Source organism: Solanum lycopersicum, chromosome 1, assembly GCF_036512215.1.
Source record: "Solanum lycopersicum chromosome 1, SLM_r2.1".
In the NCBI taxonomy this organism is placed as follows: Eukaryota; Viridiplantae; Streptophyta; class Magnoliopsida; order Solanales; family Solanaceae; genus Solanum; species Solanum lycopersicum.
This window is the reverse complement of record NC_090800.1, coordinates 17,355,362-17,499,540: the sequence shown is the minus strand read 5'-3', so window position 1 is coordinate 17,499,540 and position 144,179 is coordinate 17,355,362. Positions and strand designations below refer to the sequence as shown.

The 144,179-nt window shown below is 33.7% G+C and overlaps 5 protein-coding genes and 2 pseudogenes across 5 annotated transcripts; 2 read left to right on the top strand and 5 right to left on the bottom strand.

Moving 5' to 3' along the window:
- Positions 1-15,970: 15,970 nt before the first annotated feature.
- Positions 15,971-16,794, bottom strand: LOC104646074 (uncharacterized). The gene is made up of 3 exons (XM_010319071.2): positions 16,511-16,794; positions 16,200-16,372; positions 15,971-16,155 (listed from the first exon to the last, which is right to left on the bottom strand). Exons 1-3 carry the CDS (start codon positions 16,792-16,794, stop codon positions 15,971-15,973), a joined length of 642 nt encoding a protein of 213 aa, XP_010317373.2.
- Positions 16,795-23,820: 7,026 nt separating this feature from the next.
- On the top strand, positions 23,821-26,520 carry LOC138341471 (uncharacterized). The gene is made up of 2 exons (XM_069293087.1): positions 23,821-24,356; positions 26,166-26,520. Exons 1-2 carry the CDS (start codon positions 23,821-23,823, stop codon positions 26,518-26,520), a joined length of 891 nt encoding a protein of 296 aa, XP_069149188.1.
- Positions 26,521-56,096: 29,576 nt separating this feature from the next.
- On the bottom strand, positions 56,097-56,670 carry LOC104646725 (ethylene-responsive transcription factor CRF4-like; annotated as a pseudogene).
- A 3,462-nt stretch (positions 56,671-60,132) lies between these two features.
- On the bottom strand, positions 60,133-108,101 carry LOC104646077 (uncharacterized; annotated as a pseudogene).
- Positions 108,102-119,183: 11,082 nt separating this feature from the next.
- LOC101263632 (G-type lectin S-receptor-like serine/threonine-protein kinase RLK1) lies at positions 119,184-120,024 on the top strand. The gene is made up of 2 exons (XM_069293086.1): positions 119,184-119,514; positions 119,783-120,024. The coding sequence occupies exons 1-2, from the start codon at positions 119,184-119,186 to the stop codon at positions 120,022-120,024; spliced, it is 573 nt and encodes a 190-aa protein (XP_069149187.1).
- A 10,183-nt stretch (positions 120,025-130,207) lies between these two features.
- LOC138341425 (uncharacterized) lies at positions 130,208-130,678 on the bottom strand. The gene has a single exon (XM_069293085.1). It carries the CDS (start codon positions 130,676-130,678, stop codon positions 130,208-130,210), a length of 471 nt encoding a protein of 156 aa, XP_069149186.1.
- A 712-nt stretch (positions 130,679-131,390) lies between these two features.
- Positions 131,391-132,503, bottom strand: LOC138341409 (G-type lectin S-receptor-like serine/threonine-protein kinase LECRK2). The gene is made up of 2 exons (XM_069293084.1): positions 131,645-132,503; positions 131,391-131,542 (listed from the first exon to the last, which is right to left on the bottom strand). Exons 1-2 carry the CDS (start codon positions 132,501-132,503, stop codon positions 131,391-131,393), a joined length of 1,011 nt encoding a protein of 336 aa, XP_069149185.1.
- Between the last annotated feature and the right edge of the window lie 11,676 nt (positions 132,504-144,179).

The following is a 144,179-nucleotide window of genomic DNA, read 5'->3' as shown; positions in this document are numbered from 1 at the left end:
TAGTCTCTAAGTTATGTACCTACCATTCCCATTTGATTTCAACAGTCTAAAATACATCTAAACATCATGAACATAATCCAATTCAAGGAAAGTTAAGATCATAGTCAAGGTAGTTAGGAGTCAAGTTTAAAAGTAAAAAGGAAGTCAAAGTAAGTTCTTAATGTTTTCAAGCAGTCTCAAACAATCATTTTAAATTCGGTTTAGTCTCAAGTCATAAGTTTAGCAAAGAGTAAAGAGTGGAAATAAATTCTCAAAAGCTATAAAGGGACTAAGTATTCCCGAAGAGTTAAGCTTCAAGTTAATAAAAGAGCAACAATTGAGTTTATTTCTCAAAAGATATTAGGGAACTAAGTATTACAAGAAGGTTTATAAATGTTTACATTTAATGTAAAAGGAAAATAAGAGTTCCAAAAGAATTTTGAACTAAAAGGGGAACACTGATTCCAAAAAGGGGCTTTTTGAAGCTAAAAGGTTTAGTATATTATCTCAACCCAAAGGAAGAATTTATTAAAAGTATGAGCTAAATTATGTTTTGTGATTAATATTGAGCGCCGATATGTGGATGAGAGTTCATAATTTACTCAATTTTCCATGTAAACCATGAACCCATCATGGAAATTGACTAGTCATACTTTTTAGATGATCACATAAGTTTATCGAGTAGATCCACTAAGCTAAAAAAGGTCCTATACCGATGGAAAGGTATGGGATGGTCCTTGAGAAATGTGAGGTAAAACGTTGTATCATCACTTAGGCTTAAAGTGATGGTTGCCGGTTAGAGAATCTCGCACAAAAGTTACATTACTTTCATATATAAGTAAAGTTGAGTTCTTATTGCATTTGTTTAATGAACTATGTTGTTATACTGTTTTACAAGATTTATATATATTGCACGTGTTTTAAATTGCTTTATATACATACTTTGACTTAAGCATATTCTTGAATTGAGCAGAGCTAAGGTAAGTTAATGGTAACCCCTCAAGCTTAAGTCACCGTTAATCTTTCCTACTCTCATACTCGTTAATTCAACGTACTGATGTTAGTTGGCCTCTATCGTTTCATGATGCAGATACAGGTAACCATGATCAGCACGTAGCGCACCGTTGATCCAGTTAAGCACTCCGTAGTCAGTTGGTGAACTTCTTTCCATTCCGAAGGATATGCCTTTATTTGTTTTATAGTTTAGTTTGTTAGGATGTTGTGGGGTTTGTCCGAAAATGGATCTTAGTTATTAGAGGCTTCATAGATACATAGAAAGTTAGTAGTTTAGTCTTAGAGTCTCTTATATTTTATAACTTTATATGTTCTATTATTGAGACTTAAGTGTCATTTTTTCAAGATTACTGTATTAAGTGTTCCTTTTGAACATGATCTATTTCTTGATTGCGTTGAGTTGAGTCTTCCATTGAGTTAAGTAAGTCTGGACAACTATTTGCTTGGGGGCCAACAATGGTGTTCGAGTGCCGGCCACGTCTAGGGTGTAGGCTCCAGGTGTGAGAAACTTGTTATCAGAGCACACAATTCAAGAGTACTAGGGAGTCTATGAAGCCGTGTAGGTAGAGTCTTAGTCATCGGTGTGAAACACACCACATGTATGATTACGAGGCTACAACATTTGGGAATATCTCACTTCTTCACATTCTTTTGTGCGTTAGAGTTGATCTCTAAAAAGTCTCTCTCTAATTCATGCTTGTGCGTGTTCCAAATCATCATGCCTCCAGGAAGAGCAGTTAGAGATTGACCAGCTTGGAAAAATGTTAAGGAACAAGAATTACCCAATTCACCGAATGTACAACCTAAAGGAGAGGTCACCAATCTTGAGCAGGAACCTATCTGGATGCAAAGTCAGTACTATCAAACAAAGTAGTGCAACAGAGAGGAGCTCGACGAGAAGGGGTTGACACTTCAAGAGCTCATGAGTTTAATAGAATGTATCTCCCTAGCTTCACCGGATCAGCACTACTGAGGATCCGAAAAACTTTGTGGAAGAATTGAAGAATGTGTTTGAGGTGATGCAAGTTGTTAATACTGATAGGGTTGAATTAGCTACATATAAATTGAAGAGTATGGCTAGAAACTGGTTTAGTCAATGGAAGGAGGGCAAAGCTGAGGACGCACCACCTCGAAATTGGGCTTGTTTCAAAGAAGCCTTCTTGGGGAGGTTCTTTCCTCGAGAACTGAGGAAGAAAAGGTACGGGAGTTACTCACTTTCCATGAGAATTAATGTGTATGGGTTGAAGTTCATCAAATTGTCTCGCTATGCTCCAGATATGGTTAAGGATATGAGAAGTAGGATGAGTTTGTGTGTCGCCGGTTTGGGTCGTGCTTCAAGCAGAGAAGGTAGGGCGGCAATGTTGATTGGTAATGTGGACATATCAAGGCTTATGGCCTATGTGCAAAAAATTGAAAAGGAGAAGCTGTGGAACATAGAGGATTAAAGAAATAAGAAAACGAAGACTGAGAATGTGTCTTGGAAGCAAAAAGGTGGTTCAAGTCAACCATAATTTCAGAAATTTAATAGGCATGCACCATCATATGCAAGTGCGCCTGTGCCCAGAAATAGAGGTGTGTATTATTGCCAGAATTCATAGAACTTCAACGCTAGACCAGCCAAATCCCAATGTAGTGTGGCCCAGGGAGGTATTGGGATTTTTCCATGTGGTAAATGTGGTAAAACCCACTCTGGTAGATGTCGTGATGGCCAGACAGGTTGTCAAGTGAGGTTAAGAGGGTCATTTCACTAGGGATTTCTCTAAGAATAAGCAAGGTGGTGGAAATCCAGGCAATAGAGCTCAATCTTCATCAGTTGCTGCACCAGACAGGGTTGCACCTACAAGAGCCACTTCTAGTACCGGAGAAGGGTCAAAGCGTCTCTATGAAATCACTAGCCGCCAAGAGCAAGAGAACTCTCCAAATGTTGTTATGGGTATGATTAAAGTCTTTACTTTTGATGTTTATGCTTTTTTAGACAAGGATCAAGTTTATCCTTTGTAACTCCTTATGTTCCAAATCAATTTGAGATTCTTCTTGAAAGACTTTGTGAATCCTTATGTGTTTTACACCGGTTGGGGAATATATTCTAGCTGAAAGAGTCTATCATGATTGTCCTTTTTCCATCAATCACAAGAACACCATCATCTAGTAGAGTTAGATGTTATAGATTTTGATGTCATTCTAGGTATGAACTGGCTCCATGCCTGTTATGCATCAATAGAACGCATAACTCGAGTTGTCAAATTTCAAATTCTTAATGAGCAGTCATAGAGTGGACTACTAGTTCTGCAGTGCATAAGGGTCATTTCATTTCATACCTTAAGGCGAGAAAGTTACTTTCAAAGGGGTGTATCTATCACTTAGTCCGAGTTAATGGCTCAAGTGTTGAGGTACCTTCCCTTCAGAATGTGTCTATAGTCAGTGAGTCTCCAAAAGTCTTTCCTGATGATCTAACTGGAGTCCCTCCTGAAAGAGAAATAGACTTCGACATATACGTCTTCCTAGATACTCGTCCTATCTCTATTCCGCCATACAAGATGGCACCAACGGAGTTAAAAGAGTTAAAATAGCAATTGAAAGATTTGTTAGATAAAGGCTTCATTCGACGAAGTGTCTCGCCTTGGGGTGCTCCACTTTTTTTTTTAAGGAAGAAGGATGGTTTTCTTAGGATGTGTATAGACTACCGCCAATTGAATAAGGTGACCATTAAGAATAAATATCATCTTTCAAGGATAGATGATCTTTTTTATCAGCTTCAAGGTGCTTCTTGCTTTTCCAAGATTCACCTCAGATCACACAAGATCTCATAAATTGAGATAGCTAGACAGAATCTTAGAAGTTGAAATAGTAAGTTTTGGGAAGAATTAAAATTAGGAAATTTTCTTAAGTTATGAAAAAGTGAGTCTTTGGTCAACTTTGGACGTCCATAACTCCTAAATAAGGATGAGTTAGATATATTTCAAGATATGGTTTGAAATTCCTTGGAAAGATCTTTCCAATGCCACCAATTTTGCGTGATTTTAATTCCGTATGAGTGAGATGTGCCTTTCGAAAGTTAGGTTGTTGGATTGGTGACAGTCCAATCCAGATTTGGAAGGGCAATGTTTTATTTTCCTAACCCAATTATCTTAAGTTCGATTTTGGGTAATAAATTGGGGTCCAAACTGATATTATTCAGTTCACGCTTTTATAAAACAAGTAAGAGTTTTGAGAGAAGAGAAAAGAAGAGGAGAAAGGAGAACAAGAAGCAAGAACGCCAAGTCGTTTCGTGAATTTGATCGGGAGTGATCCCTTTTAAGGTATGTGAGACATTTCCGTGTTGCGTTCTTCCACCCACAAACCAATTTGATTTAATTCAGCAAGTTGGAGTAGATTGAATAATGAACATTGATAGTTTTATGAACAATTATCAAATTCTTGATTGAATGGGTAGTAGCATGTTCTAGTTGATTTGGTTCATGTTCCTGGGCTGTTTTATGAGTATAAACTATTGATTATTGAGTATATTAGTGATCCTAAATGTTTGGGGGAATATCCATGGAATATTGGAAGTTTTAGAGTTGAAAAACAAAGAAGAAAAGTTGAAACGCGTGTTTATATGGCCTTGGGGAACCGCGCCTCCCATAGCCCCCACAAGACAATGTCTGCCCATAGGGGATTGGGGAGGCATGCCAGCCAGAGTGCCCCAACATGGCCTTTGAAGTTTAAGACCTGGTGTTTCACGCCTCTCAGAGCATCAAGGACGCTAGTTAACCCCATTCATTCCCCCATTTTTTCATACTAGTTCTTTAGTGATGTATCCCATATTTCCTTGTTGATTCCAATACTCTAAGGTATGTCCTAACATCATGAAATCATCCATAACCTTGAGATCATGAACCTTGAACCCATAATCCAATTCAAGGAAGGTTACGATCAAAGTCGAAGAAGCTAAGAGTTAAGAATTAAGACAAAGTAAAGTTTCTTAAAGTTCCAAAAGTCTTATTTAAATGTTTTAACTTCGTTTCAAGGCTCAATTATAGAGTTAAATAAAGAGTAAAAGTTGAAGTCTTTCCTCCAGAGAAGTATAAGGGAACTAATTATTTCCTAGAGAGTTGAAGCTCATCCTCTAAAGAAATATAAGGGAACTAAGTATTTCCCGAAGAGTCATTTCAAAACACATGTTTCAAGATAAATAAAGAGTGAAGAGTATAGAGTTAAGTTGAAGTTCTTTTCTTCAAAAGTATAGGGGGACTAAGTATCCCTCAAGAGATCTTGCAATATTTTCACATTTAAACAAGGAAGCTAAGTATTCCAAAGAGCCTTCGGGCTAGTTTTCAGAAAAGAGTCATATATTTATAAAATTAACCAAGCAAGGAAACTATGATTTCCAAGAGAAATTTTTTTGATATTTAAGTTTTGAGCACTAATCTCAACAACAAAATTAGTATGTTTTAAAAACATAAGATCCAGTATATTTTTGGGAGTTGTATTGAACATCAGTGTGGGGATATGAGTTTTAGATTAAATCAAGTCTCCACAAAAATCATGTATCCACCATGGGTAGAAAAGGGTCATATATTTTTGATGAATCCTTTTCACAGTTTACTAGTGGATCCATTAGGCAGTTCAGGTCCTATACATTGTTAGGTTTAGGATGATCCTTGGCAGCATGAGGTGACACATTGTATCATCATTATAACTATTAAGTTATGGTTGTCGGTTAGAGAAACTCCCACAGTAGTAGTTGCATGATTTCTCAAGAGGTTCTACTTAATGTGAATGGGGGTTTGGGACTTCATTCATGCATTGCACGAGTAGACTTTTAGAGGAAGAATGATATATTTTCTTTATTATTATGATTATGGGTTTGCATTAGATTATTTTGTATTTTTACGTAAATTTTATAAAATGTTATCCTTGAATGTACATAATTGAAAACCATGTTTTAAACAACTTTTATTTATATTGCACATATGTTTAAACTGCTATATATTGAAATGAGAAGTCATAATGAGTTAGTTATTCATGAGATGAGCAGAGTCAATGTAAGTGTTCTTTCCTACTCCTTTTCAAGCCTATGTCGTTTTAGTATTCCAACTCGCATACTCGTACATTCAACGTATTGATGCCAGTTGGCCTGCATCGTGTTATGATGCAGACACAGGTAACTAGGATTGACATTCTAGTGCACCGTTGATCCAGGGAGAAGCTCAGATTTAGTTGGTGAAACTCCCTTCATTCTGGAGAACGTATTTACCTTTCACTTATTTTCTTTCACTTTTCAGTTGTTAGGATGATTGGGGGTTTTGTCCCAACATCCATATTTAATTTTGAGGCTTCATAGATAGAGTTAGTTCTTTAGTATTTTCATATCTCTTGCAAACGATAAGACTTGAGTTGCCATTTTGGGATAAGTATTATTTTAAATTTATTTCTTGAGTTAAGTCTTCAGCTGAGTTAAGTAAGTCAAGTCAAGGGTTCTCATGGCCAGCAATGTCTCCGAGTGCCGGATATGTCTAGGGTATAGGCTCGGAGCGTGAAAGATTAGGCTATCATTAGTTCAAAGTTGGGGAATATGATATTCCGAAGACAACTTTTATAATAAGGTATGGACATTATGATTTTTTGGTTATGTCCTTTAGTTGACGAATGAACCTACATCATTCATGGATCTCATGAACATAGTCTTTAAATCTTATTTAGATTTGTTTGTGATCGTTCTCATTGATTACATACTGGTTTGTTGAAGAAATGAAGAAGATCATGGTAGTCACCTCAAGATTATCCTGCAAACTTTGAAGGATAAGGAGCTATATGTCAAGTTCTCCAAGTGTGAGTTTTTTCTTAAGTCTATGGCATTCTTGGACCACATAGTTTCTGGTGATGGGGTTAAAGTTGATACTCAGAAGATAGAGGCAGCTCACAGTTGGCCTAGACCCACGTTTCCAACACATATAAGGAGTTTCTTGGGTTTAGCTAGTTATTATTGGAGATTTTTTTAAGGTTCTTCATCTAAATCGTCGCATCTGACCAATCTAACTCAGAAGACAATTAAGCTTCAATTGTCTTAATGTTGTGAGAAATGCTTTCAAGAGTTTAAAAAGATATTGACTACCGCTCCAGTTTTGAGCTTACTAGAGGGTAGTCAAGGTTTTATGGTGTGTTGTGATGAATCAAGAGTTGGTTTTGTTTGTGTGTTAATGAAGAATGGCAAGGTTATAACTTATGCCTCAAGACCTTCAATGAGAAGAATTATCTAACCCATGACTTATAATTGACTGTGGTAGTGTTTGCTTTTAAGGTTTGGTGCCACTACTTGTATGGTGTTCATGTTGACTTATTCAATCACCAAAAGATCCTCCACTATGTGTTCACTCAAAAAGAACTCAATCTCAGAGAGAGAAGGTGGTTGGAATTACTCAAGGATTATTACATGAGTATTCTTTACCACCCAGGTAAGGCTAATGTGGTAGTATAACCCATGTTTAAGAAGAAAAGAGGGAGTTAGCTAAGGATTTGCACAGACTTGCACGCCTGGGAGTCAGACTTATGGATTCTACAGAAGGAGGCATAGTGGTGACCAATGGGGATGAGTCCTCATTAGATTTAGAGGTTTAAGAGAAGTAAGACCAAGATCCCATTTTGCTTGATTTGAAGGCAAGTATCCATAAGAAAAGAGTATTGGCTTTTGAACAAGGGGGATATGGTGTGATGAAATACCAAGGTAGATTATGTGTACCTAAGGCGGATGGACTCCAAGAGAGGATCTTGGAGAAGGATCGTAGTTCTAGATAATTCATTCATCTGGGTTCCACCAAGATGTACCACAATTTGAGAGAGGTGTATTGGTGGGAAGGTATGAAGAAAGATATTGTTGAGTTTCTTGCCAAGTGCTCAAATTGTCAACAAGTGAAAGTAAAGCACCAAAGGCTAGAGGGTTGGCTTAGACTATAGAACTTTCAGAATAGAAGTGGGAGATGATAAACATGGACTTCATCACATGCTTGCCAGGATCTCGCAGTCAGCATAACTCTGTTTGCGTGATTGTCGATAGAATGACAAAGTCAGACCATTTCTTGCCGGTAAAGACTACATATTCAGCAGATGATTATCCTAAGTTGTACATTCAAGAGGTGGTAAGACTCCATGGAGTTTTTGTCTCCATTATTTCAGATAGAGGTGCATAATTTACTTCACAGTTCTAGAAATTTTTCTAGAAAGGGTTCAAAGGTGAATTTGAGTACTTCTTTTCATCCTCAGACAGATGGACAAGCAAAGCTTACCATCCAGACCATAGAAGATATGTTGAGATCTTGTGTGATCGACTTCAAGGGGTGTTGGGAAATCACAAACCTCTCATTGATTTCACTTACAACAACAGCTACCATTTGAGCATCCAAATGGCTCCTTATGAAGCTCTTTATGGAGAAGATGTTGGGTAGTTTGAAGTTGGTGAAGCATGGTAGATAGTACCAGATCTAGTCGAAAAATCTATGGATAAGTGAAAGTGATTCAATATAGATTGAAGATGGCACAAAGTTACCAAAAGTTCTACATATATTTTAGAAGAAGGCTATTAGAGTATAAGATGGATGATTGGGCATATCTGAAAGTTTCATCCATGAAGGTGTTATAAGGTTCAGTAAGAAGAGAAAACTAAGTCCCCGATGTATTATACCTCATAGAATCTCCAAGAGAGTGGGCGATGTGGATTATGAGTTGGAGAGACCTCAAGAGTTAGCAGCGGTTCATGCGATATTCCATATTTCTTATAAGAAGTGGTTAGATGATCCTTCATTGGTAGTACTGATAGAGAATGTTGGGTTAAGGATAATCCTATCCTATGAAAAAGTTTTGATTCATATATAGGATCGTCAAGTTCGCAAATTGAGGACAAAGGAAGTTGCTTAAGTCAAGGTCCTTTGGAGGAACCAATTCATTGAAGAAGCGACTTGGGATGTTGAGGAGGATATGAAGAAGATATATTCATATATCTTTGAATCTGGAGAGAATGTGGAATAAGGTATGAAATTCTCTTCGTAGCACTTTATAAGGCTATGTACAAGCATTTTATTACTTGCTTTTGTTTGTTGAGTGCTGAAATGATGTTACTACCCTCAGCTTAGTGAAAGAGTCTCATTTGATGAAGAACGTTCCAAGGGGGAGATAATGTAACATCTCGCAACTTGGACAAACTAAAAATAAGCAGATAAGAAACCAAAATAATCAATTTTTTTAGAATAAGTAGGGAAATCTGGAAAATTTCCAATTTTCAAAAGTGAGTTATGGTCATTTTCAAATGGCCATAACTTCCATATCAGGAGGAGTTTTGATGAGTCTGTATATTGTTGGAAATCCCTCGGGAGGATCTTTCCAATGTCACCGAGTTTGCGAAAATCCAATGTGGTTTGAGGGAGATATGTCTTTTTGAAGTTGGGTTGTTAAGTGGAGGAAAATCAAATCCGGTATTTCCTAATTCGTTTTTAGGTTTTACTAGGGGTAAAACCAAGTCGCAAATCAATTTTAGAAAAACTAAGAACGCTTAGGGCTTGGGAGAAAAGAGAAAAGAAGATAAAGATCAAGAATTGTCCAAGAACGCCAAGATCGTTGTGTGAAATTCGTCAGGGTGATCCCTAACGAGGTATGTGAGATCATTCAATGTTGGGTCCTTTCACCCACACCCAATTTGTTTCAAGTAAGCAAGTTAGAGTATATGAAATTATAAATATGGGAGTTCTTTATGAACATTCGTTAAATTCTTGTTCGTTTAATTGTAGTGTATAACAAGTAGATTTGATTTATGTTTTCAGACTACTTTTGGGTCTAATCTGTAGGGTAATGGAGTTTTGAAAAATCCTAAGTGTTTTGGTGTGCGGTTCATGGAAGTTTGGGAGGTTTAGAACTTAAAATCACAGAAGAAAAACTGGAAAGCCCGTGTGATAGGACCTGGGGCACTTCTCCTACCAGAGTGCTTGTGATAGACTCTATCCATCAGGCCCTAGCACGGCGCGCCAGCCAGAGTGCCTAAGGACAATATCTTTCCATCAAGCTCTGACGCTCCGGGCCTTTCAGAACGCCAATACTTCTTCAGACCCCGTTCTTTCCCTATGTTTTGGTACTAGTTCCTAAGTGATGTACCTGTCATTCTTAGTTGATTCCAACATTCTAAAGTACATCTAAACATCATGAAGTCATCCATAAATGTGAGATCATGATACTTGAATCGTAATCCAATTCAAGGAAAGTTAAGATCATAGTCAAGGAAGTTAGGAGTCAAGTTTAAAAGTAAGAAGCAAGTCAAAGTACGTTCTTAAAGTTTTCAAAGAGTCTTAATCAATAATTTACCTTTGGTTTAAGTCTCAAGTTACCATTCAATAAAAGAGTAAAGAGTTGAGTTAAATTCTAAAAATATATAAGGGGAATAAGTATTCCCTAATAGCTAAGTTACAAGTTAAGAAAAGAGCAAGAGTTGAGTTCATTTCTCAAAAGCTATACGGGAAGTAAGTATTTCCTGAAGGTTTATAAATGTCGCACATTTAATTTGAAAGGAAACTAAGAGTTCCAAAAGAGTTTTGAACTAAAAGGGGAACACTGATTCCAAAAAGGGGAATTTTAAAGCTAAAGGGTTTAGTAAATTTTCTCAACCTAAAGGAAGAAAGTTTTATTAAAAGTATGAGCTAAAGTATGTTTTGGTAGTAGTATTGAGCACCTATATCGGGATGAGACTTCATAATTAACTCAAGTCTCCATGTAAACCATGAACCATCATGGGAATTGACGGTTCATACTTTTTAGATGATCACGTAAGTTTATCTAGTGGATCCACTATGCTAAGTAAGGTCCTATAACGATGGAAAGGTATAGGATGGTCCTTTGTGCAACATGAGGTAAAACGTTGTATCATCACTTAGGCTCAAAGTGATGAATGTTGGTTAGAGAATCTCCTACAAAAGTTATATTACTTTCATATATAAGTAAAGTTGAATTTGTTATTGCATTTGTTTAACGAACTAAGTTGTTTTACTATTTTACAAGATTTATATATATTGCATGTGTTTAAAATTGTTTTATATACATACTTTGAGTTAAGCATATTCTTTAATTGAGCTAGACAAGGTCAGTTCATCTTAATCCCCTCAAGCTTAACTCGTCGTTTATCTTTTCAAATCATTTACTCGTACATTCAATGTATTGATGTCAGTTGCTCTGCATCATATTATGATGCAGGTAACCAGGATAAGCATGCAGTGAACCGTTAATTTAGTTGAGCACTCCGCAGTACCTTGGTGAGCCTCCTTGCAGTCTTGAGGACATCTCTTTTTTTCTAGCTTAGTTTATTAGGGTGTTGTAGGGTCTGTCCCAACATTTATTTCAGTTATTAGAGGCTTAATAGACACATAGAGTGTTAGTCATTAAGTTTTAGAGTCTCTTGTGTTTTATAACTTCATATATTAAGTTTTTTAGAATTAAGTGTCATTTTGGCCACATTATTATATTAAGTGTTCCTTGTGAACATGCTTTATTTCTTGATTGAGTTGATTTGATTCTTCCGTTGAGTTATGTAAGAAAGGCTAAGGCTTCTCTTGGGGGACAACGATGGCTGTCGAGTGCAGTCCACATCCAGGGTGTAGGCTCTGGGCCTGACAAAAATTATCTCCCTCAAATTCACTTAGAATTCTAGATTCACTTTTTCTATGTTATTTATCTAGTATTTCAAGAAGAAAATAATACAACTCAAAAATGGACGTGATAACACTCGTCTTATCCCAACAATACAAGTCAGTCTAAAATTCAGCCTTCACGATAAAATGAAAAAATTTATAATCAACTTAAAAATAAAACTCCAAAAACATTGTATATGTACAAGCCTCTTATGTATTATAACAAAATTGAAGGAAAATACAAGTCTTAAATGACATTGTTTCTAGAACATAACAAGATTATAAATTAAGGAGAAAGAAGGTTCACTAAAATAAGAAGCAAGTGCCTCATAAACCTCTAAAAGATTTCTCGGACAAGGAGAAGAGAAAATATCACCAACGGGCTAGCAAACTGCAAAAAAATGTAATTGCAATGGGTGAGCACCAAACCACATAATACTCATGAAGTAAATCTCCAAACATAAGCGAAGGTAATAGAATTCGAGTAATCCTTACACCCCAACCAAACCTCCACAACTACAATCTGTTTCAGACAAGCCCAACCTAATATTTCACAACTTATATTGCAAGATACTCAACAACAACACCTTAAAAATTACATATTCTCAACAACAAGCTTAATATTCATCAATCACAAATATAACATGCATAAAATCTGACCAACCTAACAATTCACAGTTTACAGAACACACAACTCAACACCAACACTTAAAAGAATTATATATCCTAAATATTTAAGTCATTATTCATCAACCATAACTTTCATAAAAAGACACTCAAAAGATCAACTTCATCAATGATAAAGTTGTGCAAAACAATGAAATATAGTGCCAAGTATAATAAGTCTCTATTAAATTGAATTGATTTAAATAATAATACAATTATGATACAACATCAAAAATGAATCAATAAGCCTTTCAAAACCATTCTCAACACATTACACAAACAATTAATTACAATGCTTTGTACTACCCCTTTTTCATCATTAGAATTATTCAACATGGACAAGTCAACCCATCACCAATTCTCATTACTCCCCAACGCATACCACAAGGAAATATATAATTCTATGCACTAAACAAGGGCTTAGAAATCCACTTGCCGCAAATAACCGAATAATCACTACGGTACTTGAGTTTTCTCTTTTCTTTGAGATCTCAAAACAATGCAATCTATTCATGTACATATTCACCATAACATTTCAAAATTAACAAGACCTACATTACTATGTATTTATCCTTGACCTTAAAATTCAATGAAACTTATGATCAAGTTCTTATATCTTAATGCTAATTAACATTTCAACTATCATATTTTCCATATTTCAGGTCAAGTATCAAGTTTGAATTCCTCCAATATTATAATCTAATGGTATTGACATAATACCATGTCGGAGTAATAGGCTCCAAAACTTTAAGGAGAAAGATAGGATCGAAGGTTAAAAAAATTGTATGCTTAAGACTTTTCGATTTTTCAGTATATGAAATCAGTGAAAGTACAACTATATACAAACTTAAAATAACAAACTAGTAAGTCACCGAATGACCATTACTTCCATTAACTAAAAAACTAATTACTAACCAAAACCCAACTAGCCCTAAAATATAGGACTAACAATAACAATTGACCTGGTCATACTTCGAATTAGTCTTAAATATTACCCGTTGACTCAAAGTTACATACACCAAGCAAACCCTCAAATATAAAAACTTGTCCGCTGCCAAAGACTTCGTAATTACATGAGCTAATTGCTTATGAGTGTTGTAATGCTTCAATACAATATCCTCCTTTGCAATCAAATTACGAATGAAATGGAAGTGAACATCAATGTTCTTATTTATACTATGAAAATGTGGATTCTTTGTCATGGATATTGATGTTTTTTGTTGCAATATATTTTTGTTGCACTTTCTAGCTTATGTTGAAATTATGCTAACATGCTTCTTAGCCACATAGCTTGGCAAGTGGCTGAAATAGTTGCAATGTACTCAGCTTCAAATGTGGATAAGGTTTGTGTAGCTTACTTCTTTGAGCTCCAATTTATTACTCCTGACCCAAGAGTAAATATATGTGCTGAAATTCTTCGTCTATCATACAATGAACCAGCATAGTTGTTGCTCCCAGTTGCACATGCAAGTGTATGTGGTCGCACAAGTAATATAATAGCTCTTAAAAGTACCAGATTATCAATCCCAAAGGACTTGTAAATTAACTATTTTAACTAAATTATATTGTTGTAATTATTTACTTAAGAGAGCCAAAAAAAAAAGAAGAATGCAAGAACAAAATAATAAATTTACTTATAATAATTGGAAAATCTTAGGGCTGCAACATATATTGAATTTCATGTATCATATTTTTGGCTTAGAAGTGATTTTAGTTATCAAGTTATTGGTTTATAGAGTTAATTGTATGTGTCGGGATACACACCTCTCGTCATCTACTCCAATAAGATACCTAACTACATCGTTGAGTGGGGATAAGTAAACTAATTTGGGAGCATTTACATTTCATCCAATTTCATAACCAAGCAAGTTATTCCTCCGAACTTCACTCCTAAACATAAATCACCTCAATCTAATGAGATGATCGAACTCTCTATATTACTGGTCTATCTAACCTCTCCTTTCTCGATTCTCAGAGTAGACAATAGATTTAGATCATGGTGATCGAGCACGAAATACAAAAACAAGAATATAGAAGTAACTTATAATTACAACAAAGAATTAATTCAAAATATCATTAATAATCAACATTCAGTTCGTAGCTAAATCCCTAGAACAAGGGTTTTAGCTACTTATCTCTATAAGAAGAAAAGAACCCCAAAAGGTATTAGCAACTTCTCTTCCAAAGTACCTCCTCTAGATTACCCCAAATAATTATTTTTATGGACTATTTGTAGATGTGGAAAACCCTAAATAAAATTACTGAGTCCAAAATAAATTGGGAAATCAAAACCCAAACAGAATTGAATTCCGCTTGAACTGTGCCACCTCAGTGTCGCTTCAATTGTGCCACATGGATCAAGTTTAATTTCAAGGCACTTTGTAAATTTATATATTATTTTATTCAATTTCATCCATTAAGTTTCGTGCTTGATTTCATTCTTCAATCTTTCATGTTTAATTCATTTTAGATCCAAACTTCTTCAACTTTACACCATTTTACTCCTAAAAATAAAATACACTATTTAGCACAATCTATAAAATTAATGCTCAAAAAGAAAAAATATAAATAATAAATGTGAGAAAAATAATGATTAAAAAAGTATGTATGTTTAGCCTCACATCAATAGTCACTATCATGAACCCACATAATCTGAAATTAGACACTTGTGAATACCAAATCCCGCAGTCCATACTTCCAGCAACATAAGCATAAATCTTTTTGCTTCTCTAAAATGAACCTTTGAAGGTTGTTGCATAAACCTGGATATAACACCAACAAAGAATGCAATATCACGATGAGTATGGGTTAGGTAAATTAAACGTCCAACCATGCTTCTGAAACTTATAGCATCATCCATCTCTGCTCTATTCGTAAGCTACAGTTTGTAACCAACATTTATAGGTGTGTGGCAGAAGGCTTGCAATTAAGCAAAGTATACTTAATGGAAAGGTCCTTGTCATATTTCCTTTGTGAAAGAAATATTTAATCTTCAGCTTGACGGACTTCAAGGCCAAGAAAATAATGTAATGACCCCATATCTGACATCTCAAAGTCATTCATCATTTGAGACTTAAAATTGATCCACCAGAGAAATAGAAGAGCTAGAATAAATGATATAATCAACATAAAGGCAAACAATGATGAAAGCATTGGCGTTTTTCTTTACATACAATGTGGGTTCATTATCAATCCTCAATATCCCTTTCTCTTAAAACACTCATCGATTTTGCTACATCACGCTCGAGTGGCTACCTTCAAACCATACAATGCCTTTTTTTAGTTTGTAGACCTTTGTTTCATCACCCTTACTTATAAAACCTTTTGGTTGTGCTATGTAGACCTCTTCTTTTAGGTCTCCATTTAGAAAGCCTACTTGAGATCAAATTGATAAACTAGCTATCGTGATTATGTAACCAATGCTAGAACAAGTCTAACGATTTCAAATTGTGCAACTGGAGAAATTGTGTCTTAAAAATCATACCATATTGTTGTGCATATCCTTTTGTCAAAAGACGAGCTTTATGCTTCTATTGGGTCCCATTCACTACAAGCTTTGTATTGAACACCCATTTCAAACCAATTGCATTTTTGTCTTCTAGTAATTCCGCCATCTCCCATGTGCCATTCTTTTCGATAGATTTCATCTCTTCTAACATCGCTCTACACTACTCTTCCTTTTTATCCGCTTCTTCATAATGTGTAGGATCTGACGTTTCAAAAGAGATTTGACAAGTTGTATACATGTCATTGGCGTACTCGGGGTTCAGCTTTTTAAGCCTTGTTGATATTCTTAATGGAATTGTCTCATCTAAAGACTCTTCAAGAGTAGTAGATGAAGTGTTTCTGCTCCCTAAAGTTGATAAAAAAATAAATCTAGAGAAGTGGTACTAGAACCGGTTGTTGTAGCTGTAGTAGTTGGCTGCGGAATTGCATCAAAAGTGGTTCCAATAGACATAGGAATTTGTACATGCATCTTATCGTTGCTTCCACTCGAATTCCAGCTTGGAGTTTGACCAACTACTAAATCCCTTCTAATTAAAATCTTTCTACTAAGAGGGTTATACAGTCTATATTCAGATTGTGTTCAGTAACTAATAAAAACACAATTTTCAGATTTTTCATCCAACTTATGACGAAATTAGGAATTTACAAAAGCCTAAGTAGTACAACAAAAAATTCTTAAATAAATTACAATGGTTTTTTACCCTTCCAAGATAAATGGAGTTTGAGAAATAACAAACTGCATTGGGGAAAAATTCAATAAATGGCCTGATGTTGTTACAGTTTGAGCCCAAATCTGATTCGGAACTCCCTTCTCTTGTAGCATGGTTCTTTCCATCTCCACCATAGTGCGATTGTTTTTCTCAGCAACAACATTTTGCTCCGGAGTATAAGGTTTTGTCAGCAACCTATGAATGCCATTTTCCTTAGAAAAAAAGATTAACCTCCTTGGACAAGAATTCGCGCCTCCATCTGGGCGAAAAGTCATTATGCACAGACCGCTTCGCTTCTCAATTTGGGCTTTGATGAACTTGAATTTTTGAAATGTTTCTGATTTTGTTTCTAAGAAATAGACCAAACTCATGCGAATACAATCATTTGTAAATAAGAGAAAATAACGACTACCACAAAAATATCTAGTATGCATAGGTCCACATAAATCAACGTGTATTAATTCAAGACACTTTGAAGTCCTCAAAACTTTTCCAAAAGGAAAAGACTTCCAAATTTGTTTTCCAGAAACGCACCCTTCACACAATTCACTATATTAAATTTTTGGTAGTCCAAGAACCATACCTTTTTGAACTATCAATTTGAGGTTCTTTATATTGAGGTGACCATACCTCAAATAACACAACTTCGACTCATCATTTGCACTTGCAACAAGCGTAAAACATTTCATGTTGGAAACATCCCGCAGAAACATCTTGTTTGACATCATAATGATGCGAACCTTTTTGCCTGAATTCTTGTTTGTAGTTACACAAGCATCGTCACCAAACGAAATAGAATGCCCATTGAACAATGTTGTCCAACACTACACAAATTGTATCCTAAATCAGGTACAAACTGAATTATGTTAAACATATTTACTATGTCGTGGCTGGTGTCAATACCCACAATGCATTTTTCTTCACCTTGTATCTCTTTGAAGTTTACAAGCTGCACCTTTTTCTTTTGCTTCTCATTTATCTCCTAGAACAAAGATTTGGTGCTTGTCATATTATTTGAACAGCAACTATCTAAAAAGCAAACATCACTTCGATTATGCTATGTATTAATGCAAGCCATAAAGAGATAATTCTCTTCCAAATTTTCTATTGCTGCAAAGTTTATTTACTAATCCTTATACCAGCAATTAGCCTTTATATGTCTGTAGTGCTAACAATGATCACATTGAATGTCATTCTTTGTGTTACATTGCTTATTGGACTCCCTATGCCCATCATTCCTTCCTCTGTCTTTTTTATATCCACGACCTCGACCAAACAGAATCTTCCTCTTCCTCGACCTATGCTTGCTGGACCATTGTTCTCACCATATTTGGTTATTGCTTCCTTCACTAGGAATTTTTTATCTTAATTATTTACATAATATTGATTGAGTCTCATCATGGGCTTTAGGAGATCCCATCAATTCGACAAAGGAAAAAAATGATAGATCCTAGAGTCTTTTATAGAAGCAACTACATGATTTGATTATGGAATCGAGCTTCGTAGTATCTTTTAACAATCGTTTGATCAATAATTTTTTCGCCACGTGATCAAATTTTGCTGAGAATTGCAACTATTCTAGACAAGAAATCAACAATCGATTCTCCACCTTTCGTAATCAAGGTTTCAAATTTTGGCCGAAGTGATAACAATCTCACCACAATGACCTTTCAATCACCTTGAAAGTCCTACTGTAGAATTGACCAACCTTACTTTGACGTGGTTACTGCTGCGATCCAACAAAAGTGGCTATCATGAACTTACTTCTCGATAAAGTTAGTGCTTTAGCATCTTGTTTCTTACTGTCACAGAGTCTGTTTTTTTTATCGGGATTGCAAATCCTCGTTCTACCAAGTCCCAGAGATATTGATATTTTATTATTTTCATAAGAATACTCCAGAATTTTTGGCTTTCTCCCTAGAAGATCAGAATGAGTGGTTGTGTTACACTCAATACATTGCCATTAATTTACATGACTCTAATACCAAAGGTGTTGGCTTAAATAGAAAGGAAAACTTTAGGAAGAAACAGAGGTTCAAAGGTTAAGAGAATTGTATGTTGAAGTCTTTTTTGTTCTTTAGTATATGAAATCACAGTAAATTACAACTTTATATAGACTTAAAAGAATAAACTATTAACTCACTAAATGACTACTACTTCCATTAACTAAATAACTAATTCGTAACAAAAACACAATTAGAAAGTAATGCACCATGATCAGCGTATTTGCTATCAACTAGTCCTAGAATATACCACACTATTAACAAATTTAATTAACCTGGTCATACTTTGAATGAATATTCAATATACAATACATCTAATATTTAATTACGTATACCAATATATCAAACCAGAACATCACAAAAATAGCGAAGTAAATTACGAACAAAACTAACGAGAGCACTTACTGTTTTAAAATTTTTATTGACGCACCATACATTTCTATTAATTCATTTATTATCATTGACTAATCATGACCTTAACCATTACATAATGATTGGTCATTAACACCGTTGTTCTCCATTTTCAAAAAGGAGCTATAGATTAACTATTTCCATTCTTCTAAATCAAAACCCACTAAATTGTTTCCTAGTTTCTATGACAAGGACCTATTAAAATATAAGTTAATTAATTATACAGGTGCAGTAATCAATTCTATTATAGTGTAATCTCAACGTGTGGCTAGTTGAATAAAAGATTTATCCCTTCAATACATATAAATTGACTAAGTATTCATGGCATCAAAGTGAAATTCTAGAGTAGCATTAATTTGAACTTGCAATGATGAAGACATTTGGCAGTAGTGATAGTAATTGGACGCAGCGAATAGAGAACCTTAGCAAAGCAACACAATAATTTTGTAGAAAATAAGACCTTTAGTATATATGGTCCAAAAGGTATATGGTATCAAACAAGTTTAAGACTTAGATCATTATTATCAAATAAATTAATTATCTAACCATTACCCATCAATTAATTAAGTATAATTATCGAATAGTTCAAAATTTTGAACCAACTTTATCGACAAATCATAAATAACTCAGGAAAACTATCGGGAGTGGTAAAATGGTAATTTTATAAATGTTTTCAAAAATTACCTTGCGGGTTATGACAAAAATGTACCTACAGTCCATCATGAATTTCATTTTTTTCAAAAGATTAAGCGCTCAGACACAAACATATCTAAAGTAGTACAATCGAGACATATATAAGTTTTGGAAGTTATTTGCAGAAACACACATGAAACCAACAAAATGAGATCTCTTGTCTTCTTACTATTTGAATAAAAGAAAATATTCTTTTAAGATTTGTTATGTCTAAGAAAAAAAAGGATACATTATAAAACTGCATAAAACTATTTTCTCATAAACGAATAAAAAAGATAAAATTTATGATCGCAATTTAAAAAATCGACCTCGAAGTTCAAATTATACCATATAGATTATTATTAAGAATGAAAATGTTGAGGTGATTTCAAAGAAAGATTGTTTTCGTCTATTCAACCTCATAATTATGTTTCTACTACCACACCAAAATCAAGCTAAAAAATGTGTACCATGTGACTATGTATATAATTGTCTTATTAGGACGTATCTATGTACTCGATCATGTTTGAAACTAATGCATGATTATTATTAATTTGAAAAAAAAAATGGTATCATCCCATCCATTTTAAAGAAGGAATTTATATTTAGTGAGAAGTTTACAAAATTAACCTTTGATGTACTGTGGTTTCATGGTACTTCCGATGTTTTTTTCTTAAGTTTAGTGTGTGTCTAGGGCCTTTTTGTAGTAATTTTAATGTATTTTTATTTGTATTTTGCAGAAAAGTTGTCCAAAATGGAAATGCAGAAATTAGTGCAGAAGTGACCCACGAAGCTATCGATGGCCCGTCGTTCCATCGACAGACCATAGGTGGCGATCGTGACTGGAGGTTCAAGCATCTGAAAGCAACTCAAAAAATTCTAACTAAGGTGGGGATACGGAAAGATCAACGGTCCGCCGACTAATTGACACGCCATCCTGGCAAATCGTTGATGAGATTAGAGAATATCCCAGTAATCGGTGTTGCAGGAAAAGATAAGTATGGAATGACGATATGCATCAACGGGCCGTGTTGTTAGTCCGTCGATTGGATCAGAGAAGATGCAACGTGCACTCTTTGAAAAATATGCTAAGTATGGACTAACGGTTACAGTCAATGGTCTTTCGTTTGATCAACGAACCGTCAGTGGAATCGTCGATTGAAACCGCATTTTTTTTTTACAAACTTTCCTTGATTGTTTTCCTTTTATTTGAGGACACTATCTTTATAAAATATGGTGTAAAACCTTGTTTTTTTTAGAGTTGGATCTTTTATTATTTTTCATACTTTTGTTCTTGGAGATTTGACTTTGCAACTTGGGAAATTAATTCAAGTTTCCAGAATCGATTTTCAAGTGAATTTTGTTGTTTCAAGTATAATTTCTAGATTATCTTTAAACTTGTCAAAGTAAAATCATGATTTATTAATCAACAAATATGAATTGTGTTCTTATAAGCATGGGTAACTAAATTCACAACTGGGTTCTGAGAACCATGGGTAATTAACAAAATAAGTCTTGATAATTAACAATTCTCAATTAGGTTATTGCATAGAACGGTAATTCTTTCGTCTAGAAGTCTTTTTAATGAGTGAACACGTTAGAACTTGCCTAATTGATACTTTCCGCACTAAGGGGGTAGTTAATAGGAAAAGATTTATCAACATAGAGTTAGTGGATACTATTTAATAGGCTAGTTTCGATTGGTGTGAGGTAATAACTAAGTCAAACATCGAATATGATGCTTAATATGAAGTAAAAAGGTAAGGGCTACTAACTTAGATACACGTAGCCGGACCAAGGTATGGGGTGAAATTCTCTAAAGGTCGGACCAAGGATTTAGAGATTCATAACTTATCACTTTGCATGCAAAACCTTAGGAAAGAAATGTTATCAGCTAGGATTATGGTGTTATGAACCTATGGGGAACACTTACACCCTAGTTTATCTCATAACTTGATAAACACCAACAATTTACTCTTGCCACATGTTAGATTTCACAACATTACAACAATTTTGTTTCACTAAAACCCCCCATTTTATTACTAGTTTTCATAAAGGACTTGACTCAATAGAGGTAATCGTACATTAAAGTTAAGTCTAAATTATTTTCCTCGTGGGATAGACCCAACCTAATAATGTCGGGGAAAGTGGCTTTTACATTAACTTTAATATCAATTACTGAATTTTAGTCAACAATTTCCTAATATTACTTTTTCTCTTTGTGTTTTGTGTCTATCAAGTCTAGCTCTAGTATATTTCAAGTACACAGAATCGAGGAGAACTAATAATTCCTTTGATCCAGAACTGAATCTTGCACTCCGCAGAATGAGTGACCCACAGAATCCTTCTAATCTTGGTGATGGGATCAACCGTCAACTTCCTTCGCCAGTTGATGCTCACAACCAAGTGATTGTGGAAAACCCTGGTGATGGTGCTTTGAGGAGGCAACCTCCCGCCCCACTCCCTCAAGAGTATTATAGGGGCAATGTTAACATCACAAATTCTGATAGGCCTCTTCTCCTACCTCCTTTACCATAAGGTCATACAATTGTGGTTACTAGTAGCTTGATGTAGATGCTCACTGCTAGAGTTTTGTTTATGGGGCTACCATCTGAGGATCCTCATGCTCACATCTCCAAACTATGGTCAGTGTGTAAGAGTTATGTAGGGAGTCCAGACTTGGACATGGATGTCATCGGATTAAGGGTGTTCCCTCTCTCACTGACAGGAGACGCCCCAATTTGGTTTACTGAGTTTCCCCATAATTCGACCTATACTTGGGAGTAGTTGAGGGATGTATTCCTAGCACGATATTACCTTGTGTCCAAAAATCTTAACTAGAAATATGGGTTCACCTCATTTGTTGGAAGTGTCTCAAACTACCGCATTGATGATGAGTCATTAAAAGAGTACTTCTATTGGGAACAAGATCATAATAATAATGTTGTATTTTCCACTATTAAGGGTGGTTCTTATGGTGAGTGCACATATGCAACGATTGCGGAGAAGTCAGGGAAAATCTCTCGCAATAATAAGTCTTGAAGCACTAGGAAGTCGGACACTAGGAGAAACACCTTTGTAGTGCATGCTACACACAACCCGGCCTTAGATGAGATTCGTGAAGAGATGGCTCAAATTAGAACAGAGTTAGGGTTGGTATTGAAACATATCACTGAAAGTGCGGAGAAAGTAAATACGGTGAATTATTTGACCAATCAGGAGAATTGGATCCAAGGTCAAGGAAATCAAGGTTATAACTATGGGAATTACAACCGAGTGGGTCATTATGTTTGAGAAAGAAACTACAACCGCGACAACAACTTCAATTGGGGCAACTATGGTAACAAAAACGACTCGGGTGGGCCCAATGTTCTACCTCAAAATCGGGATGTTTCTCCTAAGGATAGAGGTAGTACGACATGAGTTGATGATATGTTGCAAAAGATGAGGAGGAGGTTCGATACTAGTGATGAACACGCCAAAGAGTTGAGAGGTTATTCGGATAATATTGGGCAAAAGACGGATGCACATGCAATCTCAATCAAGAATCTTTAGTTTGAAATGGCCCAATTGTCTTCTACTATGAACCCACATTAACCGGGTACTCTTCCTAGCAATACTATCAAAAATCCAAAAAATGATGGACATTTCATGGCAGTCATCACTCGAGGGGGTAAGCAAACCAGTGATCCACCGATTCTGTCTGGTGTGGAAGATGAGGTGAGAAAAGATAATGAGGTAGTAGAAGATAATGGTGAGTTGATGGATAAAGTTGTGGAAAAAGTGAAAATACCCAAAAGAAGATCCCCGTCCTAGACAACCACCACATTTACGCAAAGATTGGTAACTAATACTGAGGATGGTAAATACTAGCATTTTATTTCTATGTTGAAATAGCTTTCTATCAATTTCCTTTTGATAGAAGATCTTAAACAAATGCCCGGTTATGCCAAGTTTATGAAAGATATGGTTACTAAGAAGTGATCGGTAAGTGTTGAGGATGACGACTGAATGCAACATTGTAGTGCTATTGCTACAAGGTCTCCTGTGCAAAAGAAAGAAGATCCGGGTGCTTTCACTATTCCATGTACCATAAAGTTTTTACACTTTGCTAAAGCACTATGTAATCTTAGTGCAAGAACAAATCTCATGCCTCTCTCGATTTAAAAGAAATTGGGTTTGGGTGACCCAAAGCCCGCTGCAAAGCAGTTACTGATGGCCGATCGAACAGTAAAGAGGCCTATTGAGATACTCCACAATGTGTTGGTGAAGGTGGAGTCGTTTATATTCCCAGATGACTTTGTGATTCTTGATTATGAGGTGGATTTTGAGGTGCCTAATATTCTTGGGAGGTCGTTCCTTGCTACCGGTCGCGCTTTGGTTGACATGGAAAAAGGGCTGATGAATTTTATGTTAAACAATGAAGAAGCAACTTTTAACATTTGTAGGTCCATAAAGGAGTGTGTTGATGTACAAATGGTATATAATATATCCTATAGGGTTAACAGTACGTCTGAGGTACAAATCGAAGAGCGCCTTGGTGTTGAGGCACTAGCGGTGGGGATCATGAATTTTGAGAGTGATGGTATTGAGGAGTATGGGTCATTGGTTGCGGCACTTGATCGAGGTGACGTTCGGTTTAAACCAAAGAAATTTGAGTTAGATATGAAGCATCGCGAGTCTCCACTCGCAAAACCATCTATTGTGGAGGCCCCAAAATTAAAGCTTAAGGCTCTACCACCTCATCTGAGGTATGTATTCTTGGGAAGAGATGACATTTTCCCGGTAATCATTAAATTGGATTTGAATGTTGAACGAGTAGAGTATTTGGTAGAAGTGTTAAAAAGGTTCAAACGAGCCATTGGTTGGACTATTGCGGACATTATTAAGATCCCACCCGATATATTTTCACACTAAATCCAACTCATACCTGATTACAAGCTAAGTATTAAGCACCAAATACATTTGAGTCCACCTATGCAAGAGGTAGTTAACAAGGATATTATTAAGTGGTTGGATGGCCGAGTCATATATCCTATCGCAGATAGTAGTTGGGTATGCCCTCTTCAGTGTGTGCCCAAAAAGGGGGGATTGACTGTGGTCCCTAATTAGAAGAATGAGCTTGTCCCAATGAGGCCGGTGACTAGATGGAGAGTTTGTATGATTACCGAAATTTGAATGCATGGACTGAAAAGGACCCTTTTCCTATGCCCTTCATGGATAAGATATTAGATAGTATTGTAGGAAAAGGTTTTTATTGTTTTCTTGATGGTTATGGGTTATAATCAAATCTCCATTGCTCTGGAGGATCAAGAGAAAACCACCTTTACTTGCCCTTATGGGACATTCGCATTCAAGAGGATTCCCATTGGGTTGTGTCGTGCACCTTCTACTTTTCAAAGATATATGATGTCAATATTCTCCCATATGGTGGAGGACACTATTGAGGTGTTTATGGATGATTTTTCAGTTGTTGGTGACTCTTTTTATCATTGTTTGAGTCACTTTGCCAAGGTTTTCAAAAGATATAAAGATTGCAATCTTGTTCTAAATTGAGAAAAATGTCACTTCATGGTGAAAGAGGGTATTTTATTGGCCATCGCATCTCAGAGAAGGGGATAGAAGTTGATCAAGCCAAAGTTTAGGTTATAGAGAGACTTCCTCCACCCATCTCTGTTAAAGATGTGAGAGGTTTTCTTGGGCATGCGAACTTCTACCGGAGGTTCATTAAGGATTTCTCAAAAATTGTACATCCTATGTGCAAGTTACTTGAGAAGAAATGTAAATTTATTTTGATGAATCCTGTCTAAAGACGTTTACGGAGTTAAAGGCAAAGTTGGTGTCTGCCCCCATAATTATTTTCCCGGATTGGAGAAAGACTTTTGATGTGATGTGTGATGCTAGAGGGGTTGCTGTTGGTAAAGTCTTGGACAAAGAAGGGATAAAATTCTTCACATTATGCTAGTAAGACCCTAAATAAAGCACAAAAAAACTACACTTTGATTGAGCATGAGCTTCTTGCGGTGGTATTTTCTTTCGAAAAATTTTGCTCATATTTGCTTGGCACGAGAGTCATAGTGCATACTGAACACTCCACTTTAAGATATTTGATGGTAAATAAGGATGTGAAACCAAGGTTGATTAGATGGGTACTACTATTGTAAGAGTTTGATTTTGAGGTGAAAGATAGAAAAGGGACCAAAAATCAAGTTGTCGATCACTTTTCCAGATTAGAGGATGAAACTATGCGAGAGTTGGGTGAAAAGGCTGAAATTTATGATGCCTTCCCTGATGAACATGTATTGTCCGCTTGTCATGACTTGATCCATGGTTCACCAATTTTGCGAATTATCTGGCTAGTGATATAGTTCCATCGGAATTATCCTTTCATCAGAGGAAAAAGTTCATGCACGATGTGAAAAAGTTCTTTTGGGATGAGCCTTATTTATACCGGAGTTGTGATGATGGTCATATATGCCGTTGTTTGCCGGAAGTTGAGATGCTAAGTGTTTTGGAGGCATGTTTTTCCTCACCTGTGATGGGCATCATAGTTGTATCAGGACTTCCAATAAGATCTTGCAATGTGGGTACAATTGGCTAACCATCCACCAAGATGCTCATGAGTTCGCCGAGGCATGTGACAGGTGCCATAGAGATGGTGGTATTTCAAGAAGGCAAGATCTCCCTTTAAATCCCATTCTAGTGATGGAGTTATTTGGTGTACGGGGCATTTATTTTATTGGCCCGTTTGTGAGTTCTCATGGGATGAAATATATTCTTGTGGCGATGGATTATGTGTCAAAATTGATGGAAGCCATAGTGCTTGATAACTATGATGGGAAGAGTGTCACCGTGTTCTTGAAAAAGAACATCTTCTCTAGATTTGGCACACCTAGAGCCATTAGTGATAGGTGATTCCACTTTTGCAACAAGTTATTCGAAGGGTTATTGGAGAAATATGGGGTTCACCACAATGTAGTCACTCTGTACCATCCCCAAACTAGTAGGCAAGTTATGGTGTCCAACAGATAAATCGAGCAAATCCTGGCAAAAATGGTAAATGCTAGTAAAAGGAATGGTCTAGGAGGCTTGATGATGCTCTTTGAGATTACCGGACAGCATACAAAACTCCCATAGGTATATCTCTATACAAACTTGTATATGGGAAGGCTTTTCATTTGCCGGTTGAGTTAGAGCACGAGGCCATGTGGGCAATGAATATAATGAAGATTGATTGGAATGAAGCAGTAGAGCAGAGACTTAATGGGTTGGATTAAGTTGATGAGTTTCTCCTAAAAGCATACGAAAGTTCAGCCCTCTACAAAGAGAAGATGAAGAAGTACAATGACCAAAAGATTGAGAAGCGCAAATTTGTAGTTGGGGATTTAGTACTTCTGTTTAACTCTAGGTTGTTCTTGTTTTTGGGCAAACTGAAGTCCAAATGGACTGGTCCATTCTTGATCACTAAAGTGTTACCAATGGAGCGGTGGATTTGGAAAACAAGGAGGGTGCAAGGTTCACGGTAAATGGGCAGAGAATTAAGATCTACCTCGGGCATTCATAGAGTGCCCATGAAGTGGTTGAGGCATATTACCTTGATGAAGTCTAAGTAATCAAGAGTCTTGCGTCGTGACGCGACGTTAAATCAAGCGATTTTTCGGAGACAACCCAATGTGTATCCTCTAGCCAACAATAGGTTTTTCTTTTCTTTGTAGGAATAGTTGCATTATTTTATTTCGTTTTGGTTTACTTAATGTCATGTGTAATTTTATTTATAGTTTTTTGTCTGTTGGATAGAGAGTATTTTAGGGTCCGCGTCTAAAAAGTGTCCACAAAACACAAAAAAAAATGGCTTAATGGGTGCTAAATGTGCAGGGACCAAACCACAAGAATTCTGCAGAAATTGGTCTGGTGCACAGATCTACGAATCAATCGACAGGTCGTCATTACATCAACAGACCGTTGATGTTTCGTAGGTCCAAGTATGTTTTTAAATTTTCATCCAAGTTAGGGCACAACTGAGGATCCATCGACGAACCGTCAGTTCACTTATGGAGTGTCGACAAGGTACCGTCAGTTCACAAAAAACAGTGACCCGACCCGACCTGACAAGCTATATAAGATTATAACTCCTCATTTACCCTTCCACACCTTTTCAAATTCACCCCAATCGTTTCCATACCTCATTCCCTTAACTCCCCATTAAACTCCCACAATCACCCACTCAATTTCATTCAGATTTCTAATTCTCCCAAACTCTCAGAAATCCCAAAACCCTAGTTCCCAAATTCTCTGCCATTTTCATTGCTTCTCCGGTATGTGTGTGACGGCGGACACGTAGGTTGGTCTTGCAATATCACCCACTCACTTCACTTCACTACAACTCTCATGTATTTCATGTTCCTTTGCTCAATGAATTCACGTTCATCTACTTGTGGAATTAAATTTGTTGTATGTGGGTCTTGACTTAGCGACATAATTGAATGTTTAACTTGTTAAAATTGTGTTCCATGTCCCTTATAATGATAGAAACTGAATGGGTTGTGGGTGGAATTTATGTACAATCTAGTTTCTTGTTGTTTTTCTGACTTAGGGCTTGTTAGTCTCTTAGAATTCATGGTTGAAATTGGCAAAATCAAAGCCCTAGGAATGACGAATTAGTATTTTGATTGATATTGCATGTTGGGTGTACTACATTGTGCTTAAAAGTGCTCAGTTGCGGGGTAAAACCAAGCCCCGAATTCTGTCTCTGACCAACAAAATGAGACCCCATCTATGGACCGTCGATTGATTGATGGACCATCAATGGGGCTCGCCGATGTTTCACCTTGAAAACTGCTAACTGTTGAACGACGTAAGTGGACTACGGTCCATAGATTAATTCGATGGGTCGTTCTGCACGTCCGTCATTTTTGTCTGAAACTTTGCTTAGTGAGATTTTCAAAAAATATTTTTAGTGTCAAACGACGGAGTGGACTATGGTTTGTCGACTGATCGATGGGTTGTTCTGCTCATCCGCCGTTTCTGTCTGAAACTTTTCTTTGTGAAATTTTCAAAAACTATTCTAAGTGTCAAACGACGGAAGTGGACTACGGTCCGTCAATTGATCAACGGGCCGTTCTGCACGTCCATCATTTTTGTCTGAAAGTTCTGAGAAAAGATGAATTCTAAAATTTCTTAAGTTTCCACCGACTGACACAATCGTTGGGCCGTCGATGGTGCCCGTTTTTTGAGTCTGCGGTTCTGCACTAACATATATCCTGTGTTTCCAGATTTTGTTTTGCTTCTATTGAGTGTGTAGGGTTATTACAATGAAACTAACAACTCCCTTTTCAGGTACTAATGGCCCCCAAATTGGACATTGTCTATTCTAAGGGATTGTCCAAGTCTGTGGCACCATTCCGGCGCCTTATTGGCTCGTCCAATGATGAGAGGGACCCAGGATACGTGCCCCCAGGCCCCCAAATCCAGACACCACCTGCTAGAGTCACACGGGTCATGCCCTAGAAGGTGGTGCCTGGCATAGTCACTGCCTCCCAGTCTGATGAGGAGCGCATACTTATCGGCACATCGTATGGGTCTGCCTCAGGTTCTGATTGAGCTTCTGGCTCTGAGGAAGACTCTGGTTCTGAGTCATCCCACTCTATACGGTCGAATGACGCCACTGCTTACAAATTAGAATCACTGGGATCCACTCTCCCAACCGTGCCTGCCCACAATGCCTCGTCTATTGAATCCCAGAGTTTGGAGTATGCTCCACCATCTCAGTTTGAGTTTCCAGCATCGGTCGTGATCACCCCAACTGATGGTGCGTAGATGGCCAGTACTAGACTTACAGGGATGCCAAGTTATCGAAAAACAAGGGGGTGATGACTCGGACTTTGACAATTGAGTGGCGGGCTCTGACAGGGAGCGTACAGACAGTCCCTATGATACACGACTTAATCACCCACCACGATCTTGAGTGGATGGCTAGGAGTGTGGGACCTTACAACAAGGAGATGATGCGAGAGTTCGACGCCTCTTATCTAACGACTCTCTTAGGTTCTTTGGACAGGCGGGCTAACCCCACAAAACATACACCACTCACATTTGTCCGAGTTCGAGGCTGCCGAGTGGATATTTCCTTTACTACTATTTACCACTTCCTATATGGTGAGGCCACTGATGCCAGAAAGTTCCCACTCACCTCAGAGTTTGACTAGATGTGGAACGTGGTTAAAATGGCCATTTTTTAGCTAGACAGAAATCTTAGAGAATCCACCAAGAGGTGTATTGCACAACAGATATCCATATACGGTGAGGGAGCGGACTGGGTGATGGACCCCAAAAACCTTATCAAGAAGGCCAATCTAACGTTTGCATCCAAGTTCATCTGGTTTTTTGTTTGCCACCGTGAATCCCCCATAACTACAGATAATATTCTTACCTGGGATAGAGCATTCTTGGTAGAAGCAATGGTCGCCGGGTTCGAGATTGATTTTATGAAATTGTTGATCTACATCATCCATGATAGGGCTTTTAAGGACTTTAACAGTTGCCCATTTGCCTGCATGATTTTTCAGCTATGCAGGAATGTTGGAGTGCCCATTTGGCACATAGATGTCTTTCATAATCCTAACGGGATAGTGGATATCGGTCTCATTAGGGATGAGGCCAATGAGGCAACACCACGGAGAGGGTTAAGAGTAAAGGTGCATCCGCTAGGTGAGAACTCGGCGGATACGGTAGAGAAAGCCCAAGGGGCTGATCATGCTACATCAGAGCCTATCAATACCGCCCCGGTCAAGTCTTCCCCAGGCTCTAGTAGGGTACCAAGTTACTCCCAGTCTACGCCCTCATCAGCAGCACTGATCCAGCTTGCTAGGGTCCAGTTAGAGGCCCAGATGGCCACATTGCTACACCACATCCAGCATTGAATGCAGAAGTCCATTGCTGAGGTTGAGGACCGAATTGAGAAGAATGAAGCTCAGCAAACTGAGAGGAGGATTCAGGTCGTCCACCAGTGCCTCGATGCTTTTGAGTTGAGAGTCCTAGCACGCCCAGCCCCCACCAATGATTTGACGACTCTTCAGGCGGCTGTGGCGAGTGCGGGCCGATGTTAATGTTATCCTAGATGTGAGGGTACCCAAGCCTAAGGCCTGATGATCGCTTATCGCATTGGTCAAGTCGCCAAATGATCATGGTCTCGCCTAAAATTCAAATGTGTGAAGTCTTCAAGGAGAAAATCAAGTCAGCGATAGAAAATAGTAGTCGACGAGTTGCTGAACGGTTCCATTATACAGTTTCCCAAAGTTAAAAAAGTTGAAGATACCGAAGGACAAAGCGAAAAGGAGGTGGAATTGACCAAAGGGCGGATCACCGAGTGGAGCAGCGATCCCAACTTATTGCGCCAATTTATTCTTCACAACATATTTTGCGCAACCATATATACATTTTTTACTATTTATTTTAGTATATATTGATCTATTAATCTATCTAGCTTTCAAACCAGAATAAGAATTATCAGCTTGGAAGTTTAGAATGGAGTTTTGATGTAATATTTCCTTAACTTTTAAGATTTATACATTTTCATTTCTAATAAATTGGAAGTGGATGTTGAAGATTCGCCATATCAAACCTTTGTAAAGACGAAATAAATCTTACCCAGTTGATGGAAACACAATTTTGTAACAACTTCTATCTTTTTATGATATCAAGCTAAAACTCCAATTCTTGGGATGTATTATAAGATTATAGGTTGAGTTAGTTGTTGACTATTGTTTATTGCTAGTGTAAATGTTGTTTAAAAGTGATTTTATTCAATAATTTTGTCTTATTCTAAATGGTTATAGTTGCAAATACAATTGTACCTTTGTGTTTTTGGCCTGCTTAAGAAAGACATTTTAAAACTAAGATTACTGACTTGATGGTATGTGGGTATTAGATTTTCATAGGTTCAGCTCAAGAGAGTGAATCTTAAACCCTCTTTTACACATTCAACTCAAGAGAGTGAATGGACTAAAACGTACGTAGTTCTTAATTGTTTCTTATTGGTGTTCGAGAAAAACAAATTTGATTCGGGGTAAATTATTCAAGAGAATCCTTATCCCCAATAGAGTATAGTTAGTAACATGATTCACAACTATTTAATATTAGTTGCAATTACCCAGTTGTGTACCATATATTATCCTATAATACAATCACATACGAAACATGTTTCTCATTATTTTATTATACATGTTATTTGTAATTGTAGTTGATAATAACAATAAAAACCCCTGTTATTTGACACTTAATTCACCCCAAACTTGAACCATGATTTTTTTCATAAATGTTTTGACCTATGATTGACTTGAGCGTTTCCGCACATGGATATTGATTCTCAAATACATACCACTCCCTGTGGGATTGTACCCCAAACTAAATAAGCTTAGTTAGACTATTTAATAATCGTTGACACTTAGTATTGGATGAAGTTTCCTACACGTAAAATCAAAAAGGTCCCGCTGCCAGGGAGTGGTGTTGTTTGAGATTCTTCAGTTAAGTTGAATGTTGATCTTGTTAGTTATAGTTGAGCTTACTTAACTTTAATTTTGTTTTGCCAGTTTGTGTCTTGAAACAGAATGGAAGCAATGGTATCCAAGTGGCCACCAAGACGACATTAGAAACCCCAATGATGTCAACGGGCCTAATTTTAATTACCCCTATCTTATGGGCGGTATTGTTTCCATTCGCTTGCCTCTGGCTGAAGGAAATGAGGTGTTTCACATCACAAGTACTATGTTGCAACTTTTGCAATAGAAAGGGTTGTTCGGTGGTTTGAGGACCCCCATTAGTATATTAGATTCTTCGTGGATGTATGTGGACAATTATCCTTCAAGAACATATCCCAAGAGTCAGTCCGATTGAGGTTGTTCCCATTCTCTTTGATGGGAGAAGCACACAAGTGGATGGCGTGGTTGCCACATGGATCAATCACATCGTGAAAGAAGATGTATCGACTCTTAGACAGTTTGTCACTTCCCATTCAACATCAATCAAGTACTTTGAGACCCATATGGGTAATATCTCTTCTCATTTGAACCCGAGACAACAAGGGGGGTTTTCCCTGTCATACGACGGCCAACCCCAAGAATGAGGTTTTAGTGTGGACTTGTGTCGTGCTATGATGTTAACTAAGGCGCTTCTTAGGAGGCAACCCAAGTTTTTATTGCTTTCTTTTTAAGTTGAAATAATGGTGTGTTAATTGTGAAGGTCAAAGTGTAGAAGATGATTGAAAAGTGCATATAGGCGAGCCATAAGTCCAGTCGGCAGATCATTGAAGAGGTCAGTCTTCCCAATTTGATCATTTGTTTGACCTAAGTAATTTGAAATTGGGTTTTTGTAAAACACGGTGAGCCCTTAACAAACATGTTGTAATCTTGTAATCTTGAACTATAGTATTAAAATAATTTTTAATGCTATTTACAAACTGCTTTTAGTTTTATGGATTTACAAGAATTTTTGGTCTTTACATTTAAGAGATTTTTATCTTTAAACAGAAGAGATTTAAAATAGTCATTTTCTTCTATTCAAATTGAAATAGGGTGATAGATCTGAGTTTTCAAATTTTTACATTCACCGATTTGAATGATATATCCTTCTAAAAAACTAGAAAACTTTTTCTCTCAAACTCACTTAAAATCCTAGATTTTCTTTTGTTAAGTTATTTCTATAGAGTTATAAATAGAAAAATTTCCACGCCATAAGGATGTCATAAATACATCAATGAATTTCTTAGAGTTCAATAGATAAAATATTCAAAAAAAAGATTAAAAAATATTTAACCTAAAGTAGTTGAATCTAGACATGTATAAGTTTTAAAATGGTTGGTAGAAAGAGACAGAGAAACAAGGAAATGAGATCTCTTTGTCTACTTACAATTTGAATTTTAAAAAATGTCATTTTCAGATCTCTTATGTGTGAAAGAGAAAATTATACCTCCGCCACAAAAAATCACATGTTACACATAGATAACTTCAAAAATTTAACTTGGGGTCCAAAAAAGTTAAAGAACTCAAAATTGAGAATACCTTGAAAAGAAACTCAAAAGCTCTCAAACAAATCATAAATGTTGATCTTTTTTCTTGTCTTTAAATATTTTTCCATATGATGGTCATTTATATAATTTAAACTTTAGCAATCATCGTGATATAGAAATGGTAAGAAATTATAAAACAAATAGTTAATCTTTTATACTTCAATTTTTTTCACTTGTCATTCTTATTCATTATCATATGTGTGGGCTAAAAAAAAGAAATCAACATTAATAATTCATTGAATAGTCATAAATCTGTCATTGAACTTTTAAAAAAAGACTCATCTATGTCATCCGTTAAAAATTTGGCTCATATATTTCATTTTCATTTGAGAAGAATAATTTTTTTTTAAAATGTAAAATATTTTACTCTCTCATTGTAACCCCCTCCGCATTTTTTTAGTTTAAATCTCTAGAAAAGTATATAATTTTTTTTACATTTTTTTTTACTTTTTTTAAAAAAATCTAACCACCCACCTAATCCTCCTCTTACAAAAATTTTATCGCTTTGTATTGGATATATACATATTGAAAATATGTTTTACTTACCACTGCAAGACTTTTTATAATAAATTTTTTATTTATGTTATATTCTATACACGAAAAAATTCCTAAAAATATATGTATATATCAAACACAAAATGAGAAATATAAAAATAAATTAGGAGCGGAGAATTAGCAACGAGGGGGTGGAATTTCTATTTTATAAAAGTAAAAATAAAATCAATCTTTTTTGGCATAATGCACAAGTGCCCCCTCAATCTATATCCGAAATCTCAGAGATACACTTATACTATACTAAGGTCCTATTACCCCTGAACTTATTTTATTAATAATTTTCTACCATTTTTTCAGCTTACGTGGCACTATCCTTTGGGCCCAACGCTCGTTGGCTTTTTTTTCAAGCTAGTGTCACGTAGGCCGAAAAGGTGTAGAAAATTACTTATAAAATAAGTTCAAGGGGGTAATAGGACCCTTATATCGTATAAGTGTGTCTTTGGAATTTCAGACACAGGTTGATGGGGTACTTGTGCATTTTCTCATCTTTGTAAGAATGAGTAGGTGGTTTTTTTGGAGAGGGGAGTATGATTTTTTAAAAATATATTACAAAAGAAATTTAAATTGTGGGGGGCGAAGGGTGGAGGAGGGGTAGTACAGGGAGGAGGTGTGAAGTGGGTAAGAAAAATAAATTTAATTTTTAAAAAAAAAATCTTTAATTTTTAATTAAAATAGATATTTTATTATTTAATTTTTGTCAAGGTAGATATTTTATGCATGTGAAATGTCATGTATCAAGATTTTTTTCAAATAAAAGGGAGACTGCGTTACTGTATTTTTTAAACTAATAATTGATAGTTTAAGTATGAAAATAACTCTCAATAGTTTAGATATTAAACTCAAAATACTGAATATTTTACATGTGTTTTTGACCCTTATTTCTAAGTAAAATAGATAAGTTATTTAGCTCCATAAGTGAAAAACTAAATTTAAACTAAATAAAGAAAACTGGAAAAGAAAGGAGTTTTTAAAAAAAGATAGAACATGAAAAAGACAAAAAAAATGCAAAAGGTAGGACAAAAGGGACAAAAAGACGAACAAGAGAAAAAAAAAGGAAGAATGGATAGGAAAAAGGAGAAAAAAAAAAGAAAAAAACAAAGAGGAAACAAGTTTATTATTTGTTTCATTTATTTATCATAACAAAAGTCATATATTTATATAAAAGAGAATCTAGTTTCGCCTATATGGCGCAACCACAAGCAAGAATTTTGTTTTAAATTTATTTATTTCCAAAATTGGCTTTCGTTTTTTCATGAAAAGATGTGACTTTTATGGATAGTTCTGACTTTATTGACGAGTTGTTACTTTTGTGAAAGGAATAATATATGAATATGTCCTTTAACTTGGCTTCGAATCACATTTATGCCCTTCAACTTTGGGTCTGCACAAGTAAACACTTAAACTTGTATAAAGTTGAACAAATGGACGCACATGTCTTACATGTCATCGTACATGTCATTTTTTATCCTACGTGGTGTCCTACATGTATTTTGCCATGTAGGACTCATGTGTTTATTTATTTAAAAGTTGAATAGTCAAAGTGTCTTGTTTGTGCATTTTGAAAGTTGGAGGTCAAAGTTAAAATTTGAATCGAGTTTAGGGTCCAATATATGTATTATGCGTTTATGAAAAGTTGTGACTTTAAAGAAAATTATGACTTCTTTCAAAAGCTGTGACTTTTATGAAAAGTTGAAACTTTAATGAAAAGTTTTGACTTTATGAAAAGTTGTGACTTTTATGAAAAGTTGTGAACTTTCCGAAGGGGTTGCAACTTTTTCAAATAGTTGTAACATTTATGATAAGGCACAACAAACATTTGTTCACATTACCCTTTGTTGTGTACAAATAGAGGAATTTTCCCTCATTTCAAAAAAAATTCCAATCTTATTTTTCTACTTCCGAAAAATTAAATATTCGTTTTATTTGTTTCAGTTAAGTAACTTACTAACACTGTGGTTTTGTACAAAAAATTTGGAGGATAAAATTGTTACATCGCGAGAGGATGTATTCTTTAAAACTCTGGTATTGGATGGGAATAGTTTTCTTGAGGGATATTGTGCATTCAGTGGACTTGATTTTTCCTTTCTATTGCATTCTATTTTTATAATATATATCCTGGTATGTTTTTTACACTCATTAACTTATGAATATGACATTATTATTGATTGAAGTACATGTTTTAAACTCTATTGTTTATGTTTCTTTAATGCTGTTGTCTCCGATTATATTGAATATATACACTTATAGTACATATATTCATTGTGCAGAAAAATATCTATGGGAAAATAATTAATTTCGTCCCTCTATTATGGTCTTATTATGATTTTAGTCCCTGTGATATTCGACTTCCCCGTTTTAACCTTTAATTAAGCAAAACTAATTATTTAAGTCCTTTTAGTAATGACAGATAGAAATATAAACAGATTTGTCATTACTTTTAGGGGCACTTACGGTATTACAATAAGGAACATTAAAAAACACTAAACATACGAACATATTTACAATCTTTCATATAATCCTCCCCCCCCCCCCCCACTTTGTAACAATACCCAGCCATGCTTCTCCTCATTGATATGCAGATTAATCGTCTATTTCATGGATGTGTAACTTTTGTGTTTGTTGGTGGATGGATAATTTCTCTTTACTTGTTAACTTCTTCTAGTAAAGTTTCTCTTTACTCGTCAACTTCTTCTAGGGCACATAAGAAGTTCATTATTTATGTTAAAGAGGAAAACATCAATCTTTTGAACAATGTCATAAAATCACAACTTTTCATAAAAGTCACACTCTTCATGAAAGTCACAACTCTTCATGAAAGGGGAAGAGTAGTTTTGGTAATAAATAAATTTAAAGGGGAATCCTTGTTTGTGGTGTGTGGTGGCGCCACGGAGGCGGGTCTAGGGCTCTCTCTCTCTCTCTCTCTCTCTCTCTCTATATATATATATATATATATATATATATATATATATAGAGAGAGAGAGAGAGAGAGAGATAAATAGATATGATTATAAGTGTCCAGTTAAAAAAATGTTACTGCTACATATGGTAAATATTTTTCTTCAGATAACATATCTATGTAGTTTATTCTTTGTTTTCCGTTTGTTTATTTTTTGTTTTTATGATCTAGATAGTTGTAATTTACTATTCCAATCAATTTGGATTTGCAACAAATAGATTAAGCAAGGGGCATAAAATGGTTGAAACCAAGTTCTAGCTTAAACAGTATTAGATCTCTAGGTACTGAACACATTCTAACCATCCTTTCATACTTAGTGACAACGTAATAAAAGTTTCAGTAAAGATATATTTAAACATTGAATAAGACTATAAGAGTCTGACCAATCATAAATATACTTATATTTCAGATGGACCTAAATACAAATATTGACTTTTGTAAAGTTGAATATATATGGTAAATAATAATAATAATTATTAAAACAAACTCAAAGTATAGTCATAAACCACTATTGAATTGTAATTTTTTAAAATTCAAAAAAACCAAAATTTTCATAAATAAGTTTGGATTTCTTAACTACTACGTAAATACTACTTGTTAAAGAAAAATAGAAATTGACCACTAAGGTACTCAAATCAATTTTCTAAAGTTAATTTGGACTTTATGGGTGTGTTTGTACGAAGGAACATGTTTTCAATGGAAAATATTTCGTGGAACACAAGTAAATTTTTTACTTATTTTTCATGTTGAAAAAAATTCGGAAACTTTTTTAGTGTTTCATTTATTAATGATTTTTTTTATAAAATGATTTTTATTTTTAATAGAGACTAGAAATAATTTGGTGGATTGAAATTGAAATTGAAAATATTTTTAAAAATAAACTTAAATACTTTTGGTGGAGGGTGGGTGGAGCTGGGGGGGAGTGTAGGGTAGAGGGTGAGATGGGCAAAAAAATAAAAAATTGAAACTAAAAATATTTTTTTTAAAAAAGCTTAAATTCTTTTTTGGATGGGAGGTCACGGGTAGGGGTGGGTGTAATGACCCGTAAAAACGAATAAGTGCAACTAGAGCCTAACTAGTGAGTGTGTCAGTTTTTCCTGAGGTTTGAGGTGGTTTAATGTTGTCCCGGGTCATGGTTGAGGGAGTTTAGGGGTTAAACGTCAAGGTACGACTCCTCATTGACCACATAAGGGTCCATCCACGCTCCGTTGATGGCCTCCATAGGTCAAGGTCCCCCAAAACAAGTTGCAGCCCCAGACCACGGACCAACAGTATGGATCAACTCGCTAACCTCATGTGATCATCTAAAAAGTATGACCTGTTAATACTCGTGATTGCTACATGGAGACTTGAGTTAATATGAACTCTCATCCCCACATTGATGCTCAATACTACTCCCAAAATATACTTTAGTTCATGATATTAAAATATTATGTTTCCTCTTGGTTGAGATAATTTGCTCAACCCTTTTTAGCTTTAAAATCCCTCTTGGAATCAATGTTTCCCTTTTATTTCTCAAAACTCTTTTGGAAATCTTCGTATCTCTTCAACTTAAATGTGAACACATTTAAAAACTTTTAGGGAGTAATTAGTTCCCTTATAACTCATGAGAAATGAATTCATCTCTTACTTTTTGCTTAACTTGAGACTAAACTCTTAGAGAATACTTAGTTCCCTTATAGCATTTGAGAACTTAACTCAACTTTGTTACTATTTGCTCAACTCTATTACTCATTGCTTGAACTTTAAAACAAAGTTAGAATGTTTTTTAAGACTCTTGAATGCTTTAGGAACTTACTTTGACTTTCTTTATAACTTTTAGACTTGACTCTTAACTTTTTTAACTTTGATCTTAACTTTCATTGAATTGAATTATTGATTAAAGGATCATGATCTCATGTTTATGGATGATTTCATGATGTTTATATTTACTTTAGAGTGTTGAAATTGACTAGGAATTGTAGGTACATAAATTAGGAACTAGTGTGAAAAGTTACGGAAAAAATGAGGTATCGATGTGACCTTGGAGCTCTGAGAGACGCGGAGCACTGAAACCTGACGGATAGACTCTGGTCTGAGGCTCTCTGGCTAGTACAGCATGACAGGTCCTGTCAGATAGAGCCTGCCCTGAGGGGCTCTAGCAGGCACCGCGCCCTAGAGGTTGTCAGACAGGATTTCTAATTTTTCTTCTCCGATTTTCAATCTAAGCCTTCTTACCTCCCATGGTTACTTCCCCAAACACTTTGGATCACTAAATACCTCAATTCGCAATAGTTTAGACTCATAAAATAGTCCAGAAACACGAATCAAACAACTAAAGATATGCAACAACCCAAAAAATAAGAATTCGGCAATTGTTCATAAAGAACTTCAATATTCTTAATTCAATCTAATCAAAACTCGCTTAATTATATATGTTGGTGTGTGGGTTAACGAACCCAACACAGAAAAAGCTCACATACAGGGATCACCCCCAATGGATTCCACTTGAAACTCTTGGTGTTCTTGGTGAAATCTTGTTTTTTCTCCCTTCTCCTTCTATTCTTCTCTTTTATTCAAAACCATAAGCGGAAAAAGTATTTTCTAGTCTGAAATAAACTTGGTTTTACCCCAATTAGACCCGTAAAAGAAATTAGGAAATAATAGGGTAAAAAGACTACTTTACCCTTACCAAAATCCGGAGTGAACTTTCCTTAGTTCAACAGCCCAACTTTCAAAAGATATATCTCCCTCATACGACCTCGAAAATGCGCAAACTCGGCATCGTGGGGAATATATACCGAAGGGATTTCTACCCTTATAAAGATTTCACACTAACTCCTGATCTAGGAGTTATGGCCGTTTGAAAATGACCAAAAACTCACTTATACAATTGCGAATTTTTTTAAATTCCCTATTTATTTTCCAAATTAATTATTCGTGGTTTCTTAGCTTATTATTAGTTATTTCAAATTGTGAGATGTAAAAGTTTAGCATATTTATATCATGGTACAACTTCTATAAGATTCTTGATACTTTCATTAGACAACAACTATAGCATATATATGTGGCAGTAGAAAGGAGAAGATTTTAATTCTACAAAAATAAGGTACAAACATAAAAAAAAAAAAAATATTTTTCACCAAAGGTGATGTTGTTCATATATATAAATAAAATTATGCTAATAATATATGTATAACTAAAACAAAGAATTTATGAAGCGAAATATTTGACATACACTCAAAACTCAATTTAACCATCATTCTTCATAACAATAAAGAACCCTTTTTATGTAGAATTACCTGTCTATGATAGTCTTACTCAAAAAATTAATTGGTAAAAGATAGATTATGTATAAACATAAATTATTAAAATATTTATGATAATCCTTATTTATGTCATGCACATACTAAATTTAAAGAATTAATATTTAAGAGAAATAATAAAGTTAAATGATGTCCACCATTTATGTACATAACCCTCAAGAGGAACACTATTTGTGAAATTTTTTAAAAATTGTCTTGATTAGATTTGTTTACAAATTTGAGTAAACTAAAGAACACTACTTCTAAAGAAATGTCACTTTCTTTTCAAAATTAAACTTTATATATATTTTGAAATGTTTAACAATTTTGGTCATTTATATTTCAATACAAGTAACTATATGAAAATCTTTATAAATCATTAAAAAGCACTTGTCCTATATTGCATAAATTTTAATTATTTACTAAAAAGATTTAATTTAGTAACATTAATTCTATTTTACAATATCATATACTATATATACAATATGCATGTGCAATGCACGTGCTGTAAAACTAGTAAGGATAAAAAGAAAATAAAAGAAATGTTGTCTTACTCTCAATTTAAGTGGTATTTTGAGTTTTTGGAGTTAAACATATTTTGGTAGTGTCTTTTTCATACCACTTCCACATATTTTTAATTGCCAATTACTTGACTTATAGTAATATTTACATAATTGTTGCAAATATAATTTTATTTTGTAAACCTTATAGACTTCTTACCTAAATATGCCATCACATTTTGAAAAAATGGACTTCCAAAGTCATAAATATCCCATATAAATTGAAATAGAGACCTATTAAAGAACATGTTTCCCAAATAAACATGTTCCGTTCTCAAGGATGAGCATACATAAATTAAAGTTGTACAAAATTTCTTTGGAAGGAAATGAGTTATCTTGCCTATTACCAATTTTGGTTTTTTTAATAAAGGAATGTCTTTTCACATCTCTTAGTTGTAAGAAATTAAAATTTCATAAGGTTACTAAATTAAAAGTAATTTGTATAGGGTAGAAAATAATTTTTGCCGGTTTATATCCCTTTTCATGAATGAAGACTCCATAATTTAAAAGAAGTAAGATTTCTTGCCCTTTTACAATTTAAATACAAGAAAATGACATTTTTCAAATTTCTAATGTATAAAAATGAAGATATTTTAAAACTAATAAATCTCTTATTTATAAAAAAAATCTATAAACTAAAAAGCATTTTGGAAAGGACTAGAAAATTATCTCCCTCAAACTCACTTGAAATCCTAGATTCACTTTTGTTATGTTATTTATCTAGAATTTCAAGTATAAAATTGTCACGACTAAAAAATGGACGTGATGACACTCGTCTTATCCCACCAAGCTAAGTCGTCCTAAAACCCAGCCTTCACGATAAAATGCGAAAATTTATAATCAACTTATAAATAAAACCCCAAAAATGATGTACATGTACATGCCTCTAATGTGTTATAACAAAATTGAAAGAAAATACAAGTCTTCAATGACATTGTTTCTAGAACAGAACACAATTATAATTCAGGAGGAAGAAGGTGTGCTGATATAACAAGCAACTGCCTCACAAACCTCCAGAAGAAGCCTCAGACAATGAGAAAAGAAAATACCACTAGGTTTCGGGCTAGTAACCTACAAAAAAATGTAGTAGCAAGGGGTGAGTACCAAACTACACGATACTTATCAACTAAACTTCTAAACATAAGCGAAGATAATAGAATTTGAGTAATCCTTACACCCCAGCCAAACCTCCACAACTACAACTTGTAACAAACAAGCCCAACCTAATATTCACAATTTATATAGTGTTGGGTTTTAGCAAGTGTTAATGGGAAAAGAAAAGAGAGAATATGAAAAGTGAGGGAACTACTTTGAAGGAAAAATGAAAAGTCATTTGCAAAGTGCAAATGAAAAGTCATTTCTCCCATATCGGCAAAAGGAAGGGAAATTGTTGTCCTTATAGAAGGAAACACTTCCATTACTTCTTAAAGAGCTAAGAAGAAGATGTCCCATCGCGCCGTCATCGTCGTCACTCGCTCGGCTCGGCTCGGCTTTGGATTTGGATTTGGATTTGGCATGTGATTGATTGATTAATTTTTCGGACAAAATTTATTTAATCAATTTTTGTTAAATCAAATAAATACTGTTAATATTATCTCTTATAAATTTACGGTTAACGGTAACATTCTGAAAAGTCGTTACTTTTCCGAAAAGTCGTTACTTTCCAAAAAGTAGTTATTTTCCTAACATACACAATTTTTTGAAAAGTTGTTATTTTGTCCAAAAGACACAACTTTCTGGATAAAATGGGTCTGAACAGATTTCACTGAACAGACATGTTCCTTGCTGAAAATGGCTATAAAAGAAAGTCAATTTTTAATTTTTTAAACACTGAAATTTTTTTTCTCTGCATTTATTTTTCTCTCAAATAAAATCAAAGTGTCGATCGAGTGAGTCTTTGTGACTTGTTGTTGTTCTTAAGTTCGTTGAAGTTAAAGAAGTTTGAGGTACCGCTATTTCTTTAACAGGTTTAATCCGTTTTATATTGGGAGAAATTAATCCATAACCTTGGGTACAGTGAGAGGATTAAATTTCTTAAGGACACACAGTAGTTTCTGTGGACTCGGATTAATTCTTGTATTTTATATTTTTTCTGCTTCATCTTATTTCTGTTTCTGTTTATTAACCTTATAAATACAGGTTATTGTAAGAATAACAATCTTAAGAAATTTAACAGTTTCTGTATTTGAAGTTTCTGGAGATTAAAAACTTTATGGTTTTCTACTCTGCTTGAATTTTTAAAATTCATTCGATTAACGATTAAAAGAACATAAAAACTTTATCGTTAAATCAGAAACAATTTGTGTAAAGATTTGTTCTTTACTGTTAGTATTTTAAGTACTTAATTTATTTGCCATTTGTGACAGAAAAAAAATGACTAATTCAAGTCAAACAAATGCTGGAACAGTAAGTGCTGCAACAACAACGGTTGAACATAATCGTTCAAATGCTGCCTTAGCACCGGCTGAGAAACCTGCAAAGTTTTCTGGAGTCGACTTTAAGAGATGGCAGCAAAAGATGTTCTTTTATCTCACTACGTTGAGTCTGCAGAAGTTCATCAATGAGAATGTTCCTGTTATGTCAGATGAAACTCCGGCTGATGAACAATTATTGGTAACAGAAGCATGGACACACTCAGATTTTTTGTGTAAAAATTATATTTTGAGTGGTCTGCAAGATGATCTGTACAATGTGTACAACAATGCCAAAACCTCAAAAGAACTCTGGGATGCTTTAGAAAAGAAGTACAAAACAGAAGATGCTGGAATGAAGAAATTCATTGTGGCAAAATTTCTGGACTATAAGATGATAGACAGTAAGACTGTCGTCACCCAAGTTCAAGAATTGCAGGTCATAATCCATGATCTCCTTGCTGAAGGTATAAATTTATTTAATACCTATGTTAGAAATATTAAGTTTTCCCTTAATAATCACATAACCTTTAATGTAGGATTTGATTGTGAATGATGCTTTTCAAGTGCCTGCAATTATTGAAAAGTTACCTCCATTGTGGAAGGACTTTAAAAAATACTTGAAACACAAACGCAAGGAGATGACTATTGAAAATCTCATAGTAAGGTTGAGAATCGAAGAGGATAATAAGGCTGCAGAAAAGAGGTCACGTGGAAATTCAGCAATATCTGGAGTAAATTTTGTTGAAAAAGATTCCACAAAATTACAAAAAAAAAAAGAAGAAAGCATCTGGTCCAAAAAGCAATCCTCCTAAGAAGAAATTCAGTGGAAACTGCTTTAATTGTGGTAAACATGGTCATAGGGCTAATGAATGCCGGGGTCCTAAGAAGGACAAGAAAAAGAAAGATCAAGCAAACTTGGCTAAATCCAAAGGAGAAATGGATGATCTCTGTGCAATGCTTTCAGAATGTAACTTGGTTGGAAATCCAAGAGAATGGTGGATAGATTATGGTGCCTCGTGCCATGTTTGTGCCAACAAAGAACTATTTTCATCGTATACTCCAGCACTTACAGATGAAAAATTGTTTATGGCAAACTCCGCTGTTGCAAAGGTGGAAGGAACTGGCAATGTCCTATTAAAGATGACATCAGGCAAGGTGGTGACTTTGAATAGGGTCTCATATGTGCCAGAATTGAGAAAGAATTTAGTTTCAATTCCAGTTCTGACCAAGAATGGATTTAAATGTGTGTTTGTTTCTGATAAAGTAGTAGTAAGCAAAAATGATATGTATGTAGGAAAAGGCTACCTTAGTGATGGCCTTTTCAAACTCAATGTAATTGCAGTTGATATGAATAAAGATTTTGCTTCTTCTTACTTGCTTGAGTCTTAATGTTTATGGCATGAACATTTGGAACACTTTAATAACAAAACCTTGCGAAAACAGATTAACTTAAATATTTTGCCAAAATTTTAGTGATATAAATAAAAATGTCAAATTGGTGTTGAATTTAAGTATGCTAAGCATTCTTATAAATCTGTTGAAAGGAATTCAAATCCTTTAGAATTGATTCACACTGATATTTGTGACATGAAGTCAACACCATCACGTGGTGAGAAAAAGTATTTCATAACTTTTATAGACGATTGCACTAGATATTGTTATGTCTATTTGCTAAATAGTAAGGATGAAGCAATAGATGCATTTAGGCAATATAAAACTGAAGTTGCAAATCAGTTAGATAAAAAGATCAAAATGATCAAAAATGATAGAGGTGGAGAATATGAATCTCCATTTGTAGAAATATGCTTAGAAAATGGAATAATACATCAAACTACTGCTCCCTACACTCCTCAGTCTAATGAAATTGCAGAAAGAAAAACCGAACTTTAAAAGAAATGATGAATGCATTACTTATAAGTTCAGGTTTACCACAGAACTTGGGGGAGGGGGGAAGCTATCCTTACAGCAAATCAGATACTTAACAGAGTGCCTCACTTAAAGACAAATGTAATTCCATATGAGAAATGGAAAGGTAGAAAATTCAATTTGAAATATTTCAAAGTGTGGGGGTGTCTAGCCAAAGTCCAAGTTCATGTACCTAAGAGGGTAAAAATAGGACCTAAGACTGTTGATTGTGTATTCATTGGATATGCCACAAACAGTAAGGCATGTCATTTTTTGGTTCATAAGTCCGAACATCCGGATATTCATGATAATGCGGTAATGGAATCAGATTGTATTGAATTTTTTGAACATATCTATCCGTATAAAACTAGACTTGAGTCATCTAGTGGGGGATCTAAACAACCCAGAGAAGAACCAAAAGAGAATGAACAAAATGAAGAAAGTCCAAGACGCAGTAAACGTCAAAATACATCTACTTCATTTGGATCAGATTTTGTAACATTTCTTCTTGAAAGTGAGCCTCAAACATTCAATGAAGCAATGTTGTCTAGCGACTCAACCTCTTGGAAGGAGGCTGTTAATAGTGAAATGGAATCAATCTTAAGCAATCATACTTGGGATTTGGTTGATCTTCCTCCAGGGAACAAACCCTTGGGTTCAAATGGATCTTTAAAAGGAAGATGAAAGACGATGGAACTATTGACAAATATAAAGCAAGACTTGTTGTCAAAGGTTGTAGAAAAAAAGAAGGTCTTTATTATTTTAACACATATTCGCCAGTGATAAGGATTACATCAGTTCGGATGTACGGTCTTGAAATTCATCAAATGGATGTGAAAACAGTCTTCTTAAATGGAGAGCTTGAAGAGGAAATTTACATAGAACAACCTGAGGGTTTTGTAGTTCCTGGTAAAGAAAAGAAAGTGCGCAAACTTATTTAGTCACTTTATGGGCTAAAACAAGCACCAAAATAATGGCATGCAAAGTTTGATCAAATAATGTTGTAAAATCGATTTAAGATCAATGAATGTGATAAATTTGTTTACATTAAAGATACTCCAAATCAGGAAGTTATTTTATGTCTATATGTATATGATATGCTTATAATGAGCAAAGACATTGCTAATATAAAAGCTACAAAGAGTATGCTTGCTAGTAAGTTTGATATGAAAGATTTAGGAGTTGCTGATGTGATATTAGGAATTAAAATTTTTAAAACTCCGAACGGTCTAGCATTGTCTCAAACTTATATTATTCAAAAGATACTTGAAAAATTCAAATTTTTGAATTTTAAAAGGGCAAAGACTCCAATTGATGTAAATCTTCATCTTGCAAAGAATAAAGGCGAAAGTCAGTCTCAATTGGACTATGCTAGCATATTAGGAAGCTTAATGTATGTCATGAATTGTACACGACCAGACATAGCTTGCGCTATCAGTAAACTGAGTCGATACACAAGTAATCCTAATCATAATCATTGGTTGGCAATGAAGAGAGTTTTGGGATACTTAAATGACACTCAAAATTATGTTTTACATTACAACAAATATCCAGCCGTTCTTGAAAGATATAGTGATGCAAATTGGATTACTCGGTCAACTGAAACAAAATCTACAAGTGGATACGTTTTTACTATTGGTGGAGGAGAAATATCTTTGAAATCATCCAAACAAACATGTATAGCTCGCTCTACAATGGAGTCAGAATTCATTGTTTTAGACAAGGCAGGTGAAGAAGCTGAATAGCTCCGGAATTTCTTAGAAGATATTCAATTTTGGCCCAAACCATAGGCCCCTATATGCATACATTGTGATAGTCAAGCTGCAATAGGAAGAGCCGGAAGCATTATGTATAACGGCAAGTCTCGTCACATAAGACAAAGACATAACTCTGTGAGACAACTACTCTCTAGTGGAATTATCACAATTGACTATGTGAAGTCAAAAGATAATGTGTCGGATCCACTTAAAAAGGCCTAAATAGAGAGGAAGTTGAAAAATCATCGACGGGAATGGGACTATGACCGAGAACAAGTCATTGTTGCGGTAACTCTACCTAGAAGACTAGAAATCGCAAGATCTAGGTTCAAGGAGATAAAACAAAGTCATTGATGACGGTTCAACATTGTCAAAGAAAAAAAATTACTATTATTATTTTATGGTCCATTCTCATGATGAGACAATGTTTAGTAACCAGTATAAAGACATAAGGACTTTTTAATGGTTTCTAAGTTTGATACAGGGAATATCAAATGGTGTATCTATAACACATTTAGAAATCACCTATGTAAGTGTGAAGTGTAAGTCGCTTCAAGGAGAATCCGGTAAGGCCAGTTCTTTAAGCACTTACTATCCAAGATGTGTTCATGGCTGAAACGAACAAAATAATGAGAACTAAGAAAAGTTCAAGGGTTGATTGTGTGACATATGTTGTCTAGGTATACACCAAAGCTCGACAGTTCAAAGATATCAAATTTACCGATTGACCGAGTATATCCGATATATGTTCACTACGGAAAGTTTAAAGAGAAACCTACTTATCCAGATGCGATTAACCTTTACCTACAAGACACACAAGTTTTTTCATGCATATATTTTAACAATAATCTTCCCCATTCATGTGGGGGATTGTTGGGTTTTAGCAAGTGTTAATGGGAAAAGAAAAGAGAGAATATGAAAAGTGAGGGAACTACTTTGGAGGGAAAATGAAAAGTCATTTGCAAAGTGCAAATGAAAAGTCATTTCTCTCATATCGGTTTTGGCTTTGGCTTTCGATTTGGATTTGGATTTGGCATGTGATTGATTGATAAATTTTTTGGACAAAATTTGTTTAATCAATTTTTGTTAAATCAAATAAATCCTGTTAATATTATCTCTTATAAATTTGCGGGTAAAGGTAACATTCCGAAAAGTCGTTACATTTTTGAAAAGTTGTTACTTTCCAAAAAGTAGTTATTTTCCTAATAGACACAATTTTTTGAAAAGTTGTTATTTTTTCCAAAAGACACAACTTTCTGGATAAAATGGGTCTGAACAGATTTCACTGAACAGACATGTTCCTTGCTGAAAATGGCTATAAAAGGAAGTCAATTTTTGATTTTTTAAACACTGAAATTTTTTTTTCTCTGCATTTATTTTTCTCTCAAATAAAATCAAAGTGTCGATCGAGTGAGTCTTTGTGACTTGTTGTTGTTCTTAAGTTCGTTGAAGTTAAAGAAGTTTGAGGTACCACTATTTCTTTAACAGGTTTAATCTGTTTTATCTTGGGAGAAATTAATTCATAACCTTGGGTACAGTGAGGGGATTAAATTTCTTAAGGACACACAGTAGTTTCTGTGGACGCGGATTAATTCTTGTATTTTATATTTTTTCTGCTTCATCTTATTTCTGTTCTGTTTATTAACCTTATAAATACAGGTTATTGTGAGAATAACATAAAGGATTCAACTCAACAACACCGTAACAATTGAATATCATCAACAACAAGCTTAATATTCATCAATCACAAATATAACCTGCATAAAATCAGTCCAACCTAATAGTTCACGTTTTACAAAACACACAACTCAACACCAACAATTTAACAATTATATATCCTACATATTAAACTCATTATTCATCAGTCATAACTTTAGCAAAAAGGCACTGACAAGATCAAGTTCATCAATGATAAAGATGTGGAATGCAATGTCAACTATAATAACTTTCATAAGTTCATCAATGATAAAGATATGCAATGCAATGTCAAGTATAATAACTTTCTATGGAATTGAATTGATTTGAATAATAATACAATCATGATACATCAACAATGAATCAATAAACTTTTCAAAACCATTCTCAACACAATACACACCAACAATTAATCATAATGCTTTTTACTACCCCTTTTTCATCGTTACAATTCAACATGGACAAGATAGTTCAACACCGATTATCATTACTCCCCAACACATACCAGAAGAGAATACCCAATTCTATGAACTTAACAAGGGTTTAGAAGTCCACTTGCCTCAAATAACTGAATAACCCCTTTGGGACTTGAGTAATTCCCTTTTCGTTGAGATTTCAAAACAATGCAATCTATTCAAGCACATCTTCACAATGAGATTTCAAAACTAGCAAGACCCACATTACTACGTCTTTCGCCTTGACCTAAAAATTTACTAAAACATTTATGACCAAGTTAGTAAATGTTGATACTATTTTACATTTCAACTATTATATTTTTTATTTTTCAAGTATAGAATTACGTCTGAATTCCTCCAATATTATAATCTAATGGTAAGGACATAATACCATGTCGAAGTAAATAGGCTGGAAAACATTAAGGAGAAATAGAGGCTTGAAGGTTAAGAGAATTGTATACTAAAGTCTTTTCCATTTTTCAAGATATGAAATCACTGAAAAGTACAACTTTATACCGACTTAAAATTAAATACAAACTACTAAGTCATTGAACGACCACTACTTCCATTAATTAAACAACTAATTGTTAACCAAAACACAACTAGAAATTACTGCACCATGATCCACATATTTTCTAACAACTAGGCCAAGAATATAGGACTCCACCAACAAAAATAATTGACATGGTCATACTTTGAATCAGTCTTCAATATTCCCCTTTGATTTACAGTTACAGACACCAAGCAAAGACCTCAAATAAATAAACTTCTCCACTGCCAACGACTTCGTAAATATATGGGCTAATTGCTTATGAGTGCTGCAATATTTAAATACAATATCCTCATTTGCAACTAAATCACAAAAGAAATGGAAACGAACATCATGTTCTTCATTTTACTATGAAAATTTGGATTCTTTGTCATGGGAATTGATGCTTATTTGTTGCAATATATCTCTGTTGCACATTCGTGCTTATGATGAGGTTTTACTAACATGCTTTTTAGCCAGATTGCTTGGCAAGTGGTGGATGTAGCTGCAATGTACTCAACTTCAGATGTGGATAAGGTTGTTGTAGCTTACTTCTTTGAGCTCCAATATATTACTCCTGACCCAAGAGTAAAAATTTGTGTTGAAATGTTTCGTCTATCATACAATGAACCAACATAGCCACTATCGTGAACCCACATAATCTGAAGTTAGACACTTGTGAATACCAAATTCCATAGTCCATAGTTCTAGCGACAAAATGCATAACTCTTTTTTATGCTCCAAAATGAACCTTTGAAGGTTGTTGCATAAACTTGGATCTAACATCAAAGAATGCAATATTGGGGTGAGTATGTTTTAGGTAAATTAAACGTCCAACAATTCTTTTGAAACTTCTAGAATCATCCATTTCTGCTCCATCCTTAAGCTGTAGGTTTTCACCAATATCCATAGGTGTGGCAGAAGGATTGCATTTAAGCAAAACTAAAATTAATGAGAAGATTTTGGCATTTTCTTTTGTAAAAGAAATATTCAATCTTCAGCTAGATGGGTTTCAAGGCCAATTAAATAATGTAATAACCCCATATCTGGCATCTCAAACTCATTCATCATTTGGGACTTAAATTCATTCACCAGAGAAATATAAGAGATAGAATAAATGATATCATCAACATAAAGACAAACAATTATGAAAGCATTACCTTCTTCTTTACATACAACATGGGTTCATAATCTCTTCTCAAATATCCCTTTCTCTCAAAATACCCATCGATTTTGCTACATCACACGCTCGAGTGGCTACCTTCAAACCAACAATGCCTTTTTAAGTTTATAGACCTTTGCTTCATCACCGTTCTTTGTACAACCTTCAGGTTGTGCTGTGTAGACCTATTCTTATAAATCTCCATCGAGAAATGCCGACTGGACATCAAATTGATAAACTAGCAATTTTTTACTATGCAACCAATGCTAGAACAAGTCTAACAGCTTAGAATCGAGCAACCAGATAAATTCTTTAGTCAAAATAAATACCATATTGTTGTGCATATAATTTTTACCAAAATACGAGCTTTATGCTTATGCGGGGTCCCATTCTTTTTGATAGATTTCATCTCATGTAACGTCGCTCTCCACTACTCTTCCTTTTTAGCCGCTTCTCCATAATGTGTAGTATCTAACGTTGCAAAAGATAATTGACAAGTTGTATACATGTCATTGGCATACCTAGGGTTCAGCTTTTAAGACTTGTTGATATTCTTAATCGATTGGCTCATCTGAAGACTCTTCAAGAGTAGTAGATAAAGATTTTCTGCTCCCTGAAGTTAAAGAAAAGAAATCTGGAGAAGTGGTACTAGAACCGGATGTTGTACCTGAAGGATTTGGCTATTGAATTGCATCAAAAGTAATTCAAGTAGGCATAAGAATCTGTTCTTGCATCTTATCGTTGCTTCCACTCCAAATCAAACTTGTCATTTCATCAAGTACTACATCCCTTTTAATTAAAATCTTTCTACTAATAGGGTTATACTATCTAAATGTTTTAGATTGTGTGCAGTAACCAATAAAAACACAATAATTTTTCATCCAACTTATGAAGAAATTGGGAATTTACCAAAGCATAAGCAATACAACAAAAAATTCTTAAATAACTTACAAATGGTTTTCTACTCTTCCAAGATTTAAAAGGAGATTGATACATAACAACCTTATTAGAGAAAAATTCAATAAATAGATCGATGTCGTAAAAGCTTCATCCCTAAATTGATTTGGAAGTCCCTTCGCTCGTAACATGGTTCTTGGCATGTCCACCACTGTGCGATTTTTTTTGCTCAACAACACCATTTTTCTCCAGAGTATAAGGTGTTATTAGCTCCCCGTGAATTCCATTTTACTCACAAAAGAATATTAATCCTTGGACAAGAATTCACAACCTCTATCTGCGATTATTTTTATGTACATACCACTTTGCTTCTTAATCCGGTATTTAAAGTACTTACATTTTGAAATGTTTCTGATTAGGTTTCTAACAAATAGACCAATCTCATGCGACTACAATCATATGTAAATAGAGGAAAATAACAACGCCCACTTATAGATGTAGTATGCATAGGTCCACATAAATTAACGTGTATTAATTCAAGACACTTTGAAGCCCTCCAAGATTTTCCAATAGGAAAATACTTCCAAGTTTGTTTTCCAAAAATGTACCCTTCACACAATTCAATAGAATCAATTTGTGGTTGTCCATGAACCATACCTTTGTCAGCTAGAAACTACAGGCCCTTTATATTGAAGTGACCATACCTCAAATACCACAACATCGACTCATCATTTGCACTTGCAACAAGTATAAAACTTTCCATGTTGGAAATATTGAGCAGAAACATCTTGTTTGACATCATAGTGATGCGGACCTTTTTGCCTGAATTATTGTTTGTAATGCCACAAGCATCGTCATCAAACCAAAGAGAATTCCTATTAGACATTGGTTGTTCAATGTTAAAGAAATTGTATCCTAAATTAGGTACAAACTGAACGATGTCCAACATTTTTACTATGTTGTGGCTAGTGTCAATACCCATAGTGCCTTTTTCCTTAAACCTACATATCTTTTGCATTGATAAGTTGTACCTATTTCTTTTGCTTATCATCTAGCATATGGAACAAAGATTTGGTGTTTGTCATATTATTTGAACAACCACTATCTACAAACCATACATTAATTTGCTTGTGATCTCTATCAATGCAAGTCATAAAGAGATAACTATTTTCCTCATTTTTCTATTGCTGCAAAGTTTATTTTATAATCCTTATACCAACAATTAACCTTTATATGCCTGTAGCACTGACTATGATGACATTGAATGCAATTCTTGTGTTACTTTGCTCATTGGACTGCCTATGCCCATTATTCCTTCCTCAGCCTCTTCCATAGCCACGATCTCGACCACTACAGAATTGTCCTCTTCCTGGACCTGTGCTTGCTAGACCATTGTTCTCATCATATTTGGTTAATTTCTTCCTTCACCTGGGATGTTTTATGTTAATTATTTTCAATAGATTAATTGAGTCTCACCTCAAGGGCTTGAAGAGATCCCACCAAATTATCAAAGGAAAAAACTGATAGATCCTTAGACTCTTCTATAGAAACAACTGCATGATTAAATTATGAAGGCTAGCTTCACAATACCTTTTCCAAAATCGTTTGATTAGTAATTTTCTCTCCATATGATCGAATTTTGGTGACAATTGCCACTGCTCTGGACATGAAATTAGCAATTGATTCTCCATTCTTCATCATCAAGGTTTCAAAGACACGCCGATGTGATTGCAATCTCACTGCAATAACCTTTGAATCACCTTAAAAGTCCTTCTGCAGAATGGACCGAGCTTTCTTTGATGTGGTTGTTGTTGTGATCCGTGTAAAATTGGTTATCATGAAATGCCTGTTGGTGATTTAGCTTTTTCTTTCTTACAATCTCGCAGTCTATTTTCTTCGTCAGGATGTGCAAATCCTCATTCTACCAAGTCCCAAAGATTTTGATATTTGAGTATTGTATTCATAGGAATACTCCAGAATTCGTAGTTTTCTCCCTTGAAGATGGGAATGCATTGTCATTAATTGACATGACTTTGATACCAACAGTATTGACGTAGGCAAGAAACTTTAGGATGAAACAGAGGTTCAAAGGTTATGAGAATTGTATGCTAAAGTTTTTCTTTATTTTAGTATATGCAATCACAGGAAAATACAACTTTATATAGACTTAAAATAAGGCAAGAAAACTTTAGGATGAAAAAGAGGTTCAAAGGTTATGAGAATTGTATGCTAAAGTTTTTTCTATACTTTAGTATATGAAATCATAGGAAAGTACAAGTTTATATAGACTAAAATAACAAACTATTTAGTCACTAAATAACCACTACTTCCATTAATTAACCAAGTAATTAGTAACAAAAATACAACTAGAAAGTACCGCACAATGATTAGTGTATTTGCTAACAACTAACCCTAGAATACAAGATACTACTAACAAACTTAATTAATATGGTCATACATTAAATCAGTATTCAATATACCTTACACCTAATATTTAATTACGTATACTAATATATCAAAACTTGAAATTTAATATGGTAAATCAAAGAAATAGAGAAGTAAATTAGAAACACAACTAACGAAAACACTTACTGTTTCAAAACCTTATATTAAGGCACCATACAATTCTATTAATTAATTTATTATCATTGATTAATCATGACATTAATCATTACATAATTATTGGTCATTAACACCATTGTTCTCCATTCTAAAAAGAGGACTTGTAGATCATGTTTTTTCATTCTTCTAAATCAAAACCCACTTAATTTTTTTCTAGTTTCTATGACAAGGACCTATTAAATTATAAAGTAATAATTATACAATCCAATAGTGGAGTAATCAATTTTATAAGAGTAATCTCAACGTGCGACTAGTTGAATTTAAGTTTTATCCCTTCAATACTTATAAATTGACTAAGTATTCATGGCATTAAAGTGAAATTATAGAGTAGAATTAATTTGACCATACAATGATGAAGACGTTTGACAGTTGTGATAGTAATTGGCGGCAATGGATAGAGAACCTTAGCAAAACAAGAGAATATTTTTTTACAAAACAAGACTTTTGATACATATGGTCTAAAAGGTATAAGGTCTTAAGCAAGTTTCAGATTTAGCTCATCATTATCAACTCAATTAATTATCTAACCATTACCCATCAATTAATTGAGTATAGTTATAGAACAGTTCAAAATTCTCAACCAATTTCACCAATCAATCATAAATGACTCGAGAAAACTATTAGGAGGGGTAAAATGGTAATTTTAGAAAAGTTCTAAAAAATGACCTTGCGGATCATGACAAAAAATGTACCTATATTCCATCATGAATTTCATATAGTTCATAAGATAAAATGCTGACACACAAACAAATCTAAAGTAGTACAATCTAGACATATATAAGTTTTAGAATTTGAATGAAAGAAAATATTTTTTTCAAATCTTTTATGTTTAATAAAAAAAAGATATCACAATTTAAAAAATCAATCTCGAAGTTCAAATTGTATCATATAGATAATTATTAAGAATGAAAATGTATGAGGTGATTCCAAAGAAATACTGCTTTCGTCTATTCAACCTCATAAATATGTATCTACTGCCACACCAAAATCAAGCTAAAAAATGTGTACATGTGACTTTGTATACAATTTTCTTATTAGGACGTCTTTATTTACTCGATGTTTGAAACTAAAGCATGATTATTATTACTTTGATAAGAAAAATCGTATCATCCTATCCATTTTAAAAATGAATTTACATCTAGTGAAAAGTGCAAAAAATTGACCTAATGCAACTAATCTAATTAATGAAGAAAATGAGTACCAATTTATGTTTGATATAAGAAAAAATGCAATGAGTAACTCCAATGGAATTTCTATGTCAAGCTCCTCGGGATATGTTAAGGGAGCAAAGAAGTAGTAGCTTCATGTAAATAATTTAGCTTCTATGAAAAAATTTGAAATGTATTATTTTACAGAAATCTTCAAAATTACTTATTTTACGATTTATGTTAAACTATATTGAACATTTCTGTTGCATTAGGAATATATTCTCTAAATATTTTTTTTATAACCCAAGGTTGTTTATCTAGCAAAAGCATCTTTTTAGATAATGTTTTTTTAGAAAATAATTACAAACAATACAACAAAAACAACTCCACATCATCAATACACATGTCATTCTTATTCATCTGCCTCCAATTGATTAGTTAAACAACAAGAAGAACATTAATGGTCTAATTTCACAAAAAGAGATTGGAGAGCATAAACCAATGGAAACTTGAACCGATAAAGTAACTAAACATATATGGAGTTGCATGCCTTTTGTCTTCCTTAATGGTGGATGGGGTCGCTTTCCTTCGATGGAGGCTTAAGAATATTAGTAAAAGCACTTGGACCTTTTTATTTCAATGGATGCCTTGTCATAAGCCAAAGCAGCAGCATCCGCAGTGGCAAAACTTCCCAACCAATGTCGTTTATTCATTTTTACATCTCGAATCTCTGCAACTCATCTTCTCCATTTTCGTTGTCTAACTCCCCTGTACTTCTTTACATTTTCTTGGTGCAGCTTTGTATCTTTTTTCTCTTTGAAGGATACATTTTTAGAAATGACCTTTGTCTTTTATGATAATTTCTTTACAAATCCTTTTTTGTTTTTTGGACTTCTCTCCTTGATAATTTTCCTCTCATCACTAGATGAGTCTGTGACGTCATTGTATGTTATGTAAATACGTACAACACATGAAAAGCCCATTAGATTGGCTTTTTTTCCTCTGGCAACTTTTGAGGACTTTTTGAGTACCTCATTTTCGTTAAGCTCATCTCTAGAAGCCATTGCTTCGGGAAAGAGAACAAACAAAAAAAGCATAATAGGTCCATTAAAACGGGCATGTATATATGCTTCATCAATAATCAAATTATTTTTATTTGTGTACGCTATATGTCAACTTAATTATCTGATTTTGATCTAGCACATAAAGCTTCAGACTTTGCTCATTATTATCAACTCAATTAATTACATGTCTATTACCCATCAATTGATTGAATATAGTTATCGAATAGTTCAAAATTTTCAAACAATTTTCCCGACAATCATTAATGACTCATGTCTCATGAAAGGATGTCCTTGACAATATATTCTTGTCCAAATAACTATCGCACTTTATGCTTTAAAGAACTTATATGGTAGGCTAGTTCAGTATAGATCTTTCACCACAAATATACCTATTATACTTCTATCCCCTTTCCTTTACCCTCAAAGAGCTATTGATTCAACAGTCTTGACAACAAGCCTTACTTTCAAGCCCACAATCATCAATTACCCCTAGATTCTGAGGCATTCTAGTCACATTCTTTATTACCATGTGAATCTAGTCATAATTTATCAAAGGCATAATACATTAATGTTCTCTTTAACTTTTCTTCAAATCACATTTATACCCTTCAACTTTGGATGTGCACAAATAGACACTTAAACTTGTTAAAGTTGAACAAATAGACACACATGTCTTACATGTCATTTTTTGTCCTACATGGTATCCTACGTGTATTGTACCATGTAGGACTCATGTGTTTATTTATTAAAAGTTGGATAGTTAAAGTGTCTATTTTTGCATTATGAAAGTTGGAGGTCAAAGTTAAAATTTAAAGTCAAGTTTAAGGTCTCATATATGTATTATGCCTTCATCAAAAGGTTCAAATTCTATGATTTATAAGTCAAGATCCATCATACATAATAAATTCTAGTTTAATTCATGTATATATGTTCCCAAATCTTGAACCATTACTATACATGACATTAATTTAGAAGATCAATTTAAATTCTTCAATTTCACCTTTCCTGGCATAAACTCTCAAAATATAAATTCATAAAAAAAAATAGACAAGGGTTAAACATTAAAATCACATAAATTCATCATTATATCATAATTTAATGTCAATTCAATCATAATTAAGTATCATCAACTAGATTGTAATCAAAGTTCAACACTACCCACAATGTAGGAAGAAACCCTAGCTAGAATTGTCTTTTGACTTCGCAATTGGGGGAAAACTTTGGGGATCTATGGGTGGAAGAACCATATATAAATAAGTAAACATACCTTAATTCAAATTCCTAACACAATATTTAAACAATGGAGGAATTCTGCTAGAGCAAGTTATCTTCTTCTTCTTCACTTCTAGAGAGTGAATTATTTGGATTGAATTTGGGCTTGTTTTGAAGTCTTGGAAGAATGATTTAATAAACTTAGTTTAGGGGTCTATTAGTCATATATAGGTGTTTTGATAAAATAAAAAAACTAAGCGATCTCCCTTAATCCTTAACTAATTTCCAATTAACCCCTAAGCCCTCAACTTAAAAACTAAACTCTAAATTTGACCCCACTCAGAAAACCCCCATCCATAGACCGTGGATGGATCTATGAATCGTCCTGCACCCTCGTGGGTGGTGAACTGAGGCTAAAAATTGCAGAGAAGTGCAGGACTTGGCCTATGACCCCAACCCACGGGGCGTGTGTCCATCTACTAGTCGTAGGTGACTACTTGTTGAGAGCTTTTGGGGTTGTACTAATTAAGGGTCCTCCTCAAGGACCCCTTGGGTAGTCCCTAGTGGTCATACCTTGATGCCCTAACCCTGAAATCCTCATTCTAAGTAGGGGAATCATTTATACGATTTTAACAATCACACCAAACTCTAAAACTCTAGAACCAGGCATAACATTACTCCCCCTTTAAATCATTCATCCTCGAATGATGATTCTAAACACTTATTTAGGTAACCTCTCTAAACATGCAGCCCGTCATGCATCCAATACATCTAAATGAACATAATCAAGGAAGAAAAATTTAATTCCAAGATAAACATATTTAATGCAACACAAGGGATTAGGAACTACTTCTAACAAAACAAAATGCGTGAACTTCTACATTACTCATTTAAAGGAGGAACTACATTCTCCTAACTAAAACATGAACAACACACACTCATGGATCCTAAATGCAATTTACTCTCAAAAAGTCTATATTAAAGGAGGAATCTTTCAACTCCTAACTATGGTATGTGAATTAATTCATCTCATGAAGTTTAGTTCTTAGGAATTTTTGATTTAGTTCTTAGGTATTGTTGATTGATAGTGTTGCTTTACAAGAAATTTTTGTCCTTACACATAAGCGATCTTCATTTTTAAATTGAAGAGATTTAAAATGGTTATTTTCTACTATTCAAATTTTAATAGGGTGAGAGATGTGAGTTTTCAAATTTTTACACTCACCAACTTGAATTATATATCCTTATAAAGAACTAGAAAAACATTTCTCTCGAACTCTCTTAAAATCCTATATTTTTCTTTTGTTAAGATATTTCTCTAGAGTTTTAAATAGAAAACTTTCCACCCAATAAGGATGTCATAAATCCATCAATGAATTCCATATTTCAATAGATAAATCTTCAAAAAGAAAATATAAAACCTAAAGTAGTTGAATCTACTCATATGTAAGTTTTAAAATGTGTTTGTAGAAACAGACACAGAAACAAGGAAATGAGATTTCTTTGTCTACTTACAATTTGCATTTTGAAAAATGTCATTTCTGGTCTCTTATGTGTAAAAAAGAAAAGTATATCTCGACCACAGAAATTCATATGTCACACATAGTTAATGTAACTTATGGTCCAGAAAAGTTAAAAAAAAACTCAGATTTGAGCATACCTTGAAAATAAAATCGAAAGCTCTCAAACAAATCAATAATTTTGATCTTTTGTATTTTCATTAATTTTTTGCCTTTTATGGCCATTATATAATTTAAACTTTATTAAGAATTGCTATATAGAAATGGTGATAAATTAAAATGCAAATAACTATACTTTTATACTTCAATTTTTTTCACCTGTCATTCTTATCCGTTATGATATAAGTGGACTAAAAAAAGAAATTAACATTAATAATTAATTATATAGTCATAAATGTGTCACTGAACTTTTAAAGAAGACTATGTTATTCGTAAATTTAGATCATCTATATCATGAAAAATTTCATGTGAGAAGAGGCTCATATATTTGTTAACGGAAAAAAAAGTTTCGATTATGCAAAACTATTTTTTACACATAGTCAATTATGATTCAGTCATTTCATTGATTAAATTATTCTTTTTAAGAACATAAAATAAAATATGGCATCGAACATTAAGAAAAGGCTCGTCTATGTCATCCATTAATAGTTTGGATCATCAATGTCATCTCAATTAACAAATAATAACATTAATGAGTCTTTTCTCTAACAAATATAACATAGATGAGATAAACTTTTGATGGATGACATAAATAAGTCTTCACTAAAAGTGTGATGGCATATTTGAGCCTTTTTCCGTTACTAGATAACACTTAAAATTTTGATTTTGTTACCAAATTTCATCAGAGTTATCTTAGCATATTATCTTCCTATATAAGGCAATTGTAGTATCAATACGGTGTAAATTTCACATATGATCACACAACTATCACATTGATGTGTTTCATGCATGGATTTTATTATCGAGATGTATAACTACAGTAACAAGGTTACTGTCTCCCTCGACGCAGTAACAACACTCAAGTATCCAAATGAACCGTAAAAAAGAGAAATTAGAAGCATAAGCTCAATTAACAAAAGAAAGTTCATCTTGATTGGGTTGTTTTTCTTCAGTGGTGGCTTCAGGATGTTTGTCAAACCATTAGCACCTCTTATTTCAATGGTTGCCTTGTCATACGCCAAAGCAGCTTCTTAACAAGTGTCAAAAGTTCCCAACCAAAGCCGAGTTCTCTTTCTTGTATCTCGAATCTCTGCTGCCCACTTGCCTCATTTTCACCGTCTAACCCTCCTGTACTTATTCACATCTTCTTGCATCAAATTTGAATCTTTCTTCTCTTTGGACTTCTTCTTTCAATTGAACTTGGTCCTTCCATTCTCGATGATGATTTCCGTACTTCTCTTCTTCATCCTTCTCTTCCTCGTCACTAGGCGAATCTCTTGTGTCATGGTCCGGCATGTGAATACATACAAGACGCGGAAAGACTTGGGAAATTTTTCCCACTTGATTGTTGGATTTTTCGACTACATCAATTGTTGAGGGTTTTACGGCTCCATCTTTTACTTGAAGCTCTTCCTTGGAGGTCATTGCTTCATGAAAAGGAAAAAAAAGGTGCATCAGACCGAATATGCAGACACTTCATATATGTTTTAGAAATTATTTCATCAATATGAGGAGATCGTACCCAATATCTCTTCAGAAATTTTTAGAAGAAAATCCAAATAAAACAAAAATAAAACTGCTCACTCTAAAAAAATGGCAGTACCTCTAAATTTAATGGTTGTCTTACCGGAAGACAAAGCAACTCCTTCAGCAGTTTCAAAAGTGCCAACCAAAGTCGAGTTTTGTTTTTTGTGTCTAGGATTTCGGGGGCCCATTTTCCCATCTCCGTTGTCCAACTCCTTTGTACTTTTCGTATTTTCTTGGAACAACGTTATAAATTTCTTCTCTTTGGACACTCCCTTTGTCTCAATTTATGATCACAATTTTAAAAATCCATCTCGAAGTTCATACTTTTCCATATAAATCATTATTAAGAACCAAAATGTTGAGGTGATTTCAATGAAAATTTGCTTTGATCTATTCAACCTAATGAATTTGTTTCTATTTCCACGCCAAAATAAAACCCAAAAATGTGTACCGTGTCATTATTTTTCATATGAGAACGTCTCTATTTACTTGATCGTGTTTGAAAATAAAGCTTATATAAAATATTTTTAAAATAGTTCATTTTACAATAGCCCTATGGGATAAATATATATATATATATGACAAGACCCATAAAAATACTAAAGAATATCGCAAGGTTAAACAAGAATTATTAAGTTTATATTTCGAATATAAAAAATATTTAGAGGAAATAAAATTAGTTAATAGCCAGAAACTAAACAACCATTTATTTTCAATTAAAAAATCAGAATACAAATTATAAAGATACTTAGATCAAGAAATATCCAGATTAGAGGCTACAAGTTCTATGAGAAAACATCATTTTACTAAAAGTGTAAGAATAAATTATTGGTATTTACATAGAGAAATAAAAGAAAAACAAAGATTACAAAAAAATAGAAAAAGCTATAATAGAATACTTAAATATATACAAAAATCAATTATATATACCAGAAAATTTTTATTTACAAAGACATATAAACGAAGAATATGTAAGCGCTTTAAAGTGAGAACTAGAAGGAATTAGAAATGATATTTACATTTTTACTAAAAGAATAGAAGACCATAGGGAACAGTGTAAAATAGTCACTTTAGTATAGAATAGGATAATATAGTAAAAATTGCTTCTTTAAATAACCTAGAATATTTAGATCTACAGATAAATATAGAAAATAAATTTAAAAGACTAAAAGATGATAGTGTAATAAAGTGTCATTTTGAAAACGGAAGACACTGTTTGCACACTACAGAAGACTCTCAATATACAATACACTAATAGACATAATAATAAATTTTAGCGAAAAAATTAGAGAAAATAATAATAAAATTATAAATTTACTAGGTGAACAAGACTCAAAATAGACAAAAAACAGTCTTTCAACAAAATAGAGGGTAATTTAGATTATAATAAGGAACAAGGAATTGAATTAAATAAAAAAAATTAAGTGAACTGTAAAACAAACAAAAAGAAGAAGTTAATAATATATTAATTATAAGAATACAAGTGATAAAAACAGAATTAGCAATATTAAAAGAAATAGTTCTTTCATGATAGACTTAGTGGAAACTGAGACACACAAAGAAGCTATTACGTTAATAGAAAAAAAGAATAACTCTTCCAACATATTACAAAGATTTTAATCCATCTTCAAAATCTGATCAAGTTATCATAAAATAAAATAATATAATAATAACACTACTATTACAAATAAATAACAAAATAGATAAACATTTTAAAGAAAAAGGAGAAAGTAAAAATATAACAGAGGTAGAGTAATCAATAGAAAAATTAGCTAAAAGAAAAAACAACAAAGAAACAGAAGAAATGGACATTTTTTCAGCTAGATCAAGAAATGAAGAAGGACCAGAAAGACCTAGACCAAACTGCTCCTGAAATAGCATAGGCAATTATTTTATATCAAGAATATTAAATGAAAGAACTAAAGAAGAAAACAACCAACAATTAGATGAGATAATAGATGTAGATAAAGATATACAAATTTTTCAACAAAATCAATTAAGATTGTTAAACCCTAAAGTTTTATATAATACAAATTACCTTAACAAATCTCAATTATATAGGCACTATAGAGAAGAACAATTATAAGTAATAGAAAATAATTTGGTAGCCCTAAATCTTATAAATTCAGATTCTCTAGTAGAATTAAATAATGTAAGAAAATACTTAATGCATATGAGACTAATAATAATAGGTGTTAAAGGATTAACTAGAAAAAATTTAGGAACAAACATATTAATTGTTTTATATGATGACAGATGGTCAGACCATAAAAATTAATTATAGGATTAATTGAGGTAGATATGACAAATAATGGAGGAATATTTTATATAAGCCCAGACTTCATGATGAATTTAAAAGAATTTAGAAAACATATCAAAATAGGATTACAAACTAAAAGATATGAAAAAATGAAAAATGGAAAAAATCTACTAATGTGTATAGGATTTCTAGAAAAAATATCAGATAATAGTAATACTAGATTTAAATTATAGTTAAAAGATGTAGTGGAAGTAATGGGAAATAAAGGAATAAACCTAGTAAAACCTATAAAGATAAACCCTAAAGAATACGCGGGATTAGATTGAAAATTAGACGATTTTAAGAAAAAAGAAAGTCTAACTCCTGATGCTCATCTAATGTACATAAATTCTAAAGGAGAGCCCTTGATTAGATTTACAGATTATAACTATGTAACTCAAAGACATATAGAAGAAGAAAGTGTCGTGGAAGAAGTACCGTTAAAAGGAATGAACATGGAAGTAATAATAGAAGAAGAATTTGCAGTAGGCTTAGTTATAGAAAAAGCAAAAAAGATAAGTTACAGCACCATAAATAAATTGTTTAAATGTAAAGGATGTAAATTAGGAAATCTAGACTTAGACAAGTTAACATCTCATTTTAAAATATGTGAATTCAGGACAAATAATAGAGGCTATAGATTAGAAAAAATATTACAAGAAAAATTAGAAAAATCTAATAATATATTAAAAGAGCTACAAGAAAGTGATAGCAAGACAACTGAGTTAGAATCTATAATTAGCCAGAAAGTACTGGAAATATACCACGTAGAAGAGTGTATAGGCAGGGTGATGTTCCCCTGGCAAATCTAAAACCGATAGGAAAAAGAATGCCGATAGAAAAACCAATAATACTACAAGGAGGAAGTAAAGGGAAAATATTAAACATAGCAGCACATGATCCACAAAGATGGAATTCAGTAATAGACTTATTGAAAGGAATCGTAGTAGCAGATTTCATAAAAAATTATACTGAAACAGATGCAGAAATCATATATAAGTATTTAGAAACCTTTTTGGGAGAATCCACTATAGCATTATGGGAAGCCTATAAGGTAGATTTCCCACAAGAGTTTCAATATTTGGTATCGTAATGACCAAATCCATAAAATTTTACAAATAAAATTCATACACTAATAACAGGAGAATGCCCTAATAGTGGATTAGTAACACTACAAAGAAATGTGGTAATAAAATTAGAACAGTTAAGTATAAGTAACTGGTACCATATAAAGAAATTCTTAAATGATTATTGTTACTACTGTACAATTAGTGGTAATGCTTTCGACCAAGATCTAGGGAAAAAGTTATTTAATAAATTGTCTGGAGCTTTAGGAAGAGAAATAGAAGACAAATGGAGTAACGAGAAGGAGTATTAGAAAATCCTCAGGCTAAATTGTCAATAGGACATAGGATACAACATATAATGGAAATATTATAAGAAAAGTGCACGCACCTACAAATACAAAAACAATTAAAACAAAATGAGATGAATTTCTTTAAAGATGTAATATATACTGCTCAAATCTATGATAAAATCTATATAAAAGATAAAAGTATAAAAAATATAAACCACAATATAATAAAATATATAGTAAGAAAGGATACTTTCTTAGAAAATCTTTGGCTAGAAAACCATATCTAAATAGAGATAGACATGTTAGAAATTACAGAAAAGATATAAATTATAAAAATAAGTTAGAATGTTTCACATGTGGAAGTATAGAAGATTTGGCAAATACTTGTCCTGAAAGGTATAACACAAACTAGAAATGTTGAATTAGTAGAAGAATTTAATGAAGCATTATTAGATGTAGACGAATATATGTCAGCTAATGAGAGTTTTTTACTCTATAGTATGTATCGATGTATAAGAATAGACATAAGAAGAGAACTCCTCCAATTCAGAAGGAGAAGAACTAATTAATGAAATAGGACTAGAAGACCTGAATTTAGAAGATTTACAAGTTAATTTTATGAACATAGGAGAATGCGAACATAATTTTGAAAAGGACACAGGTCTAGATAGCAATCCATGTTGTTGGTGCAAATGGTATCCTTGCAAAAATAAAAGATCTAAATGTAATAAATGTTTTAAGGAAGGATGCATAACTTTCATAGAAAACCAACAAGGACTAATAATCCAAAATAAAAAAGAAATATATATAAATGAACCCTTAATAAATCCTAAAGTATTAGTTTTAGAAACAAAGGTAAAAGAATTGGAATAAAGAATAATAAGATTAGAAAAGGGGAAACATATTGAATCACTGTCATCAATAGACAATCAAGAATTAATGAATGAAGAATTTAACACCTTAATATGTAATGAAGATAAAAAAAATACTGTTTAAGTATTAAAAAGACTTTAATAGGAGAATATGAGTTAGAAATCATAGCATTAGTAGATTCAGGATGTACTAAAAACATCAAGAAAATAGTACCTCCAGAACTAATAAAAACCCTAGCAAAGCCGCTCGCAGCCATGAACATAACGTATATAGACACTATATAGATAAAGCACAAGTTAGTTTTTAAAACACATGTTCTCAGAATTGTATAAACCTACTTATACAATGGATAAAATATGGGTAAAAGACTTGAATATAAGTGCAGATTTTGTATTAGGATTAGATTTTTATTATATAATAAAGGAGGCACTATTATAACAAATGATGGAATAATTTTTCTAATAAGTATCACTTAGACATCGATTTTAACTAGTAAACCTAATACTAAAATAAGACACGAATGTTGCGATAATTGTGAAAATAATTCAACATGCAGTAACGATAACATTAGAACGGACGGATAGAAATTACCAGATAAAATAGAACTAATAAATAGAATACAAAGCAAAAGAATATTTAGTAAGTTTGATTGTAAATTAGGATATTGACAGATAAAAATGCATTCGGTTAGTATTGAATGGACAGCCTTTACATGTCATGAAGGACATTTTGAATGGTTTGTCATGTCATTCAGTTTAAAAACTGCTCCTCCAATTTTCCAAAGAAAAATGGATAAAATATTTGGTAATTCAAAAGATTTGTTCTAGTATATGTAGATGATATATTAGTATTTAGTAAAGATATAAAAGAACACTTAGGACATTTACAGTCGGTGTTTAGGTTATTTGTTAATAATGGGATAATAATTAGTAAAAAAAGATGAAACTAAGTAAGAATTACATAAAGTTTTTAGGAATTACAGTAGGAGAAGAAAAAATTAAATTACAACCTCATATAGCCAAAAAAGCCTTAGATGTGCCAGATAGATTAAATAGTTTAAAAGATCTACAAAAATTTTTAGGAATAATAAACTATGTCAAACCATTTATTAAAGATTTAGGAAAACTTGCAGAATCATTATATTCTAAGACAGGAAGCAAAGGACAGATAAATTTTAATATAGAAGATATAAAATTAATAAAAAAATAAAGGAGAAAATAAGAAATATTCCAGATCTTAATATGCTTTAGAATCAGATTATTTAATTATAAAAACAGATGGTAGTCTAGAAGGATGGGAAGCAGTATTAAAAGTCAAACCTCATAAATATAGTCCTGACAAAGAAGAAAGAATACCAGAGTGGAAAATATAAAGAAAAGGAAAATAAAGATAGCATAGAAATTGAAATCCTAGCTGTAATATATGGCCTGAACAGTTTTAGAATATCCATCTTAAACAAACCAAAGATATTCGTAAGGACAGACTTTGAAGCTATAGTAAACTTTCATCAGAAAATTAATGATAAAAGTAGTACTAGAAGATGATGGTTAAATTTTTTAGATACTATAACTATTTATCAATCTATAGTATTTGCGCATGTAAAAGGAAATGATAATCATATAGCCGATCAATTAAGTACATTTCTAATAAAAGTTTAAATTTTACAGAATGAGACCATTATTACCAGACAAGGGTAAAAGAGTTCAACCTTCAACCCCAGACTATGTAGACTCTTAGATACAGACAATGTTATCAAATTTATATTTTAGACCTATAGACAAAATTGATGATGTCAGAATAGAAAGACTGCAGTTTGAAAAACAAAACTTAATAGCATATGAACAGTCTAACTGGACATTCAAACATTTGCCTAGTTGACAACTAGACAAACAGCAAACATGCCTCATAGATAATATATGGATAGCACATAATAAAAACACACTAAAAATGTAATTGTTGTTTTAAATGCTTTATGATATTATTTTACTAAAAAAAGAAAATAAATTTAAATATGATTTTGTAATTTATGGTAAAACAAATGGTGTTTTTTAGACGTGGATAGAAGTTTTAAACTCTACTAAAGATTTTCAAAAACCATTTTGTAGAGATTTTAATGATTTTACATAAGCTTTAAATTATGTTAGAGGGATATTAGGACCAAATTACTATATTTCTCCAGTACTTAGACAAAATCCAGATAAAATTCCACATTACAACATCCAAAAGGATACAAACAAAGTAATATTATGTGATCATTACTCATCCATGACCGAAGCATTTAAAAGGCTAAATCTAAAAAATGAAGCTCTAATGCAAGAAAATGCCAAGCTCAGGGAAAAACTCCAAAAAATGGAAAGCAAAGGTCAGACTAAAAAAGATGTACAAACTAAGACAGATATACAAGGTTTTCCATCCCTAATAAAAATGGATGAGATGGGTGTGCTTTTCCCCACTAAATGTTAAGAAATCCACTGTATCGGATGAAGATACAACTAGTCCGGTTCAAACAATAGCCGGTAAAGACTTATCAAATCCGTTTATGGCTGTCACTTTGCCAAAAAATGAAAATGAAGAAAGTTCATCTTCTTCCCAGAATAGACGAAGACTACCACTATTTTTTACCCAAAAGCTGAAACAGAAAACTAAAAAAGCCCGGAAAACTAAAGACATAGAATTTCTCATCATCCGGACAGTAGAAAAATTACTCCAACAAAAATAGGAACAAAATAAATATATATATAAATATTCAAGCCCAATTCCAAGCCAGAAAAGTAGTCAAGAAAACTCAGAAGATTACTTAGAGACAATGCAATTTTCCCAAAATCCTAATGATGATAACTCTGGAATGAGTTTTATTCCTATAGCATTGCATAATTTAGACACTTAATAAAATAATAATAATAATAATAATGTATATATACATTAAATTATTTTGTAAAAAATTTTGTAATCAAAAGGGATGCCTCTTTAGTCAGTCTTTGAGTCCCACTTTACTCACTACCACAAATCTGTGGAAAAACTGTTGGGACATGCTTAAAAGGATAAGACAGATACCAGACCACAAGGACAATAATGCAAGAGAAGGAGTATCATTTCACGTGATGATGGGGACCAGAAGTGTACCTGACTAAGATGATAAGATTCTTTTTCTATTTGAAATCCGAAGTTTGAAGTCCGAAGATCTCTATAAAAGCAGACATTATCAGATGAAGAGAAAACAAGATAAAAAAACAAAAAAAAAAAGAAATTATGCCAGAAATCCCTCTTCAAAAATCCTTAGCATAAAAAAGTTCTCTGTAATATAAATTTTGTACTCAGTTTGAAGAAGTTATATTTCTGTGAGTTTTCGAGTTTCCCGAAAGGGAAACTTCACTCCGTTAATTATGTAAGTTTTCATATTTAAGATCTAGTAACTTCCCATATATGTAAATTATGTTTATTTATTTTGATATGAAAAAATTGTTTAATAGTTTTCTTTAACATGAATTTATGTTACTTAGTATATGGTTAGTCTCTTAGCCCCTAAAAAGCATCGATGGATTAATCTGTAAATTTCTAGAAATCTGACAGGTCATGCTGAATGTTCTTAGGATAGAACTATGAATGATCATATCCGAGGTGTGGTTAAAAAAGACTGCAATTAGGAACAAAAGCTAAGAGAAAGAAATGAACAGTAATAATAGATTCATGAATGAACATAGTCTATAAAAAATAAAAAATAAAAATGGAAGAAAACTAGAAACTTATACTGATAACTACATAAAGAACAAGGGAGTGAAGGAATACTGAGTATGACTTCACAATAGAAAATTTTATCGAATATTTAACAAATCTGCCAAAACTATATTGAAATAACTGCCTACGTGGTGTCACCACAAACAAGGATTCCCTTTAAATTTATCTATTACCAAAACTAGTTTTTTCCTTTCATGATGAGTTGTAACTTTTATGAAAAGTAATGATTTTTATGAAAAATTGTTACTTTATGAAAAGTTGTGACTTTTATGACAAGTTGTGATTTTATGAAAAGTTGCGACTTTTATAAAAAGTTGTGACCTTTAGGAAGATTTATGACTTTGATGAAGAGTTGTGACTTTTATCAAAAGTTGTGACTTTTATGTAAGCTTGTGACCTTTTCGAAGGGTTGGTAACTTTTCCAAAGAATTGTGACCAACAGTTTGTTTGATATAAATAGAGGGATTTTTTGCCACTATTGTTTGTAGGTCTTTTTTCGTTATAGGGTAGTCGAATTCAAATACATCAATTATGCTTCTTATATGAAGTTTATTTCATTCTTAACAATTTTCTTTCTCCTGCTTCATGTAGATTAATCTTTACTATAAGTCATAATTATTCATGTAACTATGACAATTTCTTTTTACTATTTTAGTGATCTTTTCTAGACTCTGTTAAAAATTTCAGCAAGGATGATTAAGATCAATTATTTCTTTCTTTCCTTCCTACAGGGTTCTTCATGTAAACAAAAATTGTTTTAATCGCAATGTGGAATTAATACTCTTGAACCTCTCTATCCACAACTCGCAAAACAGTTAAAATGGTTCAATTCATTATATTTGGTTCTTTAATAACAAAACATTTATTTCTGCCACTATTATTGATAGGTTTTTTCGCTATAGGGGAGTTGAATTTGAATACATTAATTAAGTTTCTTATGAAATGTGTTTCATTCCTTAAAATTTTCTTCCTCCTATCCAATGAAGCTTAATCTTTTACTGTAAGTCATATCAATTCATGTATCTGTTGCAATTTCTTTTTTCTATTTTGGTGTCTTTTTTAACTCAGTTATAAATTTCGGTGATGATAATTGAAAAATTATCTTGTTTTTTGTCTCTTTCTATAGTTTTATTCGTATACTTTTTTGAAAAATCTCTTTTGGGTTGTGTTATATTTGATAGCACAGAATAATAAATATGTGATAACTAATATACAACCAATGTTTAAGTTTGTTAGAAGAACCAAACATATTGTTCTCTTCTTTGCCAGAGTTAGTATTGACTGCTCATTATTAGGTACAAACATTTTATATGTCATTGCACCCTTCCTAGAATATTAGTATATAGACAATTAATTCACTTCTTTTATCGCAAGTTAACTAATTTGTCATATTTCTTCTTCTCTTGTTGTAAGGCATAATAAGAGATCAAGTTTTCTTGAAACAAATAAATATCTAAAATACACTAAAAGCAAAATATTTTTTATCGACAATGAATATGCACTATCACGAAGAGTGCTAGAGCTTTACCTACATTAACTAATTGTCATTACATTCAATGTTGCTACGGACATTTTCTAGGGACATTTATAATTGTTTCTAAAGATCATTTTTGCCGTAATGATCACTTTCTTTTTTTTTATAAAGTTTTTTTTTTGAAAAATATGTTAAGGAACATGTGTTTTTCTTCTTAATTGTTCGGAAAGTAAGGTTGTCTTTATTATTATTTGTGGATATTTGTGAGTTCAAGCACTCAGAAAATTATGTTTTTGAGATTTTAATATGTTATGTGTAAAAAATTTGTTTAGAATGTCTAATTATGAAGGGAAAATACCCGAGTACCCCCTCAACCTATGCCCGAAATCCCAGAGACACACTTATACTATACTAAGGTCCTATTACCCCCCTGAACTTATTTTATATGTAATTTTCTACCCCTTTTTAGCCTACGTGGCACTAGTTCGAAAAAGAAAGTCAACCATCGTTGGACCCACAAGATAGTGCCACGTAAGCTAAAAAGGGGTAAAAAATTATTAATAAAATAAGTTAGGGGGGTAATAGGACCTTAGTTTAGTATAAGTGTGTCTCTGAGATTTCGGGCATAGGTTGAGGGGGTACTTGAGCATTATCCCAATTATGAATGATGTTGCCTACTGGTTGGTTGATAATTACATTATAACCATAACAATAACTATGGTTTAATTCCAAATAAGTTGGGCTGGTAATATGAAACCTAAGCAATAGTAACGACTATTCTGAGATGATGATGAAAAAATTTATGATACTAATAATTTTAGGGTCATAAGAAAGGAGTCGAAGGTCCTCCATTTGAATTAGTTAATTATGTTTTTGTATGGACGTGATTTTCCACTTTACTTGGGAGTGTTGTTGTTCTAGGCTTTTTGGTCTCTTCTTTAACGTGTGATGTTGTTCATTATAAGTTCTTGGAGTTTAGAATATTTCATTACTCCTGACCAACTATTTCTATTGAGATTTCTTGGACTTCTTTCTTATACTTAAAATAACTTTATGACTCATAATTTTTAAATAAAAAATCAAATATAAAATGATCTTGACAATGAAGTGTATATATCGAAAATTCGAATATTACAAAATGATCAATGTGAGCATAATAACATAGTTCGATACCATGTGAAGCACAAGTAATTTACCTAATATATTTATAATACAATTTGAATATGTTCTACAGAGAATAATTTATAGAATAATAAATTTATTATACACCTTAATATTTTATAATGTATTGTGTCAATTTCTTACCAAATAAGTATAATATATTTTTAAATACATACAAAATATGTAAGTTGCATGAATAATTCACTTTTAATACATAATCAGCTTTATCATAATATTGTACTGTATATTATTACTAGTCTTGAAAACGTCTAATACACCATAGTACTTTTATCTTATTGTGTCCGCAAAACTCATCTCTCAAGTTGGTATAGTCCAATCAACAATTGAACAATATAATAAGACATAAGAATCTCCATCCACCATTACATGTTCTTTATATGTATTAATTTATTAAGAAAATTACAAACTAAAAAGAAATTATGAAAAGAAAATGTATAGAAGGAAAGTTAAAGAAAAAATCTTCCTTATATCAAATCAATTAACCTGAACAGTAATAATTGTTACATTTTATCATATCAAACAAACTGCAAAAAAAAAAAAAAAGAAAGAAAAAAAAAACCTTAAACAAATCAATATATTAATAAATAGTTGATTAACAAATAAAAAAATTATATAAATATTATAAGGTGAAACTTACCAATAAAGTAACCCACATATACATTACACATACACAACGCATCAAATATTGTTACAAAGAGGGAAAAGAAAGATTACAATTTCAATCCGTTCAAATTTATTCAGAGAATCTTGTAATATATTTTAAATTTAATATTATAAATCTATTAATAAACCTGTATTAAAAATAGTTTAGCAGAAAAATGAACATACCTGATATATTATTGTTCCTCTATTATATTTTCCAGTGATGATCATATTCTTGACGTATAACTCCATTTGTATAAAATAATTTATCTTCTATTTAATTTGATAGTTCAACAAAAACAAAAAATAATCGAAACGTCCATAGGAAGTGAAAAGACATAATAGTGACTTCAAAAATAAAATTTAACAAAAACAAAAATAATTGAAACGTCCATAGGAAGTGAAAATGCTTTGTCAAGGTAGAATATTTTATGCATGTGCGACGTCATGTGTCAACATTTTTTCAAATAAAAGAGAGAGTGCATTACTGTATTTTTCAAACTAATAATTGATAGTTTAGGTATGAAAATCACTTTCAATAGTTAAGATATTGAACTCAAAAAACTGAATATTTAGACGTGTCTTTGACCCTTATTTCCATGTAAGATAGATAAGTTCTATAGCTCCGTAAGTGAAAAACTAAATAAAGAAAACTGAAAAAAAGAAAAAGAAGAAAAAAAAAGTTTTTTAAAAAAAGATAGAAGATGAGAAAGACAAAGAAAATAAAAAAGGTAGGACAAAAGGGACTAAAAGACGAATAAGAAACAAAAAAAGGAAGAATGGACAGGAAAAAGGAGAAAAAAACCTCGAAAACAAGTTTATTTTTTGTTTTCATTTATTTATCAAAACAAAAGTCATATATTTATATAAAAGAGAATTCTAGGTCCACCTACGTGGAGCAACCACAAGCAAAAATTTCATTTTAAATTTATTTATTTTTAAAATTAGCCTTCATTTTTTCATGAAAAGATGTGGCTTTTGTGAATAGTTGCGACTTTATTGAAGAGTTGTGACTTTTATGAAAAGTTGTGACTTTAATGAAGAGATGTGACGTCTTTCAAAAGTTGTGACTTTAATAAAATGTTGCGACTTTAATGAGAAGTTTTGACTTTATGAAAAGTTGCGACTTTTGTGAAAGGTTATGAACTTTCCGAAGGGTTGCAACTTTTTCAAACAGTTGTAACTTTTTTGATAAGGCACAACAAGCAATAATTCACACTAGCGTTTGTTGTCTATAAATAGAAGGATTTTCACTCATTTTAAAAAAATTATGGTCTTCTTCTTCTACTTTCGCAAAATTAAATATTCGTTTGATTTTCTCCAGTTGAGTAATTTACTGACACTGCTGTTTTGTATTAATAAGTTGGTGAGTAAAATTGTTCCATCACGAGAGGATGTAATTCTTTAAACCTCTGGTATTGGAAGGGAATAGTTTTCTTGAGGGATATTGTGCATTTAGTGGACTCGATTTTTTCCTTTCTATTGCATTTTATTTTTATATATCCTGGTATGTTTTTTACACTCATTAACATATGATATGATATTAATTATTGTTTTTGAGTACATGTTTTAAACTCTGTTGTTTATGTTTCTGCAAAGTTACTGACTACGATTATATTGAACATATACACTTCTAGTATGTATATTCATTGTGCAGAAAATAATTATGAAAAAATAATTAATTTCGTCCTTGTTTATGGTCTTATTATGATTTTAGTCCTTGTGATATTCGACTTCCCCCAGTTAACCTTTAATTAAGCAAAACTAATGATTTCAGTCCTTTTATTAATGACAGTTAGAAATATAAATAGAGTTGTCATACTGTTAGGGGCATTTACGGTATTACTATAAGGAACATTAAAAAAAACTAAACGTACGAAGATATTTACAATCTTCCATAGAATCCTCCCCCACTTATAACAATCTCCCAGCCCTGCTTCTCTAATTGATATGCAGATTAATCGTCTATTTCATGGATGTGTAACTTTTGTGTTTGTTGGTGGATGCATAATTTCTCTTTACTTGTCAACTTCTTCTAGGAAAGTTTCTCTTTACTTGTCAACTCCTTCTAGGGCACATAAGCAGTTCATTATACCAGTTGAAAAGGAAAATATCAATCTTTTCGACAATGTCATAAAGTCACAACTGTTCATGAAAGTCACAACTCTTCATGACAGGGGAGGACTAGTTTTGGTAATAGATAAATTTAAAGGTGTATATATATATGTGTGTGTGTGTGTATGTGTGTGTGTGTGTGTGTGTGTGTGTGTGTATGTGTGAGTGTGTGTGTGTGTGTATATGTGTGTGATTATAAGGGTCAAGTTAAAAAAAAAGTTATTTCTACATATGGTAAATATTTTTTTAAGATAGCATATCTATGTAGCTTATTCATTGTTTTCTGTTTGTTTATTTTTTTTCTTTTATGATCTTGATAGTTTAAATTTACTATTCCAATTCATTTGGATTCGCAACAAATAGATTCAGCAAGGGGCCTAAAATGCTTCAAACAAAGTTCTAGCTTAAACAGTATCAGATCTCTGAGTGATGAACACGTTCTAACCATCCTGTCTTACTTAGTGACAACGTAATCAAAAATTTCTCTAAAGATATATTTAAATTTTTAATAAGACAATAAGAGTATGACCGATCATAAATATACTTATATTTCGGATGGACCGAAATACAAATATTGATTTTTTAAAAGTGGAATATATATTGTAAATAATAATAAGAAAAAAAAAACTCAAAGTATTATCATAACCCACTATAGAATTGTATTTTTTTAAAATTTAAATAAACCAAAATTTTCATAAATAAATTCGAATTTTTAACTACCACGTAAATACCACTCGTTAAAGAAAAATAGAATGTTGACCACTATGGTACTCAAATCAATTTTTTAAAGTTAATTTAGACCTTTTTGGGTGTGTTTGGTATTCAGGAACATGTTTTCCATGAAAAATGTTTCGTGAACACAAGTAAAAATTTTACTTATTTTCTCATGTAGAAAAAAAATTCGAATTTTTTTTTTAGTGTTTCATTTATAAATGATTTTTTTCAAGAAAATATTTTTTATTTTTAAAAGAGAGTAGAAATAATTTGGTGGAATGAAATTGAAAATGGAATTTTTTTAAAAATAAACTTAAATATTTTTGGAGAGGGTAGGGAAGGGGTGAGATGGGCTAATAAAATTAAAAATTGAAATTAAAAATATTTTTTTTAAAAAAAACCTTAAATTTGTTTTGGAGGGGTGGGGGGGGGGGGTTACGGGTAGGGTGGGTGTAACGCCCCGTAAAATGAATAAGTGCAACTAGAGCCTAACCAGTGAGTGTGTCAGTTTTTCATAAGGTTTGAGGTGGTTTAATGTTGTCCTGAGTCATGCTTGAGGGTATTTAGGGGTTAAACGTCAAGGTACGACTCCCCATGGACCACCCTACTGGTCCTTGAGGAAGACCCTAAGCCTAACCCCCAAGACCACTTGAAACCAAAAGGTTGCCAAAATTTATTGACCTACAGTAGGGATCCACGCCCTGAAGGTACATAAATGCTCCGTTGATGGGCTCCATAGGTCAAGGGCCCCCAGAACAAGTTTCGGCCCCAGACTACGGACCAACTGTTTAACATCACATGATCAGCTAAAAACTACGACCTTTTAATACCCATGATGGCTACATGGAGACTTTACTTAATATGAACTCTCATCCTCATATCAGTGCTCAATACTACTCTCAAACTATACTTTAGCTCATGCTTCTAAAATATCCTCTTTCCTCTTAGGTTGAGATAATTTTATCAACCCTTTTTAGCTTTAAAATCCCTCTAGGAATCAATGTTCCCCTTTCTATTTCTCAAAACTCTTTTGAAATCTTAGTTTCTCTTCAACTTAAATGTGAAAACATTTATAAACTTTTAGAGAGTACTTAGTTCCCTTATAACTCAAGAGAAATGAACTCAGCTCTTACTCTTTGCTTGACTGGAAACTTAACTCTTAGAGAATACTTAGTTTCCTTATAACTTTTGAGAACTTAAACTTTGTTACTCTTTGCTCAACTCATTGCTTGAACCATAAAACAAAGTTAAAATCTTTGTTTAAGACCCTTGAATGCTTTAGGAACTTATATTGACTTGCTTCTTAACTTTTAGACTTGACTCTTAACTTTTTTTACTTTGATCTTAACTTTCCTTGAATTGAATCATGGATTCAAGGATCATGATCTCATATTTATGGATGATTTCATGACGTTTAGATGTACTTTAGAGTGTTGAAATCGACTAGGAACTTTAGGTACATAACTTAGGAACTAGTATGAAAAGATAAGGAAAAAAAGGGGTCTCGAGGTGACCTTGGCGCTCTGAGAGGTGCGGAGCGCAAGAGCCTGAAGGACAGACTCTGGTCTGAGGTGCTCTGGCTGGCGTGGCGCGCCAGGTCCTATCAGATAGAGCCTGCCCTGTGGGGCTCTAGCAGCCACGGCGCCCCAGGAGTTGTCAGATGGGATTTCCAACTTTTCTTCTCCGATTTTCAAATCTAAACCTTCTAACCTGCCATGGATCTTTACCCAAACACTTGGGATCACTAAATACCTCAATTTTCCTATAGTTTAGACTCATAAAACATCCCAAAAACACAAATCAAACAACTAAAGATATGCAACAACCCCAAAAACAAGAATTCGACAATTGTTCATCAAGAACTTCAATATTCTTCATTCAATCTAATCAAAACTAGCTTAATTAAATATGTGTGTGCATGGGTGAACGAACCCAACACAGAAAAAGCTCACATACAGGGATCACCACCACGGATTCCACTTGAATCTCTTGGCATTCTTGGTAAAATCTTGTTCTTTTCTCCCTTCTCCTTCTTCTCTTCTCTTTCTCCCAAACCCTAAGCGTAAAAAGTATTTTCTAATCTGAAATAAAACTTCATTTTACCCAAATTAGACCCTTAAAACAAATTAGGAAATATTAGGGTAAAAAAACTACTTTACCCTTACCTGAATCCGGATTGGACTTTCCTCAGTCCAATAGCTGAACTTTCGAAAGGCATATCTCCCTCATACGACCTCGAAAGTACGCAAACGTAGCGTCGTGGGAAAGATATCCCGAAGGGCTTTCCAACAATATAAAGAACTAACACTAAATCGTCCTAATCTAGGAGTTATGTATGATTGAAAATGATCAAAAACTCACTTTTACACTTGGAAATCTTTTTCAGATTTCCATACTTATTTTCGAAATTAATTATTCTTGATTTCTAGCTTATTATTAGTTATTTCAAGTTACGAGATGTAACAGTTTAACATATTTATATCACGATGCAACTTCTATAAGATTCTTTATACTTTCATTAGACAACAACTATAGCATATGTAAGCGACAGCAAAAAGGAGAAGATTTCAATTTTATGTTCAAACTCTCTGTATTTTAAGAAAAGCTTTTACATTTCAAAGAAGTATCTACTCTTCCATTTGACAATGGAAGTTTCTTCTTCCAACAACTATTGCTTCTATAATAGTAACATCATAGAAGTTTTTGCAATGTATGTTTTAAAAAGCCTTTCAACTAACTGATCATTAGTAAAACCATTATTTGACATTTTAATAGAAATTCATTAACTCAATAACCTCGACCATGATAGTCTGGAATAGAAAAAGATTCTTAATTAATTCATTCGGAAAAATATGTAGAAATTTTACTTTAAAATAAACGGAAAAGAGACTAAAACATCCTCGAAGTATTGAAAATGGTACAAAATTACCCTTCATCCACCTATTGGCTCCAAAATGTCCTTCTCATCCACCAATTGACTCCAAAATGCCCTTGTCATCCACCATTGAGTTCAAAATTGACCACTTATTTAACTGTTTTAAAATTAAACTATTTAAATATTTTTTAAAATACTTGGCGCTCAACTATTGGTTATAATTTAATTTATTAATATAATTTATAAATCAATCCACTACCCACTCATTACTAACTAAAGCTCACCCAATCAACATCCATCACCACATCAAAACCATATATATCTTCAGCATAAGGATAAATCCTCTCGAAATTTGATAACGGCCAATCAATATCCATCACCACATCAAAACCATATATATTGTTATGCAGAATTCGAGATAATACGAGAAAATATAAATGCGAGAATCAAAACAACAAATATACGTGGTTCACCAATAAATTGGCTACGTCCACGGAAGAGGGGGAGAAGTTTTATTATGGAGAGGCAAAAACAGAATTACAGAATAGGGTTTGCCATAGCGTCTATATATAGTGCTAAACTACGCCCTAACAGGCTTGGGCCCAAAATACAGAATTGACAGATAATTAAGGGCTCGATTCAAGGCATTCAATAAATCTCCACCTTGACTTGAATTCTCCAAACAGATTCTTCAGACGCACTATGATAGTGCCAGGACTCCCCCTCTTCCTCAGAATTGCCCCGCAGGGCAATTAACAGCTTCTGATGTTGAGCAAGTCCAACCAGTGTTGAAACTTGCTCTGTGGAACCGGCTTTGTGAACATATCAGCATGATTATCAGCAGTTCCTACTTTCTTCACCTTGATTCTCTTCTCACTTCTCAGAAAATGATACCTCACGTCAATATGTTTGGTTCTCTCATGATGGACTTGATCCTTGGCTAGACAAATTGCGCTTAAACTGTCACAATACACCGTAACCTGATCATGATGCAGACCAAGATCACTAACCAGCCCTTTCAGCCAAATCCCTTCTTTTGCAGCCTCTGTCAAGGCCATGTACTCCACTTCCGTAGTAGACAAAGTCACTGTAGGTTGCAAAGTTGCCTTCCAACTGACGACAGATCCTCCAAGGGTAAACACATAGCTAGTCATCGATCTTCTTGTGTCAACATCTCCAGCATAGTAAGAATCAGAATAGACAATAACCAAGCACTGAGTATCACCTCCATAAATGAGACCAACGTCAGATGTACCTCTAAGGTACCGGAAAATTCTCTTCACGGCCTGCCAATGTTCTCTCCCTGGTTTTCCCATGAATCTGCTCACTACACTGACTGCATGTGCAATCTGTCCTTGTACAGACCATAGCATACATCAAACTTCCTACGACACTGGCATAAGAGACTCTTGACATATACTCATTCTCTTCTTCTGACTGTGGAGCGAACATGGCAGTGAGATGGATATTGGCAGCACTGGGGGTATCAATAGGCTTAGATGAAGACATGTCAAACCTCGCCAAGACCTTCTGAATGTAGCTTCTCTGTGACAAGAAAAGTTTCCTTCTCTCTCTGTCTCTAATGATCTCCATCCCTAGAATCTTCCGAGCGGCTCCCAGATCCTTCATCTCAAACTCAGCACTAAGTAAACCCTTCAGCTTCTGAATGTCATACTTCTTCTTTGCAGCTATCAACATATCATCTACATAAAGCACCAGATAGATGAATGAATCATCCTTGAGCCTATTGTAGTAGACACAACAATCATATGAGCTCCGAGTATAGCCCAACTTCACCATATAGCTGTCAAACCTTTTGTACCACTGCCTTGGAGATTGCTTAAGTCCATATAAGGACTTCTTCAACTTGCAGACGTAATTTTCCTTCCTTGGAACTTGAAAACCATCCGGCTGAGTCATGTATATCTCTTCCTCCAACTCTCCATGTAGAAACGCTGTCTTCACATCAAGTTGTTCAAGCTCCAGATTCTGATGTGTAACTATCGCTAGTAACACTTGGATGGAAGTATGTCTGACCACTGGTGAGAAGATCTCATTGTAGTCCACTCCCTCTCTTTGGTTGAAACCTCTGGCAACAACCCTAGCTTTATACTTGTCTCCTTCTGCTGGTGATATCCCTTCCTTCTTCTTGAAAACCCATTTGCAAGTAATAATCTTTCTCCCCGAAGGCTGTATGACCAGATCCCATATCTGATTCTTGTGTAGGGACTCCATCTCATCTCCCATAGCAGCAAACCATTTTTCAGAATCAGGACTTAAAATGGCTTCTTTGTAAGTAGACGACTCAGATGTATCTACCTCTTCAACAACCTGCAGTGCATAACCCACCTGTCCTCAAAACCATACCTCGTAGGTGGCCGAACTCCAACCCTCCTTGGTCGATCTTGAGCTATACTCTGATGGATATCTGATGGCATAGATTCTGGGATATTAGTTTCTTTCTGTGGCTCTTGATCCTCCTCTTCAGGTTCTTTTAAATCGCTCTCGTTCTGAATGACTTGAAACTCCACCTGTTTATCAAGACTCCCAGTTTCTGACGTAGTTGTAGGCTTCACAACGGTTCTAAGCAGAGAACTTTCATCAAAAACAACGTTCCTACTCATAATAACCCTCTTTTCTGCTGGAGACCAGATTCTGAAACCTTTCACTCCATCTCCGTAGCCCATAAATACTCCCTTTTTAGCTCTTGGTTCTAACTTACTTTCACTGACGTGATAGTAAGCCGTACAACCAAAAGCTTTCAGATTTGAATAATCAGCAGCTTTTCCTGACCACATCTCCATAGGTGTCTTGCACTGTATGCCTGTATGTGGTCCGCGGTTAACCAAGTAGCAAGCTGTACTAACCACTTCTGCCCAAAATCTTCTATCTAGCCCAGCATTAGAGAGCATGCACCTTGCTCTCTCCAGAAGTGTTTGATTCATCCGCTCAGCTACACCGTTCTACTGTGGTGTATTTCTGACTGTACGATGTCGAGCAATCCCTTCACCCTTACAGAATTGATCAAATTCAGACCAGCAGAATTCCAGCCCATTATCAGTTCGCAACCTCTTGATCTTCTTCCCTGTTTGATTTTCCATCAAAATTTTCCACTCCTTGAACTTCTGGAAAGCTTCACTTTTATGCTTCATCATGTACACCAAGTCATCCTTGAGTAGTCATCAATTATGGACACAAAAAATCTGCAGCCTCCCAAAGACTCAACACGGCATGGACCCCAGCAATCAGAATGGATATAATCAAGTGTGCCTTTTGTTCTGTGAATGGCCTTTGGAAACTTGTTGCGATGTAGTCTTCCAAAGACACAATGTTCACAAAACTCTAGGCTCTTAACCTTATGACCAGCAAGAAGATCCTTCTTTGACAGAATTTGCATCCCTCTTTCACCCATATGACCAAGTCTCATGTGCCATAACTTAGTCATATCCTCCTGGTGAACTTCTGACGATGCAACATGGGTTGAACCTGTAACCGTGGAACCTTGTAGAAAATACAAAGTACCACGCATGACACCTTTCAAAATCAGATTTGAACCCTTCCAGACCCGCAAGACTCCATCTTTTCCCGACCAGCTGAATCCCTTGCTGTCCAAAAGACTGAGAGATATCAGATTTTTCGTCATCAATGGAACGTGCCTGACCTCGTTCAATGTGCAGAAGCTACCATCATGTGTCCTTATCTTGATCGAGCCTGTCCCAACCACCTTGCAGATAGAACTATTGGCCATCGAGATGCTGCCTCTGTCTACCTACTCATAAGTCGTGAACCACTCTCTCCTAGGACAGATGTGATAGGATGCCCCAGAATTGAGAACCCACACATCTGAATGATGAGTGTGCTCATCCGCAACTAAGGCAATGTCTTCTTCAGAATTGGTGTCTTCTTCAGCAACAGCAGTAGAAACTGATTGTTTTTCCGATTGCTTCTTCTTCTTTGGACAATCAAATTTCCAATGTCCCTTCCCCTTGCAGTAATTACAAACATCATCCGGCTTTGCACCCTTCGACATCGGCTTATTTTTATTTCCGCCGTTTTTCCTTCCCTTTCCTCTACTGGTGAACAGACCGGAAGGCTGAATGTCTGTACTTGTGCCGTTAGCCTTATGCCATAATTCCCTGCTATGAAGGGCCGATCTGACTTCTTCCAGCGATACAGTATCTTTCCCAACAATAAACGATTGAACAAAATTCTCAAACGACATTGGGAGAGATACTAAAAGAATCAGGGAAACATCTTCATCCTCGATCTTCACATCGATATTACGCAATTCTAATAACAAAGTATTCAATTGCTCTAAATGTTCCCTGAGTTGTGTACCTTCAGCCATTCGTAAACCGAATAGACGTTGTTTCAGAAGCAGCTTGTTGGTTAGATATTTTGTCATGTACAAACTCTCCAGCTTCAACCACAGACCAGCAGCAGTCTCTTCATCCGAGACCTTCGTGATGACGTCATCCGCGAGACACAGCATGATCGTCGAGTGCGCCTTTTCCTCCAGAATCGCCATCTCAGGAGTAACGACGGCGTTCTTGTCTTTCGACAACGGCGCCCAGAAGCCTTGCTGTTTCAACAAAGCCCGCATCTTGATCTGCCACAAACTGAAACTGTTCCTCCCTGTGAACTTGTCGATTTTCACGTTCAAAGCAGACATCTCGAATTCTCCAAGAACACCGATTAATCGAGAGGCTCTGATACCAATTTGTTATGTGGAATTCGAGATAATATGAGAAAATATAAATGCGAGAATCAAAACAACAGATATACGTGGTTCACCAATAAATTGGCTACGTCCACGGGAAGAGGGGGAGCAGTTTTATTATGGAGAGGCAAAAACAGAATTACAGAATAGGGTTTGCCATAGCGTCTATATATAGTGCTAAACTACGCCCTAACAGGCTTGGGCCCAAAATACAGAATTGGCAGATAATTAATGGCCCGATTCAAGACATTCAACATATATCTTCAGGATTTCCCTGTCCAAATTCATCACAACTTGGAACAGATCTTGGTTTGCAGCTCCCATATTAGTTATTCGGATCGACCAATGAATACCCTTTTGGACACTCACAATATGGTCTTTGATTTTCACCTAGATGACACAAATTGTTGAATCCACGAACTCCACTTCTAATATCTTCAAAAATTTCTGGACATATGTTATCAGGCAAAGACCATAGAGTACTCCACTTTTGATCCCCCGTAGACGTACTCTTTGGACAAATATTATGAAGAAAGTAATGTGCCGAGGACAAGAGATTTTAATCAAATGGAATATTATAGTGAATATAGCATGAAAATATATTTTCGTCTTTCTTCATAATTGTCTATGTATCGTTCTGTATATATTTTTCCTATATTTTGTGTTCATTTGCGTTTGAGAAAATTTTATGTCACAAGATAGATAAGAAAATAGTGCGACCTTAAAACAATCTTAAATAAAATTAAAGATTCTATAAAGAATGCTTTAAATTCTTATATTAATTTTTAATATTAAAAATTTATATTAATTTTTAATATTAAAAAAGTTTTAACATATTATATCACGGTACAACTTTTGTAAGATTCTTGATACTTTTATTAGACAACAACTATATCATATGTATGCGGCAGTAAAAAGGAGAAGATTCCAATCCTACAAAAATAAGGTGGAAACAAAAAAAAAATTAAATATTTTTCACCAAAAGTGATGATCATATATTTATATAAATTATGTTACTAATATATGTATATCTAAAACAAAGAATTTATGAAGCAAAACATTTGACATACACTCAAATCTCAATTTAACCTTCATTAGTCATGATAATAAAGGACCCCTTTTTTATTTAGAATTACATGTCTATAATAGTCTTACTCAAATATTAATTGGTAAAAGATAGATTACGTATAAACATGAAATATTAAAATATTTATGGTAATCCTTATTAGATGCATATAATAAATTTAAAGTATGAATATTTAAAAGAAAAAAATATACTTAAATGGTGTTCATCATTTATGTATATAGCCTCAACAGGAAAGACTATTTGTGACATTTTTAAAAATTGTCTTGGTTAGATTTGTTTACAAAATTGAATGAACTAAATAATACTACTTCTAAAGAAATGTCACTTTCTCTCCAAATTTAAACTTTAAATCTATTTTGAAATGTTCAATAATTTTAATCATTTTGATATCAAAAAACAAGTAACTGTATCACAATCTTTATAAATCATTTAAAAGCACTTGTCCTGTGTTCTATAAATTTTAATTATTTACTAAAAAAAATTAATTTAGTAACATTAATTCTATTTTACAATATCATATACTATATATATAATACACGTGCAATGCATCTGCCGTAAAACTAGTAAGGATAAAAAGAAATAAAAGAAGTATTGTCTTAGTCTCAATTTAAGTGGTCTTTCGAGTTTTTTGAGTCAAACATATTTTGACAGTGGCTTTTTCATACCACTTCCAAATATTTTTGATTGTCAATTACTTGAATTATAGCAATTTTTACATAATTGTTGGAAATATAATTTTATTTTGAAAACCTTATAGATTTCATCACATTTTGGAAAAATTGACTTCCAAAGTCTTAAATATCCTATATAAATTGAAATAGAGACCTATTCAAGAAAATATTTCCCAAATAAACATGTTCCGTTCTCAAGGATGAGCAAACATAAATGAAAGTTGTACCAAATTTCTTTGGAAAGAAATTAGTTATCTTGCCTTTTACCGATTTTATCTTTTTAAAAAAGGATTGTCTTTTCACATCTATTAGGTGTAAAAAATTAAATTTCACAAGGTTATTAAATTACAAGCAATTTTTTAGGGTAGAAAATAATTTTCACCGGTTTATATCCACTTTCACAAATGAAGTTTCCATAATTTAAATGAAATAAGATCTATTTTCCTTTTACAATTAAATACAAGAAAATGACATTTTTCAAATTTCTAATAGATAAAAATGACGATATTTTAAAACTAAAAGATCTCTTATATATAAAAATGATATAAACAAAAAATAATGTTGAAAAGGACTAGAAAATTGTAACACCTCGCAATTGGAACTAACTAAGAATAAGCTAAGAAATCAAGAATAATCAATTTTTGGGAATAAATAGGGAAATTTGGAAAATTTTCAGCTTTAGAAAGTGAATTTTGGTCATATTCAAATGGTCGTAACTTCCAACTCAGGAGTAGTTTCGATGAGTTCTATATAATTTTGGTAAGACTTTGGGAAGAGCTTTCCAACGCTGCCAAGATTGCGAAAAGCTGATGTCGTATGAGGAAGATATGCCTTTCGAAAGTTGGGTTGTTAAACTGAGGAAAATTCAATTCGGATTTTAGTAAGGGTAAAGTTATCTTTTCACCCTAGTATTTCCTAATTCTATTTAGGTTATATTAGGGGTAAAACAAAGTCCCAAATCAGTTCTAGAAAAACTAAGAACATTTAAGGCTTTGGAGAAAAGAGAAAAGAAGAGAGAAGATCAAGAATTGTCCAAGAACGCCAAGATCGTTGAGTGAAATTCGTCGGGGCTGATCCCTATCGAGGTATGTGAGATCATTCGGTGTTGGGTCCTTTCACCCACACCAAATTTTCTTCAAATTTATCAAGTTAAAGTATATGGAATGATGAACATAGGAGTTCTTGATGAAAATTTGTTAAATTCTTGTTGGTTGAATTGTAGTGTAACCCAAGTAGATTTGATTCATGTTTCCAGACTCTTTTTGGATTTAATCTGTTGGGTAATGAATTACTTAAAGATCCTAAGTGTTTGTAGTGAGATCCATGGAATTTTAGGAGATTTAGAATTGAAAATCTGAGAAGAAAAGTTGGAAAACCTGTCTAATAGGCCCTGGGGCGCCGCACCTATCAGAGTGCCTCAGAACAGACTCTGTCCATCAGCCCTGCCACTCCGCGCCTCTCAGAGCGCCAAGACCCCCTGGAGAACATGTTCTTTCCTTATCTTTTGGTACAAATTCTTAAGTGATGTACCTACCATTCCTAGTTGATTTCAACACTCTAAATTATATCTAAACATCATGAAATCATCCATAAACATGAGATCATTATCTTGAATCCATTATCCAATTCAAGGAAGTTTGAAGTCAAGTTTAAAAGTAAGAAGCAAATCAATATAAGTTCTTAAAGTTTTCAAAGAGTCATACACAATCATTTTAACTTTGGTCTAAGGCTCAAGTTATAAGTTATGCAAAGAGTAAAGAGTTGAGTTAAATTCTCAAAAGTATAAGGGGACTGAGTATTCCCTATGAGTTAAGTTTCAAGTTAAGTAAAGAGCAAGAGTTGAGCTCATTTCTCAAAAGCTATCAGGGAACTAAGTATTCCCTGAAGGTTTATAAATGATTCACATTTAAGTTAAAGGAAACTAAGAGTTCCAAAAGAGTTCTAAACTAAAATGGGAACATTGATTCCAAAAAGGGGCTTTTAAAGCTAAATTGTTCAGTAAATTATCTGAACCCAAAGGAAGGAAATTTTATAAAAAGTATGAACTAAAGTATGTTTTGGGAGTAGTATTGAGAACCGATGTGGGGATGAGAGTTCATAATTAACTTAAGTCTCCATGTAAACCATGAATCCATCATGGGAATTGATGGGTCATACTTTTTAGATGATCACGTAAGTCTATCGAGTTGATCCACTAAGCTAAGTAAGGTCATATACCAATGGCAAGGTGTAGGATGGTCCTTAGGCAACATGAGATAAATGTTGTATCATCACTTAGGCTCAAAGTGATGGTTGTCGGTTAGAGAATCTCCCACAAAAGTTATATTACTTTCATATATAAGTAAAGTTGAGCGTGTTAATGCATTTGTTTAACGAACTAAGTTGTTTTATTGTTTTACAAGATTTATATATATCGCATGTGTTTTAAATTGCTTTATATACATACTTTGACTTAAGCATATTCTTGAGCAGAGCCAAGTTCATCTTAACCCCTCAATCTTAAGTCGTCGTTTAGCTTTCCAACACGCATACTCGTACATTCAACGTACTGATGTCAATTGGCCTGCATCATTTCATGATGCAGACGCAGATAACCAGGATCAGCACGTAGCACACCATTGATCTAATTGAGCACTCCCAGTCACTTGGTGATCCGTTTTTCATTTTAGAGGAAATTCCTTTATTTGTTTTCTATCTTAGTTCATTAGGATTTTGTGGGGTCTGTCACAACATCCATCTCTGTTATTAGAGGCTTCATAGACATATAACAGTTAGTAGTTTAATTTTAGAGTCTCTTGTGTTTTATAACTTTATATGTTCAATTGTTGAGACTTAAATGTCATTTTGGCAAGACTATTATATTAATTGTTCCTTTTAAATATGCTCTATATCTTGATTGAGTTGAGTTGAGTCTTTCGCTGAGTTAAGTAAGTCAACCCAAGGGTTCACTTGAGGGTCAGCAATGGTTTTCGAGTGCCATGTTGTAGGCTGTGGGCGTGACAAAAATTATCTCCCTCGAACTAACTTAAAATCCTAGATTCACTTTTGTTGTGTTATTTCTCAAGAATTTCAAATAGAAAATTTTCACGACTCAAAAATGGGTGTGATGACACTCGTCTTATCCCACCAAGACAAGTCAGCCTAAAACTTAGCTTTTACGATAAAATGCGGATATATATAATCTACTTAAAAATAAAACCCCAAAAACATTGTACGTGTACAAGCCTCTAATGTGTTATAACAAAATTGAAAGAAAAAACAAGTCGTAAATGACAATGTTTCTAGAACAGAACAAGATTACAATTAATGAGGAAGAAGGTCCGCTGAAATAACAAGCAACTGCCTCAGAAACCTCCAGAAGAAGCCTCAGACAAGGAGAATAGAAAATATCACAAATGTTCGCGCTAGTAGCCTACAAAAATTGTAGTAGAAAGGGGTGAGTACCAAACCACACGATACCAATCAAGTGAACTTCTAAACATAAGCGAAGGGAATAGAATTTGGGTAATCCTTACACCCCAACCAAACCTCCACAACTAAATTATTATAAAACAAGCCCAACCTAACATTTCACAGTTAACAAAACACACAAATCAACACCAAAACTTTAATAATAATATATCCTAAAGATTAAACTCGTTATTTATCAATCATAACTACCACAGGAAGGCACTCGAAAGATCAAGTTCATCGATGATAAAGTTGTACAATGCAATGAAATGCAATGCCAAGTATAATAACTCTCTATGAAATTGAATTGATTTAAATAACAATACAATCATGATAAAACATCAACAATGAATCAATAACCCTTTCAAAACCATTCTCAATACATTATACACCAATAATTAATCACAATGCTTTGTACTACCCCTTTTTCTTCGTTAGAATTATTCAACATAGAAAAGTCAACCCATTACCAATTCTCATTACTCCCAAACACATACCACAAGGAAATATATGATTTTGTGCACTAAACAAGGGTTTAGAAATTTACTTACCTCAAATAACCGAATAATCACTACGGGACTTGAGTCTTCTCTTTTTGTTGGGATTTCAAAACAATTTAATCTATTCATGTACATATTCACCATACGATTTCAAAACTACCAATACAACCATTACTATGTCTTTAGCCTTGACCTAAAAATTCACTAATATTTAGGATTATGTTCTTAAATCTTGATGCTAATTAACATTTCAACTATCATATATTTCACGTTCCAAGTCAAGGATTAAGTCTAAATTCCTCCAATATTATAATCTAATGGTATTGACATTTATACCATGTCGGAGTAAATAGGCTCGAAGACTTTAAAGAGAAACATAGGCTAAAAGGTTAAGAGAATTGTATGCTTAAGTTTTTTCTATGTTTCAGTATATGAAATCACTGGAAAGTACAACTTTATACAAACTTAAAATAACAAATTACTAAGTCATTGAATGACCATTACTTTCATTAATTAAACAACTAAGTACTAACCAAAACACAACTAGGAAGTACTGAACCATGCATATTTGCTAACAACTAGCCCTAGAATATAGGATACTACTAACCAAAATAATTGACCTGGTCATACTTTGAATCAGTCTTAAATGTTACCCTTGATTCAAAGTTACATACACCAAGCAAAGCCCTCAAATAGACAAACTTGTCCACTGCCAACGACTTCGTAATTATATGAGCTAATTGCTTATGAGTGTTGCAATGCTTCAATACAATATCCTCCTTCAACCAAATCACAAATGAAATGGAAGTGAACATCAATGCTCTTCTTTATACTATGAAATTTTGAATTCTTTGTCATTGAGATTGATGCTTTGTTGTCGCAATATATATCTTTTGCACATTCTTGCTTGTGCTGAAATTATGATAACATGCTTCTTAGCCAGATAGCTTGGTAAGCGGCTGAAATATTTGCAATGTACTCAGCTTCAGATGTGGATAAGATTGTTGTAGCTTACTTCTTTGAGCCTCAATATATTATTCCTGACCCAAGAGTAAAAATATGTGCTGAAATGCTTCGTCTATCATACAATGAACCAACATAGTTGTTGCTCTCAATTGCACATGCAAGTGTACACGGTCACACAAGTAATATAATGGCTCTTAAAAGAACCAGATTATTGATCCCAAGGGACTTGTCGATGTTGACACCAAATTTTGGTCCGATGGTTTTAAAATTAGTACATTTTGAGTCAAATACAAAAAAATAAAAATAAAATCTTCCTTTCCCACATCTTTTCTCTAACAATTTTCAATTTTGCAAAAGTCCCACATCGGTATTTCATCCTTTTTGAGGATTTTTGGGTTTCTATATAAACCCACTTCATTCAATATTTTAAGGGAGGGGAATACAAAAGAATACTCTTAAAATTTTGAGAATTCTTGGTTCCATAGTTCAAAAATTTTAAAAGTGTTTTTTGTGGTTTTTTCGAGTTGAGGAGGTGGAGTCGTCTCCTTCAAACTCATAGTTTCGGTTCGCTGCCCAGAACCAGGTAAATTTTTTCTCTTAGCGTTGTTTTATTTTATTCCAAACTCTTTTATGTTTTCTATTTATTATATGTAGCTTGTTTTGTTTTTTTAGTTTAATGTAGTTGTAAAAGTCAATTAATATTTGTGTTTATTATAGTTTTAATATTAGCATTATTTTACGATTTGATGTTCATTTATTTATTATTATTATTTTAAAATTGTTAGTCAACTATTTGCTATCTTAAATTTTCAGGTTTTGTTATTATTCTATTTTAATGTTATTTTTAATTTTTATATATTACGTTATTGTTGTTTCCATTTCTAATTATGTTGTTTTAGTTTGGTTGATTGTTTTCCATATTCTCTTGGGATAAGTTTGTTATGTTTTGTTGATGTTCAGGTTATATTAAATATATTTGTTAAAATGGCCAATGAAAAAACTCTCCGTCGGTTTTGGAGGCCTTCCCAATATTAAAAGACGAAAATTTAATTAAAGTTAATATTTTTATTGTTAAATTTGGCCGATGAAGAAATTACTGTCGATTTCCAATGCCTCCCATGTTAGTAAGACGGATTTTTGTTTTTAAATTATTAATTTCATATATTCAATTTTATTCATTTTTATTTATTACTAACACTATTACTAAGTGTGTTTACAGGTACCCAAAACTTGTTTCATTGAAGTTATTCGAAAGGAGTTCGAATTATATTTTACAATTCATTATTTTGTATATATCGATGTTAGGCAAACCTTAGGCCGTTTCTCATGTTATTGTTTTATTTTATTATTATTGTTTATTGCATATTTATACTACTTGTATATTATTGTTATATCCTCAATTTGAAAAAATGAACTCAGTCGGGAACCACAGTTGTGGATTTCGAAGGGTGCCTAACCTCTTCCCTTTGGAATAACTTGAACCCCTTACCTAGAATTAAATTGGTTTCGTAGACTCTTTTAAGTTAACTAGTTAATCGGTTTCCTAGTTTTCCTAAAAATTAGGTGGCGACTCCCTTTTCCCTTTAACCCGCTTTAATCCTTTTAAACTCATTTTACCACTTTTTAACCTCTTTTACCCGTTTTAAAAATTCTTTTAACAAATTCTCTTTTTTAATTGAGTCGCCACGACGTTGCTCCCAATTCAAAGGAAGTCAACATAATGTCGACCCTGCTGGGGAAATAGAGGTTCTATCCATTATGGGTTTATTTTTCAAATTGAGGATACTATTCTTTTATTGTGTTATTCATTATATCTTGTATATTTTGTTGATTGTTTGCATATTGTACTCAATATTGATTTATTATTTTTTGTATATTGTCATTGCATGCACCACATTTATTCCGTCAAACGACACCTAATTTTGCTTTTTTACTTAAAGGGCGATTATGTGGGTTCGCATCGTTCGTTAACTAAGCTTTTCTCGGGGCACCCTGACGAATGTAGTTGACTACTGGATAATCAACAGTCGTTAACTGTCTCAACCTAAGTAGTCCGCTTGGGTCACCTATCCACAATATACAAACCCCGCTTTTAATTATCTTGTATAGAGGGAAGCCAAAACCTCATATTAAGCATGAAACAATTGTTTGTATGTTATGTGATATACTTATTGTACGTAAATATGTTGTATAATAGTTCATTATTTTAAAATCACTTTTGTTAACCTAGTTTTTAGAATATTCATAATTCAAGTCCAGTTTTTATTCAAGTTACAATCTGTTGGAACTACGTTTGACCTGATTCCTGCTTCAACGGGATACGTAGGCACCATTAAGGCTCGGTCATCTTCCCCGTAAGTTTTTCAAATTTTAAGAACGGAAACTGGGGAAAATTTTTGTGGAAGTCTCCAAAATTTTATAATGGAGATAGTTGTTACAATATTAAATATCGGAGGTTTGTCGAAGCTGAAACAGGGGCAAAAAATTTTAGGAATGCCCTCAAAATTTTCATCAAGATTGTACGCAGACTCCAGTATTTATGAGGCTTCACTCCGAGTTGGTTTATTTATTTTGCATTAATTTTTTGTACATGATGTCACATTCATTGTATATCTTTGATTTTTATTATACTCCGTTGAAAAAATTAGTTTAATTGACATTTTTTAAGTTTGGGTTGTCCGTTCTTCAACGTGACTTATTATTTCATTATTTTATTTTTGTTACTTTTGTTAAATTTAGGTGGTTCGCCCTTCAATGTAACTCACTGATACATTCGTCCTTGTAAAATTTTCTTTAAATAGTAAATAAAAAATATTTTGTTCAATTCGGGTTGCCCGCCTTTCAATGTGGCTCATTGATTTTTATTCTCATTTTTTTCCTTTCAAAAAGTAATTTGTTGTTTATAAATTTTATGTCATATTTGGACGAACTACGCAAACCTGATTCTCATCATTGAGATACGTAGGCAGCCCTTTGAGGGTTCGGTATTTCTTTATTCAAAAGATCTTTTATTTTTATTTATTTTAATGTTTATAATTTTTAAATCATTTTTTTTGACTTGGTGGATGCTAACACAGTTCAAGTGTGCATGTGAAAATAATTTGTACAATAAAGAAGATTGACTTCTTGTTAAACCATGGATTCTTTTAGTACCTCTCATCCATACTTTGTTACACTTGAAAATGTTGTCTTGTATAAATTCAAGATTAGAACAAAATCAGATTCATTGTTTCATGTGCATTGTGTGGTGAGTTTTGAATCAAATTCAATTATTTTGCATTGTTGATCTAGAACTTGACCTAAATGTTATTGAGGCGAAATTCTGAGTAATGTTTGATTTGAAAAATGATTGTAGGCCTTCTTTGATCCGTTTGAGCCTTTCAAAGCCTACCAAATGATGTTAATCCTTAGATGTCCCCACTTTGATCCTTAAGCCTTTTCTTTGGACAACCACATCTTAGCCTATACCTTTCTGAGTGCTTTTACGCAATATCTATCTTTTGACCAGACTTTCTTGAGTGCACTGAAGACATGCAAGTTATAAGAGAAGATACAAAGTTCAAATTTGTCAACGACAAAAGTTATCAAAGTTCCTGAATGTCAAGAAAACAAAAATGACTTCAGAAAAAAAAAGGGTTCAAAATTCCCCACCAATTTAAGAAAGTAAAATTTCAAAAACACTCCAAACAAAAAAGGAGAAAATTCAAAAGGGGGGAAAACTCAGACAAACAAAGTTTCAAAGAAGTCAAAAGTGCAAAAGGAAGGGACAACAAAGAGAATCAAACGCTAAAAGCGTAATAAATGTTAAAAGCATCTATTTAGTGCAATGCTCAAGAAAGAATAAGTCACTTTAATCCCAAATGAGTATCCTACCCATTTCTAATCCAACATTACAAGCTATTAACAAGCCCTACATGATTTCAATTCAAATATTCAAGATTAGTGGAGATTTACATGAAGGTCAAGCCTATGGTATCACAATTGCATGCATTGAAATTTTTTGTTGAGTGTGAGTGTGCTTTTCCAGATATTCCCAAATCAAAACACTTTAAATGTGCACAAATTGAAAGTTTATTTCTTGTGAGGGCTCTTGAAACATGATGTTAGGTCTAGTTCAAAGATTTTGCTTGTAGCAAGATGAAAGAATCTTGTCGTTACTTAAGTACAATTGAGGTACCACTTGAATCCATAGGAATTACCTCGATGTCAATTTCAATTGAAAGAGAAAAATTGTGAGAAATTTTTGTACAATACTATTGTTGGTGCTAACCAAATTAAAATATGTTTCATTGTTGATATTTGTCCAAACAACTTTGTGGACCGTTTCATTGTTGAATTTGTCCATACCAACTTTGTGGACCGTTTCATTGTTGATATTTGTCCAAACAACTTTGTGGACCGTTTCAAAGTTTAGATTGCATTTTCGATAGTCATACCCTTCAAAATGACATCTTTTATTTTTCGGTAGTCATACACTTCAAAATGACATCTTTTTAATTTGGTTCATCATACCTTTCAAACCGACATCATTTTATTTTTGTGCCCCATATTTGTCCATACCAACTTTGTGGACCGTTTCATTGTTGATATTTGTCCAAACAACTTTGTGGACCGTTTCAAAGTTTAAATTGCATTTTGGGTAGTCATACCCTTCAAAATGACATCTTTTATTTTTCGGTAGTCATACCCTTCAAAATGACATCTTTTTAATTTGGGTCGTCATACCTTTCAAACTGACATCATCTTATGTTATATTTGCTACTAACATTGATATTTCAGATTTTGTGATAGACATTTTAAGTTCAAGTTTGGTCGTCTGCCTTTCAAAGAGACAAGATTGGGTTGTCATCTCCCTCCAAATGACATGTTAAGTTCAAGTTGGGTCGTCCGCCTTTCAAAGAGACAAGATTGGGTCGTCATCTCCCTTCAAATGACATGTTAAGTTCAAGTTGGGTCGTCCGCCTTTCAAAGAGACAAGATTGGGTTGTCATCTCCCTTCAAATGACATGTTAAGTTCAACTTGGGTCGTCCGCTTTCAAAGAGACAAGATTGGATTGTCATCTCACTTCAAATGACATATTAAGTTCACGATTGGGTCGTCCGCCTTTCAAAGAAACAGGATTGGGTCGTCATCTCCCTTCAAATGACATGTTAAGTTCAAGTTGGGTCGTCCGCCTTTCAAAGAGACAAGATTGGGTTGTATCTCCCTCCAAATGACATATTAAGTTCAAGTTGGGTAGTCCGCCTTTCAAAGAGACAAGATTGGGTTGTCATCTCCCTTCAAATGACATATTAAGTTCAAGATTGGGTCGTCCGCCTTTCAAAGAGATAGGATTGGGTCGCCATCTCTCTCCAAATGACATATTAAGTTCAAGTTGGGTCGTCCGCCTTTCAAAGAGACAAGATTGGGTTGTCATCTCCCTTCAAATGATATATTAAGTTCAAGATTGGGTGGTCCGCCTTTCAAAAAGACAGGATTGGGTTGTCATCTCCCTTCAAATGGCATGTTCAAGTTGGGTCGTCCGCCTTTCAAAGAGACAAGATTGGGTTGTCATCTCCCTTCAAATGACATATTAAGTTCAAGTTGGGTCGTCCGCCTTTCAAAGATTTAGGATTGGGTCATCATCTACCTTCAAATGACATGTTAAGTTCAAGTTGGGTTGTCCGTCTTTCAACGAGACACGCTGGGTTGTCACCTCATTCAAAGTAACATGTTATTCGCATCATCCTTCTTTCAAAAAGTACATCACATTCATTGTGCAATTTTTCAAGTAACATCAAAGGGTATGTGAATTTTCTCAATTTGCAATCAATCTCCGTCTTTTGTTTATTATTTTCATCCTAGTCGATCAATGTGGAGTCTTGCTCAAAAGTTCTACTAACGTCTCAATTGTTTTGTTCAATGTTTATCAAATCAAATTTGGTTCGTCAACTTTGGTTGACCAGGACCTCTTTCATCGATCCTAATCAAACAAAGGGGCAAGTTGTTGACACCAAATTTTGGTCCGATGGTTTTAAAATTAATACATTTTGAGTCAAATACAAAAAAATAAAAAAAAATTCTTCCTTTCCCACATCTTTTCTCTAACAATTTTCAATTTTGCAAAAGTCCCACATCGGTATTTCATCTTTTTTGAGGATTTTTGGGTTTCTATATAAACCCACTTCATTCAATATTTTAAGGGAGGGGAATACAAAAGAATACTCTTAAAATTTTGAGAATTCTTGGTTCCATAGTTCAAAAATTTTAAAAGTGTTTTTTGTGATTTTTTCGAGTTGAGGAGGTGGAGTCGTCTCCTTTAAACTCATAGTTCCGGTTCGCTGCCCAGAACCAGGTAAATTTTTTCTCTTAGCGTTGTTTTATTTTATTCCCAACTCTTTTATGTTTTCTGTTTATTATATGTAGCTTGTTTTGTTTTTTTAGTTTAATGTAGTTGTAAAAGTCAATTAATATTTGTGTTTATTATAGTTTTAATATTAGCATTATTTTACGATTTGATGTTCATTTATTTATTATTATTATTTTAAAATTGTTAATCAACTATTTGCTATCTTAAATTTTCAGAGTTTTGTTATTATTCTATTTTAATGTTATTTTTAATTTTTATATATTACGTTATTGTTATTTCCATTTCTAATTATGTTGTTTTAGTTTGGTTGATTGTTTTCCATATTCTCTTGGGATAAGTTTGTTATGTTTTGTTGATGTTCAGGTTATATTAAATATATTTGTTAAAATGGCCAATGAAAAAACTCTCCGTCGGTTTTGGAGGCCTCCCCAATATTAAAAGACGGAAATTTAATTAAAGTTAATATTTTTATTGTTAAATTTGGCCGATGAAGAAATTATCGTCGATTTTCAAGGCCTCCCATGTTAGTAAGACGGATTTTTGTTTTTAAATTATTATTTCATATATTCAATTTTATTCATTTTTATTTATTACTAACACTTTTACTAAGTGTGTTTACAGGTACCCAAAACTTGTTTCATTGAAGTTATTCGAAAGGAGTTCGAATTATATTTTACAATTCATTATTTTGTATATATCGATGTTAGGCAAACCTTAGGCCGTTTCTCATGTTGTTGTTTTATTTTATTATTATTGTTTATTGCATATTTATATTACTTATATATTATTGTTATATCCTCAATTTGAAAAAATGAACTCAGTTGGGAACCACAGTTGTGGATTTCGAAGGGTGTCTAACCCCTTCCCTTCGGAATAACTTGAACCCCTTACCTAGAATTAAATTGGTTTTGTAGACTCTTTTAAGTTAACTAGTTAATCGGTTTCCTAGTTTTCCTAAAAATTACGTGGCGACTCCCTTTTCCCTTTAACCCGCTTTAATCCTTTTAAACTCATTTTACCACTTTTTAATCTCTTTTACCCATTTTAAAAATTCTTTTAACAAATTCTCTTTTTTAATTGAGTCGCCACGACGTTGCTCCCAATTCAAAGGATGGCAACAGTCGATTAACGATTTTTGCTAAATTATACTGGTCTAATTATTTACTTAAGAGAACCAAGAAAAGAAGAATGCAAGAATAAAATAATAAATTTACTTACAATAATTGGAAAATTTTAGGGCTGCAACATATATTGAATTTCATGTTTCATGTTTTTGGCTTAGAACTAATTCTGGTTATCAAGTTATTGGTTTATAGAGTTAATTGTATGAGTCAGACTACACATATCTAGTCACCTACTCCAATTAGATAGCTAACTACATCGTTAAGTGGGGATAAGTAAACTAATTGGCGAGCATTTACATTTCATCCTATTTCGCAACCAAGCAAGTTATTCGTTCGCATGTCACTCCTAAACACAAATCACCTCAATCTAGTGGGACGATCATGCTTTTCTGGTCTATCTAACCTCTCTTCTCTCGATTTTAAGATTAGATAATAGATTTATCTCATAGTGATCAAGCATGAAATACTAAAAACAAGAATATAGAAGTAACTTATAATGACAACAAACAATTAATTCAAAACACCATTAATAATCAACATTCAATTCGTCGCTAAAGCCTCAAAACAAGGGTTTGAGCTATTAATATCTAAGAAAATAAGAAGAAGAACCTAAGCACCTCCTCCAGATTCCCCCAAATAATTATTTTATGGACTATTTATAGATGTGGAAATCCCCAAAAAAAATTGAGTCCAAAATAAATTGGGAAATCAAAACCCAAACAGAATTGAATTTCCCTTTAACTATGCCTGATAAATATATATGTATAGATAGAAGGATAGTTTAGTCTTTTGTATTATATTTATATATTATAAATATCTTATGTAACCATAGGAATTATTACACTGCTCCTCTCCAATCTGTTCCACGTCCAAACACTTCTTCCATTCTAGGTCCAGCTCCGCACACTAGCACTTCTCCGTTCTATCCTAGTTATTCAGTAGCACATTCTCCTTTTCAATGTCAATTATTTTTTCAACCTACTCATACTACGAGAGATTGTCCATCGCTTGGTTCTAAAGCACTCTTTACTGATCTTTAATCATTCTCCTCTGAGCATTCTTATAAGCCGGCAGGTCATACTCTTTGGTATGTTGACATTGTTGCCTCTTTACACATGACACCTAATCCTTTGCTTCTCTCTTCTTTTCAGCCCTATAATGGTAATGATCGTGTTATGGTAGGTAGAGGTTATCAACTCCCCATCTCATATACTAGTAATAATACATTCTCTACTCATTCGTCCACTTTCTCTCTAAAAATGTTTTAGTTGTTCCAACTCTTTCTTGCAATTTATTAAGTGTTCGTAAATTTACTTCTGATAATAAATTTTCAATTGACGTTGATGCTTTTGGTTTTTCCATTAAGGACTTCCAGACGAAGAGAATCCTTCTCAGGTGCAATAGTTTGGGTCCCCTTTACTCTTTCTCTCCGTCAACTCCTGTTGTTGCTGCTCATCATGCTTTTGCTGCTTCCTGTGCTTCTCCAACTCTCTGGCATCGTCGTCTAGGCCATACTAGTATAGGTGTTCTTTCTTGTGTAGTTAGAAATAATAGTTGGCAATGCTCTTTTGCGAAGCATTTTGATTTTCTTTGTAATGCATGTTAACTTGGCAAGCACACAAAACTACCATTTAAGGAATGTACATGTTCTTCTACGCCTTCATTTGAATTTATTCACAGTGATATTTGGACCTCCCTGATTCCCTCTTTTACTGGTTTTTGTTACTATATATTATTTCATGATGATTTTACTAAATTTACATGGGTTCTTCCAATTCGACTCAAATTAGAAGCATTCCTTATGTTCAAAAACTTCTACTCTTATCTTATAACTCAATTTTCAGTCAAAACTAAATCAGTACAATGTGATGGAGCTGCCAAATACGTCAAAACTCTCTTCGTTTTGTGAGTTTTTAAATTCAAATGGTGTTTGTCTTCGTATTTCATGCCCTCATAATCACCAACAAAATGGTAAACCGAACGAATGCATCGCACTATACTAAATATGCTTCAGTCTTTACTTTTTCAATCTTTTCTTCCATCTCAATTTTGGGTTGAAGCCCTTAATACTGCAGTTCATCTCTTAAACATTCTAACTTCTTCCAAGCTCAAGTTTAAAACTCCTTATGAACTTCTTTTTGGTAAACAACCCTCGTATCATCATTTACGTGTATTTGGTTGTTCTTGTTTTCCTAATCTAGATGATTATCTTCCACATAAGTTGAGTCCTCGATCTAAACATTGCATTTTTCTTGGTTATCCTGCAAATTATAAAGGTTTTAAGTGCTTAAATCCTTTAGAAAATAAAGTTATGTTATTTTTTCAAGAGGACTCTTTTCCGTATCCTTCCTTCAGTTCTACGTGTATATCTCCAAACACTTCCTTGTCTTCCTCGAAAAGTCCATCATCACTATTGTTTCCTTCTCTCACGTCTCCACATAGTTCTCCTACTTTATCTCCAAATAGAGTTTTCAATTCGCAAACTTCTCCTAATCTGGAACACCTTAGTCCCCTACCGACACACTCCTCGTCTTTCTCACCTCCTCCAAAACATCCATCTAGTACTTATCCTAACAATGTAGCATAATCATTGCTGTCAGATCTTACTCCTTCGCCATCTAGAACTCAATCTTCTCTATCTCCAAGAACTACTTCCCTAATTTACAAGGATTATCCACATACTGTTCCTTCTATATCTCAAACACAAAATGTTTAGTCTCTTGATTCTAAAGTTCACCCGATGATCACCCGAGCATAATCTGGAAAGCTCAAACCTAAAATTATTCCTTCTTTATTTTCTCACATATCTCGTATTACATTCCAACCTTCTCTTCCTCCAAAATCCAATTCATTTACTGAGGCCAATAAAAATCCAAACTGGAAAAGGGCAATGGCAGATGAACACAACTTCCTCATCGCCAACAACACCTAGGACTTAGTGTTTCCCTCTATTAATGCGAATGTTATTGGTTGCCGATGGGTTTATAAAGTGAAACAAAAATCATATGGCTCGCTTGACTGTTATAAAGCTCGTCTGGTTGCTCAAGGTTATAATCAGAAATATGGATTAGACTATGATCAAATGTTTAGTGCTGTGGTGAAACCAGTCATTATTCAAACTGTTTTTGCTTTAGCAGCATCTAAAGGTTGGGTAATTCATCAATTAGACGTTAAGAATGCCTTTTTACATGGCACTCTCAATGAATTGGTATATATGAAACAGTCTACTGGTTTTGTTCATCAGCAATTTCCACATCATGTTTGTCGATTGAAAAAACCCCTTTATAGCGTGATGCAAGCTCCACGAGCATGGTTTCATCGCTTCATCTCCTTTCTTGTCAAAAACTCTAATGTCCAAATTCTCCATGAGAGACCTCGGTCTAGTCAATTATTTTCTTGGAATATTTGTTTCTACATGTAAGGGTGGTTATTTTCTTAACCAGTCCAAATACATTCATGATCTTCTTAATCATGCAGGTCTTTTCTCATCTAAACCAGTTAATACTCCTATTTCTCCAAAATCTCTTATTGCTTCTGATACATCTCCTCCATTTTCTGATCCGTCATTATATCAGTCTTGTTGGGGGACTTCAATACTTAACTTTTACTAGTCCTGACATGGCCTTCTCTGTTAGTCTGGTTTTTCAGTTCATGCATTCTCCCTTGGACATTCATTTTACTGCAGTGAAACATATTCTACGTTACCTGCGTGGTTCCATAAATCATGGTTTATTTATTCCAGGCGGCTTAATTGGTTCATTAACATGTTATACTGATGCAGATTGGGCAGTTTGTCCTACCACCCACAGGTCTACTTCAGCGTTTGCATCTTTCTTGGTAATAATCTTATTTCTTGGTCTTCTAAGAAGCAAAGTTTTGTATCACGCTCGAGTGCTGAGGAAAAATATCGTTCTGTTGCCCATGATACTTCTAAGATTTCTTGGTTGCTTTCTCTTCTTGCTGATCTCCAGATTCAGCTATCCTTTCCTTCAACAATCTATTGTGATAACATCGTTAGTATGTACTTATATCAATATCCTTTTCATCATGCTCGCACAAAACACATTGAAATTGACATTCACTTTGTTAGTGAGAAGGTTGCTTCTGGTGTTCTACAGGTTCTCTACGTGCCAAGTGCGGATCAAAAAATGCAGATTTACTGACGAAGTCTCTTCCCTATGCTCAATTTTCATTCTTGCATAATAAGCTCAACATTTGTCGAGACCCAGCATCGCTTGAGGGGAATGATAAATATATGTATAGCTAGAAGGATAGTTTAGTCTTTTGTATTATTTTTACATATTTTAAATACCTCATGTACTTGGTTAATGTATCTATTCAAGATAGTTATTCTTTCGGTTCCACCTTGTTGCAGCCTTCAATTGTGCCACATGGATCAAGTTTAATGGCAAGGCACTTCGTAAGTTTATATATATTATATTAAATTTAATTCATTAAGTTGACTGCTTGATTTCCTTATTCAATTTTTCATATTAAATTCGTTTTAGCTCCAAACTTTTTCAACTTTACACCATTTTACTCTTACAAATAAAATACAATATTTAGCAGAATCTATAAAATTCATATTAAAAAGGACAAATATAAATAATAAATGTGAGAAAAATAATGATTAAATATATGTATTTTTAGCCTCACATCAATAGTCACTATCCTGAACCCACATAATCTGAAGTTAGACACTTGTCAATACCAAATCCCATAGTCCATACTTCCAGCGACATAATGCAAAACTCTTTTTGCTTCTTCAAAATGAACCTTTGAAGGTTGTTTCATAAACCTGGATATAACACCAACGGAGAATGCAATATAAGGGTGAGCATGGGTTAGGTAAATTAAACGTCCAACCATGCTTATAAAACTTCTAGCATCATCCATCTCTGCGCCATCCTTAAGTTGCAGTTTTTCACCAACATTTATAGGTGTGTGGAAGAAGGCTTGCAATTTAGCAAACTAAACTTAATGAAAAGGTCATTGTCATATTTCTTTTGTAAAAGAAATATTTAATCTTCAGCTTGATGGACTTCAAGACCAAGAAAAAAACGTAATAACCCCATATCTGACATCTCAAACTCATTCATCATTTGAGACTTAAATTCACCCACCAGAGAATAAAAGAGATAGAATAAATGATATCATCAACATAAAGGGAAACAATGATGAAAGCATTACTTTTCTTCTTTACATACAACAAGGGTACATCAGTGCTACCTTCAAACCATACAATGCCTTTTTTAGTTTGTAGACCTTTGTCTCATCACTCATCTTTATAAAACCTTCTGGTTGTGCTATGTAGACCTCTTCTTGTAGGTATCCATTGAGAAATGTCGACTTGACATCAAATTGATAAACTAGCTATCATGGCTATAGAACCAACGCTAGAACAAGTCTAACAATTTCAAATTGAGTAACTAGAGAAATTGTTTTTTTAAATCAATACCATATTGTTGTGCATATCCTTTTGTCAAAAGACGAGTTTTATCCTTCTGCAGGGTCCCATACACTACAAACGTTGTCTTGAACACCCATTTCAAACCAATCGCATTTTTATCTTCTGGTAATTCTGCCACCTCCCATGTGCCATTCTTTTCTATAGATTTCATCTCTTCTAACATCGCTCTCCGCTACTCTTCCTTTTTATCAGCTTCTCCATAATGTGTAGGATATGACGTTGCAAAAGAGAATCGACAAGTTGTATATATGTCATTGGCATACTTGGAGTTCAACTTTTTAAGCCTTGTTGATATTCTGAATGGAATTGGCTCATCTGAAGACACTTCAAGAGTAGTAAATGAAGTGTTTCTGCTCCCTGAAGTTGAAAAAAATAAATCTGGAGAAGTGGTACTAGAATCGGCTGTTGTACCTATTGGAGTTGGCTGCTGAATCGCATCAAAAGTGGTTCCAGTAGAAAAAGGAATCTATACTTGCATCTTATCGTTGCTTCCACTCCAATTACACCTTGCCATTTCAGCAAATACTACATCCCTTCTAATTAAAATCTTTCTACTAAAAGGGTTATACAGTCTATATGCTTTACATTGTGTGCAATAACTAATAAAAACACAAATTCAGATTTTTCATCCAACTTATGACGAGATTGGAAATTTACAAAAGCATAAGAAGTACAACAAAAAAATCTAAAATAAATTATAAATGGTTTTTACCTTCCAAGATTGAAATGGAGTTTGATACATAACAACCTTTATTGGAGAAAAATTCAATAAATAGACTGATGTTGTTAGAGCTTCAACACAAAATTGATTCAGAACTCCCTTCGTTTGTAACATGCTTCTTTCCATCTCCACCATAATGCGATTGTTTTTCTCAGCAACGAAATTTTGATCCACAGTATAAGGTGTTGTCAGCTCCATTTGAATGACATTTTCCTCACAAAAAAAGATTAAACTCCTTCGACAAGAATTCGTGGCCTCTATATGTGTGAAAAGTCTTTATGCACGGATCGCTTTGCTTCTCAATTTAGGCTTTAAAGTACTTTAATTTTTGAATTGTTTCTGATTTTGTTTCTAAGAAATAGACCCAACTCATGCGACTACAATCATCAGTAAATAGGAGAAAATAACGACTCCCACTAAAAGATCTAGTATGCATAGGTCCACATAAATCAACATCTATTAATTCAAGACATTTTGAAGCCCTCCAAACTTTTACAACAGGAAGAGACTTCCAAGTTTGTTTTTCATAAATGCACCCTTCAAACAATTCAATATAATCAATATTTGGTAGTTCAAGAACCATACCTTTTTCAACTAGCAATTTCAGGCCCTTTATATTGAGGTGACCATACCTCAAATGCCACAACTTCGACTCATCATTTGCACTTGCAACAAGCGTAAAACTTTCCATGTTAGAAACATCCAACAGAAACATCTTGTTTGACATCATAGTGATGCTAACCTTTTTGCTTGAATTCTTGTTTGTAATGACACAAGCATCATCATTAAACAAAATAGAATGCCCATTGGACATTGGTTGTCCAACACTAAAAAAATTGTATCTAAAATACAAACTGAATGATGTCCAACATTTTTACTATGTCGTGTCTAGAGTCAATACCCACAATACCTTTTCCTTCACCCTGCATCTCTTTTGAGTTGACAACCTGCACCTTTTTCTTTTGCTTCTCATTTAGCTCCTAGAACAAAGATTTGGTGCTTCTCATATTATTTGAACAATAAATATCTACAAAACATACATCACTTCGCTTATGATCTGTATCAATGCAATCCATAAAGAGATAATTCTCTTCATCATTTTCTGTTGCTGCAAAGTTTATTTTCTAATCTTTATACCAGCAATTAGCCTTAATATGCTTGTAGTGCTGACAATGATGAAATTGAATGTCATTCTTTGTGTTACTTTGCTCATTGGACTACGTATTCCCATCATTCCTTCCTCTACCTCTTTCATAGCTACGACCTCGACCAAACGGAATCCTCCTCTTCCTCAAGCTGTGCTTCCTGGACCATTGTTCTCACCATATTTGGTTGTTGCTTCCTTCACCTGGAATTCTTTATCTTAATTATTGTCGATAGATCGATTGAGTCTCGCCTCATGGGCTTGAGGAGATCCCATCAATTCATCAAAGGAAAAAACTGATAGATCCTTAGAGTCTTCTATAGAATCAACTTCCAGATTAATTTATGGAGTCAAGCTCCGTAGCATCTTTTCCACAATCGTTTGATAAGTAATTTTCTCGCCACATGATGAAATTTTGCTGACAATTGCCATTGCTCTGGACAAGAAATCAGCAATTGATTCTCCATTTTCCATAATCAAGGTTTCAAAGTCACGCCGAAGTAATAACAATCTCACCACAATGACTTTTGAATCACCTTTTAAGTCCTACTGCAAAATGGGCCAAGATTACTTTGACGTGGTTGCTGCTGCGATCCATAAAAAGTGGATCTGGAATGCTAGATAAAAACCAGTGCTTTAGCATCTTGTTTCTTACTGTCTTGTAGTCTATTTTCTTAGTCAAGATGTGCAAATACACGTTCTACCAAGTCCCAAAGATTTTGATATTTGAGTATTGTTTTCATACGAATACTCCCAAAATTCGTAGCTTTCTCCTAGAAGATCGGAATAAGTGGTTGTGTCATACTCAATCCATTGCCATTAATTGACATGAATCTGATACCAAAGGCGTTGTCTTAAATAGAAAGGAAAACTTTAGGAAGAAACAGAGGTACGAAGGTTAAGAGAATTGTATGCTGAAGTTTTTTTTATTTTTTAGTATATGAAATCACAGGAAAGTACAACTTTATATAGACTTAAAAATAACAAACTATTAAGTCACTAAATGACCACTACTTCCATTAATTAAACAACTATTACTAACAAAAACACAACTAGAAAGTAACGCACCATGATCAGCGTATTTGGTAACAACTAGTCCTAGAATATAGGACACTACTAACAAATTTAATTAACCTGCTCATACTTTCAATCAGTATTCAATATACCATACATCTAAAATTTAATTACGTATACAAATATATCAAACCTTGAAAATTTAATGTGGTATTAATAAGAATATCACAGAAATTGAGAATTAAATTACGAACAAAACTAACGAGAACACTTACTATTTCAAAGCCTTTTATTTAGGCACCGTACATTTCTATTAATTAATTTATTATATTGACTAATCATGACCTTAATCATTACATAATGATTGGTCATTAACACCATTGTTCTCAATTTAAAAAAAAAGACCTGTAGATTAATATTTTCATTTTCTACATCAAAACCCACTTAATTGTTTCCTATCTATGCCAAGGACCTATTTAAATATAATGTAATTAACCATACAATCCAATAGTGCAATAATCAATTCTATTATAGAGTAATCTCAACGTGTGACTAGTTGAATTTAAGATTTATCCTTTCAATACGTATAAATTGACTAAGTATTCATAGCATCAATGTGAAATTCTATAGCATTAATTTGACCTTAAAATGATGAAGACGTTTGGCAGTGGTGATAGAAATTGGCGGCAGCAATAGAGAACTTTAACAAAGCAAGACAACAATTTATAGAAAATAAGACCTTTAATACATATGGTCCAAAAGGTATAGGGTCTTAAACAAGTTTTAGACTTAGTTCATTATTATCAACTCAATTAATTATCTAACCTTTATCCATCAATTAATTAGGTATAATTATCAAATAGTTGAAAATTTTCAACCAACTTCACCGACCAATCATAAATGACTAGGGAAAACTATTGGGAGCGGTAAAATGATAATTTTATAAAAGTTTTCAAAAATTACCTTGCGGGTGATGACAAAAATGAACCTACAGTCTATCATGAATTTCACATAGTTCAAAAGATAAAACGCGGGACACAAACAGATCTAAAGTAGTACAATCTAGACATATATAAGTTTTACAATTTGTTTGCAAAAAACACATGGAAATAAGAAAATGAGATCTGTTGTCTTCTTATGATTTGAATAAAAGAAAAATTCTTTTAAGATCTCTTATGTATAAGAAAAAAAGATATGTTATGAAAGGACATAAAACTATTTTTATCATAAAAGACTAAAAAAGACAAAATTAATGATCACAATTTAAAAAATCAATCTCGAAGTTCAAACTATACCATATAGATCATTATTAAGAATGAAAATGTGAAGGTGATTTCAAAGAAAGATTGCTTTCATCTATTCAACCTCATAAATATGTTTCTACTGCCATACCAAAATCAAGCTAAAAATGTGTACCATGTGACTTTGTATATATTTGTCTTTATTAGGACGTCTCTATTTACTTGATCATGTTTGAAATTAAAACATGATTATTATTAATTTGAAAAGAAAAATGGTGTCATATTTTGTATTTTAAAGAAGGAATTTACATTTAGTGAGAAGTGTACAAAATTGACCTTATTTAGCTAATCTAATTAATGAAGAAAATGAGTACCAAGTTATGTTTGATATAAGAAAAAAACGCAATGAATAACTCTTAACTAAATTTCTATGTCAAGCTCCTCACGATATGTTAAGGGAGAAAATAAGTGGTAGCTTCATGTAAATAATTTATCTTTAAAAAAAATTCAAATGAACTATTTAACAAAAATCTTTCAATTACTTATTTTAAGATTTATGTTAAACTATATTGAACATTTTTGTTGCACTAGAAATATATTGTCTAAATATTTTTTATAACCCAAGGTTTTTTATCTAGCAAAAGTATCATTTTTAGATAATATTTTTTAGCAAATCATTACAAGTAATACAACAAAAACAACTCCACCTCATCAATACACACATCACAATTATTCATGTGCCTCCAATTGATTATTTCAACAACAACAAGAAGATATATTGTGTAATTTTACAAAAAGAGATTGGAGAAGATAAACCTATGGAAACTTGAACAAATAAAGTAATTAAACATATATGGAGTTGCATGTCAATTTGTCTTTCATAATTGTGGATGGGGTCGCTTTCCTTCGGTGGCGGATTAAGAATGTTCATCTCTGTAACCCATCTTCCCCATTTTCGTTGTCTAACTCCCCTATAATTCTTTACATTTTCTTGGTGCAGTTTTGTATCTTTTTTCTCTTTGGAGGATACCATCTTTGAAGTGACCTTGGTCTTTCCATTTTGATGATAATTTCTTTACAAATCTTTTTTTGTTGTTTGGACTTCTCTCCTTGATGAATTCCCTCCTCATCACTAGATAAGTCTGTGGCATCATTATCCATTGTGTAAATATGTACAACGTGTGGCAAGACCTCAGAACATTCGCCCATTAGATTGATTTTTTTCCTCTAGAAAATTTTGAAGGTCTTTTGACTACCTCATTTTCGTGAAGCTCATCTCTGGAAGCCATTACTTCAGGAAAGAGAACAAACAAAAAAGCACAATAAGTCCATTAAATTAGGCACGTCTATACGCTTCATCAATAATCAAATTATTTTTATTCATGTACTTTATATGTCAACTTGATTATCTGAAATCACCTAGCACATAAAGTTTCAAACATAGCTCATTATTATTAACTCAATCAATTACCTGTCTATTACACGCCAATTTATTAAATACAGTTATCGAATAGTTTAAAATTTTCAATCAACTTCCTCGACGAATTATAAATGACCCATGTCTCATGGAAGGATGTGGTTGACAATAAATTCATGTCCGAGTGACTCTATCACTTTATACTTTTCTAGAACTTATAGATAGGTTAGGTGAGTACAGATCATTCACCAAAAATATACCTATTAGACTTCTATCACCTTACCTTTACTCTCAAAGCCTTGTCAATTCAGCATTCTTGACTACAAGCCTTACTTTCAAGCCCACAATCATCAATTACTCCTAGATTTTGAGGCATTCTAATCACATTCTTTATTACTAGGTGAATCTAGTCATTACTCATCAAAAGGTTCAAATCATTGATTTACAAGTAAAGATCCATCATACATAATAAATTATAGTTTAATTTATGTCTATATGTTCCCCAATCTTGAACCATTACTACACATGACTTTAATTTTAGAAGATCATTTCTAATTCTTCAATTTCACCATTCATGGCATAAACTCTCAAAATATATAATTCATCAAATAGACTATGTTTTACCATTGAAATCACATAAATTCATCATAATATAATAATTTAATGTCAATTCAATCATAATTAAGTATCATCCACTTGGTTGAAACCAAGTTTAACACTACCCACAATGAAGGAAGAAACCCTAGTAAGAATTGCGTTTTGACTTTGGCGAAACTCTGGGGATTTATGGGTGGAAGAATCATAGATGAATAATATAACATACCTTAATTCAAATCCCTAACACAAGATTGAAACAATGGATGAAATATGCCCGTCTTAGTTCTCTTCTTCTTCACTTCTAGAGAGTGAATTATTTGTAGTGAATTTGGGTTAGTTTTGTGGTCTTGGAATAATGATTTGAATCACATAGTTTAGGGATATATTAGTATCATATATATGGTTTAATAAAAAAAAACTAACCGACCTCCTTTTACCCCTAACTTAATACCAATTAACCCCTAAGCCCCCAACTTAAAAACTAAACTCTAATTTGACCTCACTCGGCAAACCCCCCACAAAATTGCAGACCGTGGATTGGTCTAGGGGTCGTGCTGCACCCTTTTGGGTGGTGAAAGGAGGCTAAAAATATGCAAACAAGTGAACGACTTGACCTATGACCCCAACCCACGGGGCGTGGGTCCATCTATTGGTCGTGGAGCTGGTTTCTGACAGTTTTAGGGTCTGTTTTAAGGGTCTTCCTCAAGGACCCCTCTTGTAGTCCTTGGGTGGTCATACCTTGAAGCCCTAACCCTAAAAACCTCATTCTAAGTAGGGAATCATTTTACAATTTTAACACTCATACCAAACTCTAAAGCTTTAGCACAAGGCTTTAGAACTTTCTAGTTTAGTATACTAGTTTTTGAAGCATAACAATATCTCCCCCTTAGGATATTCATCCTCGAATGAAGATTCTAAACTCTTCTTTAGGTTACCTCTATAAACTAGCATTCCATCATGCATGCAATACATCTAAATGCACACAACCAAGGAAGAAAATTGTAATTCCAAGCTAAGCATATTCAATGCAACACAAGGGAGTAGAAACTACTTCTAACAACTCAAAATGGATGAACATCTATGCATTTACTCATTTCAAGGATGAACTACATTCTCCTATCTAAAACATGATCAAAAAACAGTCATGGATCCTATATGCAATTTACTTTAAAAAAGCCTCTACTCAAGGAGGAATCTTTCAACTCCTAACTAAGGTATGTTAATTAGTTAATCTCATGAAGTTTATATGCAATTCCACTCAAATGCACCACAGCATGAGGAAAAACAATGTATATTAGTCATTTCTATCAAGACCTAAGCTTTTTTCATGAACATGCAGATAAGGGAATCATGGCAACAGAGAAACACACAATAACCTTACTTTTTTGGCACACTATCTTTTCCTTGGGAATAAGCCTATATAATCACTTCTATACATCATTCATGCTAAAGACAAATTCAAGATCAAACATAACAAGTCATAAAAGACAAGAAATTCGGAAATTAATAAAGCATTAAAACATAACAGAAGCAACATGAGAAGATCACTCTTGATCTTCTCAAGATTGGAGAGCATAAACCTATTCTTCTTAAGAGCACTCTCATCTGTACCACTAGAGGCAACTTTATTGTCCTCACTTCCCTTATCCTTGAGAACAAGGCAATCTCTAATTTTTTGCCTATCGTTTTCACACCCATAGAAATCGTCCATGCAAGTTAGGCACTTACTTATGAGTCCGCGATTTCGATAAATTAGGGCTTTGGTTTAAAAATTTTAGTGTCTGCAAAGGCATATTTTGTATCAATGTACCTTGAATTTCAGGTATTTGGATTGAGGAAAAAAACATGAACACTAATGAGCACAAACGAACAAGGCAGCTGAAAGAATGAAAAAAAGAAGGTCTGATGATCGCCTATCTCACTGGTCAAGTCGCCAAATGGTCATGGTCTCGCTTAAAGTTCCAGTGTGCAAAGACTTCAAGGATAAAATTAAGTGATAAAAAAGAGTAGTCGACGAGTCGCCAAACGGTTCCATGATGCACTTGCCCAAAGTTACAAATTTGAAGATACTGAAGGCCAAATGGAAAAGGCAATGGAATTGACCAAAGGGGGTATCACCGAGTGGAGCACCGATCCCAACTTATTGCTCCAAAATGATCCTTCACAACATATTTTTCCGACCATAAATACATTTTTTTACTAGTTATTTTAGTATTGATTGATCTATCAATCTATCTAGCTTTCAATCTAGAATAAGAATTATCAGCTTGGAAGTTTCGAACGGAGTTTTGAGATAATATTTCCTTAGATTTAAAGATTCGAACATTGACATTTCTAAGAAATTGGAAGTGGATGTTGAAGATTCGTCATATTAGACCTTTGTAAAGACGAAATAAATCTTACCTAGTTGATGAAAACACAATTTGGTAACAACTTCTATCTTTTTATGATATCAAGCTAAAACTCCAATTCTTGGGGTGTGAATATGTGATTATAGGTTGAGTTAGTTGTTGACTATTGTTTATTGATAGTGTAAATGTTGCTTAAAGTGATTTCATTCAATAATTTTGCCCTAATCTAAAGGTTATAGTTGCAAATGCAACTGTACCTTTATGTTGTTGGCTTGCTTGAGAGAGATGTTTTAAAACTAAGATTATTGATTTGACAGTATGTGGGTATTGGATTTTCATGGATTCAGCTCAAGTGAGTGCATCTTAAACCCTCTTCTGCACATTCAACTCAAGACAGTGAATAGACTATAACGTAGGTAGTTCTTAATTGTTTCTTATTGGTGTTCGAGATAAACAAATTTGATTCAGGATAAATTGTTAAAGAGAATGTTTATCCCCAATAGAGTCTAGCTTAGTCACATTATTTACAACTATTTAATATCAGTTGCAATTACCCAGTTTCTACTTAGCCTATAATCCAATCACATCCCAAAAACATGTCTCATTATTTACTTATACATGTTATTTGCTATTTTAGTTGATAATTATAATTAAAAAACCCTGTTATTTGACAATTAATTCACCCCAAACTTCAACCATGCTTTTATTCGTGAATGTTTTGACCTATGATTGACTTTGAGCATTTTTGCACTTGGCTATTGATTCTCATACATACCACTCCCTATGGGATTTAACCCCCAACTCAATTAGTTGGGTTATGCTAATTAATAATCGTTGACACTTAGTACTGGATGAAGTTTCCTAATATCTAAAATCAAAATGGCCTCGCTGCTAGGGAGTGGTGTTTTTTGAGAATCTTTAGTTAAGTTGAATGTTGTTCTTGTTAGTTATAGTTGAACTTAATTTTTGTATTGTTTTGTTGGTTTGTGTCTTGAAACAGAACGGAGCAATGGTATCCAAGTAGCCACCAAGAAGACATCAGAAACCTCAATGATGTAAACTAGCCTAATGCTAATTACCCCTATCTTATGGGTGGTATTGTTTACATTCACTTGCCTCTGGCTGAAGGAAATACGGTGTTTCACATCACTAAGTACTATGTTTCAACTTTTGCAACAAAAAGGGTTGTTCGGTGGTTTGGCTCATGAGGATCCCCATTAGCATATTAGAAACTTTGCAGATGTATGTGGACCGTTCTCCTTCATGAACATATTGCAAGAGTCGCTCCGATTGAGGTTACCATTCTCTTTGATGGGAGAAGCATACAAGTGGCTGGCATTGTTTCCACATGAATCAATCACATCGCGAAAGAAGATGTGTCGACCCTTAGCCATACTATTACTTCCCATTAAGTATCAATCAAGTATTTTGATACCCAAATGGGTCATATCCCTTCTCATTTGAACCCAAGACAACAAAGGGGATTTTCCCAGTGATACGAAGGTCAACCCCAAGAATGAGGTTCTAGTATGGACTTGTGTCGTATCACGACATTAACTAAGACGCTTTTTAGGAGGCAACCCAAGTTTTTATTTGCTTTCTTTTTACTTGAAATAATTGTGTGTTGATTGTGCAGGTCGAAGTGTGGAAAATGATTGAAAAGTGCTGATAGGTGAGCCACAAGTCCAATCAGAGCATCACTAAAAGGGTCAGTGTGCCCGATCTGATCCTTTCTTTGACCTAAGATAATTTGAAATTGGATTTTGTAAAACACGGTGAGACCTTTACAAACTTCTCTATATCTTGTAATCTTAAACAATAAAATTAAAAATGATTTTTTAGCCCTTTACAAACTTCTTTTAGTTTTATGGCTTTACAAGAATTTTTTGTCCTTGCATATAAGATATCATCATCTTTCAATAGAAGAGATTTAAAATGGTTATTTTCTTCTATTCAAATTGTATTAGGGTAAGAGATCTGAGTTTTTAAATTTTTACACTCACCGACTTGAATTATATATCCTTCTAAATAACTAAAAAACCCATTTCTCTCAAACTCTTAAAATCCTAGATTTTTCTTTTGTTGAGTAATTTCTCTATAGTTTCAAACAGAAAACTTTTCACGCAATAAGGATTTCATAAATCCATCAATGAATTTCTTATAGTTCAATAGATAAAATCTTCAAAAGAAAATTAAGAAAATATTAAACTAAAGTAGTCAAATCTACATATATATAGGTTTTGAAATGTATTTGTAGAAACATAAAGAGAAACAAGGAAATGAGATCCCTTTGTCTACTTACAATTTGAATTTTAAAAAATGTCATTTTCAGATCTCTTATGTGTAAAAGAGAAAATTATACCTCCGCCATAAAAATTCACATGTCACACATAGATAACTTCAAATATATAATTTGTGGTCTAGAAATGTTAAAGAAACTCATATTTGAACATACCTTGAAAAGAAACTCGAAAGCTCTCAAACAAATAAGTAATTATGATCTTTTGTCTTGTCTTTAAATCTTTTTGCATATAATGGTCATTTATTAATTTAAACTTTAGCGATCATCGCTATATAGAAGTGGTAAGAAGACAAATAGTTAATCTTTTATACTCAATTCTTTTCACTTGTCATTCTTATCTATTAATCATATATGTGGACTAAAAAAAAGAAATCAACATTAATAATTCGTTAAATAGTCGTAAATGTGTCATTGAACTTATAAAAAGACTCATCTATGTCATCCGTTAAAAATTTGGCTCATCTATGTCATTTTCATTTGAGAAGAATAATTTTTTTTAAAAAAAAGTGTAAAATATTTTACTCTCTCATGTACCCCCCCCCCCCATTTTTAAATTTCTCTAGAAAAGTATTTAGTTTTTTTTTTTACTTTTTTAAACAAATTCTAACCACTCCACCTAACTCTCCGCTTACAAAATTTTTATCGCTTTGCATTAGATATATACATATTGAAAATATATTTTACTTACCACCGCAAGACCGTTTTATAATAATTTTTTATATGTTATATTCGATACACGAAAAAGTTCCTAAAAATATATGTACATATCAAACACAAAACGAGAAAAATATAAAAATAAATTAGGAGCGGAGAATTAGCAACGAGGGGGTGGTATTTCTATTTTTATTAAAGTAAAATGAATATCAATCTTTTTTAGAATGAGTTGGTGGTTTTTTTTCTTAGAGGGGGTGGTGAAGTATGAATTTTAAAAAAATATATTATAAAAGAAATTTTAAAATAAAATAAAAGATTGGGGATTGTGGGGGGGGTGGAGGAGGGGGAGTACAGAGAGGAGGTGGCGAAGTAGAGTAAGAAAAATAAATTTAAATTTTATTTTTTAAAATATTTTAATTAATATAGATATTTTATTATTTAATTTTTATCAAGGTAGAATATTTTATGCATGTGCAATGTCATATGTCAAGATTTTTTCAAATAAAAGAGAGTGCATTATTGTATTTACTAATAATTGATAGTTTAGGTATGGAATCATTCTCAATATTTTAGGTATTAAACTAAAAAAACTCAATATTTTAGATGTATTTTTTACCCTTATTTTTATGTAAAATAGATAAGTTCTTCAGCTCCGTAAGTAAAAAAACTAAATTAAAACTAAATAAAGAAAACTGAAAAAAAGATTCTTTTTTTAAAAAAGGAAAAATAGATTTTAAAAAAGAGATAGAAGATGAAAAAGACAGAAAAAATGCAAAAGGTAGGACAAAAGGGACAAAAAAACGAATAAGAGAAAAAAAAAGAAAGAATGGACATGAAAAAGGAGAAGAGAAAAACAAACTAGAAAACAAGTTTATTTTTGTTTTTATTTATTTACCAAAACAAAAATTATATATTTATATAAAAGAGAATTCTACGTCCCTATGTGGCGCAACCACAAGCAAGAATTTTATTTTAAATTTATTTATTTCCAAATTAGTCTTCATTTTTGTATGAAAAGATGTGACTTTTATGAATGGTTGCGATTTTATTGAAGAGTTGTGACTTTAATGAAGAGTTGCAACGTCTTTCAAAAGTTGTGACTTTTATGAAAAGTTGGGACTTTAATGAAAAGTTGTGACTTTATGAAAAGTTACTATTTTTATGAAAGATAGTGAACTTTCCGATGGGTTGCAACTCTTTTAAGTAGTTGTAACCTTTCTGACAAGGCACAACAAACATTTGTTCACACTATCCTTTGTTGTCTAAAAATAGAGGGTTCTTTTTCTCATTTTTTAAAAAAAAATTATGATCTTGTTCTTCTACTTTTGCAAAATTAAATATTCGTTTGATTTGCTCCAGTTGAGTAACTTACTGACACTGCTGTTTTTGTATCAATAAGTTGGTGAATAAAATTGTTCCATCATGAGAGTTTGTAATTCTTTAAACCTCTTGTATTATAGTGGAATAGTTTTCTTAAGGGATATTGTGCATTAGAAGACTCGATTTTTTCCGTTCTATTGCATTCTATTTTATATATCTTGGTATGTTTTTTTACAGTCATTAACTTATGCATATGATATCAATTATTTTTTATTACATGTTTTAAACTCTGTTGTTTATTTTTCTGCAAAGTTGTTGTGTCCGATTATATTGAATATATACACTTATAGTACCTATATTCATTGTGCAGAAAATAATTATTGTACTCAGCTCCAAGAATTCATGTTTTGATATTATATATTAAATTTTATAACTTAAAAGTAATATATATAAACTTAAATATTATCTATGTTTACATAGATATGTAATTTTCGCTTATCAATGTCATGACCCAAAACGAGCCGCGAGTGGCACCCACACTTACCCTCCTATGTGAGCGAACCAACCAATCTAAATCCCAACATTTCAACCATAATCAACAGAATATAATGTGGAAGACTTAAAACTCATTAATATAATCAATAAATAACTTCTAAAATTTAATACTTATTATTCCCAAAATCTGGAAGTCATCACCACAAGAACATCTATCCTCAAATTACTAAATCCAAGAGTATCTAGGAAGCTAAAATAAGTAAACAGGTGGTCCATATTCGAACTTCAAGACATCAAGACGTGGAAGAAAGAATCCAGTCTGAGCTAGGAATAATAGCTCACCCTGAAATCTGATTATGCTGAGGTCTGGCTAGAGTTGCGCTTGAGTTGAAGTCGATGGCACGTTTGCTGCACTCCACAAATAACAAAGAAGAAATTTACAAGTAGGGGTCAGTACAAGGCACAAGTACTGAGTAGGTATCATCGGCCAACTCAAAATAGAAAGCAATATATATCGAATAATAACATAAAATCAACCATAACACTTAACAGGTGACAACAACAAGTACCATAATCATTGGCCACAACCCAAGCACATCTATGAGGACTCAAGCCTCCACACCATACTCATTTGGGAAACAGGTTCTTTAAATCTGAGTAAATTAGCATAATTCAAGATTCATTCTCTTTACTATCCTGGTGCCAGAACGTGACACTCCGATCCCCTCAATATTCATTCATCTTACTATCCTGGTGTCAGAACGTGACACTCCGATCCCCTACTATCCTGGTGTCGGAACGTGACACCCGATCCTCTACTATCCTGGTGTCGGAACGTGACACCCGATCCTCTACTATCCTGGTGTCGGAACGTGACACTTTGATCCCCTACTTCTACATGTCGGTTCGTGACACCCGATCTCCTACTTCTACGTGTCGGTTCGTGACACCCGATCCCCTACTTCTACGTGTCGGTTCGTGACACCCGATCCCCTAATCTCATTCTTTTAGTTCATCAAGCCTTCTTTTATACCAAGGCATCATCATTAACAAAGAGGTTTTAAGGTTTAAGATTCAACAGCCTCATCATGCTAATTCATCACAATTATATAATCACATCATGCAAGCACACAATTAAGCATATAGAAGACTTTACAAAATTACCCAATACATATCAATCACTATTTAGAGTTTACTACAGAATAGCATAAACCATAACCTACCTCCACCGAAGAATCGTGATCAAGCAATCTACTTTCCCAAAGTTGCGTTCTTCTCTTTCTCTCGCTCGTCCTCTCTTTTTCTTTCTGATTTTTCCTTCTTCAAACTCTTTTTCTTTTACCCTAATTATCATATAATTAAGTATAAAAGATGGTAAAAGTAACCCACTATTTAATTCAAGGTTATCTCCTTTAACCCCCAAGTAATTGGATTATTAACATTAAACCACTAACATTATAATCATAAGCAAGAATAGTCCAAAACACCCCTTAAAATTTTTAACAAAAATCTGACCCAGTCAGGGTTACGCAGCCTGTGACGGTCCGTTGTGCCTGCGACGGTCCGTCCTGCTGTTTCTGTCACAAAGTTCAGAGAGTCAAATTCATTAAAGAGTCTGTGATGGTCCGTCGTGCCTACGACGGTTCGTCCTGCTCTTCCGTCGCGAAGTTCAGAGAGTTGTTCTCAGTACCCAATTTTTTCAGAGTCTAAGTGTTCTGGAAGGAGACCCCCTCGACGGTCCGTCGTGCCCATGACGATCCGTCGTGGGATCCGTCGACCCAGACAGCTATTACCAGAATTAACTCCACTGCTCAAAACGACTAAACAGGTCGTTACAATCAATTGAAGAAATTCATTATGCAAGTTCAAAAATTGTAGGGAAAATGCACAAGTACCCCCTCAATCTATGCTCGAAATTTCAGAGACACACTTATACTATACTTAGGTCCTATTACCCTCTAAACTTTTTTTACAAGTAATTTTCTACCCCTTTTTGGCCTACATGGCACTAACTTGAAAAAAAAAGTCAATCAGCGTTGGGCTCACAAAATAGTGTCACGTAGGCCGAATAGGGGTAGGAAATTATTAATAAAATAAGTTCAGGGGATAATAGAACCTTAGTATAGTATGAGTGTGTATCTGAGATTTCGGGCATAGGTTGAGGGGGTACTTGTGTTAAAGCGTAATTCTTTTTTGAATATGTTAACAAACTTTTGAATTTTCTCCTAACACATATATCACAGTTGTATAATCTGAGCAACTTAAATGATTCTTTTTACCATGAGTTGTCTTTGTATATATGTTCTTATTTTCTTCTTTATTTTTCTTTTAATGTTAATTAAAGAACTAATTATTTTGTAAATAATTCATTCGTTAGAGGCTCTTTGGTTATGTGATAATGACGAATAATCAAATTCATGTTGTAATATTGCTAATATTTTTGTAGGAACCTATTTTACCATTATTTTTAATATATGGATATTAATAGAAAATTATTTGCAATGTCAATACAATTATTATTTATGATCGCATGGACAAATTACCTAATTATGATATAATATTAACTCTTTTAAATTTATTTGTAGGATAATTTTTTTAAAAAAAAATATTAAATAAGTAAAGATTATATTGGTAAAACTTTTCTTTTGTGGATATGGAGACAAACATCACAGTAGGCATATAAATATTATTTATTATAAATTAACCCATCACCCAGCCTGGTCCACATCTCCTACAACTCTCTTTATTCATTTAAAATTTTCAATTATCAAAAAGCTTGGGAAAGTCAAAGAAGTACACAACACTCACCAAGTAACAATAATTGGTGACTAAGACTATTTCCTACTATCATAAATGTAGTAAATAATTTGTCTTATTTTTAATATTATTCAATCAAATATCATGATAAACGCAATAGATAATTCGTCTTCTTTTCAAAATTATCAATTTCACTTATAACAAAATGTTACTCATCTTTCAAAATTATACCATTAGGCAGCTCTCTCATAGCAAATGATGAAACAACATCATGGCTTTCTCAATCTGGAGATTTTGCATTTGGATTCAAGAAAATTCGAAGTCAAAATCAGTTCTTGCTTTGTATATACTATGCCAAGATTAAAGATGCCAACATAGTTTGGTATGCAAATGGTGGTAACCTCGTGCCACGAGGCTCAATCGCAGAGTTAAATCCTCAAAAGGGACTAATTCTCCGCGATTCTAGGGGAAAATGATCATGTGGAGCACTGGTAGGATTGATACAGGAAACTTTGTTCTTGTTGGTGTTGGTTCTTCAGTATTATGGGGAATTTTTCGGTGTCCGACTGATGATACCCTTATGCCTACTCAAATACTAGAGATTAACAACAAGCTTGTTGCTCGAAAATCTGAGCCTTTGTTCGTTCCTGATAGATTTTATCTTCGTATGTTGAGTGATGGGAATTTGGTTCTTGTTACTCAATCCAAACCGACGAATTTCAATTATGATGCTGAGTATTACAATAGTCATACTTCTAATTCAGGGGAGGAAGCCAATTCTGGTTATCAATTGGTATTCGATGAGTTTGGTTTAGTTTACATATTGAAAAGGAACAATCAAAGACTTGTGTTGACACCTCCTAATGTTCCTTCAATTTCAGAAGTTGACACCTCCTAATGTTCCTTCAATTTCAGAAGTTGACACCTCCTAATGTTCCTTCAATTTCAGAAAATTATTACAGGCTAAGTCTTGATTTTTTATGGTGTTTTAACTCATTATTATCGTCCAAAGAGTACATCTACGGGGGGATCAAAAGTGGAGTACTTTATAATCTTTGTCTGATAACATATGTCTAGCAATTGTTGAAGATATTGGAAGTGGAGTTTGTGGATTCAACAATGTGTGTCATCTAAGTGAAAATCAAAGACCATATTGTGAGTGTCCAAAAGGGTATTCGTTGATCGATCCGAATAACAAGTATGGGAGCTGCAAACCAAAATTTGTTCCTAGTTGTGATGAATTTGGACAGGGAAATCCTGAAGATCTATATGATTTTGATGTGGTGACGGATGTTGATTGGCCGTTGTCAGATTTCTAGAGGATTTATCCTTCTGATGAAGAAGAATGCAAGAAGGCTTGTTTAGAAGATTGTTTCTGTACTGTTGCTATTTATAGAAGCAATAGTTGTTGGAAGAAGAAACTTCCATTGTCAAATGGGAGAGTAGATACCACTTTGAATGTAAAAGCTTTTCTTAAAATACGGAAACTTTGAACATAAGAACTTCTTAAATTCGATATAATGTATGTCTGCTTCAGGTTCATGGTTGAATTCATCGATCCAACTTGCTATTTTACACCATTCAATAGTTTGTATTTGTAACAATTAATGGAGCATGTTGTATAACAAACATTGATTTGCAAGTAGTATTTCAAGTTGAAGATGAAATATTTCATACATTTCAAGAAACATAGTGCACTGAGATACAGATACAGGTTATTGATGTACTCTTTAGGTCCAAGCAAATGAATAATGGGAAGAAAAAAACATGGTTGATCTAAATAGAATCGATAAACGAAAAAGGATCGCGAGGAATCGATACTTAAACAGAACCTTCAAGCATTAACATGACTTTCTTCATGTTAGGCCTTGATGCTGGATTTTTTTGAATGCACCAAATAGCAACCAACAAGAATTTCTCGAATCTCTTGATATCTTCTAATGCCTCTTCATCATCGCCTACAAGTAAATGCAACTTATTTCTTTCATAGCAATCGTAAGCCCATTCTAGTAGTATCCTTTCGTTCTCGTTTGCCACATCCTGCTCATAGTTTCTTCTGCAGCACAACAACTCCAAGAGCAAGACCCTGAAGCTGTACACATCAACCTTCACAGTAACAGGCATGCTTCTGAACCAGTCTGGGGCTAAGTACCCTTTGGTTCCACGTACCCTAGTGGTTGTTTGAGTCTGATGTTTTCTCAGTAGCTTGGCCATGCCAAAATCTGCTATTTTTGCTGTCATATTTTCATCCAAAAGCACGTTTTGGGGCTTGATGTCACAATGTATAATTTGGGTACTGCACTCTTCATGCAAATAGCAAAGTCCTTTGGCAGTGTCGATGGCAACTTGTACCCTTTTAGACCAACTAAGCCTAGAATCTTTGAATAGCAAGTGTGCTATTGAGCCGGTTTTCATGTGTTCATATACCAAAAGGCGGTGTTGGCCTTCGTTGCAGAATCCAAGGAGTTGGACTAAGTTCTTGTGATTAGTCCTGCTGATTGAATTCACTTCAGCTTCAAATACTTCTTCTCCTTCTCCTTCTGTTACCATGTTATGAAGTTTTTTTACAGCAACGACTTTCCCATTTTCATCATCAAGAAGGGCTTTGTAAACTGTTGAATAAGCTCCAGTTTCTAACTCTTCCTTGAATCCATTTGTAACTTGTTCTAGCTCTTTGTATCTAAAACTTCTTAAGTTCACACCTGGAAGAGCTGAATACTGTGCAATTATCTTTCGTTTTTTCCATTTAAACTTAAAAATGTACACAAGTGCCGAAATAAATAAGATTAAATTCATGAAAACTGAACTGGCCAACAACACAGAACCAGAAATGATCAGAGTAGATTGATTTTTCTTTTTTCGTATTTCAACATTTGGTGATTCCCACACTGTGGAGTTGTCTTTCCTTATCTTTATCAAAGCCTTCCCTCCGATCGTTGGACCTACTCTCCCATTTGAAAGAGGATACCTTTTCTTCCAACAAACGTTGTCGTCACTGTAAGTGGCAACAGCAAAAAAACAATCACTCAAACAATTCTCTCTGCACCAATCCTCTGAAACATCCTGGGGAGACTCATAATCAGAGTCAGGCCAGTTATTATCCAACATTTCGTGGAATGTGAAAGACTCAACTTCTCGTGATTCAAGGTTACAGTTTTGCTCAGAGAAATTTTGTCTGCAGCTGCCTAATTTATCATTCGGATCATCCAAGATATATCCGTGTGGAAAATCACATCTCGGCCTCTGATCAGTTCCTATTGAGCATAGGCTGTTGAAACCACAGACACCCCCTCCTGTACCTTGCCTGATAGACAAACTGATAGAATGAATGCCTTTACTTAACGAGTAATGGACCAGGTCCCTTACTTTAACTCAAAAAATTACCAGAAAGTTAAATGCAGTAAAATCAACACACTGATTTTACGTGGAAACCTCCTTGCTTAAGGGAGTAAAACCACGACCTGTCTCACAGGATTTTCAATCGTTTTCACTAATCTTCAAAAGCAAAAGCGAAACACGATTACACCAAACGTAAGAAAGAGTTATCAATCTTACCGTTAAGCAATAGACCTCTATTGCTCAACAAGCCTAAGTAATAAAACACTCTACCCACTAAGCTATCCCACCTGGAAAACCTAGACTTTTAACATAACACACCAATTCCTTTATAGATTTAGGAGTGGTTTACAATTTAAGAACAAGAGAATAAATTCCTAAACAACTAGACAAAAAGCTTCAGATGTTGCTGTTGTCCTAGGAATGATTCTGCATATGCTTTGTGTTAGTCTTTGCAAGAGTTCTTGAAAAGTGTTTATCAAGTTGCAAAAACTAAGGAAAAGTGTTTAGGAAAGTGCCTTTTGTATAGGCAAGTAACTTTCCTAAACTTCTTTGCCATTGGCTGGAAGGGTCACACTTTCTGACGCCATCGGGAAGTGTGCACCTACTTTCCGCACCATCTCCAGCAGGCTGTTGACTGGCTCATCATCATAAGAGCCTGGTACCTCTATTAGGTCCCTGAGTTTTGTTTCATCTGCAATACTTCGAACAATACACCTGCAATACTCAAGTAGAAAACCCGGTACCTTTATGAGGTCCCTAAGTTTGTCAAATCATCAAAACTACAAATAACATTTTCCCCCTTTTTTATGATGACAAACAATGATATCAAAATCGTTCCCCCTGACTTTGTATTCCCCCTTTCTGTATATTCCCTCTTAATGTATGATCTCCCTTATTTAGCTACTTACAGTTTACTTCCCCCTTTTGGTATCATAAAAAAGATATGCAGTAAACCATTGAGCCAACATAAATATTGAACAAGATCAGAGCGAATCAGCAACCAACACAGTAGAGGAAAAGCATTCACAAAAGAACATAGGAAGAACAACAAAGGAATAAAGAAACCAACATGCCATTATAACATAAATACATTAAAAACAAACTAAAAATCCATTAACACGATGATTAGCCACACAACAAAAAAGACACAGGGAAGAATAGATCACAGTTTAGGAAGAGGGAGGAGTTTTGGATAGAGACTGGATAACAAGAGTGAGTCGTGCATTGGCAGCATCATTATCCTTGATGGCCTTTTCTTGCAGGGCAGTTATCGTCGCCTTCAACTCATTTTTCTCTCTCTCCAGTGCTTGTACAGCTGAAGAACCAGGTCCCTCACTTTGTGCAGTAAGCAGCTCTGCTTTGAGTACAGCAATTTCAGCCTCTAAACTACTCAAACGCACAGTGAGTTCTTCAGTCTCATGTTTAAGCTGATCCAGGTCCTCAAGAAGTTGAGCCATCTTGCTTTTTGGTAAGCCTCTGCCTTCAATACATTCACATTCAAACAAGGTATGCTCAGAGATAGTTTGTTTAACTGTCCCCACCTTGCCAACACCAAGAGGAATCTGAAAGTAATTGAATACTTTAGTGAGAAAGTATCCATACCCCATTCCATGTACTCCTTTCCTCTCAATCACTGTTTTGTGAATGTGTTCAATCATGAGACTAGGAAGGCACAGAGCCTCAAAGCTGCACAGCATCTCCATGATGTACAAGTCAGCAGCAGTAGCAAGTGTTCTCTTTTTCAGTGCGAGGGAGAATCACTTTGTTGACAAACTCGAAGACCAGCTGATAGTCACTCTTCATAGTTTTCTTATAAATCCCAGCAACCTTGGTTGTGGGAGTCTTAGAAATCAGAGATGCAAATTCTGAAGAGCAAGTTTTTCCCTGCACGGACCGGGTCCCCTCTGTAGGCACTCTAAGGATTTTGCCCAACACCTCCTCATTTAAAGAAATAGCAACATTGTTCACACGTGTGAGGAGACTCCCATCTTCCAGAAATTGAACATTGTAATAGAATTCACGAACCTCTTCTTCATGGAGGATGGGGGATTTTTTGTTGAACAGGTGCAGCCATGACTGGATCTCTACCATGTCATGCAGAGAGTCCATGCCCGGAAGAGTAATAATCCCTATATCAAACACTCTTCCAGCGAGAACTGCTTGTTTCCTCAGACTGTCAACTACCTCCTGCAAGTTGACATTCTCAACTTTCCTGGCTTGAGGACCAGGTCCCTGTGTCCGCTTTCTCTTTTTCTCAGATCTCTTCCCTTTTGACTGTGACTTTTCAACCTTCTTTGTAACCCTTTCCCTTTTCTTTTCTGACTTCTTCTTGTTATTTTTCTTTTCAATCTCTTCTCCAGACAACTCAACCAATTTTTATTTAGGTATCTTAAAATTTGATACCTTGAAGGTTCGTGTACTTCTGACTGCAGCAGCAGAGCGTGCGCTTGCCTTCAAGCCATCTACCATCAATTTTTATGCAGCAGACCTTGTATTAGGTCGTCTCTTAGGAGTTTCCTCCACGACCTTTTCTTTCCCTTTTTGACTCTCAACCTTCCATTTTAATGGGACTTCCTCATTTGCAGATTCAGATGAAGAGGAAGAAGAATACCGCCCCAAATCGGGGGTTTTATCGAAAATGGGTTGAGAAGGCCTGACCTCTTCTTCCAGAACATCAGTGTTTTCTGCTCTGGCCTCTTCTCGCATCATTGCCAGACTTTCAATCACGAGTTCCTCACTCGCTGCCAGAATATTAGACTCGAAAGCCCTATGTTTTGGTAGATCTCCTTCAAACATGTTGTCAGGCAACATGTCTTCACATGGACCAGGTCCAGTGGGCACTGCAGAAGTGTTTAGATCTATGGAGAAGAAAGGGTTATCCGGAGTATTTTGAGGAGGACTGGGTGGGGGAGGAAGTCTGGCTTGAGCAGTTGTTGGAGTGTAGAATGCTAGAGGCTCAATCTCACTAAGGGCATCCAACATTTTCTTAGAAGAAGATGAAGAAGAAGACATGTTTGTGATACTAGAAGGGGTCGTTGAAGGAACAGAAAGAAGAAGAAGATAGATTTGTCTTTGAATGAGAGAAGTTTAATGATAGAGGAGAGAGATAAAGTTTAAAAGACGGATGAGAGTTTCAAGAAGAAAAGACCCCCTTTTAATACGAAGTGAAAAGGTGTCAGGTCCTTGAGTAGATGCGTCGTTTGAGAGAGAAACGATTGGACTTATCGGTCAGAGTAACCGATGACTGACACGTGGCTTTTTTCAACGGTCAAAATTTTAGTTTAAAATTTAATGTATAAATGCTAACCTGGACAGGCACCAGGTACCATGATAGAGTTTAACTTCATTCCTTGATTGTTCTAGCCTCTTCTTTTGCTGAGCAGGTCCCTATTGAGAGTATACCTACAAAAGATACAACGATTGATCTTGTTCAGATATTTAAAATTCACACAAAGAATACCTGCACTGCAATTCTAACCATCAAGGGAGTTCTGCTGTTGGAAGCTAAAAGCATCACTTGGGAATCAACATTCCCAATTTTAATCTATTTTTCTCAAATTGATCCTTGCTCAGAGCCTTGGTGAAGATGTCTGCAATCTGTTCCTCTGTTGGACAGTATGTAAGCACAATGTTACCTTTCTCAATATGATCTCTCAAAAAATGATGTCTGACATCAATGTGCTTTGTTCTTTTATGCTGAACTGGATTCTTGCACATATTCACAGCACTAGCGTTGTCACACATGAGAGGAATTGCTTTGATATGGATTCCAAAATCTTCTAAGTATTGCCTGATCCACAGCAATTGAGAACAACAAGCTGCAGCAGCTACATATTCAGCTTCAGCAGTTGAGAGAGCTACAGAGTTGTGCTTCCTAGTGCCCCAAGAGACAAGTGATGATCCAAGGAAATGAGCCATTCCAGAGGTGCTTTTCATGTCAACTTGATAACCTGCAAAATCAGCATCTGTAAAGCCAACCAGATCAAAAGTATCACCTGCAGGATAAAAGAGAACTAGGTCCCCTGTTTTCTTCAGGTATCTGAGAATGCGTTTTGCAGCCTTCAGATGTGAATCACGAGGACTTGCTTGAAACCTGGCACACATTCCAACACTGTAAACAATATCAGGCCTGCTAGCAGTCAGATATAGTAAGGAGCCAATGATTCCTCTGTACATTGTCTGATTCACACGAGGATCAGATTCTTCTACTATCATCTTGGAATTTGTTCCCATAGGAGTGTCAATAGGTTTGGAATCAAACATATTGAATTTCTTCAGCAACTGTTTGATGTACTTCTCCTGGCATATTAAAATTCCATTTGATGATTGCCTGATTTGTATCCCCAGGAAGAATGTCAACTCACCCATCATGCTCATTTCAAACTCCTTTCCCATCAGTGATGAGAATTCTTCACAGAGATGTTCTGAAGTGGCTCCAAAAATTATGTCATCCACATAAACTTGAATGATAAGCAATTCTTGTTCTCTTTTTAGTAAGAAAAAAGTGTTGTCTATCTTGCCCCTTTTGAAACCATTCTTCAGCAGAAACTTAGATAATCTTTCATACCAAGCTCTTGGAGCTTGCTTCAAACCATATAATGCCTTATTCAATCTGAACACATGATTTGCTAGCTCTGCATCTTCGAAACCAGGAGGTTGCTTGACATACACCTCCTCCTTGAGATCTCCATTCAGAAATGCACTCTTTACATCCATTTGATACAGCTTGAACCCCATAAAAGCAGCAAAAGCTATTAAGATTCTAATAGCTTCCATTCTGGCAACAGGTGCAAAAGTCTCCTCATAGTCAATTCCTTCTTCTTGATTGTATCCTTGCACCACCAGCCTGGATTTATTTCTAGTAATAGCTCCATTTTCATCAAGTTTGTTTCTGAATACCCACCTGGTTCCTATTATTGTTCTGTCTTCAGGTCGAGGAACCAGGTACTATACTTTACTTCTTTCAAACTGATGAAGTTCTTCTTGCATAGAATTGATCCAGTCTGCATCACCGAATGCTTCTTTAACATTCTTAGGCTCAATGGATGATATAAATGCTAAGAATGAAACTAGATTTCTTGTTTTTGATCTAGTTTGAATTCCAGAATTCAAGGGAGAAATGAGATTATCAAGAGGATGTGATGAACTATGCTTCCATCCTGACCTTGCAGTAGACTGATTTGGCAGATTATCATGATCTTCTTCGTCAGGAGTAACATCATCATCTGGTAAGTCTGATGTACTCTGGCTGGAGTGTTGAGTAGTACCAGGTACCCTATCATCCTGTTCAACCTCAGCATCCTCTTCAGGTAGACTGGGACTCTGATCATCACAATCATTTTTGAGTTGTTGATCTGCATCAGTTTCAGCATCTTCAATTTTCTTGAATTTTAGCATTTTGAACACATCATCATCATCAGTTGATCCATCATTCTTCAAGCTTTCATTTTCATCAGAAACAACATGAATGCTTTCTTCAATGCATTGTGTTCGTTTGTTGAATATTCTGTAGGCTTTGCTGGATGAAGAATATCCAACAAATACCCCTTCATCACTTCTAGGGTCAAATTTTCCTAGATCATCCTTCCCATTATTCAGTACAAAACATCTGCATCCAAAAGCTCTAAGATAGTTCAGCATTGGCTTCCTGTTGTTGAGCAGTTCGTATGGAGTCTTGTTCAACACAGCTCTTATTAGACACCTGTTGGTTACATGACATGCTGTGTTAACAGCTTCAGCCCAGAAACTTTGAGGAAGATTTGATTCAACAATCATAGTTCTAGCAATATTCACCAAGGTTCTGTTCTTTCTCTCCTCCACTCCATTTTGTTGAGGAGTTCTTGGAGCATAGAAGTTGTGGCTTGTACCATTTTCAATACAGAATCTATCCAATGTTGAGTTTTCAAACTCTGTGCCATGATCAAATCTAATGCTGCAAACAACTTGATTCAATTTGGTTTGAATCATTTTGAAGAATACCACCAGTTCATCAGCTGTCTCTGCCTTTGATCTCAAAAATCTCATCCAGGTGTATCTTGAATAGTCATCAACAATCACCAAGATGTACTTCTTTCCATTTCTGCTTTGAACCTTCAAGGGTCCACAGAGGTCCATATGAAGCAACTCTAAGGTTCTTGATGATGTAACCTGATTCTTGGGCTTGAATGATGATCTGATTTGTTTTCCTTTAACACAAGCTTCACATATTTTATTTTCAGCAAACCTCATTTTGGGCAACCCTCGGACCAGGTCCTTTGAAATCAACTTATTCAATAAAGATGAACTCACATGTCCCAGCCTACGATGCCAGAGATCAGCATTTTCATTTTGAGCACTGAGACATGTTAAGTCATCTCCATGAGAGATTTCCAAGTTTGCCACATACATATTTTTACTTCTGTGTGCAGTAAGAATTACCTTGTTTGTAGTTAAACTCACCACAGTGCATTTTTCAGAAGTAAATTTGACCTCATTTCCTTTGTCACATATTTGTGACACACTTAGTAAGCTGTACTTCAACCCATCCACATGGTAAACATTGTCAATTGAATCTTCAAGGGATCTTCCTACTTTGCCAACTCCCAAAATGTACCTCTTCTTGCCATCACCAAATGAGACACCTCCACCTTGGAGGGTCTTGAGTGAGAGGAAGTTTTTTACATCACCAGTCATATGTTTAGAGCAGCCACTATCCATATACCAACATTGACTGCTGCTCCTCTCACTCACCTGCACCAAAAATCACTTGTTAAGCTTGGGAACCCATTTCAGCTTGAGTTCCCAGTAGGCAGACAAAGGAGTGATCAGATTGTACTTGGCCCAATATGGTAGACTTTGAATCTTTCTAACAAAGGACCTAGGAGCAGGAACAGATTTTTTCTTTGAAAATCTGTGAGTTGAGACAGATTCTGTAGAACCAGGTCTCTCATTTGGTACATTTTGTTTTTCAGCATACCTAGAATATCTTTCACATGAGTTTCTCCAGCTAACACACTCATTCTTCAAATGTCCATTCTTACCACAATGCAGACACAACAAATTATCGGACACAAACACATACTTACTGTGAGGATTATAAGGAGGACTTATGTTCAGACTTCCTAGTCCTTTCTTATTGAAATTACTCTGATTTGTCACATTTGACAGCAACTTTGAGGATTTGGTCCACTTAAGAGAATTTTCAAGCTCTTTCTTAAGTTTCACTACATCCTGTTCTAATTTGTTATTCTTTTCAAGTGACAAACTAAGATTTTTCTCAGAGTTTTTCAATTTCTCTTGAATTTCAGCTTGCAGACTATTTGGCTTTCCATTCAGATTTTCAGCTTCTTCAGTAATCTGACACAACTGGTTCTTAAGTTCAGAGTTTTTTTAACTCTAGAGACACCATTCTTGACATTGTGTCTTCAAATTGACCTTTGTTTTCAGTTAAAATTTCAAGTTCAGCAATCATGGTATCTCTTTCAGATGTTAACTCTATCACAGAATCTAACATGACTTTTGCCAAGGTCCTCATTTTTTAAGAGAATATTTATCCAGGTCAATTTTCTTGTCAAAAAGAGTTACCTGATTGTCTTCTTCCTCATTGTCTTTGTGTGCCATGAGAGCAAACATTTCATTGAAGACGGTTTCCTCCTCGTGCACAGAAACCATCGACACATTTTTTGGCTCATCAGGATCTTCTGAGTCACTAGAAGAATCCCCCCATGAAGCCAGAGCTCTTATGACAACCATATCAGCAGCAGCTTTACGATCTCTGTTTCCAAGTACCAGGTCCCTTCTGTTTTCTTTGTCACCCCTGTGTTTTTGATGTTCCTTGTTTTCAGTCTTGAGCAAAGGACACTCTCTGATGAAGTGTCCAGATTTTCCACACTTGTAGCAAGTATCTCCTTGAGCAGCATTTCGAGTCCCATTTGTCCCTCTTTTATACATTTTGTTCTTTTTCACAATCTTTTGAAATCTACTGATGAGATATGCCATATCATTATCATCACTTGAATCTTCATCTGATTTATACTTCAACATCAAAGATTTGTCCTTCTTGATTTTCCTTTTTGACAAATCATAGTTTCGATTCATCTCATGTGTTTTAAGATTGCCAATCAAGGCATCCATGGTCAGCACCTTCAAGTCTTTAGCTTCAGTAATGGCATCAACTTTGCTCTCCTAAGACTTTGGAAGAATTCGAAGCACTTTCCTGACTTGTTTGGTCATGCTTATAGGTTCACCCAAACTTCGCAGCTCATTTGTAATAGAAGAAAACTTGGTGAACATGTCATGTATTGTTTCTCCTTCCTTCATTTTGAAGTTCTCATATTTTGAGGTAAGCATGTCAATCTTAGATTCTTTGACTTGCTCAGTTCCTTCATGTGCAGTCAACAAGCAATCCCAAATTTCTTTAGCAGACTCACAGGCTGACACTCTGTTGTACTCATCAGGTCCTATCCCACAGACCAGAAGAGTTTTAGCTTTGAAACCCTTTTCAATCTTTTTCCTGTCAGCATCATCATATTTCTGCCTGGGCTTTGGAACAGTAATGGTCCTTTCTCCATCCTTTACTTCCATCATTGGAACAAAGGATCCATCAAGTATAATATCCCATAACTCGCTATCTTCAGCCGTGAGATAGTCGTGCATTCTAACTTTCCACCAACTGTAGAAGTGTCCATTGAAACGAGGAGGTCTGTGTGATGACTAACCTTCTTCGAGTTTAAGTGGAGCTGCCATTCTTAGAACAAAATCACTTCCTTGGTGTTAACCAAATAGGTAGTGTCTGCTCTGATACCACTTGATAGAATGAATGCCTTTACTTAACAAGTAATGGACCAGGTCCCTTACTTTAACTCAGAAAATTACCAGAAAGTTAAATGCAGTAAAATCAACACACTGATTTTACGTGGAAACCTCCTTGCTTAAGGGAGTAAAACCACGACTTGTCTCACAGATTTTCAATCGTTTTCACTAATCTTCAAAAGCAAAAGCGAAACATGATTACACCAAACGTAAGAAAGAGTTATCAATCTTACCGTTAAGCAATAGACCTCTATTGCTCAACAAGCCTAAGTAGAAAAACACTCTACCCACTAAGCTATCCCACCTGGAAAACCTAGACTTTTAACATAACACACCAATTCCTTTATAGATTTAGGAGTGGATTACAATTTAAGAACAAGAGAATAAATTCCTAAACAACTAGACGAAAAGCTTCAGATGTTGCTGTTGTCCTAGGAATGATTCTGCATATGTTTTGTGTTAGTCTTTGCAAGAGTTCTTGAAAAGTGTTTATCAAGTTGCAAAAACTAAGGAAAAGTGTTTAGGAAAGTGCCTTTTGTATAGGCAAGTCACTTTCCTAAACTTCTTTGCCATTGGCTGGAAGGGTCACACTTTCTGACGCCATCGGGAAGTGTGCACCTACTTTCTGCACCATCTCCAGCTGGCTGTTGACTGGCTCATCATCATGAGAGCCTGGTACCTCTATTAGGTCCCTGAGTTTTGTTTCATCTGCAATACTTCGAACAATACACCTGCAATACTCTAGAAAACCCGGTACCTTTATGAGGTCCCTAAGTTTGTGAAATCATCAAAACTACAAATAACACAAACAGATGTTATCAGGAATGTTACACAAACTAGACCATGACATCGGTTCCCTACCAGAAGATTTCGGATGGACATAGTGCCTAAAAACTCCATCATATTCAAGAATCGCTCGATGATATATTGATTGCCTTCTTGAGTTTTCCACATTAGAAGATATTGAATTTATCAAAGTTCCATTCTTTGCTTGAAGAAAAATAAAGCCTGATTGATTGAAGATCTCCTGATAACCACTGCCAACTGACATAGTAGACCAATATGCAGCATTTGTTGCCTCAGCTGGATAATTGACTGTGTAAAGCACCAGATTTCCATCATTTTGAAGTATGAACTCAAACCTCCCACTCGATACATTCGTGTCAGAGAAACTTGAAACAAGGCTGCTCCCTTGATTAAGTACTTGACCAGGCAAAATCGTATCGGTGGGCTCATCAAAACTCTGCCATAGAGTGTCTGAACTACTAGTTGCTAGCACAAAGTTTCCATTATCAAGCATGGCTCCATAGGCCAATTGAGCATTCGCCATGCCACGAGCCCACATCTCTTGACCATTTGGATCGGTGAGAACTAGTCTTCCATCCGCAGAGAGCTGAACTTTGGATCCATCAAAGACAAGATTATTCCTATTGGCTGACCAAACTATGGTTTTGTCTGTGATTTTATTGAACCATATGGCTAGTAAGTACCTTGATTCATTTCCAACTTTTTGGAAGCCGAAAGCGAATTCATCAGATGGAGATGGCCAAAAGCTAGTAATATCACTTGTAGTGAGTGATGAACCCAAACTAACATTTTGGTAAGATTGAGCAATAGCTGAAAGGGGAAACAATAAGAGACCAACAAGAAGCATAGCTAAAAAAGTCATGTAAGAAAGAGGCAAAGTTATAAATGGATATCATGTATACCTATTAGATACAAACAAAGTGTTGCCTGCAGGGGAAAATAGTCTGGCATATTACATAAACGGTCTTTTAAGTTGAATAGTACTTTACTACATAAGTAGACACTTATTGTATGGAGTTGAATAAGTTGACATACATCCGATGTCCTGTATGGCAATTCACGTCAAATGCAATATCTACGTGTGTGTCTATTTATTTAACTTTATACAGATTTATGAATAACTTGTGCACATCTAATGTTTGAGAGCGTAAATATTAGCTAAGATCAAATTGAATAAAACATTTATGTATTGATAGTAAAAGTCATATTCCACATAAACAAATTTTAGAAAGAAAGTAAAATTGTTGCTTGTTGGACCACATTTTCTAAAAGTAAATGTTGAATAAGTCCTTTGGCAACACCACTTTTTTGAGTTCTACCGCGTTTTCTTGACTTTGGAAATGTTGACGCGTTTCTAAAATATACTTGAGTTGGTACTTTTAAGAGATAGTAACTATTAGTTAGTGGTATTTTTTATTTAGGAAAAAAGATATATTTCTGAATTATTATACATGGTATGTATATATATCCTTTATACTAATGAAAATACATTTGTTATAATTTTACTCACCGACTCGGCATCGGATTGATAAATAAGATGATGTATCATGTGTTCCTCTATAGTCTTCCGTTAGAGTGAAAAGCATATGCATTCTAATTTCTAGACAGCAGGGACACCAACCAAGGGCGGAGCTAGATAGAATTAGGGGGGCGGGAAATATACTATTTATACATGGTATAGATTATTTTTTATGTATATATAGTAGATGTCGAACCTCATTCAATTAGTTCGTAGTTTACTTCTTAAGATGTTGAACGCCTTTATTATAAATTCTAGCTCCACCACCGGTACCTATGTCCCAAAAGTATGATGAAGGATATCTGCATACTCTTTACGATAGTTCGGAGATATATTTGTCCTTTTTTCTATTTATTATTATGTATAACACTATATATATATATATATATCAAACTATCAGAAAGGTTATTATGTATTAAAAATGAGTTACGCATGCACCTTAGATGTTTTGCAAGTATTTTAAAATATATTGTACTTAGTTGGTAAAAAAATTGACACAGTGTATTATAATAAAGTGTGTAATTAATGTATTAAATCTTCAGTAAAACATGCATTGCACGTGTTCTCTAAATTATTCTCTGTAAAACATATTAAAAATGTATTATAAATTTATTAAAATTGTCTAGTTAAAAAAATATTATTGCTATAGATGGTAAATATTTTTCTTAAGATTACATATTTATGTAAATTTCCTAATAGTTTGTTCCTTGTTTTCTGTTTGTTTGTTTTTTGCTCTTATGATCTTGATACTAAAAATTTACTAGTTCAATTAATTTAAATTCGCAACAAATAAATTTCTCGGGGGGCATAAAATGCTTCAAACCAAGTTCTAGCTTATACAGTACCAGATCTATGAGTAATGAATATAATCATCCCGTTATACTTATTGATATCCGGAATTTCACTAAAGATATATTTAACTTTTGAATAAGAATATGATAGATCATAAAAATACTTATATTTGGGATGGACGTAAATATCGAAGCAAAAATAAATTGAACTGACGAAGTACTATCATAAACCCACTTTTGAATTGTAACTTTTAAAAATTCAAATAAAACAAAATTTTCATAAATAAATTTGATTTTTCTTGGCTACAACGTAAATACCACTCGTTAAAGAAAGATAGAAAGTTGACCACTAAAGTACTCAAATCAATTTTCTAAAGTTAGTTTGGACCTTCTTGTTTTGATTTCTTTTTATTGAAATGAAAAATCGATGTTTCTTTCATTAGGATTTCTTGCCAGAAGTTATAAGCTACTGTTTTTGGTGGATAATTAATTTGAATCGTGAATCGTTTATATTAACTAATTCGGTCCATATAGATAAGATTATAGTAGGAACTTAACAAATGTAAATTATATTAAATAATTATGTATGTTTTCATTATTTCAAGTTATTTACACGAAGAACGAACATATAAAAAGTGAATGTAAAAGAGGGTCATTATTTAATAACAAGGCAAAACACTAATTAAATGTTTAAAATTTTCTTTTTGGTCTACTTTTTACTTTTTTACAAATTTGAATTTATAATGGTCTAGACTAGGGCTCGGTTGGAAAATAACTTTGGTAATCGAATTTAATAAAAAATAAAGTGTAATTAGACTAACACATTTGGTTGATCATATAAATACTTGGTCAATCGTTAATTGAGTGTAGTTGAAAGAGTGTACTTACATACTCCAATTATGAGGGAGTGGCGCGAATTGATGGTAACTACATGGTATAATTGCAAGTTGATTACTTTTTTAATTTTCTGCTTTTATTTTATTTTATTTTTATTTCTATTATGTTAAATTCTTTTTTATTTAATTTCTAAAAATATATTTTTATTTTTTACATTTTATTTCCTTCTCATTCTCAACCTTTACTTCTTGCGATTCTATACGATTTTTAATATTATTTATTTTATTTTTATTTTTCATTAGCATGATTTTGTTAGTATTCTAGTTTTTAAATTAAAGTAGAATTCACTGTTGAATAAGGTTATATATTGACATTTCTATTTTCTTTTAAATGATATTTATGTATGATATGTTGAAATTGATATAAGAGTATTTTATTAAAAAAAATTATTTTAAATTTAGAACTTATGTTATTTTTAGTTTCATTTGTTTTGGTAAATTGACTTGATATTCACATTGCAAGTCATTTATTTTTTAGTTAGACTTGATAAAATTATCTTCAAATATTTTCATACTTTATGACATTTTATTCATGATATCAATCTCATTTTCAAAGAAGTATTTCAAGATGTTTATAGAAATCTTGTACTTTTACTTTTTATTATTAATTTAATTAAAATATATTAATTTGAAAAGAAAAATCAATTTTTTTTTTGATAATATTAGTTAAGAACATATGTTTGTTGATTAATATGTTTTTAATGGACAATATATATAAATATTTAATTTAATTTTTTTAGTAAAGACCCTTATCTGACTAATGTAGTTATTTAATTTTTATAATTAGTTTTGATTTTTAAAATTTAATATAATCTTATGATTGTGCATTCAAACACTATTACATTATGAAAAAAGTATGAAAAAATGATATGTAAACATAATTACTCAGTTTTGTAATTATTAACCTAGTAATTACACCAATTTCAATTATTTATAACTTTCCAAACGGACCTAGTAAAATTTTCTACAAATATATATTTTTATTTTTTGTAATTCATTTATTTCCTTCTCATTTTCAACTTTTACTTCTTGCAATTTTATGCAATTTTTCATAGTATTATTTCATCTTTATTTTTTTATAAAAAGTAAAGTTGAAGTCACTGTTGAATAAGGTTATACTAGGGGTGGCAGGGGGATCGGGCTATCACGCCCCGACCCGCGTCCCATCCGGCCCATCCCCTTACGTTTAGGGGGTTTAGGGGGTGGGGGATGAGGAGACCGGTCAAGGGCCGGTTCACCCTTGCGTCCCGGTTCGCGGAATCCCCACTTTTTTTCTTTTTGTTTAATTTTTTTTTAAAAAAAGTTACCGTTTTAATCCGTTGGGGAAGCGGCTAGTGCCTCCCCTTCCCCCCCCCCCCCCCCCCCCAAATGGATTTTTGCCACTTTTGTGTTCTCAAACATCCCTACCACCCCTCTACTTTTAAAACTTTTTTTTAAACCCTCAAGTTATAATAATTACACTTTAACCCATTTTTAATATTATAAATACACATATCCCCTACTATTTCTTACAAAATCATCTATTCTCATTTCTCTCATCTATTTTCCTATAACCTCTCAACTCTCAACTCTCAAGTGTCAATCTTAATTTCTATTCCATTTAATTTCTCATATTATTATAATTCATATATTTCAATTTTCAATTCAAATTTTTCATATTATATCAATATATATATAATTATATTATCTCATATTTGTTATCAAGTATTGGTTGGAGTTTCAAATTAGAAGTTACAACAAACCAAAAGCTTCAACAATCGATTTAACGTCTGCTATTAACGCAGACTTTTGGTACATACGTTTCATAATATTTATATTTTATTTTTCGTCTTTATTTTTGTGTTATTTATTATTTTATATTACACTTTATATATAATTAAGTATGAATTCTAGCAAAAAAATAGCGGTAAAGGAAAAGAGAAAGCACAAGATAACGAAGAAAGTAGACTTTTTAAATTATTTAATTTTGGTAAAAAAATTGTAAAGAAAAAAAGAGTAGTAAAAGTGGTGGTACTTCATCTAACTCAACGAGTAGAGTTAGATAAAACATAAATGATTCTACTTATGTTGATGATACTCCTTATGATATCGATTCAAATGTTCAACTCGATCACGAAAGTTTAGAACGACGTTACGGTAATATTAATCCTAATGTGATGAAAATTCAGGTGAAGAAGTATAAGCTGACTTGGGAGATGAGGAGTTAGAAGAAACACCTACTAGTCCGGTCACAGAAGTTCCAAATGAGACTATCAATTTATCGGAGCAAAATTTTGAACATTCACCCCTTATACCTCTAACAAGGGAGAAGGTGAAGTATCAACGCCCTAAAATTTCTATTGTGTGACAATTTATGACTTTCGATAAAGTAAATAGTGTTGCTATTTGTAATAAGTGTAAGCAACCTTTTAAACATAAACAAGGTGGGAGTCAAGGTGGAACGGGGGGATTAAATAGACATTTGTTATCTTGTGTGCCGATTCAATATAAAGAAGTTAAAGCATTAACCAATAGAAAAAAAGGAATTTCAATTAATGAATTTGATATTACCGGTAATGCATAGATAGGGGCTTCTAACATGGTTCAAGGAACGTTAGATCCTTTTAACCCCGCTGGTCAATAACACAACGTAAATATAATAAGGAATTAGATCGGGAAAATTTAGCTAAAATGGTTTCTGTTTTTGGTTTGCCTTATAGTTTTCCTTCAAATCCCGGTTTTATTGAATATATTCAACAAACTTATAATCCGGATTATAGAGGCTTTTCAAGAAATACTGTTAAATCTGATGTTTTTGAATTTCAAGATAAACATTGTCAATTTTTTCGTTGTATATTTAGCATATTAGATAGTAGAGTGTCTATAACTTCGGACATGGGTCGTAGTGTTAATGAAAATTATTATTTAACTATTACTGCACATTGGATTGATCATAATTGAAATTTGCAAAAAAGAATTATAAGTTATAAACTATGTATAGAGAAAAAAACTGGTGCACAATTAGCTTCAAATATTTTAAGTGTTTTAGATTATTACATGATTATAGATAAAATAATGTCTGTCGCATTAGATAATGCATCTAATAATACAAACGCTGCTAAAATGTTAAAAGTTAGATTATGTCCAATTGACAATAATGTTTTTCATGTTAGATGTGTCGCACATATATTAAATTTAGTTGTACAAGATGGTATTTCATTATTTGATTGTGGTAGCGTAAAAATTGAATATGCTGTTACCTGGATTTTTCATACAAACAATGCTGCTAGAATTAGGGAATTTAATGAGCATTGTTTACTATGTGAATTGTCACCTAGAAAAATTCCAAAACATATTAAAACAAGGTGAAATTCTCTTTACGAAATGCTTTCGGTTGCTTACAAATATAGAAAACCCATACAAATCATTTTTAATGCTCATAATGCTGACCCATTAGATAAAATTTGTGATAAAAATTGGGAAGAAACTAAAGAACTATTACAATTTTTAAGACTTTTTTATGATGCTACTACCATGTTTTCTGGAATTTACAATCCTACTATTTCATCCGTATTAATAAATATTTGTGCTCTTACAATTCAATTTTTTAAATATAAAAAAATAGATAAATTTAGAGTCGCAATTGAAGGTATGATTGAAAAAATTTAAATTTTTTTTCCTATTCCTCAAGTTTTTTAACGGCTACTTTACTTCATCCGTCTTATAAATTACAAAGTGTGCAAGGCCTTGTTAACACTTTTTATGAAACTTTAGAAATTTTATCGAAAGAAATTCCAAATTATCAAACGTGTAAGTCTAGCATAAAATTAGAAGCAAAACTGTTGTATGAAAAATATAGAACTACGGAAAATTTTCAAGGAGAAGTTGGTCAAACTTCTAATGTTGAGATTGATTTGTCACTTACAACTTTAACTTACATGCGAGGTAATCTTGGTCTTAATTCTATTAACCGTGATGATTTTGAAGAATATCTTAATCAATCTTTAGAAATATTGAAAATCAACGATGGTAATAAAGATTTATTAGGATGGTGGAGTAGGCGAAGCGATGCATTTCCAACTTTGAGCAAAATAGTTCGTGATGTTCTAGCTATTCAAGTTGCATCGGAGACTGCTTTCAGTGTAGCAAGGTTTCAAATTGGTGATCATAGACTTTTATTGGCGGAAGACAGTTTGGAAACAACAGTTTTATTTAGAGACTGGTCCAATGTTGAAAGGAGGAATAATAATTTGCCAAAGTTAAGTAAAAAACAAGTAAGTTGGATCAAAACACAATTGAATGCAGTGATGATGAATTAGAGGCACAAGAATTTCTAGCAAGTTTGCCAACACCGGAGGATATCACCATCGATATGATGCGACAATTAGAATTAAATTTTAAAGGAGAAAACAAATATTTTTAGATTACATTCGAGAACTAATTGAAAGAGTACCCTTCCTAGAAGGTGGCTGTGTAAAATTAGTTACTCATCTAATATCTGTAACAAATATTAATTTTACGTATGAGAACTTATTGAAACAGAACCCTTCCTAGAAGGTGGCTGCATAGATTAGTTACGCCACTAATATTTGTTAATTGTAACTTCTAAGTTCTATTGAATAAATTTGAAGGTTTTAACTTTTGTTCAAGTTTTTTTATACAATTATTGTTTTGCATTTTAATTTTAATATATACAATTAAATATATACTAAAGGACTAAACTAACTAAAGTACTAAACTAACTTTAAAATACTTAATTTAAAGTTTACAATTTACATTACTTTAAAATATTTGAATTACAAATTTAAACTTCTCAAATTCGAAATTTATATGTGGATGATCCATTAGAGTTATCCAACAATTAATTGGATTCATGTTTTAGTGTTTCCAATGTGATAAGATTTCAAGGTGATATTAATCTTGATGATAACTATGTATAATTTCAAGGTGATCTTTGACTATGATATCTCAACACTATAAATAGAGATATCATTCACCATTGTATGACACACTTGAATAAGAAAATTCTCTCCTCTATCTTATACTTCTTGTCCTTTTCTTATATTCTGAGCTTTCTTTACAACAGGTTATCAGCACGATGTTGCTACTTGCAAAGGTATTATATAAATATTTTTATTTAATTCACATATTCTCTCATAATTTTTCATTATGTCGAATTTATCCAAACTTGAGTTTATGGCATTAGATATTTCTGGAAAGAATTATCTTTTACGGATACTCGATGCTGAGATTCACTTGGCTGCTAAAGGTCTTGATGCCACTATTACTCAGGGAAATGAAGCATCGAGTCAAGATAAGGCAAATGCTATGATTTTCCTTTGTCACCATCTTGATGAGGGACTGAAGATTGAATATCTGATGGTAAAAGATCCACTTGAATTGTGGACTGATTTAAAGGGGAGATATGACCACCTAAAGGCAACAGTGTTGCCAAGAGCTCATTATGAGTGGATGCATTTACGGTTTCAAGATTTTAAGACCGTAATTGAATACAACTCTGTTGTTTTCAGGATAACCTCCCAGTTAAAATTATGTGGGGAGACTATAAAAGATGAGGACATGTTGGAAAAGACACTTACTACTTTCCATGTCTCAAATGTGATATTGCAGCAGCAATATCGTGAAAAGAGTTTTCAGAAATATTCTGAACTAATCTCATGTCTTTTGGTGGTTGAGCAACATAATGCTCTTTTAATGAAAAATCATGAAGCTCGTCTTACTGGAGCTGCTTCATTACCGGAGGCAATTATGGTGGAAGCACGTGATCAATCTGAAGTAAAAAGAGATGATCATCGGGGATATAATAATGCACGAGGACGTGGAAAATATAAAATATGATACACTAATCGTCAAGGTGGTGGTCATAATAAAAGGTAGAACAATTTGAGTTCTCAAAATAACCCTTCAAAAAGTAATTGTCGTCATTGTGGCATGAAAGTCCATTGGAAGAATGAATGTCGCACACATGAGCATTTTGTAAGGCTCTATCAAAATTCCTTTAATAAGAAAGGAAATAAAACTGGTGCTTCCTCTTCCAATGCTCGAGCTAAGTCACATATGACTCTTAAAGATAATTATAAGCCGGGAACATCTCAGAAATATGATAAGGATGTTAAGCAAATTTGACTTTAAAGGATGATGTTTTTTATGGCCTTGGTGACATTACTCATATGGAAGTTGATGACTTCTTTGGAGATCGAAACTGATGTTTGATCTTTTAGCTGGGGAATGAAGTCTGTTAATATTTTACATAATATTTTACTTATGTATTTTTAATTATTATGTTATTCATGTTGAAGTATTTAAATTTCCGTTGTTAATTTTGTTTCTTCCTTCTTTTAATGTATTTTATTTTAATAAAAATTAATAGAAATCCCAGTTGTCAGTTGGATTCAAGATGAGTAATGGAGATGTATGCCATCTTGATAGTGCTACAACGCATACAATATTAAAAGAAAAGAAATACTTTTTTAATTTGGTTATGAAAATGGCATATGTTAACACAATACTAGGTACTACAAAATTAATTGAGGGCTCTGGAAGAGCGACCTTATTACTACCTGGAGGAACAATATTAAGCATTGATAATGCATTATATTGTAGTAAGTTGATACACTCAAACTTACTTCTCAAATAAGAAGTAAAGCGGTCGTGTCAAGTAAATAACCCAACTAGTGAGGTTGGAACCGTTCCCACGAGGAAAATAGTCTAGACTTAACTTCAATGTGTTATTACTTTTGTTCAGTCAATTACTTCCTTGGAAAGTAAAACAATAAAAGGGGGGTTTCTATTTCTAAATGAATGAAAATAACTACCTAAGTTGAAAGAGACACTTAACAGCTTTGAATGTTGGATTTTAATCAATTAATCAAAGTAACTAGGGTTTACGTGTTCCTCACAGGTTCATAACTTGATAATTCTAACTATAACAATTATTTCCTAGTATCTTGCATGCAAAGTAATAAGTTATGTATTTCTAAATCCTTGGTCCGGCGTTTAGAAAATCTCACTCCGTACCTTTGTCCGGCTACGTGTGTTGCTTTCCTAACCCTTATCTTTACCTCATATTAAGCATCGTATTTGATATTTGACTAAGTTATTACCTCGTACCAATAAATACTAGCCTATTAGATAGTATATACTAAATCTATGTTGATAATTCTTTTCCTATTATCTATCTCCTTGGTCCGGCAAGTAGCATTAAGGAGAGTTCTAACGTTGTCCATCCGTTAAAAAGACTTCTAAGCAAAAGAATTATTAATACATGCAAGACACTATTCTAGAATCGTTATTTTAGTTAGGTTTTATCTCATTATTTGCCTATGGTTCCCACCTAGTTATGGAGTTTAGTTACTCATAGTCATAATCACAATATTCAAATATATTAAATAAGAATTCATGTACTTACTTCAATGAGAAAAAGTAAAATCCGAAAGTTTGCTTGATTAATCACCAATAATCACTTGCAAGAATCTCAAAATAATTAACAATCTTACAAAAAGTCTAATGATTCTCAAAAGTCTAACAATACAGTGTCTACTAATATGATGTCTAACAATACGGATTCTAGCAATGATCCCGAGTCTAACCCCAAAAACGAGGTTTTTCAAACTATTTATAGAAAATAAAAACCTAATTAAACAAGGACTCTATTTGCTGGAAATCTTCCAAAACGCAGCTGGGTCGACAGACCTCGCGACGGATCGTCATGGTCTCGACGGACCGTCATAGACTCCGTCGTCCCATACTTGTGCAAATTCTTCTGCTACTCCCTTCATTACCCTCGACTGCAAGTATGACGGACCGTCATAGGCACAACGGTCCGTCGAGGGTCTTCGTTCCAAAACACTTCAACTCTTGGAATATGGGTACTAGGATTACTTCTCTGAACTTCATGACGAACCTGCAGGACGGACCGTCATAGACACGACGGACCGTCACAAGCTTCATAACCCCACACATGGTCAGACTTCCACATCTTCCTTCAGCAGCTGCACTACGCTGCCACCTACGGACCATCACAAACACGACGGACCATCACAAGCTCCGTAGATGGTCTCTTCTGCATTTCTTCGCTCAAAATCTCCGCATTCATCTTTGAACAGATTTCCTGCAAAATAAAGAGAAAATTATATAAACATTAGCACAAAAAGGCTTTTGGACACACTAAACTTAAGGAAAAAGTATTAATAATACCGTGAAACCACAATATATCAACACTCTCAACTTAAATTCGTTGTTTGTGCTTAAGCGACGCACTATGACTCAATACAAAATCTTTGTACAATAGTATCCATGTTTTATCCTTTGCAATCATTTGGCTATCAATCCCGATTAATCTCATCAAATCTATGCATACTATCACTATTAGGCTTGAATTATGTGGGATCAGATCATGACACAGACTCACCATGCACTAACACCTATCCTCTTCAATTTCTCACCGAGGTGCTAACAATTTCGGTATTGCAATTAGTGTCCTCACTTTAAAACAAAATCCTCATTTTTCACACAATGATTTCAGTTTGAGCATAAGAATTACTTTTCAACACTCGCTCTCAGAACAAAGTCACACTCATTCATACCTATTGCCATAAGCTTGCCCTTATTTTCACTGTCTATAGTTTGCTATACAACCCTTAGGATCACGATAGGACTTTCTTAGCTTGTAACATAGGCTCAGGGTCAGGTAGGGTATATTTAGGTATACTTTAGTGACATTTTGCCCTCACTTGACATATCGGCTAAACCTTCCACTTTCTATCATTTTATCTCGCCCAATTTCTCATATTCTTTCACCTTGCTATTTTCTCTTCTTTCTTCATTCGTGTTAGTGACTCTCTTCTTTTCTTGCTTGTATTTCTTGAGTCACTTTGCTTTTCTTTCAACTAATTCTTGAGTCACTTTACTTTTGTTCTTTCTCTCTCTTTGTTCTTTCAACCCCACTTTCCAGAGCATTCCTCATAATAGCCACCCTCAACTCATGGCTTTTCCATGAGTCAAGGTACACAATACCCAAAGTTGGGTCAGGGCCATAACGAAGGTTGTTTACTGCATTAGCCACCCTCAACTTATGGAGAGACCAGGGCCAACACATTATTCCCAGAAAAGATCAGTTGGGGTGAAAAAGAAAGGTCTAATTTAAGCTCAGATCATTTCGATCAAACAAGGATAAATTTCATTTGGTTTTCTTTTATTTAGGCTAAAAATGGGCTATATTGAATAAGGGCCTATGATCATTTCTTAATTGTCTATTATAACTTACTTTTAGCAGGACTAACCAGGCAAGTTCTAGCTCAATACAAATAGTGGACTATTCAAATCTTCCTCAC

Bases quoted from the DNA above. Each gene is read 5' to 3' on its own strand.
- LOC138341471 (XM_069293087.1), top strand. From the start codon at position 23,821: ATGGCCGATCGAACAGTAAAGAGGCCTATTGAGATACTCCACAATGTG. The intron at 24,357-26,165 runs GTATGTATTCTT...TAGTTGTATCAG, and splicing joins GCTCTACCACCTCATCTGAG to GACTTCCAATAAGATCTTGC.
- LOC138341409 (XM_069293084.1), bottom strand. From the start codon at position 132,503: ATGACTTTTTTAGCTATGCTTCTTGTTGGTCTCTTATTGTTTCCCCTT. The intron at 131,543-131,644 runs GTTTGTGTTATT...GAAGTATTGCAG, and splicing joins TAACATTCCTGATAACATCT to ATGAAACAAAACTCAGGGAC.
- LOC104646074 (XM_010319071.2), bottom strand. From the start codon at position 16,794: ATGACTTTTCGCCCAGATGGAGGCGCGAATTCTTGTCCAAGGAGGTTA. The intron at 16,373-16,510 runs GTAAAAAACCAT...ATCTGAATATAG, and splicing joins ACTCCATTTATCTTGGAAGG to ACTGTATAACCCTCTTAGTA. The intron at 16,156-16,199 runs GTTCTAGTACCA...TATCAACTTTAG, and splicing joins TACTACAGCTACAACAACCG to GGAGCAGAAACACTTCATCT.
- LOC138341425 (XM_069293085.1), bottom strand. From the start codon at position 130,678: ATGCACGACTATCTCACGGCTGAAGATAGCGAGTTATGGGATATTATA.
- LOC101263632 (XM_069293086.1), top strand. From the start codon at position 119,184: ATGTGGAGCACTGGTAGGATTGATACAGGAAACTTTGTTCTTGTTGGT. The intron at 119,515-119,782 runs GTTTAGTTTACA...ACATATGTCTAG, and splicing joins ATTGGTATTCGATGAGTTTG to CAATTGTTGAAGATATTGGA.